Source organism: Camellia sinensis, chromosome 2, assembly GCF_055761805.1.
Source record: "Camellia sinensis isolate YWXY chromosome 2, ASM5576180v1, whole genome shotgun sequence".
Lineage (NCBI taxonomy): Eukaryota > Viridiplantae > Streptophyta > Magnoliopsida > Ericales > Theaceae > Camellia > Camellia sinensis.
The window spans coordinates 94,796,245-94,940,423 of NC_138962.1; positions in this window are offsets into that span (position 1 = coordinate 94,796,245).

Consider the following 144,179-nt stretch of genomic DNA (forward strand, 5'->3'; position numbering starts at 1 on the left):
AACGGGCAGTCTTCTCCGCGCCCTCATAGTGATCCCTCACCACGGCCGGCAACGGAGCCCAGGGCTGCCAGGTGATCTGAAAATGAAATGCAGTTTATTATCTACTATTATTGAAAATATACGGTGCGAAGCAAAGCCAAAATAATAATAAACTCTAAAGTTGAACATACCTCCGCGACGGTGATGGTGTCGAAGTATCGGCGGAAGAAAGTAAGAGACTCCCGTGGTCTCTGCACACATCGCATGTCGAAGCGATGAGAGAAGGGGACGCCGAGCGGGATCTCCTCATCGGGTACTGGGGCAAGCCTAGGAAAGTAGGCATACACCCATAACTGCAAAACAGATATCAGTATGACTATCAGATAAGGCAGAATATAGATTAAAGCAGAAATAGCAGAACTGTGTGTTGTGCAGTATATTGTGCAGAATGTGCCGTGTGTGCAGTGTGCAGTCAGTGTAAAGCAGAGTATGTGTGTGCTGGGTGTGCAGTGTACAGTCAGTGTCAGACAGTGTACAGTATATGTGCAGTGTACAAAATATAGAAAGCGGGAAACAGAAATGTAAAAAGGGAAGAGGACGTACCTCCCAGGCTCGCCAGTAGCCACCGAGAAGCTGTCCGCTAAGGTGGGAAGAAGAGCTCATATAACCGTATAAAGTGGCCAGAGCGGCGCCACCCCAGTCGTAATGGCGGATCTGCCTGACGTCCACCAGCGCACTCAGCAGGCATAAGGGCACGGTGTTCGCCCGATCGGCGAAGAGAGTCGTCCTAAAGAGGAACATAATGAAGCCCCGCGCGTACTGGTCTACCTCCTCCGGGGACAGCTGCATCTCTTCCGGAGACCTCTGCGCTTCCTCTGCCAAGGCCAGCTGGACCCGAAAACGGCTCTCGAACCAGGAATACCTGACGAATCCCGCTCGAGCGAGGGGAGGCTGAGCGCCAAGCAGGTACAGCTGGGCAGCGTCCCACTCATCTATATCCATGTCAAAGGGGATCGGATCACCCCCTACCTCAATGCCAGTAAGCATCGAGAAGTCATAAGGGGTCATCGTCATATCCCCTGCGACGGAGAAGTGGAAGGAGTCGGTGGTATCCCACCACCTCTCCGCAAGAGCAGCGAGCAAGGGCCTGCAAGTAGTCAGTCGAGAGAGCCCCCTGTAGAAAATGCCAAAGCCGGCCTCGTCGACGATGTCGCGAACCGCACCCAGCAGCTCGTGGTACCACTCCCGAGCAACGGTATTCCCATACCCGCGGATGGTATGGGAATCCCCCTGTAAACAAAAAAAAACAACAATTGCAAGGCAATATTCAAAATGCAATTCCAAGAAGCATACAGTAAACTACAATGTATGATGTGTCAGCGTGTTTGGGTAGTTCAGTACAGTATAGCATGCGTGCATGTTTTTAGACTCAAGCCAATACCGGGTACCAGTGTGTATGCAGTGAAATACGGTGTGCGCCGTGTGTTTGGGTGATTCAGGGCCAGTGCAGTGCGTGTGCATATGTCAGTCTCAAACAGATATCAGTTGCACGTATGTTTACAATCAACTACAGTATACAACATATCAGAATTAAGCAATTAAAGAGCATAACCAGCTACGACAGTTTTGCATCCTACATTGCAGAAAGTAAAGCAGAGAAGGAAAGTTACCTCGGAAGCGTCGAAGGACAGATGGGAAGTAGGCTCACGTAGTAGTAGCTCGCGTGGCACGTGCCTCTCGAAGCTCCGGAACTGGTTTAGTCCGTCGGGGAGCATCTTATGAACTGCAGGCCTGTAGGTCTCCAGATCGAACGGTCGGATACGGAGTGGCAAGGGCTCGGCCTCGGGATCCATCTCGAGCTCTAGAGGAGCCCCGCCCTGTGGAAGATCATCCGCCATCTCGAAGAGAGTGTGAAAATGGTCGGAAGGCGAAAAATCAGGCGAGAAGGTGAAAAGTCAACAAAAAGTCAAACCCCGAGAGGGTCGAAAAAGGCCGAAAAAGTCGGAATGCAGAAAAGGCACGGGTATCGAGAAAAACTCGAGGGAAACAAGCCCCGAGTGGCGAAAATCAAGAAAGAAACACCGAAACGAAGTTTCGTTCGGTTGAAAATGTCCGAAACGCGAAGGAGATCACGAATCAAACAACGAAATGGGAGCTAGAACGCAAGAAAAGGAGAGAATTGAGGGAGGAAAATGCTCTAGAGAGAGAGAGGGGATTTTCGACCAAAGAGAAGTGAAGAAAATTGGGTTAGAAACCCTATTTTAAAAGACCCGAAGTGGAATGACAAAACTGCCTCGATACAGGGAGTTTTTGCCGGTCAGCCACACTCTTTGCCGGTCGGCAAAATATTGTGCCGATGGAACTGAATTATGGCTGGTGGACGGCCGGTGATGTATTCTGATGGCCGGTGGGCATCCGGTAACCTCCTACAGTGATTTTGGAGCCTTCTACACCTTTGTTTGAGTTATTTGTGGGGTCCACGGCCTTTAGTGCTCAAAACAGTGCAAAATAGTGCACTTCCGACGCTTAACCGGCCTCTGTTTTGACATTGGGTCGTGTCTTCTATGCGTGGCACTCGAATTCGTGCAAGGTGTATCCTTTCCGTATCCTTTTGGCTTTTACGAAACTCAAAAGTTGCCCCCTTGTGCATTTCAAGTCAATTGCACTGTCTTGTGCACTCGCGTTGTCTAACGCATCACGCTGTTTTGCGCATCTCATTGCATTCCGCATATTTGTTCAAATTCATTACTTGCGTAGACCGCATGTTTTGCTTGCATAGACCGCATAATTGTTCAATTTCATTACCTGCGTAGACCGCATGTTTTGCTTGCATAGACCGCATGATTGTTCAATTTCATTACCTGCGTAGACCGCATGTTTTGCTTGCGTAGACCGCATGATTGTTCAAATTCATTACCTGCGTAGACCGCATGATTGTTCAATTTCATTACTTGCGTAGACCGCATGTTTTGCTTGCGTAGACTGCATGTTTGTTCAAATTTCATTACCTGCGTAGACCGCATGTTTTGCTTGCGTAGACCGCATAATTGTTCAATTTCATTACTTGCATAGACCGCATGTTTTGCTTGCGTAGACCGCATAATTGTTCAATTTTGTTACATGCGTAGACCGCATGTTTTGCTTGCGTAGATCGCATATTTGTAATCAATTCCATGACTTGCATAGACCGCATGCTTACGTTCAATATCATTACTTGCGTGGACCGCATGCTTACGATCGATTTTGTTGCCTGCGTAGACCGCGTGCTCCACTTACATGTCTGTGCTTTCACAGCATTGTTATGCTTCCCACTTTCTTTGCGTTGTCGCGCATTCTTTGCGTTGTCGCGCATTCCCACTTTCTTTGTTTTCTCTGCAGGCACGATATTGTATGTACGGTTTATTTGAGGCTGGTGCAACCAGACGAGCCGCACAGGTATATCTACGACGGTCTAGGAGACCTTAAATCCTTGGAAGGTGCAAAACCTTCGGCGTATTGATGTGTGCAGTTCGGTTGCATTACCATGCATGTCTTAAGCCACAGGTATATCCACGGTCTAGGAGACCCTAAATCCTCTGGAGGTGCAAGCCCTTCGGTGTTTGTCGTGCCCGAACGGCTTTTGATAAGTTGCATTATGCATGCATCTTAAAGCCGCGTGTTGTCGCGCATTCCATGCAACATGCATTTTATACATCATTTGCACTTCAAAAACAAAAAAAAACATGCATTGTCATGCATCATCATAAATAGTTGCATTGTCATGCATCATTGCATATTTGTAGATATTGCATTGTAACTTTATGGCTCGCGCCTTTCCATGTTGAGCTTGGTCTGGCATGTGCCCATACTTCTCGTGTCGAAACATAGTTCAGTAGACCGTTCTATGTTAGACACGGCTTGTACGTGTACATGCCCTTCCTAGGCAAGATTTTGTTTGGCCCGCGTGCCATATCCATTGTATCCATTTCTATTGCATTGTAGATTGCATGCATTCACTGCATCACTTCCGTCTATGGCTTGCGCCTTTTCATGATTGAGCTTGGTCTGGTATGTGCCCATACTTTTCACGTCGAAACATAGTTTAGTAGACCGTTCTATGTTAGACGTGGCTTGTACGTGTACATGCTTTTCCTAGGCCAGATTTGGTTTGGCCCGCGTGCCGTATCTATTGCATTGTAGTTTACATGCATTCACTGCGTCACCCCCGTCTATGGCTTGCGCCTTTCCATGATTGAGCTTGGTTTGGTATGTGCCCATACTTTTCACGTTGAAACATAGTTCAGTGGACCGTTCTATGTTAGACGCGGCTTGTACGTGTATATGCCCTTCCTAGGCAAGATTTGGTTTGGCCCGCAGGCCATATCCGTTGTATCTACTTCCATTCCATTGCATATTTGTAGATATTGCATTGTAACTTTATGGCTCGCGCCTTTCCATGTTGAGCTTGGTTTGGCATGTGCCCATACTTCTCGTGTCGAAACATAGTTCAGTAGACCGTTCTATGTTAGACGCGGCTTGTACGTGTACATGCCCTTCCTAGGCAAGATTTGGTTTGGCTCGCATGCCATATCCATTGTATCCATTTCTATTGCATTGTAGATTGCATGCATTCACTGCATCACTTCCATCTATGGCTTGCGCCTTTCCATGATTGAGCTTGGTCTGGTATGTGCCCATACTTTTCACGTCGAAACATAGTTCAGTAGACCGTTCTATGTTTGATGCGGCTTGTACGTGTACATGCTTTTCCTAGGCCAGATTTGGTTTGGCCCGCGTGCCGTATCTATTGCATTGTAGTTTGCATGCATTCACTGCGTCACCCCCGTCTATGGCTTGCGCCTTTCCATGATTGAGCTTGGTCTGGTATGTGCCCATACTTTTCACGTCGAAACATAGTTCAGTGGACCGTTCTATATTAGACGCGGCTTGTACGTGTACATGCCCTTCCTAGGCAAGATTTGGTTTGGCCCGCAGGCCATATCCGTTGTATCTACTTCCATTCCATTGCATATTTGTAGATATTGCATTGTAACTTTATGGCTCGCGCCTTTCCATGTTGAGCTTGGTCTGGCATGTGTCCATACTTCTCGTGTCGAAACATAGTTCAGTAGACCGTTCTATGTTAGACGCGGCTTGTACGTGTACATGCCCTTCCTAGGCAAGATTTGGTTTGGCCCGCAGGCCATATCCGTTGTATCTACTTCCATTCCATTGCATATTTGTAGATATTGCATTGTAACTTTATGGCTCGCGCCTTTCCATGTTGAACTTGGTCTGGTATGTGCCCATACTTCTCGTGTCGAAGCATAGTTCAGTGGACCGTTCTATGTTAGACGTGGCTTGTATGTGTATACGCCTTGCCTAGGCAAGATTTGGTTTGGCCTGCGTGCCATATCCATCGCCATTTCCCCAGCATTTTCATTATATATTGCGTTGTAGTATAATTTTTGCATCCAGCTTTAGGATCGTTGTCCCTTCCCCAGCGGGTCGTTTCCCCACCTTTGTCATTCCCCCCAATACTTGTTCTTGTGTCCGTCTACATTACTCATAGTTTAGTAGACCGTTCTATGGTAGACGGACTTGTTACCTCCATCAATCTATTTGACATAGGCGTGGTTTCGGACCGCTCATGTTTGGATCATGATTTAATTGCTTTGCATATAGTTTGCATTGTTTCAATTCCATTGCATCTTTATTTGCATTATTTATACATTGTTTTGTATATATTGCATATCATTTTTGCATTGTCATGCATGTTGCTAACAACATCGTACCTGTTGAGTTGTTTTCTTTACAGGCACGATATTGTATGTACGGTTCATTTGAGGCTGGTGCAACCAGACGAGCCGCACAGATATTGTATCCTCCGAGTGAGGCGTATGGAGAATTACATAATTCTCTTACATCCTTTCTGCATTTTAGTGTAGTTTGGTGTATGCTAGCTTAAAACTGTTGCATGTTATGCTTCGTTACAGCTTTCTTTGCATGATTGTGAGTTATGCTCGGCTTCGTGCATTGTCTTGCATTTTGCCCCTGCCTTCGGGCGCATACCTTGTTTGTCTTGCATGTTTGTCTGAGTCTTCGGCCTTGTCAAAAATGGGTCGTCTCTGGGCTTTGACATTCACTCCCGTCATTGTTATGACTTTCGAGTTCTGTCAAAGAGGGGCAACTGTAGACTCCCCATTTTTGACCGTCCTCAAGACTTGGACGTCACCATTGGAACACTTGGTGATTACCCTTGTTTGTGTTCGTTTGGAGTTCCCGGAGGTCTCGGCTACGCGCCTTGCCTCAGGATTTCCGAAATCGACTGTTTAGTGTCTGGTTTTGCACCAAACACTTGTGTTTTGCCTTGAAGGGGCAGGGAATACCTTGTGAGGCATCCCCACACATCACCGGCCATGGCCAGAGGCCACCGGCTGGTGTTTTGTTGCCATCAGCAATATATATTGCCGGTCGGCATTCTTTGTTTCCGGTCGGCACTCAATTTTGTCAAAATGGCATTTTTGAGCAGCCGACTACTGTTCATCTACTTTATGTAGATATTTTGTGCCAACTGTGATAGCTGGCACCCACTCTGTTCCCCTCCATACACGTGTATGGAGGGATTTCCCTCTAAGTAAGCTTATTTGACAAGCTTTACAATAGAGAGCTCTATAAGAGAGAGTCTCCTCTCTTGGCATTAGGGTTAGACAACATTTTAGAGGGTTTTGATATTAGGTTTAGGATTTTGTATCTATCCTATATATCTCTCTCTCTTTCTTGAGCTTAGTGTGTGTGTTTTGCCTTACTTTTGCTCACAAGCACCCACCATTACACCATCCCTTGGAGCTGAGACCTCTTGAGGGTTGTTTTTGAGGTTTTGGAGCTAGTTTCAACCTAAAAGAAGCTGCTGGTCCACCATTGTTGAAGGGGTCTTCAAGGGTAAGAAACTAGTCCCTTTATTCCCCATTCTTGAATACTTGTTTTACCTATCTTAGAACTGTTTTTGTGCTTAGTGTATAATACAAAAAAGTTCTGTTTTTAGACCCTCTAAATAGTTTATTTAGGGTGTTTTGTTGTTTGAGGTTGTTTGACCCCACCTAAGCCTTGTAAGGCTCCATTTTGTGCTATTTTGAGTGAGCTCCGGGACATTGGTGTTTGGGCCTCCTCATCACTGAAATCTTGAGGGATTTCAGAGGTGAGGATGGTGCCTTGAGGTCCCAAGAAGGAGAGGGCCACCCCCTCTCCTTGTTGTCCTCGAAATGGACCATTTTGGCCTCTTGAGGGAGCACCTAGCTAAGCTTCATATTGACCATGCCTTGGCTGTTTTTTGTGCTTATTATATCATAATATGCCTCTGTTTTTAGTTGGTTTTGGTACCCCATGCATGCTTAGCATACCTACCTTGTAATGCCACTTTGATGCCTTAACATGTCTTAGGTTGTAAACCCTTGTTCTAGCATGTTTTAGGCTTAACTTTGTGAAGCTTTTGTGCATATTTTGCCATGTTTAAGGTCTGTCCATAGTTGTTTGGGTCGGCTTTGGCATGCTTAGTATAGCCCCTTTACATTCCGGCTTGTTGGCCTTAAGTATTTGAGGGTATAACATGCATTACTTGCTTTGATTTAATGGTTTGGCATCATTTATAGCACCATTTTAGTCCCCTTTGCATGCTTGTATGCTTGCCTTGGTTGTCTCTTTGATGCCTTATGAGCTTGTGTTATATGCTCCATGTTTTGGCCATTGTACATGTCTTTGAATTTGAGCCACTTAGATGCCATCTAGGGGGCCCCTTTGCATGGTCTAGGTCTGCCTTGGACCTGTTTTAAGCCCTCTAGGCCTTGTGAGGCTTGGTTGGCTTAGCCATAGTTCAAGTCCCTTTGACTTGCTTCAAGTACTTGGGCCATTTATTGCATGCTTAGCCTATCTTGTTTGCTTGGTTTAGCACCATATTCTTGCATAATTTTCAGAGTTTAATGCATGTCATTTATCCATGTTTGCATCCTCTTAAATGTGCTTGAGAATTGCTTTTAAATGCTTGAAGTATTGGACATCCTTTGCATGCATGTGTGTGTGTGTGTGTTTTAGTCCTTCATTTTGGGCACTATGGCCACTGTTTTGGGCCTAATTAGAGCTGTCCAAATCATGTTTAAGTCCATCCCTTGCTTGTTTGCATGCTTACCTTGCATGTTGTTTGCATGCTCGCATGTATATCTTGCATTTCTATGTTGCATCATTAGCTTATATGCCTAGGTCGCATTGCATCTAGCATGCATGTCTTGTTCCTTGATCTAGTGATAGGAATTGGACTTTGGTTTGTTGGTTTGCATTGCATTTGACATCAAAATGTGCACACTTGGTCCCTTGGGCCATCACGCATGGAAATGCGCGATTAATGGTCCGAGAACCAAGGAGCATGTCCCTTTGAGTTACTAACAGGATAAGGGACATGATTGGTGCATATATGGCTTGAATTGCATTGCCATGCTCTGCCTTGCCCTCTGTTGCTGTCAATTGCAGATTCTGCAGGAACTTTCTGCCGACCGGCAGTGCTAGGTGCCGACCGGCAATCTTTCCATGGCCGATGGATACATTATGTGCCGATGACCACCAGACCACTGCCGGTGGCCATTCTATTCAGCCGATGGTGCCTCCCAATGCCCAGAGAAGCAATTCTGAGACATTGACAGTCTTTAGAGGAGCAGAGCATGGAAAACAGAGGCAACCTATGCATGGCAGTGCACTTCCGAGCAAGATCCGAGCACGCGTGTATCGAACTCTCTTCCCGAGGCGGTTTACTGTTTTTCCTAGCTTAGTTAGTTTGTTAACTAATTAGGTAATTTGTAATAATTAATTAGCTAGCTTAGTTAATTCGTTATTTAATCTGTATTATTCTTTTGGTCCCTCCGAGCGAGGACGAATCTGTAATAAGTGTGGGTGAGTATGTGCATGTCTTCCAACCCCCACTTCTTTCTTCCTTTTTACTTACCTGCTTTGATGGTTAGTAATAGGACATGTTTAATTTAGCATACCTCATGCTATGCACGCGTGCATCCATACATTTGTCTTGCATGCACCGGGCTCGGTACATCATGCTAACTGCATTTGTACTTCAATTCCAAATTGAATACGTGCATCAATTGGTTGCATTCCACATGCCATGTTTAGGTTAGCCGAGCCTACTCTAATTGCATCCTGTATGTATTGCATTAGTCAGTTTGACATGAACTAGGACCATGCATGTTGGCTAACTAGTTTATTGTTTTGGCACGGATTACGATGTAAGTATTTTATGCTTTAGCATACCGCATGCGTATGAATGCTATTATGACAGCATGCTTACCATGTGGCTAGATGTTTATGTGATAAACTGTTTGAATGCCTGTGGGTGAATGTTGGGTTGCCTGAGTTGGAATAGCTCGTTGAAATTCGTATTTTAGCCTACTTGTGAGTAGCAAATTCCAAAGTGTTTTTCAAAATAAACGGATATGCAATGATTATTTTCAAATTAGGCAATCTAGTCTATACTTGTTTGCTGTGCGCATAACATAGTAATTCTAGGCTAATAATTGGTTTAAGAATACCTAAAGTTTTCAAAAACGGATATCATGGTTAGTAGAGGCCGATCTACGGATCGGGCGAGAGGGGGTGCTCATAGCTGACCTTCCCCAATCGTACCCAAGTTCCCAAGCCGAGGCAACTTTGGTGATGACGGACACGTGGCCTTTGGCACCGAGTCAGGGTTTCCTAAATTCCCCCATTCTAAAATATTTAGGTGGCGACTCTGTATCTGGCAAAGCAGTCCATGTTTGGCACTTCTTTTCAAAAAATCTGTTTCTCAAAATGATTTGCCGGATTTGGACTCTTTGGTTCAGACTTTGAACCGTGACACAAATCGAGTCCGAACTAGTAGCAGCGAGGGCCCCCCTTGCGGGCGCGCTACACCATCCTCAATGTCGGAAATGGAGTTAAGGCCCTGTGCCTTTTTGAACTGCTTCTTAAGGTTCGCAATTTTCACTACGGTCAGATAGAGGTCATTAGCATCAAGGGGATAAAGTCTCTCATTAGGCTGCACCAGGGGTCTGAAAACTCGGGCTTGAGCTAACCCTTCTCGAGGATCTGGACCCTGCAAATCTTTAGCTGGCGGAAGTCGGTCAAAGTTCGGCTGGTGTCCCAAAGCTGGATGTGAAGCAGACGCCCCAGATGGGTGCTGCGTTTCAATACTGGTCTCAACCTGCATGGCAGTTCCCTGATTTAGCGCTGCTATCACGGCTACAAATTCTTCCGAACCCTGTGCCATCACGGTCTGCTGAGTCTGGACAAAGGTGATGTGACTGGCGACTGACGGATCAGATGAACCGGTGAGCCCTGACTGGCTTTTCTTTGCCTTGCCTCAGCGAAAGAACACTGGTTGCCCTTGAATTGAATTTCTGACCTAACAAAGTCTATCAGCACTAGTCCAATGTACCCGGGGGATATCGAAGCCTTCTGAAGCTATAGTTCCGGGACTACCCTAGCAAAAGAGAAAACATGCAGCATCTCAGCCTGATTTCACCAAAACGGATATGAGCATAACAGGATGATTATGCCCTCTACTAAATTCTGCCCCAAAATTCAGCCTGTAAACTGTTACCCTTTGGTAAACTGAATCCCAAAGTACTGAACTGGTGCCCGCAGGCCTGATGCCCAAACTACTAAACTGGTGCCCGCAGGCCTGATGTCCAAACTTGTAGACTGATACATGCATTCTTATAGAGATGCACTCTAAAAGCACATAGCAGACAAGTGAGAGCCAAAACACCCCTATGTTGGGGTAGGGTTTCCCTGTCCTATTTTGTCAGGAGCTGGGTTTCACTACGCACGCAGTGGTTTCAAACAACCTATATCGGGTAAGCAACCTGTCCTAGTTTGGAATGGTCACCATGGATTTCGAATATGCACTAGGTCGAATGGTCAAAAAGGGTGCCCCGGTAAAACTAGGGTTTGTGTTCCCATACTGGCAGAGCCCATAACCGGTCAGCCTTATGGTCATGCCTTGACAAGACAAGCCTCCGGCAAACCGTTTAGGAATAGCAGATGGCAAACATGGTGTCCTAGGCGCACCAATGCACATGCAATGCAAAGAAACACATAAGTGTAGTCAAAAACAGATATCATGAGTTCAAGTCAAGTTCTCTAAATCCCCAGCAGAGTCGCCAGAAACTGTAGACGTCCCCGAACGCCCCGGGAGAGATGAGTCCCGTTCTGTTCATTTGGGGTTCACTACAGTTCGGACTCTCAAATTGTCACGGTTCTAAATTTGAACCAAAGAGTCCAAATCCGGCAAATCATTTTGAGAAAACAGATTTTGAAAGAAGTGCCAAACATGGACTACTTTGCCAGATACAGAGTCGCCACCTAAATGTTTTATTTTGGGGAAATTTAGGAAATCCTGACTCGTTTGCCTAAGGCCACGTGTCCATCATCACCAAAGTTGCCTCGGCTCGGGAACTTAGGTACGATTGGGGAAGGTCACTTCGTGAGCACCCCCGCTCGCCCGATCAAAGATCGGCCTCTACTAACCATGATATCTATTTTTGAAAACATTATGCGTTCTTATTCCGGTTATTAGCCTAGATTTACTATGTGATGCGCACAGCATACAAGTATAGACTGGATCGTCTGAATTGGAACAAAACATTTCATGTTTATTTTTTAAAGTAGTTTGATGGTGCTACCCGCAAGTAGGCTAAGATGTGGATTTGCCACCCTCGGGTGGGCTTAAAAAAACATGATTTTGCCACTATCTAGTGGGCTTAAAACACACATTTGATGAATTGTTCCAATTCAAATAACTCAACCTTCACCCACAGGCATTCAGACAGTTATATCACATAAGCATATAGCCTCATGGTAAGCATGCTATTCATGGCAGTCACTCACACGCATGCAAGGATGCTAAAGCATAAAACTTACCGAGTACTCCAAGCCAAAACAGAAGCTAATTAGAAATCCATGCATGATCCTAATTATACGGAAATGCCTAATGCAGCACATGCAAAAATGCAACTATAGCAGGCTCGGCTATTCTAAACATGGCATATGAAATGCTACAGCTAACATGTATTCAACTTGGAATTGAAAATACAATGCAGTTAGTATGATGCGCCGAGCCTGGTGCATGCAAAACAGATGAATGAATGCAAACATGCTATCATACTGTATGCTAATTGAAACATGCCCTAATCTAACCATCATAAGCGGGTAAATAAAAGGGAGAAAGACGTGGGGTTGGAAGACATACATCACACACACGCACACTTATTACAACATTGCCCTCGTACAGAGGGTCCGAATAAATAATATACAGTTCCAAATGAATAATGGCAGTCCAAATATGTACAAAACCCTAATTAATTAACAAATTAAATTAGGAAAGCAATAAATTGGCATGCAAGCCAGGGACTGCCTCAAATCTGCTCCGGATGATGAATGATGCATGCTCGGGTTGCCTTGTACGGAGAATCCCTCGCGATGCCCCGGTTTGCCTCTGTTTGTAATTGTTTCTGGAATGCGTGCCAAGCTCCGGAAGGCTGTCGATTTCTTATTTGCTGCAACAGAGAGCAACAAAGGGGCATGGCAAAGTATTTTCACATATGTATGCATGACTACTCTTCAGGGAGTGTAGTCCTCGGTCCTCGTGCCACAAATCATGCATCGATCGATGCATGATGGCCGAGGAGTCGAATTGCACGACTCAATATGAAATGAATGCACATATAAACACAACAAAACCTAAACTCCTTCATGGATAATCCGGAGTGTCGGTGACTGGAAATTGAGACACGTTCCGTCACTCGAAGTACGAAACGTCCCTCGTTTCCCGTGCTCAGGCTAACTCCTATCCCAAGCACAATGCAATATGTATGACATGCATGAATGCAACTAATATACAACCTAGCATGCACAATGCTATGAGATGGCATACACAATGCACGATGTAATAAGGCATACGCAATGCTCTAACATACAACTTAGCATACGCAATGCTATAAAATTAAATGGCATACTCAATGCACAATGGACTTACACCAACATGAGTGGACCTCAGCCACACTCACATTAGTAGCCATGAGATGAAAAATGAGACACTCGAAATGTGTGCACACATGCACGCAAACCGAGGACCGAACCCAAGGCATAGCATGCAACACTAATAAGGCATGGCAAGGCATGAAACATGGTATACAAACATGCAAATTTCAGTGCTGAAATATGATGCAAAATAGTCCCGAAACATGGAAACATGGCACCCGATGCATGGAATGAACCCGAAACACAAAACTAGGCATATCCATTGGCCTATAGCTATACAAAACATGCATTATTTGATCATGAAGTATGAAGACAGAAGCAAGAAATTCCCAAAACATGAATATTTCCAGTTTATAACAAGTCCCCAAAACGAATGCAAATAGGGCTAATCTATCATGCAAGAAAAGGCCTAAAATAGAGATTAAACACAAAGGGACAGCAGCTGGCCCCAAACAAAGAAGAGTCCTTCAACAAAGTTGAAGAGGGGCTCAAAATAATGCACTTTACAGTTTATGACCAAGTCCAAAACAGTGCACAAGTAAGCTTAAAACATTATGCAAAAATAGGCCTAAAAGAAGGTTTAAACACAAAGAGCAAAAAGGGAGCCTCAAACAGCAAAGGACCCTTGATCAAACATGAAGAGGGGGTCAATATATGACTCTTTACAGTTCAGGTCAGAGCCTAAAAATACAAGCAAAAGGAGCTAAAAAAACATGCAAACAAAGGGGCCAAAAAAGGGATAAAGAGGCAAGTGATAGAGGGAAGTCCCAAATAGTAAATAGCCCTTCAAAAAAGTTGAATAGGGGCTCAAAATAAGGCAACTCATAGTTTATAGGAAAGCTCGAAACAGTTTACAAATAGGCCTAAAATACTATGCAAGAAAGAGGCCTAAAAGAGATTTTTAACACAAAGTGTAAAAAAGAAACCTCAAACAGGGAGAAGCCCTTAATCAAACATGAAATAGAGTTTAAAATAAGACTATTTTCAGTTAGGGTCGGAGCCCAAATATGCGAGCACAAGGGGCTAGAATATAGATCAAAATAAAGCAAGAAAAGAGGAAAAGAAGACTTACCCTTGAAGAACCAATCTTTGACAGCCTTTGGAACAAGTTTGGGGACTCTTAAGCTCTAGAAATGGCCTTCAAGCTGCTGGACTGGAGTGAGGAGGAGGGGTGCTATGGGTTGTAGAGTAAAGGGTGCAGGAATGGTCCAAGAACAAAAGGGTTTTGATGTTTGGAATAGAAGGGAAGAGGGATTGAATGCAAGAGGCTTAGAACCAATTTTTGTAACCCTCAAAACACAGCTGGGGGTGCTGGTTATATAGGCAAAGGAGTGGAGGAAAAAGGGGGGGAAATGAAATACAAATTTTCCCCCAAAAATAGGCCTAAAAAAGAGATAAAGAGGCAAGTGGTAGCTGCTGGCCTCAAACTGAAGAGAGCCCTTCAACAAAGTTGAAGAGGAACTCAAAATAAGACATTTTACAGTTTACATCAAACCACGAAACAGTTCACAAATAAGCCTAAAATACCATGCAAAAAAAGGCCTAAAAGAGAGTTAAAGAGGCAAGTGGTAGCTGCTGTCCTCAAACTGAAGAGAGCCCTTCAACAAAGTTGAAGCGGGGCTCAAAAAAAGACATTTTATAGTTTACATCAAGCCATGAAACAGCTCACAAATAAGCCTAAAATACCATGCAAAAATAGGCCTAAAAGAGAGTTAAAGAGGCAAGTGATAGTAGGAAACCTCAAACAGCAAAAAGTCGTTAATCAAACATGAAAAAAAGCTCAAAATATGACTATTTACAGTTTGGGTCGGAGCCCAAAAATTCTTGCAAGCAAGGCTTAGATATAGAGCAAGATAGGAACAAAAAAGAGGGAAAAGAAGCTTACCCTTGAAGACCAATGGACCAGCAGCTCTTGGTCAGAGAAATGGTGCTCCTAAGCTCTGAAAAATAGCTCCAAGTTGTTGGAATGGATGGTGGTCGGGTGTATACCAAAAACCGGGGCAAACAGAGGTGGTTAAGCGGTCCCAAACCGAGGCACACGGCCGTCGGCTCTGAAAAATCAGAAATCGGGCTCCAAACGGGAAAAATGGCCTACGACCATGAAACGTAGCCTACGGCCACTGAGAGATGATCTACGAGACCTCTCCTTCCCTTCGGGAAGAGAAAACAGAGAAAACGGAGCCTGGTTCGCAAACCGAGGCAAGACACGAAAGAGCCCGGAAGTTCGGAGGCAAGGCTCGCAGCCAAGACTCTGAAACTTCTGAACGAGCACAATATGCACCATCACCGAGCGCTCAATCGGTGACGTCTGAGTCTTGAGATCGGTCAAAAATGGGGTGTCTACAGTTGCCCCTCTTTGACAGAACTCGAAAGTCATAAGTGACGGGAGTGAATGTCAAAGCCCAGAGACGACCCATTTTTGACAAGGCCGAAGACTTGGACAAACAAACAAAATACCGATAAATAAATGGTTGTGCCAGCAAGCTGCGTACGTATCCCTTTGCAAGGAATCAAACCAGCGTAGTTCAGGGACAGGATGCAGATGATATGCAGGAAGACTTTGATTATTGGACTTATACGCTACGCGAAGCCGGTTTGATAATTGAACTTATACGCTACGCGAAGCCACCTTTGAAAGTTGGACTTACACGCTACGCGAAGCCGGTTTGAAAATTGGACTTATACGCTACGCGAAGCCAATTTTGAAAGTTGGACTTATACGCTACGCGAAGCCGGTTTGAAAATTGGACTTATACGCTACGCGAAGCCGGTTTTGAAAGTTGGACTTATACGCTACGCGAAGCCGGTTTTGAAAGTTGGACTTATACGCTACGCGAAGCCGGTTTGATAATTGGACTTATACGCTACGCGAAGCCGGTTTGATAATTAATTACTTACATGTTTTTACTTATATGTGTACATTCAACTCTTCTCATACACATTGCTTGCGTAGACCGCATGTTTATAATTAATTACGTTACCTGCGTAGACCGCACGTTTGTAATCAATTTCATTACTTGCGTAGACCGCATGTTTTCCCTACGTAGACCGCATGTTTTACTTGCGTAGATCGCAATGCTTTCCTCGCGTAGACTGCATGTTTTCCCTGCGTAGACTGCATGTTTTCCCTGCGTAGACCGCATGTTTTACTTGCGTAGACCGCAATGCTTTCCTCGCGTAGACCGCATGTTTTCCCTGCGTAGACCGCATGTTTTCCTTGCGTAGACCGCATGTTTTCCTTGCGTAGACCGCATGTTTTCCTTGCGTAGACCGCATGTTTTCCCTGCGTAGACCACATGTTTTACTTGCGTAGACTGCAATGCTTTCCTTGCGTAGACCGCATGTTTTACTTGTGTAGACCGCATGTTTTCCTTGCGTAGACCACATGTTTTCCCTGCGTAGACCGCATGTTCTGCTTGCGTAGACCGCATGTTTTCCTTGTGTGGACCGCATGTTCTGCTTGCGTAGACCGCATGCTTATGACCAATTTCATTACTTGCATAGACCGCATGCTTATGATCAATTTCGTTGCCCACGTAGACCGCGTGCTCCACTTACATGTCTGTACCTTCACAGTGTTGTTATGTTTCCCATTCGCTTTGCGTTGTCACGCATTTCGAGTACATTATTATGCATGTTGCTAACGATATTGCACCTGTTAAGTTTGTTTTCTTTGCAGGCACGACATTGTATGTACGGTTTATTTAAGGCTGGTACAACCCGACGAACCGGACAGGTGTAGTATATTCCGAGTGAGACGTATTGAGAATTGCATAATTCTCTTACATCCTTTTTGCATTGTAGTGTAGTTTGGTGTATGCTAGCTTAAAATTGTCGCATGTACGCTTCATTACAGTTTTCTTTGCATGATCATAAGTTATGTTCGGCTTCTTGCATTGTCAGTTACATTTTGCCCCTGCCTTCGGGTGCATATCTTTATCTGTAGCTTGTATGCTTTGTCTAAGTCTTCAGCCTTGTCAAAAATGGGTCGTCTCTGGGCTTTGACACTCACTCCCGTCATTGTTATGACTTTCGAGTTCTGTCAAAGAGGGGCAACTGTAGACATCCCATTTTTGACCGTCCTAAAGACTTGGACGTCACCATTGGAACACTCGGTGATCCTCTTTGTTTGTGTTTTGTCTTGAGTTTCCGAAAGTCTTGGCTGCGCGCCTTGCCTCAGGATCTCTCGACTCGACTGTTCCGTGTTTGGTTTTGGCACCAAACACTTGTATTTTTGCCTTGAAGGGCAGGGAATGGCATGTTGGCCATCCCCACATTCCACCGGCCTTCCCCTAGTATCACCGGCTGCTTATGGGTGCCACCGGCCATGGTTTCTTAAAATCAATGGCCGGTCGGCACTATATTTGGCCGGCCGACTCTTTATTTTGCCGGCGACCTCTTTTGCTGGCCGGTGTGACTCCTTTGCACCCTTGAGGCATGGTGCATGCCAGCTGGAATGCACCATCACTCATCCCCGTGCAGTTTTTGGCTGGTGTGAACCTTTAACCCCCCTTTCCTTCTAGAAGCTTGAACCCTTTGGCCAAGCTTCTTGGGGAAGCTTGGCCAGTTGTATTAGCTTCTCCAAGAAGCCAAGAGCCCTTTGCACCCTTTGCCTTTTTCATCTAGCTTCTTGGAGAAGCCTAGAACCTTGGCCTTTGCCTATATAAAGCACTCATCCTCTCCCTTTGTTGAGGGTTAGAGCTTTTGAATCAAAAAACCAGAGCTTCTATATCTATATATCTGATATATCATCCTCTCTCTCTATATCTCCCTCTCTCTCATCCTTAGGGTGTGTTTGGAAGCCTAAAAGTGCATTTTGACCTTACTTTTGCACTAAAACACACACCATTACACCTTGCTCCGAGATTGAGAGGCATTGAGGGTTGTTTGTTGAGGTTTTGGACTGATTTTGATCAGTAGAGAGTGGCTGGATCATCTGTTCTTCAAGGTTTCTTCAAGGGTGAGACACTTGCTTTAGTTTCCCCAATCTTGCACTAGTTTTCTACCTGTCTTGCATGCTGATTTAAGCTTTGTGTATAACATGAAAAAGTCTTGTATTTTTGTGCTTAACATCTTTCATTAAGGGTGTTGTGGCATTGGGGGTCGAACTCCTCCCCTTAGGCCTCTTTTGGCCTATTTTGGTGCCCTTTTCTTTAAGTTTTGTTTACTTTGTTGTGTTGGTCTTCTCGCCACTGAAATCCAGTGGATTTTCAGTGGTGATGGAGTGATTTTGAAGTCTTGTGTAGGGGAGGGACACCCCTCTCCCCTTTGTCCTTCTTTTACCTTTGTTTTGGCTTAAAAGGGCAACATGCATACTTGGTTGTTTTTGGTCCCATCTCAGAGGTTTTTGGGTGCCTATTAGTCATGTTATATCTCTGTCTTTGGTCGGATTTGTAGCCCTTAGCATGCATCTTGTACTTGCTTTGTAATTCCCTATCTTGCCTAGAAATGTGCCGTGTGTTTAGCCTAGTATATCTTCATGATTTGGCTTAGCTTATTGAAGCTTTTGGTCATGATTTGTCATGCTTTAGGTCTGTTGGCCACTGTTTTTGTCATGTTTGTCGTGTTTTACATAGCTCCTTTGCATTCTAGAATTTTGGCCTTGAGCAAATGAGTCATTAGCATGCTTTGGTTAGGTTGTTTAAATGATTTGGAGTCACTTCTCATGCTATTTCAGTCCCTATATCATGCTTGTATGACAACATTTATCATCCTTTTTATGCCTTGAGGTGTTGTAGTTTTGTGCCTTGAAATGGGCATTGTGCATGCTTGTATGTTTAAGTCACTTGGGTTGCCATTCATGAGGGTTTTGGGGCGTGTTTTAATGCATTAAAACTCTGTTTTTTTGGTTGTTTCATTCATACCATGTGCGGTTATGATAGTTGTGGTAGAAGGCTTCTTTTATGCCTTAGCCTTATGCTCTTTGGTATGCAAGTTTGCATGAGTATTTGCCCATCATTCCATCACTTTTGGCCACTGTTTTGGGGTGTGGCTGAGGGTCCTCCATCTTAGTGTAAGCCCATGGATCATATATTTACATCTTGTAGTATGCTCATGACATTGCATGTTGTGGTATCCTTATGGTTTGTGCATTGTTGCATGCCCACCTCTTTACATACTTGCCTATCTAGTGTGCATTGTAGTATTGCTTGTAGTGTTGCATGCTAGTGGAATTACCATGTTGTTTGCATAATAGTTTGCATTGCATCACATTTGACATGTTTTGCATCTTAGCTTCTTGTTGCATTTTTGAGCCATGTTTGCACAACATGCATTGCATTGCTTGGTTTGGGGTGTCAAACCTAGTGTGAGGGTGAGAGGTGTTCATACTACAAGTGATGAAACACATCTCAACCCTCGGTCACCGAGGCCCTTGACTTTGACATGGTAGGGTCTTGGTCCTCATTTGTGTGTTGCATGCATTTTACATTGAATGGCAAGCTTGGTCCCTTAGGCCATCATGCGCAATTGATGGCCTAAGGATCAAGGACCATGCTCCCCTGAGTTCAATACATGATAGGGAACATGACCATGCTTACATGTGCTTGAAATTCTATGCCATGCACTACCTGTCCTCTACTGCTGCCAAAAACCAGTTTCTGCAGGAAGTTTTTGCCAACCGGCACTGTAGAATGCTGACCGGCCGTGGATTGGTGGCCGATAGACTTGAAAGCAGCCGATGGGAGTTTCCCATGGCCGGTGGTCATTTCACTTAGCCGGTTGTGTTATTCGGTGCTCATTGAAGATACCCTGAGACTTTGGCAATTTTCAGAGGAGCAGGGCAGCATTAACAGAGGCAGCAGTGGCATGGTACGGGTTTCCAGGCAAAATGGACCGAGCATGCATCATTCGCGCATCCCGAGGCGGAGGCTGCGGCCATCTTCTCTCTGCATTTAATTTATTAATTAGATTAGAAATTCTATAATAATTAATTTAGTATTATTTATTCGGACTGTAATATTTATTTGGACCCTCCGAGTGAGGGTAATTGTGTAATAAGTGTGCGTGAGTGTGTGTATGTCTTCCAACCCCACGTCTTTCTTCCCTTTTATTTACCTGTTTATGATGGTAGACTAGGGCATATTTAAATTAGCATACCTTATGCTATGCATGCGTGCATTCATACATTTGTCTTGCATGCACAGGGCTCGGCGCGTCATTCTAACTGCATTTGTATTTCAATTCCAAATTGAATACGTGTTAGTTGTAGCATTTCACATGTCATCGTAGATTAGCCGAGCCTATCTTAGTTGCATCTTGCATGTGTTGCATTAGCCATCTTAACATGAACTAGGATCATGCATATGATTATTAACTAGTTTTTGTTTTTTGGCTCGGAGTACTCGGTAAGCATTTATGCTTTAGCATATCGCATGCGTGTGAATGCTATCATGACAGCATGCTTACCATGAGGCTAGCTGCTTATGTGATATAACTGCTTGAATGCCTGTGGATGGAGGTCGAATTGCTTAAATTGGGATAACACATTAAAAACTGTGAATTTTTAAGCCCACTAGATAGTGGCAAAACCATCTTTTCCAAAGGCCCACTTGAGGGTGGCAAAACCTGCATTTTAGCCTACTTACGAGTAGCAAACCATTTTCAAAACAAACATGAAATGTTTTGTTCCAATTTAGGCGATTTGGTCTATACTTGTTTGCTGTGTGCATAACATAGTAATTCTAGGCTAATAACTGGAATAAGAACACATAATGCTTTCAAAACAAGATATCACAGTTAGTAGAGGCCGATCTTTGATCGGGCGAGAGGGGGTGCTCATAGCTGACCTTCCCCAATCGTACCCAAGTTCCCGAGCGGAGGCAACTTTGGTGATGACGGACACGTGGCCTTTGGCACCGAGTCAGGGTTTCCTAAATTCCCCAAAATAAAATATTTAGGTGACAACTCTGTATCTGGCAAAGTAGTCCATGTTTGGCACTTCTTTCAAAATCTGTTTTCTCAAAACGATTTGCTAGGTTTGGACTCTTTGGTTCAGATTAAGAACCGTGACACAAATCGAGTCCGAGCTGTAGTGAGGCCCACAGGCATGTCTACAGTTTCTGGTGACTTTACTGGGGAGTTTAGAGAGCTTGACTCGAACTCGTGATATCCTGTTTTGATTACACATATGAGTTTCTTTGCATTGCATGTGCATTGGTGTGCCTAGGACATCGTGTTTGCCATCTGCCATTCCTGAACGGTTTGCCGGAGGCTTGTCTTGTCAGGGCATGACCATAAGGCTGACCGGTTATGGGCTCTGACAGTATGGGAACACAAACCCCGATTTTTACCGGGGCACCCTTTTCGACCATTCGACCTAGTGCATATCGAAATCCATAGCGACCATTCCAAATTAGGACAGGTTGCTTACCCGATGTTAGGTTGTTTGAAAACTGCTGCGTGCATAGTGGAACCCTAGCTCCTGACAAAATAGGACAGGGAAACCCTACCCCAACATAGGGGTGTTTTGGCTCACTTATCTGCTATGTGCTTTAGAGTGTTTTCTCTACAAGAACGTACATACCAGTTTGCAAGATTGAGTATTAGGCCCGAGGGCACCAGTATCAGTGTTGTTGAGGAATCGGTTATCTACGGATATCAAGTTCAGTTTTGGGAACAGTGATTTGAGAACAATGATCAGTATCGAGGAACAGTGTGTTTGGCTTACCAACTGTGTATTATGAATACCCAACTGAGCGTTGTATGTGTTTATTTTACACCGTTATGCTGTCCAATTGTTTGGTTATTTATTGCTTTATTTATCTTTTTGCTAAGTAGTTTAGCACCATTGCTTCCAACCCAGTAGATATTCCCCAAGCACTCTAGATTAGAGGTCGTCGGCTCCACCGATCTGAGGATCTGGTAGACGGACAACCAGTGTACCACTCTCTACCCCCGGTTATTAGACGGAGGACAGCTAGGCAGAGGGCATCAGTTCAACAGTCAGTACAGAGGGCTTTATCTACCCCACCTGTGTGCAGTAGGGATCAAGGCTCTGTTTCACCTACAGAGAGGGAACATATACCGATAATTCAGTCAGAACAGAACAGTATGGCTAGTTTAGAGGAGATGGTGCGCCAACTCCAAGAAAGCATGAAAGTGATGCAGCAGGATGCTGTCCGACAGGCAGAGTTCACCAAACAGCAGGCCACGGTTATGAATGAACAAGCAGAGTTAATCGTGAGGTTGCAGCAGCAAACCGGAGCATCTGCTTCACAGCAAGTCCCTCCCCCACTAAGGGTTCCGATACCCGAAGAAACACCGAATGCCCGGAATGTCCAAGAGGATACAGACCTTCCAGCAGGGCCAGCTCCGCCCTCGATTCCACCACTACTATCCAAGGCACCCACGCCTGTCAATATACCAGACTCTCATTTTGAGTTCAAAGTGGACCCCACAGCCTTAAAATTAAGCAAGTTGGAAAAGATGTTTAAGAAGTCCTAGGGAGTCAAGACCATCCCTGACATCGAAGATGGGTATACCGACGCAGCCGTGACGCTACCTGACAGATTCAAAATGCCGCACATTGATCGATTTGATGGGTCCGGGGACCCCATGGTGCACCTGAGGTTGTTTTCAGACATCCTAAGGTCGATGGGTCTCACTAGACTGCAGAAGCTGTCTCTATTTGGCCGGACCCTGTCGGGGTATAGCGGCCATATGGTATGCCAAATTGGAGGATGACGTCAAGAGAAGTTGGGACGAGATGGCTGAGGCCTTCATCTTGCAGTACTCATACAATACACAAATCGAGATTACGACCCGGGATCTCGAGACAACGAGGCAAGAACCCAAAGAGAGCTTCTCAGAATTCGTAACCAGATGGCGGGCTAAGGCTTCAATGATGACCTTAAGGCCCACGGACAAAGACCAGATTCGGATGATTGTACGCAATCTTTAGCCGAATTTGATACAAAAGATGATTGTACTCCCCTTCCCTACCTTTTCTGATCTACATGAAATGAGGTTGCAGATTGAGGATGCCTTCAAGCAAGGCTTGATTGATAGTGACCGGGAGCAACCCCGCAGAACTTTTAATCGTAACACTAATGCAGGCCCGAGTGGCGCTACAACTACCAGGACCTCCGAAGTGAGTATGGTCACCACCAACCCTCCCCCAAGAACTATGGCGGCCACACCATTCTCCGGTGCGTCCGAAAGCAACCCACAAACAGTCAAATACCCACCCAAAAACACCAGAACCTTCGCTCCGCTTTATATGCCCCTGTCCAAAGCTTTGGGGGTTTTAATCAGAAAAGGGCATCTGAAGCCCCTAGAGCCGCGGCCCTTACCAGAAAGACTCCCCGCTACCCACAACCCAGCCAAATATTGTGCATTTCACCAACAGCACGGTCATGACACCGATCTGTGCTTCCGATTACGTCATGAGATTCAATATCTCATTGATAACGGGGTGATTTTGCCTCCCGAGAAACCCAACGTTACTACAAACCCTCTCCCCACACATAACCAAACTCCACCACCCAAAAGAGTCAACTTCATCCAAACTGGGGTCGTGCCTTACGATCCTAGCATCTATATCACTCCTTCCCACCTGCCTAAGCCGGAAATGTTTCTTCCCGATTGCACCGATTTGTACAAGATGGACATCTCCATAACCCAACCTAAGCCAGCGGTGGTGACTATTGAGAACAGGAGAGAGAAGATTCCAAAGGAGAAGGGGGTTGTTGAGCCAGAGTCTGCAGAATCTGGGAGTGGTGTTGGGAATGCTTATAGTCCAAGTGACTACATCTTGTCAATAGGCCAGGACAGGCCAGGTATGGAACTACCAACAGAGGGGGAGCTGTGTGTGATCCAAGGGGACAGTCTGGGACAAGGAACGGATGATTTAACGGCTGTGGAAGAGGACCTTGCCAAGCTCCAGTTTTACAGTAATCAAGATCCAGGGGACTTAGCCGTCAACTGGTTCGATTATGAGGAATCAACAGAGGCTACGGGATGGTTGGATGATCAACCAGATGTGGTAGAAGAGTTTCAGCCACAACAAGGCCCGGTAGCGGCAAGAATGTCAGTGACAGTCGGAAGAGTTGGAGAACAGAGTGCATGGCCGGAAAGCGCCGGTGTCAAGAATTTCGCTCGGGGTTGGAGCATTTCTAGTATGGGGATTATCGAACAGTCGGCTGCATCGACACAGTCGGAACAGGAAAGATTCTAAGATTCCGAGAGAATCAGGAAGGCAAAAGCCCATGTGGGGACTGAGACTGCTGTGAGCACAGAAATGGAGAATGCCGCGAGCATAGGAATAGAAGGTACTGCATGTTTGAGAACAGTTATGCCAGAACCGGACAGGTGCCTGTCGGCTGCAGATGGAATGTGGTGGGAGGACGATGATCTATGTCTTGCCCACACAGACGAAGATTGGGGGAGTAACCAACCAGATGATACCTGGTATGTCGGCGAAGTCGATCACTTGACTAGGAGTGGACAGTATTTCAAGCCTCCACACCTAGATCAACCAGAGGCGTCTGGAAAAGATAGGGAGGCAGAGAAGCAAAAAGAGAAGCAACTCGAGGATGAGGCCGTATTGAGACAATTGAAGAAGATACAAGCAGACATCTCCATCTGGGGGCTGCTTATGGCTTCTCGAGTACATAGACAGGCTGTCCTTTCAGCCATGGACAAAGCCAAGCTTTCTATAGACACCACGCCTGAATAGCTGGTGGGCCTAGTTTTTTCGGGAGGAGCTACCCCGATGTTGACCTTTTCTGACAAAGAACTGCCACTTGACGGTGCGAACCATAACAAGCCACTCTACTTCTCTGTGGAGTGCATAAATAAATGGATACCCGTGGTGCTTGTCGACATAGGGTCCGCCATCAACGTCTGTCCGGCAAGGACAACCTATGCTATCGGTTTAAAAATCGCGGACTTTGTGCCAACGGCCCAAGTGATTCGGGCGTATGACAACACAAGCCAGGAAGTAATGGGAACAGTTAAGATTCAAACAAAGGTTGGGCCGGGACAGCATGAGATAGATTTCCATGTCTTGGAGGTTCCTGCAACTTTCAACCTACTTTTGGGGCGGCCGTGGCTGCATCAGGTAAATGCGGTCTCCTCCACCCTACATCAAGTGGTGAAATACCCCTATGGGAAGGGAGTAGCAATTGTTTTTGGAAATTCATCGATTCATCCCCCGCCGGAGGTATCTACGCCTGTTCTAGAAATCGAGCACGGTATGGAAGATGTGTTCATATCGGGTTTTACCTTGGTTGAGGCTCGGGTTGTACAGGACATCATGGCAGCTAACGAAGGGGTATATGTCATTGCTCAAGCAGTCTATCTCATGAACAAGCTCCAACACATCCCCAGGATGGGATTGGGAAAGAGCGGCCGGAAGGGCGTCGTAGCATTGGCCGAAGTGCCACACAACCCTCATACCTTTGGATTGGGTTATCTACCCACCAAAGAGGACTGGATAAGGAAAGGGAAGGAAATGGCCGGAAGAGCCAGAGCAAAGAAGGCTAGGAAGCCTTTTGAGTTGATGCATAGGCCCATTCAGGGTACCTTAAACGGATGCTTTGTCTGGGAGAGGGAGGATTTTCCATTTTGCGGCTTCCCAGAGCCGTGGCTGAACGCGGAAAAGAAGCGCGTGCTAGGTTTTGAGATCTTCTTCGACCTGCAAATATCCAGGGATGACGTTGCCGAAGAGCAGACAAACCCGTCAGCTGAGTTTGAGCAGTGTAAGGAAGCGGATTCCGAAGGCGCCGAGATTGAAATGGGGGTAGCACTGGCATGTCTACTTTCAGATCCTCCGATCGTACAGAAATGCTTGGGGGATAACTCCTCGGTATGCATGATCGGGAATGAAATGGCTACGGGCCTACCATCAACTATTTTGGATGCATCCATCGCACCCTCTCTCGTCTGGCAATACGAAGAGGGATTTTTATCAAGCAGCACCGGGTCAGGTAGTAAGCCGGAATTTGGTTCCACCGAGTCTTGTGAGTCGGAATCAGGTTCCAGCTCAACTGAGTCTGAGCCGGTATTCCTGGGGGTGATAACCCGGATGCCATAGTCCTGTCTAGGTCGTCATTTTCTTTCTCTTTTGAGTCTGTTGTAACAGAAGAATCAGACAGCTTGGAAGTATTTAATGAGAATGATGTGGATGTGGTTTCTGAGTACTTTTCTGTGCCTTTGATTTATTGCTTAAATCAAGACTTTCAAAATTTTGATGAAAACGACGAGGACGAAATTCCTCCGGTTTTACAACGTTTAATTGAACAAGAACATGAGAGATTTGTCAAACCTTTAGTTGATGAAATCATTACTGTGAATGTTGGTACTGAGAAGGACCCGCCGCTGGTCCAGATCGGGTCGACGTTGTCTTCAGAGGAATGCGAGCGCTTAGTTGCTTTATTAAAAGATTTCAAAGATGTTTTCGCGTGGTCCTACGAAGACATGCCTGGAATCGATCCTGAGATTGTACAGCACCGGATCCCTCTTGATCCCGAGGCCCGACCTGTCAAACAGAAACTCAGAAGGATCCGCCCTGATTGGGCCATTAAGATCAAGGAAGAGGTCACCAAGCAAATCGATGCAGGCTTCCTGCTGGTATCCGAATACCCGACTTGGTTGGCCAACATTGTTCCAATGCCGAAGAAGGATGGTAGAATTCGGGTATGTGTAAACTTCAGAGATTTGAACAGGGCCTGTCCGAAGGACAACTTTCCCTTGCCATACATTGATGAATTGGTAGATTTCACGGCGGGGCATGCTTTGCTTTCGTTTATGGATGGCTTCTCAGGCTATAATCAGATAGTAATGGCACCCGAAGACCAGGAGAAGACTGCATTCACTACCCCGTGGGGTACATATTGCTACAGAGTGATGCCATTTGGGTTGAAGAATGCTAGAGCTACTTATCAACGGGCAGCGACCACAATATTGCATGATATGATCCATAAAGAGGTTGAGGTGTACGTGGACGACATGATTGTCAAGTCCAAAGAAAGGGAGGGCCACTACACCGCCTTACAAAAGTTCTTTCAAAGGATCAGAGAGTTTCGGCTGCGGTTGAATCCTCAGAAGTGTACATTCGGTGTTACAGCGGGAAAAATGCTAGGGTTTTTGATTACATAAAGGGGCATCGAAGTCGACCCTTCCAAAATCAAGGCCATCTTAGAAATGCCACCACCAACGACTGAAAAGGAGGTGCGAGGCTTTCTAGGTAAAGTGCAATTCATAAGACGGTTTATCTCAAAACTAACCTTGACTTGTGAACCACTTTTTGGTCTCCTGAAGAAAGGAAAGAGATTCCAATGGGACGGCCGATGTCAAGCAACTTTTGAACAGATCAAGGAATATTTACAGAACCCGCCCGTGTTGTCACCACCAGAGCCAGGGAAATCGTTGATATTGTACCTTTCAGTAACTGAGACTACCATGGGCTGCATGTTCGCACAAGAGTCAGAGGACAAAGTGGAAAGGGCCATCTACTATCTGAGCAAGAAGATGCTGGATTACGAGACCCGCTACACTCCACTGGAGAAGGCTTGTTTGGCCTTGGTATGGGCTACCAGGAAGCTGCGGCACTACCTGTTAGCTCACTCTGTAATGTTGGTTTCACGCTTGGATCCCATCAAATATCTTTTCGAGAAACCGGCACTTACGGGTAGGCTAGCTCGTTGGCTACTGTTGCTTTTTGAATTTGATCTGAAGTATGTGACAGGCAAGTCAGTAAAAGGAAGAGCGGTAGCGGAGTTCCTTGCCGACCACCCGGTTGAAGGGGATGAGGCGGTTGAGTACCTATTCCCAGATGAAGCCATTCTGCACATCGAAGATGAAACTTGGACGATGTACTTTGACGGAGCGTCAAACCAGTACGGGTATGGGATAGGAGTGTTGCTGATAGCGCCTGACGATTCCCGTATCCCTTTAGCATTCAAGCTCCGGTTCAAAGTCTCGAACAATGAAGCAGAATATGAGGCATGTATTGCCGGCCTAGAAGCAGCCCTAGAACTAGGGGTAAGACGGTTGGACGTCATTGGGGACTCGAACCTTGTTGTGTCTCAAGCAAAAGGAGACTGGAAAGCCAAAGAGGAAAATATGATAATTTACCACTAGGCCTTGGACTTGTTAATTCCTCGGTTTGAGAAGCTAACTTTCACTCATCTAGTAAGAGAGAACAACAGGTTCGCAGATTCACTAGCAACTCTATCTTCCATGATAGACATCCCGTCCGGAGTCCGGATGCGTCCAGTCATTATTGACCAGAAGTTTGTGCCAGCATATGAGTCAATTTCCGCCATAGATGAGGCTCAGGACGACAACCCCTGGTATTACGACATTTGGAACTTCTTGGAGAAAGAGACTTATCCACCAGAGGCAAATGCCAAGGATAAGAGGGCGATCAGAAGAATGGCCGTTCAGTTCATCATCTGTGGGGGTAAGCTGTATAAGAGAGGTCATCTGGGAATGCACAAAATGTGTGTCGAAGCTGAAGAATCGAAGCGCTTGATGGAGGCCATCCATGGAGGAGAGTGCGGTGCACACATGAGCGGAGTAATGCTAGCACGGAAGATCCTCCGACAGGGTTACTACTGGTCCACCATGGAGGAGGATTGTATCAGCTTTGTTCGGCGATGCCACAAATGTCAGATCCATGCGAATCGCATGAATATTCCGCCGTCGAAGCTGTACAACATGACTTCACCATGGCCATTTTCAGTTTGGGGAATTGATGTGATCGGGGCTGTTACTCCAAAAGGGTCGAATGGGCATGAGTTTATCTTGGTCGCGATAGATTATTTCACGAAGTGGGTCGAGGCCTAATCATACGTGGTGTTAAAGGCGTCGCACATCGCAAAGTTCATCAGAAACAACATCATCTGCCGTTATGGAGTCCCAAACGAGGTCATTTCAGATAACGGTTCCCACTTCAAGAAGGAAGTGATTGACTTGTTGGAGAAATATAACGTGGCTTTTCATAAGTCATCCACATACCAGCCGCAAACCAACGGAGCAGTTGAGGCCGCCAACAAGAATATCAAGCATATACTGCAGAAGATGGTGGAAACCTACCGGGATTGGCCAGATAAGCTGCCATTTGCTCTGTGGGGCTACAGGACTTCAATTAGAACTTCTACCGAAGTGACTCCGTATTCATTGGTTTATGGGATGGAGGCCGTTCTACCAATTGAGGTTGAGGTTCCGTCATTACGAGTATTGGCTGAGTGTCAAATAGCCGAAGCAGATTGGCAGCAAAGCAGGTTTGAGGAACTCATGCTCTTTGATGAGAGAAGACTGAAAGCACTGTACCATGTTCAAGGTTATCAGCGTAGAATTGCCCGGACTTTCGACAAGAAAGTTAAGTCCAGGAATCTAAAGGAAGGAGATCTGGTGCTCAAAGACAACCGAGCTCCCATCCACGACCCAAGGGGCAAGTTCAGACCCAATTGGACTGGTCCCTACATCATCAAAGCTATCTGGTCAGGTGAAGCTGTGGTTCTGATGGACCTAGATGGCCTGGAATTTTCCCAACCAATCAACATGGACAAGTTGAAGAAATATTACCCTTGAGAGGCTTGCTAGGCCGAAAACCCGAAAGGGCGACCTAGGCAAAAGTTAGAGCACAAAAAGTTAGAAAATATAAAAACTGAGCTCGTAAGGTTGAAAACCCGCAAAGGGCGACCTTGGCAAAAGTTAGAGCGTAAAAGGAGAGTGAAAATACCCGAGTGAACCTAAGCCTGAACTACGTAAGGCTTGATTCCCATCTTTGGGATACGTAGGCAACTTCATCCTGAAGTTTAGCCATAAACTTTTCCCCGATCAACTTTGTCCATTCGATCATCTCAGTCATCTTTGTCTATCAGCATCCATTGGAATCTCCAGTGCAATGCTATTCAGACTAGGGGCAACTTTTCGTTGCCATGCAGTGCCGCGGTACTCTTCAAACTAGGGGCAACTTTCCAGTTGCTGGGATCCGGGGCTTGTGCGTCTCAGTGACAGATTTCAGACATGTCCAGTTCTGATCCATGTCGAAAATGGTTTTGAAAAGTTTTAATAAAAGTTGACTTTGTTCAAAATCAATCTTTTTACAACTTAGACCATTTTTGGACCAAAGCGGAAAATTTTCAGTGCCACAACCTTCAATTTCATTGATTTCAAAACAGAGTTCTCCTGCTCTTGCATACAATCGAAGTTGATTTTTATTACATTCATAAAGAAAACTTGAAAGTACTAATAAAGCAATAGATCCGGGGCATAGTCAAGTCAGGTGTTCCTGCGCCCCCTCCCAGAGCTGGTCGAAGCCTCTGATGCCAAGCTGGGCCCTTTCTGTGCCTCTTCATTGAGCCAATCCAAGCACTTGTCAGACAAAGTATAACTGAAAGTGGGAGCGGGGGCCAGGAGTTCTCTCGTCCTCCACGCGGTGGCCTGCCGAGCAAGCTGTGCGCCTCGGGTTGGGAATGCAGCAGGATATACTCTATCCCCTCTGGCGGGCAGGTCTGATCATGGCCAAATTGGCGTCGAATCCGGAATGGGAAGTAGAATACACAGTGAGTGAGACCAATCAATTGAATCCCAGTCTGCCGGGACATATTGTAACTCATTGCCGAAAGGCTCAGCCAAGGGCACTGCCAAGCAATACGGTCTGCGGACAAACGGCACATCCAAGCGAACCACCATCCCTCATCAAGGGCATTGACTAGACGGTGCCGGAAGAAGTAGCCGCGAGCTGAATATGCTGGGCAAGAGTCCATAACCTGCAGTTTGTCCATCAACCATACCTGGGAAGGGATGAAAAATGAGAGAATAAAGAATAGAGAGATGTACGATGAGAGAAAAGTGAGGATAGGGTTTTTGTGAGAAAAATCGAGCTTGAGGGGCCGAGTGATGTGAGCAATACATATGTGAGATTGGGTGGGAAACAGTACCTGTAGTAGTAGTGGACTCCCTGCTAATCTGGTCGTCTCATGACGATAAAAGGCGTCTAAGCCCATCAACGTCTCAACCAGAGTCATGGCAATACAGCTCTTGCCCTCCTTCAAGCCTTGGGCAACCTCGGTCAGCCGGACACTAGACCCTCCGGAGCCTGAGACAAATAGAAAATGAGATAACATGCACAAACATAGGGCGTGTCGCCGGAAGCCTTGCCAATAATGGTCGTTGCGATCACCGGCATCAGAAAACCGATAGATCAAACTCGGAATATCCAACATCCCGTCACAAATCAAAGACCGAGCGTCACGCATACTGAGTCCACACATTTGCCCTAAGGATTGGGCATGACCAAAATTAAGTCGGGACAGGAGCTCCTCGTCGCACTCGGACTCCATTAAGGCTCAGAAATCTTCAAAGGTAGGACATATCTCTTGCCCAGCGAAGCTAAAGACATGCGTCACCGGATTCCAAAACCTCGCCGCGACGTGAAGAAACAGAAGGTGCAACGGGGTACGACCCAGAGTGAATAGTGCATTTATGCCGAAACCCCGGAAATTCAAATTTTTCGAGCCATCCAAGCTAGCAATCCAAGCTGTAAGATTTTGAGCAAGAAACTCTTCCATTAGAGCAAATCAGTGTGGAATTGAGAAAAACTACAGAGCTGAGGTCTTTTGTAGGAGATAAGGTTGGGTGGAGGACAGGTGTCAACATTCTGGTGATTCCTTCATTCATGGACGGCCGGCCAAATATTGTGCCGGCCGGCCATCACTTTTGGCCGACAGAACAAATTTCTGGCCGATGGCCATTTCTTGTGGCCGATGGCCTCTACCCCTGGCCGATGGTCTTCCTCCTTGTTCCCTGAGCTGTTTATGCTAGGGGTTGGGGAACTCCACCACCTCCAATCTCCCCTCGGTGATCGATTCTTGCGGAGTCACACCTGTCTACTTATCGAGTTATTATACATTTGCTTATCGAGTTGTATTTCACTCTCTTTGAGTTTTTGATTTGTTTATCGAGTTGTAATCACACTTGATTGGTTATATCATGCCTTTGTTTTGCTTATCGAGTTGTAAGTCGGTTCACTACCTGATTATTACGATGCAAGTACTCAATGTTCAAAACAAGTTCAATTTCGTTCACATTGTGGTGTGTTACCTTGCGATGCGATGCATAGAAAATTTACAAATGCGACATCTTTTAAACAAAATGGTTGTTTCATCCCCATCACGTGTTTTGCAAAATGTGTATTTTTAATAAAAAATAAAACCTGCCCGAGGCAGTGCAATGTGCTTAAACTACCAGTAGAAAGGAAAGTAAAACATAGAATGGCAGGGTAGCAAAGTGTCGGAATTGATACCAGTAAAACACCCCTTGCGGTCAACGCGCCTTCCGCACCTTTTTTCGGGTCAACTACATGGTTTGGCACCTTCATCACTTGAAACAATGCGGGAAAGCATACTTTTGAAAAGTGAACCTTCGAGTTGACCTCAGGCCACAACTTCTGCGGGCGATGCTCGATACGTACGAAGAACGTCCCGTCCCGTATCCTTTTCATATCTTGTGAATTCCACAAATCGTTTCAATTATGCTGTGTTACAGTACTTTACATTCCAGCATCGTGAATAACATGTTTTTACTTACATGTGTACATTCAACTCTTCTCATACACATTGCTTGCGTAGACCGTATGTTTATAATTAATTACGTTACCTACGTAGACCGCACGTTTGTAATCAATTTCATTACTTGCGTAGACCGCATGTTTTCCCTGCGTAGACCGCATGTTTTATTTGCGTAGACCACAATGCTTTCCTCGCGTAGACCGCATGTTTTCCCTGCGTAGACCGCATGTTTTACTTGCGTAGACCGCAATGCTTTCCTTGCGTAGACCGCATGTTTTCCCTGCATAGACCGCATGTTTTACTTGCGTAGACCGCAATGCTTTCCTTGCGTAGACCGCATGTTTTCCCTGCATAGACCGCATGTTTTACTTGCGTAGACCGCATGTTTTCCTTGCGTAGACCGCATGTTCTGCTTGCGTAGACCACATGTTTTCCTTGTGTAGACCGCATGTTCTGCTTGCGTAGACCTCATGTTCTGCTTGCGTGGACCACATGTTTTCCTTGTGTAGACCGCATATTCTGCTTGCATAGACCGCATGCTTATGACCAATTTCATTACTTGCGTAGACCGCATGCTTATGATCAATTTCGTTGCCCGCGTAGACCGCGTGCTCCACTTACATGTCTGTACCTTCACAGTGTTGTTATGCTTCCCATTCGCTTTGCGTTGTCACGTATTTCGAGTACATTATTATGCATGTTGCTAACGATATTGCACCTGTTAAGTTTGTTTTCTTTGCAGGCACGGTATTGTATGTGCGGTTCATTTAAGGCTGGTACAACCCGACGAACCGGACAGGTGTAGTATATTCTGAGTGAGACGTATTGAGAATTGCATAATTCTCTTACATCCTTTCTGCATTGTAGTGTAGTTTGGTGTATGCTAGCTTAAAATTGTCGCATGTATGCTTCATTACAGTTTTCTTTGCATGATCATAAGTTATGTTTGGCTTCTTGCATTGTCAGTTGCATTTTGCCCCTGCCTTCGGGCGCATATCTTTATCTGTAGCTTGTATGCTTTGTCTAAGTCTTCGGCCTTGTCAAAAATGGGTCGTCTCTGGGCTTTGACACTCACTCCCGTCATTGTTATGACTTTCGAGTTCTATCAAAGAGGGGCAACTGTAGACACCCCATTTTTGACCGTCCTCAAGACTTGGACGTCACCATTGGAACACTCGGTGATCCTCTTTGTTTGTGTTTCGTCTTGAGTTCCCGAAAGTCTTGGCTGCGTGCCTTGCCTCAGGATCTCTTGACTCGACTGTTCCGTGTTTGGTTTTGGCACCAAACACTTGTATTTTTGCCTTGAAGGGTGGGGAATGGCTTGTTGGCCATCCCCACATTCCACTAGCCTTCCCCTAGCATCACCGGCTGCTTATGGGTGCCACCGGCCATGGTTTCTTAAAATCAATGGCCGGTCGGCACTATATTTGGCCGGCCGGCACTTTATTTTGCTGGCGACCTCTTTTGCTGGCCGGTGTGACTCCTTTGCACCCTTGAGGCATGGTGCATGCCAGCTGTGCTAGCTGGAATGCACCATCACTCCTCCCCGTGCAGTTTTTGGCTGGTGTGAACCTTTGACCCCCCTTTCCTTCTAGAAGCTTGAACCCTTTGGCCAAGCTTCTTGGGGAAGCTTGGCCAGCTGTATTAGCTTCTCCAAGAAGCCAAGAGCCCTTTGCACCCTTTGCCCTTTTCATCTAGCTTCTTGGAGAAGCCTAGAACCTTGGCCTTTGCCTATATAAAGCACTCATCCTCTCCCTTTGTTGAGGGTTAGAGCTTTTGAATCAAAAAACCAGAGCTTCTATATCTATATATCTGATATATCATCCTCTCTCTCTATATCTCCCTCTCTCTCATCCTTAGGGTGTGTTTGGAAGCCTAAAAGTGCATTTTGACCTTACTTTTGCACTAAAACACACACCATTACACCTTGCTCCGAGATTGAGAGGCATTGAGGGTTGTTTGTTGAGGTTTTGGACTGATTTTGATCAGTAGAGAGTGACTGGATCATCTGTTCTTCAAGGTTTCTTCAAGGGTGAGACACTTGCTTTAGTTTCCCCAATCTTGCACTAGTTTTCTACCTGTCTTGCATGCCAATTTAAGCTTTGTGTATAACATGAAAAAGTCTTGTATTTTTGTGCTTAACATCTTTCATTAAGGGTGTTGTGGCATTGGGGGTCGAACTCCTCCCCTTAGGCCTCTTTTGGCCTATTTTGGTGCCTTTTTCTTTAAGTTTTGTTTACTTTGTTTTGTTGGTCTTCTCACCACTGAAATCCAATGGATTTTCAGTGGTGATGGAGTGATTTTGAAGTCTTGTGTAGGGGAGGGACACCCCTCTCCCCTTTGTCCTTCTTTTACCTTTGTTTTGGCTTAAAAGGGCAACATGCATACTTGGTTGTTTTTGGTCCCATCTCAGAGGTTTTTGGGTGCCTATTAGTCATGTTATATCTCTGTCTTTGGTCGGATTTGTAGCCCTTAGCATGCATCTTGTACTTGCTTTGTAATTCCCTATCTTGCCTAGAAATGTGCCGTGTGTTTAGCCTAGTATATCTTCATGATTTGGCTTAGCTTATTGAAGCTTTTGGTCATGATTTGTCATGCTTTAGGTCTGTTGGTCACTGTTTTTGTCATGTTTGTCGTGTTTTACATAGCTCCTTTGCATTCTAGAATTTTGGCCTTGAGCAAATGAGTCATTAGCATGCTTTGGTTAGGTTGTTTAAATGATTTGGAGTCACTTCTCATGCTATTTCAGTCCCTATATCATGCTTGTATGACAGCATTTATCATCCTTTTTATGCCTTGAGGTGTTGTAGTTTTGTGCGTTGAAATGGGCATTGTGCATGCTTGTATGTTTAAGTCACTTGGGTTGCCATTCATGAGGGTTTTGGGGCGTGTTTTAAAAGTTGGACTTGTACGCTACGCGAATCCGATTTTGAAAGTTGGACTTATACGCTACGTGAAGCCTATTTTGATAATTGAGGATTCATGCCATGTACTGTAATGTAGTGGCTAAAATGCAATGTAATAGCTAAGAGCTAAAGGTACCTTACAGGGGCGATTGACAATGACTTACCTCATGCTGCTGGGGATCTTTCGCTTCTTCTTGGTTGAACTGCAGGTACTACTTTTCTCCCTGACTATGGTCATAGCTTTCCCTATTCTCCGACAGGGTGACAGACTAGGTTGGTTCAGTATCCAGAATTGAGGCGCGTACACACGCTATCTCAATCTATGGGGCTGCCATACAGATTTCAAGCCGAGGATATACCTCTGGGTATTTAAACCAGACTTTAGTCTCTGAAAATCCCGAACCTTTGTGTTCTAGGCATGAGCCATTCGAACTCTAATTTCCACCGTCTCTGTTGGTCTCCTAGAAACTCACCGCAAACATAGGCAGGTGGCTATACCAGACCACGAGAAGTCGTTCGAGCACGACAAACACCAAAGGAATTACACCTTTAGAGGATTTAAGGTCTCCTAGACCGGAAAGTGCACGAGACGGTGCGAATAAAGATGCAGGATTTAAGGTCTCCTAGACCAGACAGTAAAATAGATACGATGTAATAGATGTGATGCAATAGATGCAAAGGGTGAACACACGCCAACCACGCTGGATTCATGAGTGGAGGAAGAACAAAAAAAAAAAAAAAAAAACAATCAGGAGCGCGTTCCATGCAACCTAAGATAAATTCCAAACACGCTGAAATCGTGTGAGGAAGGGGAGGCTCCAAAAAAAAAACAACCCGCCCAGTGCGTCTACAACGCAACCTGGGATAAATTTCAAACACGCTGAAATCGCGTAAGGAACGGGACACTCAAACAACGTTGAAATCGTGAGAAGAGGTCCGAAAACAACAATCGCCCAGGTGCGCGCACAACGCAACCTGAGATAAAATCAAAACATGCTGAAATCGCGTAAGGAACGGGACACTCAAACCACGTTGAAATCGTGAGAGGAGGTCCAAACAACAACCGCCCAGGTGCGCGCACAATGCGACCTGAGATAAAATCCAAACACGCTGAAATCGCGTAAGGAACGGGACACTCAAACCACGCTGAAATCGTGAGACGAGGTCGAAACAACAACCACCCAGGTGCGCGCACAACGCGACCTGAGATAAAATCCAAACACGCTAAAATCGCGTAAGGAACGGGACACTCAAACCACGCTGAAATTGTGAGAAGAGGTCCGAAAACAACAACCGCCTAGGTGCGCGCACAACGCAACCTGAGATAAAATCCAAACACGCTGAAATCACGTAAGGAACGGGACACTCAAACCACACTGAAATCATGAGAGGAGGTCTAAACAACAACCGCCTAGGTGCGCGCACAACGCGACCTGAGATAAAATCCAAACACGCTGAAATCGCGTAAGGAACGGGACACTCAAACCACGCTAAAATTGTGAGAGGAGGTCCAAACAACAACCGCCCAGGTGAGCGCACAACGCGACCTGAGATAAAATCCAAACACGCTGAAATTGCGTAAGGAACGGGACACTGAAACCACGCTGAAATCGTGAGAAGAGGTCCGAAAACAACAACCACCCAGGTGCTCGCACAACGCAACCTGAGATAAAATCCAAACACACTGAAATCGCGTAAGGAACGGGACACTCAAACCACACTGAAATCGTGAGAGGAGGTCCAAACAACAACCGCCCAGGTGCGCGCACAACGCGACCTGAGATAAAATCCAAACACGCTGAAATCGCGTAAGGAGCGGGACACTCAAACCACGCTGAAATCGTGAGAGGAGGTCCAAACAACAACCGCCCAGGTCCGCGCACAACGCGACCTGAGATAAAATCCAAACACGCTGAAATCACGTAAGGAACGGGACACTCAAACCACGCTGAAATCGTGAGAAGAGGTCCAAAAACAACAACTGCCCAGGTGCGCGCACAACGCAACCTGAGATAAAATCCAAACACGCTGAAATCGCGTAAGGAACGGGACACTCAAACCACGCTGATATCGTGAGAGGAGGTCCAAACAACAACCGCCCAGGTGCGTGCACAACGCAACCTGAGATAAAATCCAAACACGCTGAAATCGTGTGAGGAACGGGACACTCAAACCACGCTGAAATCGTGAGAAGTGGTCCGAAAACAACAACCGCCCAGGTGCGCGCACAACGCAACCTAAGATAAATTCCAAACACGCTGAAGTCATGTGAGGAAAAGAACACTCTAACCACGCTGAAACCATGAGAAGAGGTAAACAACTCGGGAGCGTGTTCCACGCAACCTAAGTTGAGTCCCAGGGGAAAACAATCCTAAACGCTGCTCAGCGTAAAAGGATAAACAAAAAGAGATAACACAAGATGCAAATAAATGCAATAAGTGTGATGATACGATACATGTTGCAAGCAATGCGGAGCGTGATGTTTAAGGAATGCAATAAACAAGCAAAGCGGCACTTTAGAAAGCACCTCATGGAGTGAGTGGCGGTAAACCGATTTACTCTGACGGGGAATGGTACTCAGAGAGAGCACTTCTGATCGCCATTCTGGCTTGAAAAAGTGAAACAGTTAACACAGTATTCTGTTCACTTTGAACACACAGCTCGTATCGGCATACTGCTTATTCTGAACACACAGCTCATAACACAATATTCTACTTATTTTGGAACATATGGCTCACGCATGACATCGCTGATTCTGAACACACGGTCCGTTCTGAACACAACTCATTCTGAACTCACAGCTCATAACACAGTATTTTGTTTATTCGGCACACAGCTCATACAAGACACTGCTCATTCTGAACATACATGATGCAATGACGAAACTTGCAGAAGTTGAAACAATCTCGGATGCCCGACATTTTCCCTCTTTTCTTTTACTTTGTAGCCCGGAACTTTCATAGCTTTAGATGGGTCCTGGTTTTACTGTTTTCACATGACCTGGGTTGAATCCCGCGGCTTTACGAAAGAACCAATCCTGATTTGCACAAATGTGGAGAACGACACGGCACTCTGAGCACAAAACGATTTTTGAAATTGAAATGAGGAAAGGGTTCTCAACCGGGTATTGAGCCTACAACTGACCACAGCCAAAACGACTCAACAATGGAAAACAAAGGTAGAACAACCTAAACACATCTATTGACACTTAAACGAATCAAAACGAGAATCGAGACAAACAAAACACACAAACACAACACTCAACTGTGTTATAAAGACAAGAGACCTCTTGGTGCACAAGGAGCCAGAGGAGCCAGTTTCTCCGGGTATTATTTCCCACCATTTTCTTATTTGTGATTCTCACATCACTCGGCCCTCAGGCTCTGTTTTTTCTGAAAAAGCCCTTTCCTCACTTTTTCTCTCAACGCACATCTCTCTATTCTTCAATCTCTCATTTTTTATCCCTCCCCTGGGTGGTTGATGGATAAATAGAAAGTTGCAGGTTCTTGCCCAACATAATCAGTTCGCGGCTATTTCCTTCGGTGACATCTGTCGATGCGCCAGATGAGGGAATGGAGTATCTTGATCCGTTCCAATCTTGTGCTTCGCACTTGGCTTGATATCTCGCTGCTTGGAGGATGAGAGAGCTTTCAGCCCTTTCGCTGTCGCCTTCAGTTGTGCCTTTTCTGGCAGGTAGAGTGCCTTTCTTGGCAAGTATGGTGCCTTTTCTGGCATGTATGTTGACAATGGGGAAAAGACAGAACACCTGACTCAACTGTGCCCCTAGTTCATCATTTTGACCATTTTTTGTTTTTGGCTTTCAACTAAAACAATTTTAACCAAAATGAGAGTTAGATTAACACGCTTGTTCGATTTTCTGATTCAAAATCATGCAAGTTAGGTTATGAGCACTGAAAATTTTCCTTTCTTGGGTCCAAGAAAAAGGTCCAGTTTTGGAAAAATGGAATAGTTTTCGAGAGAAGATCAGTCAACCTTAGTAAAAATTCTCAAAAACTATTTTTGCAAACGGCCACTGCTCAACGAGCATAGAACCCACTCTCGAGATGCACAACCTCAGATTCGAAAGAAAATTGCCCCGTGCTTGAAGAGAGCTTCCTGGCAACAGAAAGTTGCCCCTTGTTTGAACGGCACCGCAGCGTATTGAATGGCAACGGAAAGTTGCCTCTTGTTTGGATAGCACCGCGACGCATTGTAGTCAGTCTTCAGAGTGATGAACATAACCAAATTCTCGGATATAGAGAAAGCGAAGATGATCAAAACCATTACATGGGCACAGTCAATTTCAAGTGTTTTACGGCTGGACTTCAGAATGAAGTTGCCTACGTATCCCAAACATGGGAATCAAGCCTTACGTAGTTCGGGGTTAAGGTACACTCGGGTACTAACCTCTCCTTTTGTGCTTTAACTTTTGCCAAGGCCGCCCTTCCGGGTTTTCAACCTTGCGAGCTTTACTTTTCTTTTCTTTTTTATTTCTTTTGTATTTTCTTTCTTCTTCAATTCAATTTTTTTCTTCATTTTTTGCATTTTCTTTTTTTGTTCTTTTCTTTGCATCTTTCCTTTTTGTTCTTTTGTTCTTTTCTCTTTTTTGTTCTTTTTCTTCTTTTCTTGCTCTAACTTTTGCCTGGGCCGCCCTTCCGGGTTTTCGGCCCAGCGAGCCTCTCAAGGGTAAAAGTGTAGCTTGGTCCATGTCAAATGGTTCTGAGATCTCGAATCCGTCTGAATCTAAGAGAGTGGCTGCTGTTCGCTGACGATGCAGGAGTCCATCTCGTGGAGGCTGAATTTGCCCCTAGTGTTGTAGATCGGAACTCAGTTTTTCTTCAGCAATACTTTCTTCTCTCTTCCTCTTTGGGATTTGGCATTCTTGCCGATCTTTGTTAGCTTGAGAAACATCCCAATTTTTTTGACTCTTCGAGCACATCTGACAGTTTTGCCCCTAGTTTGAGGGCTTTTGATCTAGCTTCGCAAGCTTCCTTTGAAAACACTTGATCTTCTTGATCTGACTTTTCTTGCCCTTAGTTCGAGGGTTGCTTCGAATCTGGCCACGCAGGCCTCACATTATGGTTGACCTTTGAACTTTCTGAGTCCGAGTTCGAGGTTTGAAAGCAAGGGGTCGAGTCTCGAGGCTGAGAGCAATCCTAGGCTGCACAATCTTAAGAGCGATTCCACACTTGTCTTCCCAGGACCGCGCAAAACATTTTTTGAAATCTTTTAAGAAAGCGACTAGTCGCTTGCGCTGAAGACAATGTAGAACCAATCTGGATCAAGCCAGGATCCTTCCCAGTACTCACACTAACAAGCATGATTTCATTCATTAAGGGCTTAGCATGCCTCTCTTTCTCTCAATTGATCAAATTTTTGTAAAACCCGAGGAATTCCTTCCTCTTCGTTTTCACCGCAGTGTTCAAAATTTTTTTTGAAAAACTTAGGTCAATGCAATAATTTCAAGGCACAAGAGAGCAGGTGGAATGCACTGCCGTTTCATTCAAATCCCGGCACAACTAGCACACGGCAGAAGCAAACACAAGAGTGCGAAAATCACTACTATTTCAATTAGAATCTGTTAGCACAACTGGCTCTAAGGCAGAAACAGACTCAAAAGAAAACGAAAAGACAAACACAAAACAAGCAAGTGATGTCCGAGGTAACACCTCCGAAATCACTCGACTCCAACAAACCAGGACAGACTCGATACACCAAGACAGACCCAAAACAAAAAGACTGACTCTATACAAAGCAACAAGACTGACTCAATACCCAAGTTAAAAAGCACAAAAACTGATGTTTGCATATTGCTCAGAACAGTGTGTGCCATTCCCACGTCTGGACTTAATCGAGTGCCACCCGCAGCTGGTTCATCCCCTGATCACATCACATTATCCCCCAAGTTCACCGATCCAGTGCCGATAGACCTTGCTGAGCTCGGCGGGAGGATGACCCCGTTGTCAAACAGATCCTGTACTTCGTGGCAAAGACGAAAACAATTGTCGGTAGTATGGCCGGTTTGCTGATGGTACGCGCAATACTAGGTAGCATCATGTGTAGCCGGAAGAGGGTTCGGGAGAGGCCGAGGCTCAAGGGGTTTGAGATGGCCTTGTCCAATAAGGATTTGGAGAGCTTTGGACAAAGGCATATAGAGGGCATGGAAGACCCTCCGACCTCGGGGTTGGTACTTCAAGGTTTGTGGATTTTTGCTGGGCGCACCAGCAGAGGGATTAGCAGGTGCTGGCCTAGTTTGCTGATCTCTTCCGAGTGCAGGATTATAGCTGAAAGGAACGTTTCTGATACAACGACCCTTCTCCCGGCTTGCCCCTTGATTCAAACTGCCCCCAACTTGAGTGGCGAAAATGTCGTCCATAGTTTTTGCAACAACTGCAAGCACTTGCTCTTTGTTCAATCCCTCGACTTTCAAAGCCTCAACAGCCAATAGAAGATGTTCATGGGGATCCATGTCCGCCCCTATCTTGTTCCTTCCACTCGCCTCCACTTTGCCAAGGGATTGGCCTTCCTCAAATGCAGCCCGTCCCAAGATCGGGGAGCCTTTTGACATGAAGTTCCCGGTATGTGGTGTGGTCGATGATGGAGCCAATGTCCCGGAGGCCAGATCTGTCACAGTTCTTTGAAGATCTTTAATCATTCCCATCAACTCAGAAGTAGTGGGTTCACGGGTTTGAGATTGTTGAGGTTCAGGTGGGCCCATCATGCATAAGTCCATGCTTTCTGGGATAAACACCTCAGGCTTGGGTAGATGGGCAGGGGTGATGTATATGCTGGGGTCATAGGTGGATGGCAGTATATGGATGAGATTGAGGTAGGCAGGAGATGTTTGGTCATTGGGGTTTGAAGGTGGAGCTATCGTCTGATTGTCGATGAGATTTTGGATCTCATGACGAAGGCGGTAGCAACGGTCGGTGCCATGACCGCGCTGCTGATGGTACATACAGTACTTGGAGGGGTTATGTCTGGCTGGGAGTGGGTCAGGAAGAGTTTGAGGATCGAGGGGTTTGAGATGCCCTCTTTCCATCAAGGCTTTTAATGCGCTAGTCAGGCTCATATAGAGGGGGGTGAAAGTTTTGCCTTGAGCTCGGGCTGGGCCAGTTGTTTGTAGGCTTGGTTTGGCAAAAGGGTCGGCTGTGGCGACTGTATTGATTTCGGTGGGTTTGGGAATAGCGCTACTACCAGCGTTGGTACTCCCTGAAATCACCCTCCTTGTCGGTTCACTTGTTCTGGGAATGATCCCACTGTTGAACGCATTCTCGATCTGGCCCCCCAGTTCGTGCAAACTTTTGAAAGTGGATAGCGGAGCGACTATCAACTTTTGCAACATATCATGCTCGAAGTTTCGCACCATCATCTGCACTTGATCCCTCTCAGAAGGGCGACGATCTGTCATCTGTGCTGCCTTTGCTCTCCACCTTGTAACAAATTCCACAAAAGGTTCTGTTGGGTTCTGGCTGGTTGCTTCAAGTTCTTGGATGGTCATTTCAACTTGGGTATTGTAGGAATACTGATCGACAAAGGCCTCAGCCAATTCTTCCCAATTTTGCTTCACTTTGTCCTCTAACTTAGCGTACCAAGTGGCTGCTACACCCGACAGGGTTCTTCCATACAGAGAGAGTTTTTGTGGCTTAGTCAGACCCATCCGCTTTAGGACATCCAAGAAAATTCAGATATGTACCATTGGATCCCCAGACCCGTCGAAACGGTCAATATATGGCATTTTGAATCTGTCTGGGAGCCGTACGGCAGACTCAGTGTACCCATCCTCAATGTCGGGAATGGAGTTAAGGCCCTGTGCCTTTTTGAACTGGTTCTCAAGGTTCGCAATTTTCACTGCGGTCAGATAGAGGTCATTAGCATCAAGGGGATAAAGTCTCTCATTAGGCTGCACTAGGGTTCTGAAAACTCAGGCTTAAGCTAACCCTTCTCAAGGATCTGAACCCTGCAAATCTTCAGCTGGCGGAAGTGGGTCAAAGTTCGGCTGGGGTCCCAAAGCTGGATGTGAAGCAGACGCCCCAGATGGGCGCTGCGTTTCAATACTGGTCTCAACCTGCATGGCAGTTCCTTGATTTAGCGCTGCTATCACGGCCACAAATTCTTCCGAACCCTGTGCCATCACGGTCTGCTGAGTCTGGACAAAGGTGATGTGACTGGCGACTGACGGATCAGATGAACCGGTGAGCCCTGACTGGCTTTTCTTTGCCTTGCCTCAGCGAAAGAACACTAGTTGCCTTTGAATTGAATTTCTGACCTAATAAAGTCTATCAGCACTAGTCTAATGTACCCGGGGGATATCGAAGCCTTCTAAAGCTATAGTTCCGGGACTACCCTAGCAAAAGAGAAAACATGCAGCATCTCAGCCTGATTTCACCAAAACGGATATGAGCATAACAGGATGACTGTGCCCTCTACTGAATTCTGCCCCAAAATTCGGCCTGTAAACTGTTACCCTTTGGTAAACTGAATCCCAAAGTACTGAACTGGTGCCCGCAGGCCTGATGCCCAAACTACTAAACTGGTGCCCGCAGGCTTGATGTCCAAACTTGTAGACTGATACATGCATTCCTATAGAGACGCACTCTAAAAGCACATAGCAGACAAGTGAGAGCCAAAACACTCCTATGTTGGGGTAGGGTTTCCCTGTCCTATTTTGTCAGGAGCTAGGGTTTCACTACGCACGCAGCGGTTTCAAACTACCTATATCGGGTAAGCAACCTGTCCTAGTTTGGAATGGTCACTATGGATTCCGAATATGCACTAGGTCGAATGGTCAAAAAGGGTGCCCCGGTAAAACCAGTGTTTGTGTTCCCATACCGGCAGAGCCCATAACCGGTCAGCCTTATGGTCATGCCTTGACAAGACAAGCCTCCGGCAAACCGTTTAGGAATAGCAGATGGCAAACACGGTGTCCTAGGCGCACCAATGCACATGCAATGCAAAGAAACACATAAGTGTCGTCAAAAACAGATATCATGAGTTCGAGTCAAGTTCTCTAAATCCCCAGCAGGGTCGCCAGAAACTGTAGATGTCCCCGAACGCCCCGGGAGGGATGAGTCCCGTTCTGTTCATTTGGGGTTCACTACAGTTTGGACTCTCAAATTGTCACGGTTCTAAATCTGAACCAAAGAGTCCAAATCCGGCAAATCGTTTTGAGAAAACGGATTTTGAAAGAAGTGCCAAACATGGACTGCTTTGCCAGATACAGAGTCGCCACCTAAATGTTTTATTTTGGGGAAATTTAGGAAACCCTGACTTGTTTGCCTAAGGCCACGTGTCTGTCATCACCAAAGTTGCCTCGGCTCGGGAACTTGGGTACGATCGGGGAAGGGCACTTCGTGAGCACCCTCGCTCGCCCGATCAAAGATCGGCCTCTACTAACCATGATATCTATTTTTGAAAACATTATGCGTTCTTATTCCGGTTATTAGCCTAGATTTACTATGTGATGCGCACAACATACAAGTATAGACTGGACCGTCTGAATTGGAACAAAACATTTCATGTTTATTTTTTAAAGTGGTTTGATGGTGCTACCCGCAAGTAGGCTAAGACGTAGATTTGCCACTCTCGGGTGGGCTTAGAAAAACATGATTTTGCCACTATCTAGTGGGCTTAAAACACACATTTGATGAATTGTTCCAATTCAAATAACTCAACCTTCACCCACAGGCATTCAGGCAGTTATATCACATAAGCATATAGCCTCATGGTAAGCATGCTATTCATGGCAGTCACTCACACGCATGCAAGGATGCTAAAGCATAAAACTTACTAAGTACTCCAAGCCAAAACAGAAGCTAATTAGAAATCCATGCATGATCCTAATTATACGGAAATGCCTAATGCAACACATGCAAATATGCAACTATAGCAGGCTCGGCTATTCTAAACATGGCATATGAAATGCTACAACTAACATGTATTCAACTTGGAATTGAAAATACAATACAGTTAGTATGATGCGCCGAGCCCGGTGCATACAAAACAGATGAATGAATGCAAATATGCTATCATACTGTATGCTAATTGAAACATGCCCTAATCTAACCATCATAAGCGGGTAAATAAAAGGGAGAAAGACGTGGGGTTGGAAGACATACATCATACACACGCACACTTATTACAACATTGCCCTCGCGTAGAGGGTCCGAATAAATAATATACAGTCCCAAATGAATAATTACAGTCCAAATATGTACAAAACCCTAATTAATTAACAAATTAAATTAGGAAAGCAATAAATTGGCATGCAAGCTAGGGACTGCCTCAAATCTGCTCCGGATGGTGAATGATGCATGCTCGGGTTACCTTGTGTAGAGAATCCCTCGCGATGCCCCGGTTTGCCTCTGTTTGCAATTGTTCTTGGAATGCGTGCCAAGCTCCGGAAGGCTGTCAATTTCTGATTTGCTGCAACAGAGAGCAACAAAGGGGCATGGCAAAGTATTTTCACATATGTATGCATGACTACTCTTCAGGGAGTGTAGTCCTCGGTCCTCGTGCCACCAATCACGCATATCGATGCATGATGGCCGAGTAGTCGAATTACACCACTCAATATGAAATGAATGCACATATAAACACAACAAAACCTAAACTCCATCATGGATAATCCGGAGTGTCAGTGATTGGGAATTGAGACACGTTCCGTCACTCGAAGTACGAAACGTCCCTCGTTTCCCGTGCTCGGGCTAACTCCTATCCCAAGCACAATGCAATATGCATGACATGCATGAATGCAACTAATATACAACCTAGCATGCACAATGCTATGAGATGGCATACACAATGCACGATGTAACAAGGCATACGCAATGCTCTAACATACAACCTAGCATACGCAATGCTATAAAATGAAATGGCATACTCAATGCACAATGGACTTACACCAACATGAGTGGACCTCTGCCACACTCACATTAGTAGCCATGAGATGAAAAATGAGACACTCGAAATGCGTGCACACATGCACGCAAATCGAGGACCGAACCCAAGGCATAGCATGCAACACTAACAAGGCATGGCAAGGCATGAAACATGGTACGCAAACATGCAAATTTCAGTGATGAAATATGATGCAAAACAGCCCCGAAACATGGAAACATGGCACCCGATGCATGGAATGAACCCGAAACACAAAACTAGGCATATGCATTGTCCTATAGCTATACAAAACATGCATTTTTTGATCATAAAGTATGAAGTCAGAAGCAATATAGTCCCAAAACATGCATATTTCCAGTTTATAACAAGTCCCAAAAACGAATGCAAATAGGGCTAATCTATCATGCAAGAAAAGGCCTAAAATAGAGATTAAACACAAAGGGACAGCAGCTGGCCCCAAACAAAGAAGAGCCCTTCAACAAAGTTGAAGAGGGGCTCAAAATAATATACTTTACAGTTTATGACCAAGTCCAAAACAGTGCACAAGTGAGCTTAAAACATTATGCAAAAATAGGCCTAAAAGAAGGTTTAAACACAAAGAGCAAAAAGGGAGCCTCAAACAGTAAAGGACCCTTGATCAAACATGAAGAGGGGGTCAAAATATGACTCTTTACAGTTCGGGTTGGAGCCCAAAAATACAAGCACAAGGGGCTAAAAAAACTTGCAAACAAAGGGGCCAAAAGAGGGATAAAGAGGCAAGTGATAGAGGGAAGTCTCAAACAGTGAAGAGCCCTTCAATAAAGTTGAAGAGGAGCTCAAAATAAGGCAACTCACAATTTATATCAAAGCTCAAAACAGTTTACAAATAGGCCTAAAATACTATGCAAGAAAGAGGCCTAAAAGAGGTTTTTAACACAGTATAAAAAAGAAACCTCAAACAGGAAGAAGCCCTTAATCAAACATGAAATAGATCTTAAAATAAGACTATTTTCAGTTAGGGTCGGAGCCCAAATATGTGAGCACAAGGGGCTAGAATATAGATGAAAATAAAGCAAGAAAAGAGGAAAATAAGACTTACCCTTGAAGAACCAATCTTTGACAGCCTTTAGACCAAGTTTGGGGACTCTTAAGCTCTGGAAATGGCCTTCAAGCTACTGGAATGGAGTGAGGAGGCGGGGTGTCACGACCCGAACCCGCCCCCGTGGGTTAAGGACGTAACCGGCCAGTAATCATGAGATTACCTACGGCCTCAAACTGTTCTAAACGCATTCTAACAGAGTTAATGGGGGCCAAACGGAAGCAAAATTAAAAACTTTGTCCATAGAGCCGTGCTTATATGCACATCAAACAAACCATACTCAGATACGTTAATAACTCACATCAAAAGTACAGTTTCACAAAATTCATTACAGACAGGATCGTCCAAAACGAGTCAACCTATAACAGACTATGTACAGACATGCACTAGGTCCTTGCCAACAAGACAAAACATAGGTACATAGTAAAAGGGCAAGGATGGTCTCATGCGCGAGGCACAAGGCTGACTCTCCCAAAATTCCTGTTGTTCCTAGCAGACTTCACTGGGGCTGGGTTTGGACTTCCCTTGGCTCACCTACAAATACATGAATGAGCGTGAGCGACAGCCCAGTGAATAATATCAAATATAACAGTTACATAACAATATGTAGAACAACATGCTCCAAACGGCCTTGGGCCCAATTCATACTTCTGTTTAACAGCAAAATATATATAACTATACGAAATGCAAGTCAAGTAACTGTAGTTCCAAACATTCTGGCCTTTGGCCCATCCGGGTTTCCATTCTTGGCAAAACGGCCTTCGGCCCATTCATTCATGTCAAACGGCCTTTGGCCCATTCATTCATGTCAAACGGCCTTTGGCCCGTTCATTCATGTCAAACGGCCTTTGGCCCATTCATTCATGTCAAACGGCCTTTGGCCCATTCATTCATGTCAAACGGCCTTTGGCCCATTCATTCATGTCAAACGGCCTTTGGCCCATTCATTCGTGTCAAACGGCCTTTGGCCCATTCATTCATGTCAAACGGCCTTTGGCCCATTCATTCGTGTCAAACGGCCTTTGGCCCATTCATTCATGTCAAACGGCCTTTGGCCCATTCATTCATGTCAAACGGCCTTTGGCCCATTCATTCATGTCAAACTTTTGTCCACAATCCCAATTAACAACTCATAATATTTATAGGGGAATAACAATTGGACATCGACAAGTTTTCAAATATTGATATTACTCACAGTGATCGGCTTGTGGATGCGCCCTGGAGCTTGACCCTACACATTTCATGAATACAAAAGGGTCACTAACAGTTCAATTCGTTCTTTAATTCACATATTCCTCTTTAGGCTTTGTTCTTATCTCATTAACTCATTTACAATGCTTAACACATGCCTAAGAGTGCTTACAAGTGAAAGAGAACGGAAAACGAATCACAGAATGTATGAACAAAATTCCAGAAAACAGGGTCCCCGCTCGAGCGTAAGCTTCTCCGCTCGAGCGGACCCTTAAGGCCTGCAAGGTACTGGTTGCACAAAAGATGCGCTCGAGCTGAAGGTCCGTCTACAAAGATCCACGCTCGAGCGTGAAATGTCCCGCTCGAGTGGGCATCCAACTCTGCAAAAATGCTGGGAGCACGATTTTCCCGCTCGAGCGGCCATTACCCCGCTCGAGCGGACCTCAAAAATCTGGGTTTCCCAGATCGTGTTCTTGAGCTCCAAATCAGTTTTCCATCTACATTTCTTGCATGCAATGGTTCAAATTACACATTTACACATGCTAACATGCTACTAATGCAGATTACAACATTAGGAAGCTCAATTACATGAATTATCTACATGCATGTCCCAAATTGTCTCAAACCCATCATCAACATGCTCAAATTCAACATTCAAGACTTATACTCCCATGATTTGTACATGCATGTGGGAGATGCTCATCATTCTCAACTTAGATGGTACAAATGGTGACTACAATATGAGTTTTACCCAAAACTCCACATGAATCATGTGTTTCAAGCTCAAACATGCAAATTCAAAGTAATTTCTTACATGCATGAGTTCTAAGACTTCAATCTCAACAAAAATCAACTCATTACATGTTCTTGATCACAAACAACCCTTGAACTTACAAATTACAAGTAAGATTTCATGAAATCACTTACCTAAGAGCTTCAACACTCAAGCTCTAGCCAAATCTTGAGCTAGATCTTCAAATTCCCAAGTCTTGAGCCCAAATTACACAAATCTCTCTCTTTTTCTCTCCATGGCCGGCCTCTCTCTCCCTCTCAATTGTCTAACTCAGATTTTGAGTTTTAAGAGAGCTAAAGGGGAGTGCAATGCAAATATACAACAAGCCCCACTAACAAATATTTTAATATAAAATAATGGGGTGCTTAATTTATCAATTTAATCAGTTTAAATTGACCAGAATCAAATTTCAATTAAATTTCACCGTAGGCCCTAAAAATTATGCCAACCACAATGGCGTAGTCAATTTCGGGTTCCGTGGCCGATAAGGCCCTCAATTAAATTTCCAAAACAGACTACTCAAACAGATATTCCTACGATGAACAGATAAAATTTCAAACCACATATTTTCACATAGTGGAACAAAAAATCATATCAAAATACATAATCACATCATGTTAAGGACCAATTAACATACTACGGAACAGGGGTGTCACAGTCTTCCCCCCTTTAGGAAGTTTGGTCCTCCAAACTTAACTTACCTTCGTCGGGAAACAAATGTGGATAGCGTAGACGCATTTCCTCCTCTTTTTCCCATGTAGCATCTGTCCCATAGTGTTCCTTCCATTCCACTTTCACCATTGGAATGGATTTGTTTCTCAATTCTTTCACTTGTCGGTCAACAATTCTTTCCGGCCATTCAGCATATTCCATATTTTCATCGATAGCAATCCGGTGATAATCAATCACATGCAACGGGTCTCGGAGGTAACCCCTCAACATTGACACATGAAACACATTGTGGATTTGTTCAAATCCCGGTGGCAAAGCAACTCTATAAGCAACTGGACCAAGTTTCTCCAAAATTTGAAACGGCCCAATATAACGGGGCGTCAACTTGCCCTTTTTCCCAAACCTGACTTGGCCTTTCATTGGAGAAACACGGATGAACACATGGTCGCCGACCTCATACTCAAGAGGTCTTCTCCGGACATCTGCATAACTCTTCTGTCGGTCTTGAGCTGTTTTGAGCCTTTGCCGAATAATCTTGATCTTTTCAGAGGTGTCTTGTACAATTTCAGGCCCGAGCAAAGCTCTGTCCCCGACCTCTGTCCAACAAATAGGTGATCTACACCTCCTACCATACAAAGCCTCGTATGGTGCCATACCGATGCTGGAGTGGAAGCTATTATTATAGGCAAATTCTGCAAGTGGCAGGCAATCTTCCCAACTCCCCTGAAAATCCAAAGCACACATGCGAAGCATATCTTCCAAAGTCTGTATTGTTCGTTCTGACTGCCCATCTGTCTGTGGGTGGAATGCAGTACTGAACCTTAGTTCTGTTCCCATAGCTTCCTGCAAACTCTTCCACAATCTAGATACAAACTTCGGATCTCTATCCGACACAATGGTTACTGGAACTCCATGTAAGCGGACAATTTCATCAACATAAATAGTAGCCAACCTGTAAGCAGTAAATGTAGTTTTGACAGGCAGAAAATGTGCAGATTTAGTCAGTCTATCAACTACAACCCAAACAGAATCCATACCGCGGGAAGTCCGAGGTAGGCCAACAACGAAATCCATAGTCACATGTTCCCACTTCCACTCAGGAATGGGGAGAGGTTGAAGTAGACCGCCTGGTTTCTGATGTTCAGCCTTAACTTGCTGACACTGAAGGCACTTGGACACATGTTCTGCAATCTCTTTCTTCATTTTAGGCCACCAATAGGTTTGTTTCAAATCCCGATACATTTTATTGTTACCCGGATGCATAGCAAATACGGATCTGTGGGCTTCGTCTAAGACCCTCTTCTTTAGCTCCGGAATAACTGGAACACATATTCGGTTTCGAAATTTCAACATTCCATTCTCGATACTGAACTCTGCTTTTGGGCTGACTTCAAATTCATTAATTAGCTTTCTGAGGAACTCATCCTCTTTCTGTTTTTGCTTGATTTCATCAACAATTGCCGGCTCGGCTGTAATAGCGGCTATCAATCCGCCCTGTTCACACACTACCACTTCAATTTCAGACTTTTCAAAGTCTTGCAAAATCTCCCTTTGTTCAGTAAGCAAGCAAGCCATACTCCCTGTTGATTTTCTGCTCAAGGCATCAGCCACTGTATTAGCTTTTCCGGGGTGATACTGAATTTCTAGGTCGTAATCTTTTATCAGTTCCAGCCATCTTCTCTGACGCATATTCAACTCTTTCTGCGTGAAGAAGTATTTTAGGCTTTTATGATCTGTGTAGACTTCACACTTTGCCCCATACAAATAATGCCGCCAGATTTTCAAAGCAAAAACAACTGCGGCCAATTCTAGGTCATGTGTTGGATAATTCTTCTCATGTGGCCTCAACTGCCGGGAGGCGTAAGCAATAACCTTTCCGTTCTGCATTAACACACAACCCAAACCCTTATAAGATGCGTCACTGAAAATCACAAAATTTTTCGTACCTGAAGGTAGTGTCAAAATTGGTGCAGTGGTCAATCTTGTCTTCAATTCATGAAAGGCTGATTCTCTTTCACTATTCCACTCAAATGGTTGTCCTTTACGTGTCAATTGGGTAAGAGGCACAGCTAATTTCGAAAAGTCCTTTACAAACCTTCTGTAGTACCCAGCTAAGCCCATGAAACTGCGAACTTCTGTCACATTAGTGGGTGTAGGCCAATTCACAATTGCTTCTATTTTCTGCGGGTCCACTGAAATTCCTTCCTTGTTGACCACGTGCCCTAAGAAAATAACCTCATCCAACCAAAACTCACATTTCTTTAACTTAGCAAATAGTTTTCTTTCCCGAAGTATTTGTAAAACAGTCCTCAAATGATGTTCGTGTTCAAGTCTATCTTTAGAGTATATTAAAATATCATCGATGAAGACAACAACAAACTCATCAAGGTAGGTTTTAAAAATTCTATTCATTAAGTCCATAAATGCTGCCGGAGCATTAGTCACTCCAAATGGCATAACAAGAAACTCAAAATGACCATACCTCGTTCTGAATGCGGTTTTCTCAACATCTTCTGCCTTAACCTTCAGCTGATGATACCCGGATCTCAAATCAATCTTAGAAAACACCTGTGATCCCTGCAACTGGTCAAATAAGTCATCAATACGGGGTAAGGGATATTTATTCTTTATCGTTACCTTGTTCAATTCCCGGTAATCAATACATAGGCGTAAGGTACCATCCTTTTTCTTTACAAATAACACTGGTGCGCCCCAAGGCGAAGTACTGGGCCGGATAAACCCTTTATCAAGAAGGTCTTGCAACTGTTCTTTTAATTCTTTCATTTCGGCTGTAGCCATCCTGTAGGGAGTTTTAGAAATAGGTTGGGTGCCTGGCACAGTTTCAATAGTAAACTCTATCTCCCTGTCTACCAATTCCCCTGGTAATTCATTTGGAAACACATCTGGGAATTCTCTAACGATGGGAATATCATTCAATTCAACATTCACGGATTGTTCAGTCAATACATAACACAAATAACCCTGGCATCCCTTCCTGATCAATTTACATGCTTTCATTGCAGATATCAAATATGGTGGAGGTACTACCCCATTTCCCACAAACACAATTTCTTCCTGTTCTGGTGGTTTAAATACAACCCTCTTTGTCACACAATCTATAGTGGCACAGTATTTGGTCAACCAATCCATGCCCAAAATTACATCAAAGTGTCTAAAGTTTAAGGGCAACAAATCTACATACAGGGTAGCATCCTCAATATGCATGTCACAAAACCGATATATATAGTCACATAACACAGATTCCCCCGATGGAGCAGACACACATAACAAATATGGCAACAATTCTAGGGGTCTTTTCAGTCTAGATGCAAATGCATATGTCACAAATGAATGCGTTGATCCAGAATCAATTAACACAAAAGCATCCTGATTACATATCGAGATAGTACCTGAGACAACGGCATTGGCATTCCGTGTATCACCCGGAACGAGTGCAAAGACTCTCCCTTGTCTCACTGTATCCCCAGTAGTAGCAGATCTCAAAGTGTTTCCCGGCTTCGGGATCGATGCAGTGGAGCTAGCAGCTATCTTCCCACTATTCTGATTACAATCTCGGGCTATATGCCCTTGTTTCCCACACTTAAAACAGGCTCCCGATGCACGGTAACAAACTCCACGGTGCCTTTTGCTACAAGTGTTGCACATGGGAGTCGTGTCTCGGGAAGAACTTGAGGTAGTTGAGGAGCCCGTGTTTTGCTTTTTCAGAAATTTCTTCTTCAAAAAGAAGCCTTGTCTTTTGTTGCCTCTCCATTCGGTTGTTGGCTTAGCTTGTCTAGCTATATTAGCCTCTGATATGATGGCCCGGTCAAGCACCCCAATGTAGGTCTCCAATTTCAGGACATTCACCCGCTCTAGGATGTCACTTCGGAGCCCACCTTCAAAATGCCTTGCCTTCTTATAATCAGTGTCAATTACGTGTGGTGCAAACCTGGCCAACTCAGTAAATTTGGCCTCATACTCAGCTACAGTCATACTGTCTTGTTTGAGTTCCATGAACTCTGCCACTTTCCTGTCCCGGACACACTGCGGGAAGTACTTGTCATAGAAGATTTCCAAAAATTTCGCCCAATCAATATCTCTGTGGTTTTCCCTCATCAACATCCACCATCTTCTCGCTTCATCTTCTAGCATAAAGGTGGCTAGAAGCACTTTCTGTGTATCCGAGCACGGAAACACCTCAAACAGTTTTTCAATCCCAAGTACCCAAGCTTCGGCTTTTAAGGGATCTAGTCCACCATGGAACTGTGGTGGTTTCATTTTCTTGAATTCCTTGGTGAGAGCGATTATCCGATCATCATTTTGATTATCTGGCACAGGTGGTGCCGGAGGTGGAGGTGGCAGATGTGGTTGCTGCCACTGTTGTTGCCACTCCTGTTGCTGTCTCAAAGCTTCTGCCATTTCCTGAATCAGTCTTTCCATTCTGTCCAGTCTGGCAGCAGAGGATTCCTCTAACTCATCACCTCTGGTTCTCACCATCTAATTGAACTTGCATTATATTCCATACCAAAGGTACACAAGTACACATACACTAAGGAGCACATATTTCCAAATAATTCGTAATGCAAGTAGTTCACAACTTACACATATAATTATTCATAACAAAACATTTAAGCACATAATCAATGCTTCCAAACTCGTATTTATCACATGAATGCATCCTAGATCTTATCTAGACGCTTATTGCTCTTTTTGGACAAGTGTGTGAGTTATTAACTCGTGCTCTGATACCACTCTGTCACGACCCGAACCCGCCCCCGTGGGTTAAGGACGTAACCGGCCAGTAATCATGAGATTACCTACGGCCTCAAACTGTTCTAAACGCATTCTAACAGAGTTAATGGGGGCCAAACGGAAGCAAAATTAAAAACTTTGTCCATAGAGCCGTGCTTATATGCACATCAAACAAACCATACTCAGATACGTTAATAACTCACATCAAAAGTACAGTTTCACAAAATTCATTACAGACAGGATCGTCCAAAACGTGTCAACCTATAACAGACTATGTACAGACATGCACTAGGTCCTTGCCAACAAGACAAAACATAGGTACATAGTAAAAGGGCAAGGATGGTCTCATGCGCGAGGCACAAGGCTGACTCTCCCAAAATTCCTGTTGTTCCTAGCAGACTTCACTGGGGCTGGGTTTGGACTTCCCTTGGCTCACCTACAAATACATGAATGAGCGTGAGCGACAGCCCAGTGAATAATATCAAATATAACAGTTACATAACAATATGTAGAACAACATGCTCCAAACAGCCTTGGGCCCAATTCATACTTCTGTTTAACAGCAAAATATATATAACTATACGAAATGCAAGTCAAGTAACTGTAGTTCCAAACATTCTGGCCTTTGGCCCATCCGGGTTTCCATTCTTGGCAAAACGGCCTTCGGCCCATTCATTCATGTCAAACGGCCTTTGGCCCATTCATTCATGTCAAACGGCCTTTGGCCCGTTCATTCATGTCAAACGGCCTTTGGCCCATTCATTCATGTCAAACGGCCTTTGGCCCATTCATTCATGTCAAACGGCCTTTGGCCCATTCATTCGTGTCAAACGGCCTTTGGCCCATTCATTCATGTCAAACGGCCTTTGGCCCATTCATTCGTGTCAAACGGCCTTTGGCCCATTCATTCATGTCAAACGGCCTTTGGCCCATTCATTCATGTCAAACGGCCTTTGGCCCATTCATTCATGTCAAACTTTTGTCCACAATCCCAATTAACAACTCATAATATTTATAGGGGAATAACAATTGGACATCGACAAGTTTTCAAATATTGATATTACTCACAGTGATCGGCTTGTGGATGCGCCCTGGAGCTTGACCCTACACATTTCATGAATACAAAAGGGTCACTAACAGTTCAATTCGTTCTTTAATTCACATATTCCTCTTTAGGCTTTGTTCTTATCTCATTAACTCATTTACAATGCTTAACACATGCCTAAGAGTGCTTACAAGTGAAAGAGAACGGAAAACGAATCACAGAATGTATGAACAAAATTCCAGAAAACAGGGTCCCCGCTCGAGCGTAAGCTTCTCCGCTCGAGCGGACCCTTAAGGCCTGCAAGGTACTGGTTGCACAAAAGATGCGCTCGAGCTGAAGGTCCGTCTACAAAGATCCACGCTCGAGCGTGAAATGTCCCGCTCGACCGGGCATCCAACTCTGCAAAAATGCTGGGAGCACGATTTTCCCGCTCGAGCGGCCATTACCCCGCTCGAGCGGACCTCAAAAATCTGGGTTTCCCAGATCGTGTTCTTGAGCTCCAAATCAGTTTTCCATCTACATTTCTTGCATGCAATGGTTCAAATTACACATTTACACATGCTAACATGCTACTAATGCAGATTACAACATTAGGAAGCTCAATTACATGAATTATCTACATGCATGTCCCAAATTGTCTCAAACCCATCATCAACATGCTCAAATTCAACATTCAAGACTTATACTCCCATGATTTGTACATGCATGTGGGAGATGCTCATCATTCTCAACTTAGATGGTACAAATGGTGACTACAATATGAGTTTTACCCAAAACTCCACATGAATCATGTGTTTCAAGCTCAAACATGCAAATTCAAAGTAATTTCTTACATGCATGAGTTCTAAGACTTCAATCTCAACAAAAATCAACTCATTACATGTTCTTGATCACAAACAACCCTTGAACTTACAAATTACAAGTAAGATTTCATGAAATCACTTACCTAAGAGCTTCAACACTCAAGCTCTAGCCAAATCTTGAGCTAGATCTTCAAATTCCCAAGTCTTGAGCCCAAATTACACAAATCTCTCTCTTTTTCTCTCCATGGCCGGCCTCTCTCTCCCTCTCAATTGTCTAACTCAGATTTTGAGTTTTAAGAGAGCTAAAGGGGAGTGCAATGCAAATATACAACAAGCCCCACTAACAAATATTTTAATATAAAATAATGGGGTGCTTAATTTATCAATTTAATCAGTTTAAATTGACCAGAATCAAATTTCAATTAAATTTCACCGTAGGCCCTAAAAATTATGCCAACCACAATGGCGTAGTCAATTTCGGGTTCCGTGGCCGATAAGGCCCTCAATTAAATTTCCAAAACAGACTACTCAAACAGATATTCCTACGATGAACAGATAAAATTTCAAACCACATATTTTCACATAGTGGAACACAAAATCATATCAAAATACATAATCACATCATGTTAAGGACCAATTAACATACTACGGAACAGGGGTGTCACACGGGGTGTTATGGGTTGTAGAGTAAAGGGTATAGGAATGGTCCAAGAACAAAAGGGTTTTGATATTTGGAATAGAAGGGAAGAGGGATTGAATGCAAGAGGCTTAGAACCAATTTTTGTAACCCTTAAAACACAGCAGGGGGTGCTGGTTATATAGGCAAAGGAGTGGAGGAAAAAGGGGAGGAAATGAAATTCAAATTTCCCCCCAAAAATAGGCCTAAAAGAGAGATAAAGAGGCAAGTGGTAGCTGTTAGCCTCAAACCAAAGAGAGTCCTTCAACAAAGTTGAAGAGGGGCTCAAAAAAATATATTTTTCAGTTTACATCAAACCACGAAACAGTTCACAAATAAGCCTAAAATACCATGCAAAAAAAGGCCTAAAAGAGAGTTAAAGAGGCAAGTGGTAGCTGCTGGTCTCAAACTGAAGAGAGTCCTTCAACAAAGTTGAAGAGAGGCTCAAAACAAGAAATTTTACAGTTTACATCAAGCCACTAAACAGCTCACAAATAAGCCTAAAATACCATGCAAAAATAGGCCTAAATGAGAGTTAAAGAGGCAAGTGATAGTAGGAGACCTCAAAAAGCAAAATGTCCTTAATCAAAAATGAAAAAGAGCTCAAAATATGACTATTTACAATTTGGGTCAGAGCCCAAAAATGCTTGCAAGCAAGGCTTAGATATAGAGCAAGATAGGAACAAAAAAGAGGGAAAAGAAGCTTACCCTTGAAGACCAATGGACCAGCAGCTCTTGGTCAGAGAAATGGTGCTCCTAAGCTCTGAAAAATAGCTCCAAGTTGTTAGAATGGATGGTGGTGGGGTGTATTCCAAAAACCGGGGCAAACAGAGGTGGTTAAGCGGTCCCAAACCGAGGCACACGGCCGTCGGCTCCGAAAAACCGAAAACCGAGCTCCAAACGGGAAAAATGGCCTACGACCACGAAACGTAGCCTATGGCCACTGAGAGATGATCTATGAGACCTCTCCCTCCCTTCGGGAAGAGAAAACAGAGAAAACGGAGCCTGGTTTGCAAACCGAGGCAAGACACGAAAGAGCCCGGAAGTCCGGAGGCAAGACTTGCAGCCAAGACTCTGAAACTTCTGAACAAGCACAATATGCACCATCACCGAGCGCTCAATCGGTGACGTCTGAGTCTTAAGGTCGGTCAAAAATGGGGTGTCTACAGCATCACATTATCTTGTGTATTCATTTTACATCGCACTGTCTTATGCACCTTATATCGTACTATCTTGTGCACCCTGTATCGCACTATCTTGTGCACCTACACAACACTGTCTTGGGCACTTGCATCGTACTATCTTGTGCACCCATATCGCACTATCTCATGCACCTTGTATCGCACTATCTTGTGCACTTGCATCGCACTATCTTATGCACCTGCATCACACTGTCTTGTGTATGCACCCTGTATCGCACTATCTTGTGCAATACACAACGCTGTCTTGTGCACCTACATCGCACTATCTTGTGCACCTACATCACACTATCTTATGCATTCAATCTGCATCGCACTGCCTTGTGCGCCCACACCATACTGTTTTGTGCACTCACTTGCACTATCTTGTGCACTTTCATCCACATATTTTCCTCTTCATATCTCTATCATCATCCCATTGCATAGTGTTGCATATCATCATTTGCATAATCACTTTTCAAACTTTTTGACAGCTTGGTATGTGTTAGTCCAATTTCAAATCAATATCAAACCTCGAACAAGATGGCTCCAAGCACCAAGTTCTAAAAACCCGTTTGCCCCTTTAATGTTTGAAGAGCGTTAATCCCCAACATGGGTTTAAGAGATCTTAAATCCTCTAAAGGTGCAATTCCTTTGGTATTTGTCGTGCCTGAACAACTTTAGGCGGTCCGGTATGGCCACCTGACTATGTTTGTAGTGAATTCCTAGGAGACCAACTGAGACGGTGGAAACTAGAGTTCGAATTGCCGAGGTTTAGAACACAAAGGTTTGAAATTTCTGACGCTAAAGTCTAGTTTAAATACCCATAGGTGTGGAGATCATTTCAAAACATCCTCGGCTTGAAATCTGTATGGAAGCCCTATAGGTTGAGGTAGTTTGTAGGTGCCTCAATTTTGGATACTGAACCAACCTAGTTTGCCACCCTATTGGAGAATAGGAAAAGTTGCAAACATGGTCAGGGAGAAAAGTAGTACACGTGGTTTTTACGTGAAGATTATACCTTTATTGAGCGTTTGGGGTCCTTGAGATTGTTTTCTTTGTTTGGAAGTGCAAGATGATGGAGGAAGTCTTAAAAACCAAGAAGAAGAGAAAGATCCCCCAGCAGAACAAGGTAAGACATCGCCAATTACCCCTATAAGGTGCTCTCTAAAGCACCACTTCCTAGCTGCTACATCACATCTATTACCTCTATTGCACTGGATATAGCATTTATCTTATGCATTTACTACACTATCTATTACATCCATTACATCATACCATCTCATTGCCTGCATCCTTTCCATGTTAAGCTCAGTTTAGCATGTGCTTATATTTTTCACGTTAAAACATAGCTCTGCATATGTACGCACTTATTCTACAAGAATTGTGGTCTGAGGGTGTCGGCACCCTTTCTATGTCTGATGTGGTTTGGCTTGTGTCAATGCCTTTTCTAGGTAAGACGTAGTTCGGCCTGCGCCCCCTATCCATTTTATCCATTGCATCCATTGCATTGTACTCTATCTTGTTGCATTCATCCTTTTCGCATAAACCTGTTTAGGATCATTATCATCCGATTATATTGCTATTTCCCAATAGATCATTAGCCATCAGATCATTCCTCACCTATATCATACCACCTAATCACTTGTACTCTTTCTACAAAAGGCATAGTTTTGCATTTGCTCCCACCCCTTTCACGTTAAAACATGGTTATGTTATATGTAAGCACCCATGCTGTGTTGAGGCCAGTATTAAGGGTGTAGACACTTAGCCTATGTTAGGCGTCGTTTGGCTCGTGCCCACTTCTTTTCTATATAAAGCGTAGTTTGATTTGCATTCTTATTCCTTTATGATATTCGTGTGATAAGCACTGCTTGTGGTTTGATTATTTCGTTACATTGTGTATCATTTGCATTCTGTTCCTGAACTATGCTGCTTTGATTCCTTGCAAAGGGATACATAGGCAACTTTCGAGTTCAATCAATTGCATTTGCATTTTGTTTGTCTGCCCAAGTTTTACGACCTTGTTAAATTGGTTGTCCTTGGGCTTTGACATTCACTCACGCCATGAAATGACTTCAAGCTTTGTCGAAAAGGGACAACTATAGACACCCCATTTTGACCGCCCTTAATACTTGGACGTTTCATTCTGAACACTTAATGATGAAATGTTACGCTGTGCACTTTTTTGAATCTTCAACAAAGGAATTCAGTTTTGAGCTTCAAACCCAAACCTTGCACCCTATTTAGACCAAAACTTGTTTTGCTAACTTGACCACTCAAACAGCAGCAAGACCAAAAGTTGACCAGCAGGCCACATTTATAGGGCCGACCGTACATTCTCTTGGCCGACCAACCATGTTCAATGCAGAAGATCTTTCTACAACAACAGGCTGCTCCCATGCATGGGATTTGGACCAACTGTCTTTGTTGGAGATATTTCCGATGTGAGATGCCAAAATTCTATAAATATAGCACCTCCCCTCAGAGTTTAGGGTTAGAAAACTTAGTAAGCAAGCATTTCTAGAGGAATACAAAGCATTCTCTACTCTCTTGAATATAGATACACTATAGATACACCATTGAAGCTTGAATTTGAAGCTTTTGGCTGAAGTTTTGATATTGATTTCAGATACTTGAGAGTGTTTGGATAGAAGTTTGTGAATCAAGAAGGTCTTACTCTTTTCAAGAAGTTGATCTTTGAACTCCTTTCATTACCTATTCTTTTATTCCCTTGTTCTTCATCCTCTATTTTAAATATTGATTTTTAGAGTGTTTTTAGGCTTCAAAATGTGATTTAAACCTTGTTGAAGATGGAAGGGTTAGCCACCCTTCCATAGACTTATCCATTAGTGATGTTCTCTCGGTGTTCTTTATGCTTTTGTTTCTTTTTCTTCAATTTCAACATTGTTTTAGATAGTTTTGTATGAATATGGTCTGTATATATGTGTGTTTAAAGTTTTAAATAGTTAGTTTGATTCTTGTTTCTCTCTCTTTTCTTCAAAGTTGTTGTGAGCTCTTTTCTAGTTCCATCTTTGAAGCATTGAAATGGATATTTTATCATTATTCTATGAGTAAGAAGATGAGCTTGCAACAATTTTTTTTAATAGCTTTCATTAATTTGCTTAGTCTTCTTTTGATTTTGCTTTGAAACCATATGAGAGCTCTTTCATCGGAAGTATTAGAAACTCTCTTCTAGTTCCTTTTGAAGCATGGAAATGGATTTTAATCCATGTTCCATGAGTAGGAAGAAGAGTCTCTTTGCTTTCCTCAATGATGTAATGTCTTGTTTGTAAGCTTTATTTTCAAGAATGGCTTTCTCTAAATCTATTCTCTTTAAATTTTACTCTTATTTTCCATGAGATATAGTAAGTCTCATGCCATCTCTTTGAATGCTTTCCCTTCTTAATTTTCCTTAGCTTTGTATTCATTGATTTCTGCCCCTTCACTTCATTAATCATCATCTAAATACCCTTGGGATGTTTGATAATTTGTGAAACAAACCTACTCTCTCCTTGAAAATCTTCATGACAAGAGGGCACAAGAGGGATGAACATCCTTTGGAAACCCTCTGTTTTTGCTCTGTTCCAATTTTGTTGCAATGGGTCTTTCTCCAGAAGGCCGGCCACCATCTTGTATGGTCAACCACCTTGTTTGTACAACTGTGGTGGTTTTTTTAGAAAAACAAAGCAGATCTTGAGATCCAAAGCATAACTATTTTTCTGTGAACAAGGCAATTTCTGGCAGTAAGCAGAGGGGTTTTTGGAGGATGTTCTTACTTGCACATGTGCGATTTTAGATTAGTCACTTTGAAATTTGTATTTATAATAGTTAATTCATTTGTGTTTGTAAGAATTAGTTAATTAGGACATTTGGTCCCTCTTGTGAAGAGGGCAAATTTCTAACAGTTGATGTATATCTTCTAAATTCTATTTTTTTCTCCCTTTCATTTACATGCTTACCGTGGTTATACAAAACATCATGTTTTTTTGTTTCATATCATTTCCATGCTTTGTATTAATTTTTGCATGCATTAAGGTTCGGCTTATCATACTTGATGACTTTATCATTTCTACTTGATTATGTGCGCTACCTCATGCTTTGAGTTGATTCACATGTCATGTTAATAGCCGAATCTAGTAATTACATTTGTGTGTGTGTGTGTGTGTTACATTACCCATTTTGCATATTAGGATCATGTATTTTTCTAACTATCTTTTTTTCTTTGACTTGCCTCAGTTGAGTACTAGGTGAGCATTTTTGCCTTTAGCATATCATATGTGTTTTTGTGTTACCATGTCGAGCATACTACCATGAGGATACATGCTTACTTGAAATATCTCTATGAATGCCTATGGATAGAGGCTATTTCGCTTAGATTGGAATGACTTCAATTATTGTACATATGAGTTCACTTTTCCTTTGAGTTGCACATATTCAAAAACTCTTTTCAAGAAAACATAAAGTCAAAGCATTCCAAAGTAAGTGACGTTGTCTATACTTGTTTGTTTCACATAGTAATGTTAGTATATTAATAATCAGAACATGAGCATATAATGTCTATAAGATTCACATCATGATTTAGCAGAGGCTGATCTTTGATCGGGTGAATGGGGTGCTCAATTGATGACATTCCCCTCTCATATCTAAGTTCTTGAGCTGAGACAACTTTGGTTATGATGGACAAGTGGTTTTTGGCATGAGTGCGCGCTAAACATTAGGTGGCGACTTTGAAATCTGGCAATGTAGTTCATTTTTGGTATCTTTGATGATTAATGGATTTTCTAAGATTTGTCAGATTTGGACTCTCATTCGTTTTTCTATTTCACATTGCATTTATGAAACCAGATTCAGAACCACAGGAGTTCGAACTATAGGGAATTGCATCTGAGGAGACAAAACCCCCTGAAGGAGCGCGAAAAACCAGCTACAGTTACCAGTGCGCGCTAAACAGTTTGGACCCTCGATTTTTCTTTGATCTAGTCTTACGAATGCAATGTGAAACATAGATGAGAGTTGAAATTTGGAAAATTATATAGAAAATCCATTTTAATGTGAAATCGTTGCCAAAAATAGACTGTATCATCAAATCTCAGAATCGCCATCTAATATTTTGAGAAAATTAGGAAGCCCATGACTCTTGCCAGAGCCACTGTTCGCTGTAACCAAAGATGTCTCGATTCAAAACCTTAGGTATGAGCGGGAAAGGTCATTAATTAAGCACCCTCATTTACCCCAATCACAGATCGGCCTCTACTAAACCATGATATGAGTTTTATTGACTCTATATATTCATGTTCTAATTTATTTAACAAATCCTAAAATTTACTATGTAAAGCAAACAAGTATAGACTATGTCATTTATTTGGGAACAATTTGATTTCATGTATTTTGAAAGAGTTTTAAAGATATACAATTCAAAGAAATTGAGTTTACAAACATGCAAATCAACATCATTCCAAATTAAGTGACATAATCTCCATCTACCGGCATTCATACAATTATATCAAGTAAGTAAGTAGCCTCATGTTAGGATGCTTAAACATAGTAAAAAAAAAAAAAAAAACATACACAAGCGGGATGCTAGAACATAAAAATTTACACATTTACCGACGTTGCACAAACAGTTACAAAACAAAGTTAGAAAATAAACATGATCTTAGATGCAAAATTCTAATGCAATACATACACAAAAAATGCAACTAAAAATTCGATTACTAATACATGAAATGTGAATCATCTCAAGACATGGGGTAGCACATAAAATCATATAAAAATTGATTAAACCCACAAATGCAAATGAGCCGAATCTAAATGCATGAAATATGGATGCAAAGTATGGATATGATGAAAAACAAAATATGATGTATATTTACAAATAAGAAAAGCAAGTAAAAGAATATGATAGAAAGAAGCGAGGCGGAGAATTATTACAACACTGAATAAAAGACGAGTTTGGAATTATTAACAAATCAAATTTAGTACTCCCTCCGTCCCAAAATATTGGTCCCTTTTGGGGAATCTAACTTTTTTTGGTAGTACACTTATTGCATTTGAAAAAAGTTGGTTTTCAAAAATTACCCTTTTGATAGTACATTTTTTGGGAATATCAATGTCATAATTGTACTTTTTAAATTGTTTATTAATTTAAAAGAAGGGCAAAATAGGAAATTTACATTATTTTTGTACTTGATTTATAAAGAGGGACTAATATTTTGGGACAATGAAAAATGGAATAAGGGACTAATATTTTGGGACGGAGGGAGTAATAATAATAAGGACAAATTACACTAATGATCCCTATAGTTTGGGCCTTGTGCCACTTTGGTTCATGAGTTTTCAATTGTGACATATTTAACCTTGAATTTTGAATCTTGTTCCAAATAAGGACAATTGAAGATACCATTACTCAATTTCATGGGTAAAGTCATCAATTTGATAAAATATAAACCAATTTGATAAAATATAAACTAATTTGACAAAACTAAATGTCAAAAAAATATTTTTGAATTTTAAAAAAATTATTTCTACCCATTAAAGATAAAATTATGTAAAATTGATAAACCTTTTAGACATTTATTTATTACCAAATTAATTTTTATTATGTGTTTGGATGATAATCATGTAATGGGTGGCTGTTTTATTTTCATTAAATTAGTTTTATTTCTTCAAAAGTCAAATATAGTGACAATTTTGATATTATTATTAAACCAATCCATTAAATCAAAAAATCCAAAACTAAAAACAATTCTGTGGGGAAGTGGATTGAAAATACTCTTTGGATCCTGTGGGACGCTCGTGATCCTCAGCTAGCCACCTGAAAAGGAATGAACACTCCGGTTGGGGGTGCCGTAATTAGCACTCCGATGGATAAGTCACTGTATACTCTTTTGGTTGCTTGGGTTTTAAGTTATGCATACTAGTTCTCACATACCTCTCTTTGGTTGTTGTTCTTCTATTTATATATGCTCCCAGTCCTCAGGATGGGGCCCACTACTAATCCGTCATGTGATTGCTCACTCGGCCCTTCTTTCGTCGTATTCCAACTTCCAATCGGCCCCTCGTTCAGCTGGCTTTGTGGCCGACTAAGATATTCGGCATCCAGAACGTATAAGATGGGGGCCAGTATAACATGTACCGATTACCTAAATGTTTACTCGGCCTATCTGCATCCACTTTTATTCGGCTCCCACAATTGTCCCCCAAACACCCCACCAGCACTAGTTAGTCGGCGTGTTTGGTTTCGAACTTGAAAAGTCAAAAATTTGGCGGTTAACCTCATTCCAACGTGTGTCAGAACGCACACATTTTTTTGGTCATCATTGCAGATTCCCGCCTCTTCATACGCGTCCTCCATTTAATGTGATTTAAAACTTTGTCTCTTCGAATGTATACCCTGAATACTCAAAGTTTCTGGCTCGACTTCTAGTTCAACTCCTTCACTTCCCGACCTCTGCAATTTCCTCCTGTCTCCCATTATACCTTCTGCTTCCTGTAAGTTTTCTTCTCTATCACTTCCAACGTCATTTCCTTATTTACTTTTAGTTTTGCATAATCGTTAGGCTGGCCGTGATGGCAAAAAATTTGAAAGAGCTCCTTTCTGCGGATCGAATTTCTGGCTTCCGAAGTCATTATTCCATCCCAGACGACGTCCATCTGTCACTTGTGGCAGACAGCACCATTGATATGGAGAGCACTGTTGAGAGTACAATCATCTTTCCTCTCCTATCGATTGTTGAGGGTGAAGTCCGTTTTCCCCTTCACCAATTTTTAAGAGTTGTCCTTCGACATTGGGGTCTAATTCCTTCCCAGCCCAACGTGAATTTTTTCCGCATCATAATGGGGACTACAGAGTTGAACCATCGTCTTAGGATTAACTAAGGCATACCTGCAATTCGGCATTGTTATGCGTTGGCCAAGTCTACTGGCCGGTTGGGACACTATTTTCTCAAGGCCAAAGATACCGAACATCACCTAGTGACTATGCTTGCCAGCTCTAGCAAGCGTGTTGATGACGTGATGGTCGTTGTCTGAGACAACTGGGAACTCGGTGAGGGTGAAGATCACCTAGATCCTGTGCCAAGGCGAAAAGGAGAAACAGGTGGCCGTATAGCTCACTCTAGTTTCTCTGACTACCTTATTGTATTCGGCTTTGCTTCTATCTATTTACCATTTTGTTTTTGCAGGTAGCAATTTGAAGAAAGTGTTGGTTTCATCCGACGACGCTGTACTTGAAGACATTAAAGTCGCTCTACAGTTCATTGGCCGTCCAAACTTACAGAAACAAGGGAGGGTGGCCCATATCCTTTTGCGATACGCGCCGTCGTACTCTGCGTTTTCGGCGACAGAACACATTCCAATTCCGAGTGGTGAAGCTCATCTTACAGCCCTTATCTTCCCCAGCTTCAAAAACATAAAGGAGGTTGGTTTAGAAGCCTCTGAATTGGAACAAGAGGAAGAACAAGCAGCCGATCCGGTCGCCGTGAACCTGAACTAGTCGGAAGCCGAGATAGAAGAAGCACTTAATTCGGCTTTTGAAGAAGTCGAATTGAATTCGTCTGACCCGCTGCCCACCTCAGGCCAAGGGGGCTTTTTCGAAGACATTTTTACAAACTTAGGGGACTTGCCCAGCTCTTATCCTGATAACATGGCCGGCGAGTCGCTCACCTAAATGGCCAAACGGAGGAACGCCGAGAGGATGGCCGTCCGAAGAAGGGCTGAAGCCGAACGAAACCAACCTCCGCCCCCTCCACCTGACGCCAAGGAAGAAACTTCACCCGCTCCTATTGAAGAGGTGGCTCAGAATGAAATGGCCGAAATGAAAACTATTGTCGATCAATAGGACAGTCAAGAGACGAAGTACAGGGGTGAAAAGCGCCTAGCCGATCACGACACCGTTTATTCGGAAGATTCAATGGACAAACGGCCACGCTTGGAAGAATCGGACATGGTTGTGCCATTCATAGTGCAACCAAAGATAAAAATACATGCCAGTTAGCTCCGATTCATCGGCTATAAGGGACCCGGCTGTGGCCTTGAGCCTGGCTTCCTCTATTTCTCTACTAGCTGACAGAGCAGCTTTTAGGGCGGAGGCCGATCTGCTGGCTATCGCGTTAGCTGCTCAATCGATGATACTGGTACGTAGTCCTTTACAACTTTGCAAGGCTAAACAGGAGTTTCTATATTAGCTCACTAGTCCTTTCTTTTGCAGGCAGCGGGGAGAATAGCCGAGATTGGAAAAGGCGAAAGTGAATGAAGAGACGCTCAGACTGGCCAACAAAATGATTGTAAAGCTGGAGGCCGATTTGGAAGAGTCTAGGTGGGCAAAGGCGAACACCGAGTCTGCACTTTTCGAGTCGTTCTAGGCTGGCAAGAATGCGGCTTTGGCGTACTATGTCGAAGAAGTGCCAAAATTTGAAAATAGGGGATTCAAACACGGCTGGCTCAAGGCCTTGGCTGCCGCTAAAGTGACATCGGAAGAGCCGATTTTGTACGAGCAGGTAGATGTTGAGCCGCTGGAGTCTGACCCTGAAGATACCAAAGACAGTTGAATATTTTCCATTTTGCTTTGGGTATTAAGTGTATGTATATTTTGCTTTAAGTATTAGGTTTTTGTTTTTGATTGTTCATTTTTGCGAGAAGCTGATATAGGGTAGTTTTCATTTGTAAAATGAATTCTATTGGTGCTCAATTTACGAATGAAAATTATTTTTGCTATTTGCGTGCAGCTTATGAATGGAAATTATTTTTGCCTTTTGTGCTCAATGAATGTGCTTGTTAGCAGCCAACTAAGATGTAAAATCATGAAATGAATGAAACAAGCTGCCGAATTAAAAATAACTGTATAGTGCTGCAGCTTAGCCGAATATATTAGTGAATATGCCCTTGCCATAGTAGGTTAATGAACCAGTCGGACTAATGAACCAAGACAGACTGAAAACGGCAGTTTAGGAATTTGCTGGGGCACAATGGAAATTTGGCTGAGCTCTGATAGTTATGCTGAATGGATTAATTAATCTGCCCTTGCCCCAGTAAGTTAATGAACCAAGGCAGACTGAAAACGGCAGTTCAGGAATTTGCTAGGGCACAATGGAAATTCGGCTTAGCTCTGATAGTTATGCTGAATGGATTGATTAATCTACCCTTGCCCTACTAAGTTAATGAACCAAGACAGACTGAAAACGACAGTTCAGTAATTTGCTGGGTCACAAGGGAAATTCGGCTAAGCTCTAATAGTTAGGCCGAATGGATTGATTAATATGCCCTTGCCCCAGCAAGTTAACGAACCAAGATAGACTGAAAACAACAGTTCAGTAATTTGTTGGGGCACATTGGAAATTCGGCTGAGCTCTGATAGTTATGCTGAATGGATTGATTAATTTGCCCTTGCCCCTGTAAGTTAATAAACCAAGACAGACTGAAAATGGCAGTTCCGGAATTTGCTGGGGCACAATGGAAATTCGGCTGAGCTCTGATAGTTATGCCGAATGAATTGATTAATCTGCTTTTGCCCCAGTAAGTTAATGAACCAAGACAGACTGAAAACGATAGTTTAGTAATTTGCTGGGGCACAAGGGAAATTCAGCTGAGCTCTGATAGTTAAGTTGAATGGATTGATTAATTTGACCTTGCCCCAGTAAGTTAATGAACCAAGACAGACTAAAAACGGCCGTTCAATCATTCGCTGGGGCACAATGGAAATTTGGCTGAGCTCTGATAGTTATGCCGAATGGATTGATTAATCTGCCCTTGCCCCAGTAAGTTAATGAACCAAGACAGACTGAAAATGGCAGTTCAGTAATTCGCTGGGGCACAATGGAAATTCGGCCTAGCTCTGATAGTTACGCCGAATGGATTGATTAATCTGCCCTTGCCCCAGTAAGTTAATGAACCAAGACAGACTGAAAATGGCAGTTCAGTAATTCGCTGGGGCACAATGAAAATTCGGCCTAGCTCTGATAGTTACGCCGAATGGATTGATTAATCTGCCCTTGCCCCAATAAGTTAATGAACCAAGACAGTCTGAAAACGGCAGTTCAGGAATTTGCTGGGGCACAATGGAAATTTGGCTAAGCTCTGATAGTTATGTCGAATAGATTGATGAATCTGCCCTTGCACCAACCAACACTTGAACTGGGACGCCGAAAATAGTTAGTTCATGGCGTGAGGCTTTTAAAGTTTAGCATTAATAATATCGCCTCGAAGGTGCTGCCCTCATAAGGAATAAATGGGGCGAGTGCTTCGTGGACGTAGGTCCTATTAATATGTTCAGACTCAACAACTCAGTCCAATCCGTTGAGGAAGGTTAGACAAGTGCGAATGTCAAATAGACTGTTCTTCAACAGCAGAGGAGAGGGGAGGACATTAGCTTAGCTGGAAGGAGAAATAAATTGAAGTGGCGAACCTAAGCGCACGGGAAGTAGGACTTCGAGGGAGCAGGAGAGACGCCAGTCCCCTCGTCATCGAAGTAGGTCGCCTAGGAGGGAAAAGCAGCAACGGGGTAGATCCCTTCAACCCCGCTCTGAAAGAGAACCCGATGCGATACCGCACCCATTGAGTTTTACGCTATCTGTGGGGAATATACCAATGACAGAAGCGGATTTAATCGTTCGTGACCCAAATGTGGCAGTCGAGTTCGCTCAACAGATTTTTTCACCTGAAGTCCAGAAATCGATGGTAAGCCGACAGGATTTCGAAGTGTTTCAGGAAGGCATTCATGGGGCGGTGAAGGGGCTGTACACCACCTATGAAATCGGCATGCGTCTTCGTGCCGCACGGCAGGATATAGAGTAGAGAGACGAACGTATTCGAAGCTTAGAATCTCGCGCGGAGAAGGCTGAGCGCGAACTAAGAAAGGTCAAAACTGCTGAGTCACAATCGGCCGACCATCCTAACCCGGTCGTGAAGGAAATGGTGACTCAGCGGCTAATAAGTCATGCGATTGCGGATCGAGATACGCCTAGCATGTTTGCAATTGAGACTGCTAAGTCCAGGGCCTATGAAAAAGGCTTTCATGACAGCTGGAAGGTCGGGATAGACAAGACCAAGGAAAAACTTGCCGAAGAGGTCTGCCAATGTGAAAAACGTGGATTTAAGCACGGCTGGATCAAGGCACTTCAAGCTGCGGACGCTCTTCGGGCAGCAGGCGTTGATTCGGCGTCGTCGCTATATCAAGGTCATCATTTTCCCTTTTCGGCCTTCGAAGTCGAGAAGAGTGATGGTGAGGGAGATGTCGAATAAAAGTAGACATTGTAATGCTCAAACGCAAATTGAGTGTAAATTATGTATTTATTGGTTAATCTAATAAAACACTCTATTTTGAATGTTTGCATATTTTAACTTATGTTTATACACTTTGTGCCAGTCAATCAATTTAATGAAACATTTCATCTTGAATGCTTGCATGTTTCAACTTATATTTATACACTTTGTGCCAGTCAATGAATTTAATGAAACATTTCATTTTGAATGCTTGCACGTTTCAATTTTCACCGTATATCATAAGATCCAGAAGGGTGCTCCGAATCCGGAGTCTTTATTCGGCCCAAACGTGACCTGCACGGTTGAGGCTCCGAATTTGGAGGCTTTTTTCACTTGGCCAATTGTGAGATCCACGAAGGGCACTCCGAATCCGGAGGCTTTATTCGGCCCAAACGTGACCTGCACGGATGGGGCTCCGAATTCATAGACTTTTTTATCTTAGCCAATCGTGAGATCCACGAAGGGCGTTCTGAATTCGGAGGCTTTATTTGGCCCAAACATGACCTGCACGGATGGGGCTCTGAATTCGGAGATTTTTTATCTTGGCCAATCGTGAGATCCACGAAGGGCGCTCTGAATCCGTAGGCTTTATTCAGCCGAAACGTGACCTGCACGGATAGGGCTCCGAATTCGGAGAATTTTTTTTTTATCTTGGCCAATCGTGAGATCCATGAAGGGCGCTCCGAATCCGGAGGCTTTATTCGGCCCAAATGTGACCTACACGGATGGGGCTCCGAATTTGGAGACTTTTTTATCTTGGCCAATCGTGAGATCCACGGAGGGCGTTCCGAATCCGGAGGCTTTATTCGGCCCAAACGTGACATGCACGGATAGGGCTCCGAATTCGAATACTTTTTTTTATCTTGGCCAATCGTGAGATCTACAAAGGGCGCTCCGAATCCGGAGGCTTTATTCGGCAGAATTTTGAACTCAGTTTCACAATGAGAAAACAGGAAACTTTGCATTGCAAAAGCGAAATGTGTACATAGTGAATCATTCAAAACAAATATCATGCCCCACAGGTCGGGTTCAATGATGAAATTTACGTAAATGCGAGGAATTCCAAGGGCGTGGCAGACTCCTCCCAGACATGTCTTTGAGCCGATATGCCCCTGTTCCCGTGATTGAGTCGATTTGATAGGGGCTGTCCCAGTTAGGACCCAATTTTCCATTAGTCGAATTCCTGGCAGCTGGAAGCACTTTCTTCAGGACCAATTTGCCTGGTACATAACGGCGTAGCTGAACACGCTGATTATACGACTTAACGATCTGCTTCTGGTACCGTGCCATGGACGCAAGGACACGGTCTCTTCGTTCTTCAATCAAAGTTAAATCCAAGGCCAACATCATGTTGTTTCGGCCCATATCAAAAACTTTTGATTTCAAGGTTGGGAGGCCGATCTCCAAGGGGATGATTGCTTGATTTTCGAAGCACAAAGCGAACGGCATTTCCCTAGTAGACCGTCTCGGTATAGTGCGATGTGCCCACAATACACTCGGCAATTCTTTGACCCATCTGCCTTTAGCTTTCTCCAGCTTCTTCTTGATGCCGTCCAAAATGGCTTTGTTGGAGGCTTCAGCTTGGCCATTACTTTGTGGATAAGCCGGGGTAGAGAAATAGGGCCGAATACCATACTTGTTGCACAGTTCTCGGTAGATACCGTAATCAAACTGGGTGCCGTTATCTGAAATAAGTGCTCTTGGAATGCCGAATCGTGTTATGATATTTCTCCATACAAAACGCTTCACATCAGTATCTCGAATGTGCGTCAGTGCCTCTGCTTTTACCCATTTTGTGAAATAATTTGTTGTGATAATAAAAAATCGCTTGTTTCTCGAGGCGCGAGGCAGTGGTCCGACGATGTCGAGTCCCTATTGGGTGAACGGCCAAGGACTGGTTATAGAGCTTAACTCTTCAGCAGGCAGATGGGTTAAGGGAGAAAACTTTTGGCACTGTTCACATTTTTTCACATAACATTCGGCATCAGCTCTCATTGTCGGCCAATAATACTCCTGTGTCACAGCTCGATGGGCTAAAGAGCGCTCGCCAGAATGGGCATCACAGCTACCTTCATGTATTTCAGTCAGGAGTCCCTCGACTTTACCCGGATGAACGCATTCTAGATACGGGCCAGAAAGGGATTTTTTGTAAAGTTTTCCTTGTGGATCTAAATAGTATCGCAGGGCTTTGTTTCACAGCTTGTGTGCTTCTTTCTTATCCGACGGGAGCTGTTCGGAAGATAGAAATGCAGCAATGGAGTCCATCCAACTCGGCTTTGACTCTATGACATTGATCTGGACTTCCTCTGAAGGGCCAATGCTCGGCTTAGGGATGAAACCCACTTCAATTGTCCGTTTAATCTCTGAGTTAATTGCGGAGGCTAGGCAAGCCAGGGCGTCTGCATGTGTGTTCTGATCACGGGTTATTTGGTTCAATTCATGATGGTCAAATTTTGCTAGCAAAGAATTTGCTGTTTTCATGTAAGCAGGCATACGGTCATTTTTGGCTGCATACTCCCCCTTTAGCTGATTGATCACCAGCTTTGAATCACAAAATATAAGTAGACGCTGAGCATCTAGGAGATGTGCATTCCGCAAGCCGGTTAGCAGGGCCTCGTATTCGGCCTCATTATTCGATGCTTCGAAGCCGAGTTTGACAGCCTGCTCGATTATCGCCCTGTCGGGAGCCATGATCACTACTCCGGCCCCGCTGCCGCATTGATTGGACGATCCATCACAGTACAACTGCCAAATGTCCCCAACATAAATTCTCTAGTTCGGCTTAGGTTAAATTTCATCAGACTTGAAGTCGGCAAGACCCCCAGTGAATTCGGTGACAAAGTCGGCAAACACTTGCCCCTTGATTGAGGTTCTAGGTAGAAACTGAATATCGTACTGGCCGAGTTCAAGAGCCCACTTTGAAACGCGCCTTGATGCTTCCGCACTACGAAGTACTAACCGGAGGGGGTGGTCTGTTAGTACCCCGATGGTATGCCCCTGAAAGTAATGCATCAGCTTTCTTACTGCCATGACGAGGGCTAGGATGAGCTTTTCCAACGGAAGGTAACGTGTTTCGGCGTCAACCATTTCCTTGCTCACATAATACACTGGCTGTTGCTCCCTAAGCTCTTCCTTTAACAGTACGGCGCTTACGGCCCGGTCGAAAAATGCCAGATATAAAATGAACGAGTCACATGCTGAAGGTGTTGTCAAGAGTGAAACTGATCGAAGGTAGGTCTTCAGACCGTTGAAAGCGGCTTCGCACTCGGAGGTCCATTCAAAAGTCTTACCTTACCGTAGAGTATGAAAGAATTATCGGCAGCGATCTGTGGAACGACTGATGAATCTGTTGAGTGCAGCGGCCATCCCCATCAACTTTTGAACCTCAATCGAAGGGAGCCGAGTTTTAAGATTGCTGTGATTTGCCTCGGGTTGGCTTCGACTCCTCAGTGGTTGACAATATAGCCAAGGAATTTTTCGGATGCGATCCCAAATGCACACTTGGAAGCGTTCAGTTTCATTTTGTACTTGTGTAAAATGCTGAATGTCTCTTCCAGATCGGCCAGATGAGTTTGCTCTTCTTTAGACTTGACCACCATATCGTCAATGTACACTTCCATAGTACGACCGAGTTGCTCCTTGAACATGGCAGTGACTAGTCTTTGGTAAGTTGCCCCTGCATTCTGCAGCCTAAAAGGCATAACCTTATAGCAATAGGTTCCTCCTGGGGTGAGGAATGCAATTTTGTCTTGGTCCTCTGGATGCATGGCGATTTGATGGTAGCCTCTGTAGGCATCGAGGAAGCTCATACATTGGTGACGTGCCGTGGCGTCTACGAGTAGGTCAATTCTGGAGAGAGGAAAACAATCCTTGTTTATTTAAATCCGTGAAGTCCACACAGACATGCCAAGTCCCATTTTTCTTCTTTACCACCATAGTATTGGATAGCCATGTAGGATAGGTCACTTCCCAGATTGCCTCGGCATCAAGCAACCGGTCAACTTCTTCAGCAACGACATCAGTGTGTTTTGCGCCTGACCGCCAGCTTCTCTGAATGATCGGCTTACATTTGGGGTCAACATTTAAACGGTGCTCAGAAATAGATGGATCTACCCCCGGTATATCATACGGCGACCATGCTTATACATCAAGGTTGCCGAGCAAGAAGGTAATTAGCTGCTGCCTGTCAGTTTTAATCAAGGAGGCGCCGACCATGAAGAACCTGTCAAGATCCTCATCAATTTCAACTCAGTCCAGGGCTTCCGTGGCCTTTTCACTTGGGAACCGCCCAACATCATCGAGACTCTTGCGATCCGGCACCTCAATAGAGTTTAGCTCCAGCTCTCTTGGTGTCTTTGTGGCGAGAAGATAACATGCTTGTGCCGATTTCTGGGAACCACGGATTTGTTCAACGTCGCGTTCAGTCGGGAAGCGGAGTAGTTGATGATAGGTGCTTGGCACGGCATGCATGGCATGCAACCAAGTTCGTCCCATGATAAGATTGTACAACAAAGGCAACTTGACAACCAAGAATTCCACATCTACTGTTCAGGAGCCCGCTCGAACTGGTAGTGTGATTTTGCCTAATGGGTATTCTGGATTAGCGTTGAAGCCGAACAGCGGATAAGGAGCTGGAGACAGGTCCGACTCAGTGAACCCGAGTTTGATGAAGGTCTTGTAATACATAACCTCCGAAGTACTCCCCTAGTCTATGACAACGAGTTCAACAGTGAATTGGTTTATGCGTAGTTCGATGACCAATGGATCAATGTAGGGGAGTGTTACGCTGATCAAATCAGAATCGTCGAAGGTAATACTCGGAGCTTCATGGGGCCGTTTTGCTGGTGTGATTTGCTTTTGGGGGCCAGGATGGGACTAAATTGAATGTACGGCGGGGGCTGTCGGCAGGCTGTATATCATATGGATTACGCCGAGCGGAGGTGAATCCTGCCATAGAGCGACTTTTTTGGTTGAGTTGTTCTTTCGGACGTGTTGTTGGAGTCGACCGTCTTGTACTAACTCCTCAAGGTGGTTTTTCAAAGCATAGCGACTGTCGGTATCATGACCGTGATCTTTGTGATATTTGCACCGCCTATCCCGTCTCCTTGTGTCGGGAGGTCCTACCATCTTAGGCGGCCACTTGAAGAACGGCATATGTTAAATTTTAGTCATAACCATGGTGATCGGCTCCGACAACTCTGTATATTTCTTGTCCGCGCGCCTTGTACGCTTGCTATCCACTTGAAGTTGTTCATTAGATCGGTGGGAGCATTGGTCATTTGATCGGCGCGAATTTCTCTTGTCTCGTTTAGCCCGACCCCGTGGTTCAATGCTCCGTGATGGTACAGAACTTATCGGCTGAATGATTTCAGATAGGGCCGTCTTGACGGCCTGGTGCCCGGCTTTGACCCGCAGTGCGTCATCTTCAACATTGTAATATTCCTCGACTTTCTTCATCAACGACCAGACTGTTTTGAGGGGCCTTCTAGTCAAGGAACTGCGGTGGGCACTATCAGGATGCAATCCCATTTTAAAGGCGGTGATGGCCATGGAGTTGTTGCAGGCGCCATCCACAAGATTAAAGCATTCCCAATAGCGCGGCGAATACACTCGTAAGGTTTCCTTTGGCTGGATTTGCATTGCCCAGAGAGAATCGGCCTGCTTCGGCTAGACCTCATTGGTGATGAACCTTGCCCTGAAGAATTTTTGGAGTGGATGGAAGCTCTTAATCGATGCCGACTCCAATTTATAATACCATCTGACGACCAACGGTCCCAAACTGCTCAGAAATATTCGGCACACGACGGTCTCATCGTCCGCATGCAACGTCATAGCTTGCTTGTAATGGCGGATGTGATCAGTGGGGTCTGATTTCCTGTCATACAGGGTGAACGATGGGGCTTTAAACTTTTCGGGTAGTACTGCCTTTGCGATCCGTCGCACAAAGGAATTATACTGGTCCTCTTCGCCTGAACCATTTCGCCTTCGCTTATGGCGTGCACGCGGACTCTCTTCAGAGGAACTGGTGGTTTCGACTCGTCCCTTCTTTTTGGGTTCTGGGGATAATGAGTCAGAATCACTGTCACTTTCTTGTCTTCGAACTCGAGGTCATCGACCATCTTCTCTCAGAGGTCGTCCGGGATCTTGGCGTGCAGCTTGCTTGGATTTTGCTACTTCCAAGGCCAAATCCTGACAGAGGTGCTTGTTCTCAGCGATCATGTTTTCCAGCCTCTGTTTGTTTTGCGTCGCCTATTCCATGATCGCTTGCATTGTCTCGTGTGCTAAAGTCATGGGTGAGGTCTGGGCAAGTGAGTCGAAGTTCAAGGCAGGTCTTGTGGCGATAGTCTCCGATCCCAGCATGTTTGTTGGAGTGAGGTCATCTCTCTGTGTGGTTTTGTCAGTGACTATCAAAAGATCTTCCGTTACGCCCGCTATGGATTAGTTGAGTATTCCCACAGATGGCGCCAATTGTGGAGAAGTGGATTGGAAATACTCTTTGGATCTTGTGGGACGCTCGTGATCCTCAGCTCGCCACTTGAAAAGGAATGAACACTCCGGTCGGGGGTGCCGAAATTAGCACTCGGACGAATAAGTCAATGTATACTCTCTTGGTTGTTTGGGTTTTAAGTTAAGCATACTAGTTCTCACATACCTCTCTTTGGTTGTTGTTCTTCTATTTATATACGCTCCCAGTCCCTAGGATGGGCCCCACTACTAATCCGTCGGGTGATTGCTCACTCGGCCCTTCTTTCATCGTATTCCAACTTCCAATCGGCCCCTCATTCAGCTGGTTTTGTGGCCGACTAAGATATTCAGCATCCAGAACATACAAGACAGGGGCGAGTATAACATGTACCGATTACCTAAATGTGTACTCGGCCTATCTACATCCACTTTTATCCGGCTCCCACAAATTCATATATTAAATATATCGATTACACATTAAAAGCCTAACAACCATCCATTATATGATCATCATCCAAACACATAGTAAAAATTAATTTGGTAAAAAAAAAAATGTCTAAACGATTTATCAATTTTACATAATTTTATCTTTGGTGGGTAGAAAATATTTTTAAATATTTTTTTTTTGATGTTTATTTTTGTCAAATTAGTTTATGTTTTGTCGAATTGACGACATTGCCATTAAAATTGAGCAATGATATTTTCGATTGTCCTTATTTGAAACAAGATTTAAAATTCAGGATTAAATGTGTCACAATTGAAAAGTCAGGGACCAAAGTAACACCAGCCCCAAACTATAGGAACTGTTAGTGTAATTAGCCCTAATAATAATAATAATATAATATAACATAGACAAATATAATAATAATAATAATAATAATAATAATACATATATTTGAGAGAAGTGTGTGTGGCGGTTTCATCCACCATCATATGAAAAAAACATATACTATTATATTATTTACATTATTATTAAAATAAAAAAAAATACATATTTAAATAGTAAAATAAATGCAAGAAAATAAAGAAATTACATTAGATAAATCAACTAATCATTTCTACCATGTTGTATTATATATTTAAAGACAAAAGAGATAAAAATAAATAAACAAATGAAAAAAATGCGAAAACTCATGTTTGGAGGAAAAGATGAATTTTCTGATTACCAAACTTCCTTCCTAACACTCTCACGGTTATGTAGTACGCTTTGAGCTCTCAGCAAGAAATTGTAAGTTTAAGCTTTAATGGAATTTTTGAGTGGTATATATCAGTGGATAGAAATATTTAAGATTTTTTGAAATAAAAATTATTTTTTTTTCAAAATTTTCAATTCTCAAGACTTTGTAAAATTGTTTTTCAAAATTTTATCCCCCCCTTTTTTTTTGGGCCTCTTCTCTCCCTCTCTTTTTCAAACAATAAAATGAGGTGATATTTATAAATTTCCAAAACACCCAAAACACATGGCTAGCCATGTGGCATTTCCAAAAATGCATGGCTTGCCATGTGGTATCTCCAAACCATGCAGCTTGCCATGTGGTATGAGAGCCAAATTTTCAAAACTGCTAAATTTTTAAGATAAGAAAAAATTCAAAAAAAAATATTTTTGAATAGGTCTAAAATAATTTGGCCAAAACGGGTGAAGGTTGGGATTAAAGTTTAAACTTGAATTTTCTGCTGAGAAATTCATAAAATAGTACATTCTAATTTTCATCATCGGGTGTTCGGAAGAAAGCGCCCAAGTCTTAAGGCCGGTCAAAATGGGGTATCTAGAGTTGCCTCTCTTTGACACAGCTCAAAGTCATTTAATGACCTGAGTGAATGTCAAAACCTGAAGACGACCCTTTTGAAAAAGCTGTTAAACTCGGGCAAACAAACGAAATACAAATGCAATTGGTTGAATCCGAAGGTTGCCTACGTATCATTTTGTAAGGAATCAAACCAGCGTAGTTCAGGGGTATGATTCACATGATATGCTAAAAATACAATTGAAAGTAGGACTTACACGCTTCGCGAAATCATTTTTTTTTTAACATTCATGATTATGCAATGCAATGGAATGATGATAAAGATATGGAGGTGGCAACATTAGAGGCAAGCTTTGTGCAAATTATATGAAGCATAAAAGGGGGTGCATTACATACAAATCTGCCATAATACAAATGATAAAGGGGGTGCATCACATACAAATGTTACAAAACACAAATGACAGAGATAATACATCGCATACAAATGTGCCAAAGCACAAATGATAGAGGGGGGTGTATCGCATACAAGTGTGCATACCGCACAAATGATAAAGGAGATACATCGCATACAAATGTGCCACAACACAAATGAAAGAGAGGAGTGCATCGCATACAAATGTGCATACTGCACAAATAATAGAAAGGGTGTATCGCATACAAATGTGCCACAACACAAATGATAGAGGGAGGTGCATTGCATACAAATGTGTATACCACACAAATAATAAAGGGGGGTGCATTGCGTACAAATGTGCATACCACACAAATGATAAAGGGAGGAAATGTACAGTTGAGATCCAAACGCGTCTCACGCGAGAGGAGGAATAATGATCTCAAAATCCAAACCCATCACATGTGAGAGGAGAAATAGTGAACTCGAAATCCAAACGCGTTTCAAGCGAAAGGAAGAATAGTGAACTTGAAATCCAAACGTGTCTCATGCGGGAAGAGAAAAAGTGAACTCGAAATCCAAATATGTCTCACGGAAGAGGAGGAATAATGAACTTGAAATTCAAACGCATCTCACGCAGGAGGAGGAAAAGTTAACTTGAAATCCAAACACGTCTCATGCGAGAGAAGAAATAGCAAACTCGAAATCCAAACGTGTCTAACGCGAGAGGACGAAAATAGGGTTTTAATCAACAAGCAAGACCCAAACCGTACCTCAATAAGAAACAGGGGATTGATTTCAACTGGGAAAAAAAGTAAAGGGTCTTAACCAACAAGTGAGACCTAGACCATACCTCAATACGAAATAGGGGACTAGTTTCAACTGGGTAAAGGAGAAAAGAGTCTTAATCAACAAGCGAGACCTAGATTGTACCTCAATACGAAATAGGGGATGTGTTTCAACCGGGTAAAAGAGAAATGTTATAACCAAATGATAGGACAATTGTAGCCAAGTGATGTGAATGAATTGTAGCAAAGTGATGCAACAGTGTGACAATTGCTACCATGCATGACAGATGTAATAGTTAGTGCAAGTGTGATAGTGAATATAAAAACATGAAAAGTGTGATGTGAGACATAAAATATGCAATGTGATATGATGGATGCACAATAGACAAATACACAAATTGTTTGTTTGTTTGTTTGTTATTGTTTTATTTATTTTTTGCTTCTTTTTTTTTTCAAATTTTTTTTTTTGTGAAAAATTTCTTCTTTTATTTTATTTTATTTTTTTTGTATTTTGTATTTTGTATTTTGCATTTTGATTTTTTTTTTTGTATTTATATACATATCACATACATACAAACGATATACAAAATATGTATTACATACATATACATATACATATACATATACATACAAAACACACATACACACACACACACATATATACATGTATACAAACTACACATACATATACATATACGTATATATACATATATATACACATAGACAAACTATCTATATATATACATATCTCTCTTCCCTTTCCTATTTTTGTCTTCCTCTTCTTTTACCATCTTCTTTGAGTATCGTATTTGGCGCGTGATTTCAACAATCACGGCACCTGATCGGCACAACCAAACTAACCTTGATTCTTTAACGATTGCCTCGACCTTCTCCCTTATTTGGCTTCTTCTTCTCCTTCATTCTTTTTTTAATTTGAGGCATGTAAGAGAGATAGAGCAGAAAGCATCTCTCTTTGCTATTACTCTACAACTTCCTTCCTTGGCATTATTCTCCTTTGACATGGCCTCTTCTCGCTGTACTCTTGCCCTTTTCCCAGACCTTAATGACATGCCTATGCTGATAGAGATTGATGACACTGGCTTTTCTGAGCTTCTGCAGGGCGCCCTTGCCCTTGTTTTTCGTCTTCCTGCAATGCCGGTAGAACAAATGCTGGCAGCACAAATATGACATTGATGCCAGCTCTCATACTCTAAACTCATGTATGGAGACTGCAGTTACGGTATCCAATATGACTCGTTGACTACAAAGCAGAGCAAATGACTTACAGTGCTTGGCCGTACAACCCTCCTTATACCAACGTATGTATCAAGACGCGTGGCAGGAGATTAGTTAGTTGAGGAAGCAGAACAAGGAGATGAAATGTCGGACAACAAACATAGAAAGATTTGGGGTGCCTTGGTGTTCCTTATTCGATGGTCAATGGGGAATGATTTCCTTCCGAGGCCTTGCAAATCCTGAGGCAGGGCATTCAAAGCATTCTCCGGAATTAATCCCAATGCAAGGTGATCGGCGGTAGAGTTGAGTAATGAAGCTATCTGCAACTGCCTTTGATACTTGTTGTTGGGTTGCTGCTGGAATCTAAGAAATTCCCTCCCATTTTTTTTCTATATTTTTTTCACTATGTATTTCTCCTTTTTTTCATTTTTTTTTAGAGTTGGGCACCTATAGTTTCAACTCTCTTTTGTACAACTCTGATTGGGATTTGACCTTTGAAGTTAATAAAAAGAGTTTTTTTTTGCAAATGGCATGGATGACACATTTTGCATGAAGAACATTTTGTTTTGAAATTGAAATTGAAATTAACAATGGTTGCATTTGAATGAGTTCTAAACTGGATATTAAGCCTACAACTGATTAGAACACAAAATACAACTCAATGAAACAAAAACAAAGCAAGAAGAACCTAAACACACCTATTGACACTTGCCGGAATGGAAAGGACACAAAACATCATAGCGGGCATGCTTATAAACACTGCAGGCGTGACCAAGTAAAACAATCGTAGGCGCGTTCAGCATATCGCGGGCGCGACATCGTAAAACAAAATTCAAAACAAAAACCACAGTCGGTCAACTCCCAGATGATTGGCCGACTAAAGGGCTCTGAAATGACACATGTTAATGTGACCTTGGTAACGAAGACTTTCGATAGTGTGGGGAAAGACAGAAGACCTGACTCGACTATGCCCTTAGTTTATTGCTTTGACTTTTTCTTTTAATCCTTTGTAAAAACATTTTGATCAAGACGAGAGTTAGATTAGCATGCTTATTCCACTCTCTGTTTTGAAATCTTGTAAGCCAAGTTATGAGTACTAAATTGTTTTTCCTTTTTGGTCCAAAGGATGTCTGGTTTTGTAAAAATGAAATAATTTTCGAGAAGATCAGTCAACTTTATTAAAAATCATCAAAACTTATTTTCGCAAATGGTCATTACTCGACTAACATGAAATCAACCCTTGATATATACAACATCAAAATCAGATAACCCGAGCATGATACACCACATTGCCACTGGATCTATCTTGCAACTGAACCTTCAATGAAAAAGGAATAGGACAATTGAATTGAATGAAGATAACCCAATTGAACTTGGATAGGATAGCCGAGTCGAATACATATACACCAATCAAACATGGACGAAATGAGTGAACTGAAAATGGTTGGGGTGAAACTTCAGGATGAAGTTGCGTACGTATCCCAAAGATAGGAATCATGCCTTATGTAGTTTACGGGGATAAGGCTCACTCGGGTATTTTCACTATTCTTTTGTGCTCTAACTTTTGCTAAAGCCGTCCTTCTGGGTTTTCGACGTTGCGAGTTTTTTTTCATTTTAAGTTTTTCTTCATTTTTTCCTTCATTTTTCATTTTATTATTATTTTTTTTGTTTTTCTGCTCTGATTTTTGCTTGGGTCGCCCTTCTGGGTTTTCAACCCAGCGAGCCTCTCAAGGGTAGCACTTTTTCAGTTTGTCCATGTTGATTGGTTGCAAGAATTCCAAGCCATCTAAATCCATGAGAACAACCTCTCTTCTTGACCAAATAGTCGTGATGATGATGTAGGGACCCGTCCAATTGGGTGAGAATTTGCCCCTAGGGTCATGGATAGGATTTTGATTGTCCTTCAACACTAACTCTCTTTCTCTCAAATTTCAAGATTTGACTTTGTTTCCAATCTCCATTGGCTTGAGAAATGACCAAGTTGGAATCTCCAATCACATCCAACCTCATTGCCCCTAGTTCTAGGACAACTTCCAATTTGGCTATGCAACTCTCATACTCTAGTTGATTGGTGGACACTCAGAATCAAAGATTGAAAGCTAAGGTGGTCGGGCCTCAGGTTGAGAGGGATTCTATGTTGTACAATCTTAGGATCAATTCCAGGCATGTCTTCATATGACCATGCAAAAACATTTTTTGAAATCTTTTAATAAAATAACTAATCACTTGTGCTCTTCTGCAGACAATGTTGAACCCATTTGGGCCAAACAAGGATCCTTCTTAGTACCTACATTAACTAAGACAATCTCATCTATCAATGGCTTAACATGCCTCTTTTCCTCCTAGTCGATCAAATTTTGCAAAGCCCGAGGAAATTTCTTCCTATCCATTTTCATCAAAGTTTTGAAAAAAAAAAAAGTTTCAAAAATTTTGATCAAGGCAATGAACTGAAGGCACAGAGAAGTAGGTAGAATCTACAACACTTTCATTCAAAAGAAACTCCGACTCAGTGATGACAACATACTCAAAACAAAACGACAAATAAGACCTAGATAGGATAGAGATGTCTAGGTTAGCACTCCCAAAATCAACAGACTCTGACTAGCTAGATTGACTCGAGTCTGACTCGGACTCCACGGACTCGATGGAATCAGACTTGAACTCAATATCCGATTCAGAACTTGAAATGAAACCTTTCTCGAATTGCCAGTTTAAGTGCGGACCATCTACTGCGTTCAAAATAAAGCTTATGCAATTAACAGGTGGTCATTCCCCGATCACAAAAAAGGTCTCATATCCCGCAAGTTCTATGGATTCATGCTAGTATACTTTGTGGGATATTAGATTTTTCTGAATCTGTGGTGCTACGAGGACTTAACAAAAAGAAAACCAAAAACAATACCCCCAATCAGAATTCCAGTAGTATTTCGGCTCAATTCACATAACTGATCACTGTATACCCCACTAAAAAATTGAACTCAACCTCACAAATTGATACGCCTGAACCACTGATCTGAATTTGAGAACCTCTTTACAGTTTTCCATACATAGCATATAACAGGAAAGAGAACAAACATCCCTATGGGAGTTACCCTATCATTTCTAAGGTTGCCCTATCCTAGCTTTGAAATGATCTAGAGCTTCACTATTCAAACAAATGGTTTCATACATCTTAGAAATGGGAGAGCATCCTGTCCTAAGTTGAGAAGGTACTATAACTTACTATATGTACAAGGTTAGCTTTATTCTAGGGTTTGAAGTCAAGGTGACGTCACTAAAGAGTCCTTTGGTTAATAACCAGTTAAGATTCCAGGATGTTGGAAGATTCAATATAGCCTCTCTTCTAAGTTCAATAACCTTAGATATCAGAGCTATCTTTTCAACAGATCTTATAACACAAGGTCTCAAAAGTAACGCAGAGATAGGTATAATGCCACAAAAAGCTTGTCTGTGCTCCCACCAGGATTTGGGCAACACAGGGACTTTGAGTGCACCAATGTATGCAATGAAATAAGCATATAATTGAAAATAAAATTCATGTCATGGAGTTCGAGTCAAGGTTTTTTAAAATCCCTAGTAGAGTCGCCTGAAACTGTCACATCGCTTGGGGGTTACGCATACGCTAAATAGTTTGGACCCTCGATTTCTTTGATCTAGTCTCACGAATGCAATCTGAAATATAGATGAGAGTTCAAATTTGGGAACTTCTATATAAAATCCATTTTAGTGCAAAATCGTTGCCAGAAATGGACTGCATCACCAGATCTTAGAGTCGCCAATTAAAATTTTGAGAAAATTAGGACACCCGTGACTCTTGCCAAGGCTACTGTTCGTCGTAACTAGAGATGTCTCAGTTTGAAACCTTAAGTATAAGAGGAGAAGGTCATTAATTGAGCACCCTTGCTCACCCAATCAAAGATCAACCTCTATTAAACCATGATACGAGTTTTATTGACTATATATGTTCATGTTATAATTTATTTAATAAATCCTAAAATTTACTATATGAAGCAAACAAGTATAGACTATTTCATTTATTTTGGAACAATTTAATTTCATGTATTTTGAAAGAGTTTTGCAGATGTACAACTCAAAGAAATTGAGTTTACAAACATGAAAATCAACATCATTCCAAATTAAGCGACACAACCTTCATCCACCGGCATTCATACGATTATATCAAGTATGCAAGTAGCCTCATGATAGGATGCTTAAACATAGCTAAAAAAACAAACACAAGAGGGATGCTAAACCATAAAAATTTACACATTTACTAATGTCCCGCGAACAATAACAAAACAAAATTAGAAAATATGCATGATCTCAAATGCAAAATTTTAATGCAATACATACACAAAAAATGCAACTAAAAATTCGGCTACTAATACATGACATGCGAATCATTTCAAGATATGGGGTAGCACATTAAAACATATAGAAATTGATTAAACCCACAGATGCAAATGAGCCAGATCTAAATGCATGAAATATGGATGCAAAGTATGGATATAATGGAAAACAAAATATGATGCATATTTACAAATAAGAAAAGCAAGTAAAAGAATGGAATAGAAAGAAGCTGTTAGAAAAATAGTACCAAACTAAATGGAAAATATAATTTAAAATTATGCAAACACTTTTTGGGCAAAACCAAAAACTGAAATAAATCAACATAATAACGTAATTAAACTTACAGTACATAAAAAGATAAACCTGATCGAGTCGAGTGTGTGACACTCTTTCCTTAAGACAGATTTGTCCTCTCACCGGTGCTTAGGATTCAATGGACGTCTATCTCCCAGGATACAACGATCAATGTCTTACACTAGCAGCACTACTATTGCAAGCCTAGCGAACTTTGCTGTGCATGAACTCTCTTTATAGGAAAATTATACTCAGGAAAAATGAAGAATAAATGCAAAGTGAAGAAGAATGGCAATTCACCATTTCAAAATGAAGTGAGGGACATGGAATATAAAGACTTCTAAGTGACTCTTCAAAAAGGTTGTGATCCTTCAAAAGGACACACCCTTTCATTTCAAGAGACACAACTATTGAAGTAAATTAAATTCAAATTTTCCAACAATCCCCCACATGAATGAAATTTACGGAAAGGACATGCAACAACATGCAGACAAAGAGAGAGTACATTATGGAAATATCCTGCATCGGGATAGGTAGCTTTCGGCTTTGAACCTTCCCTAGTGAAAGCCTATCGGACTTACTAGCTAATCAGTGGACGCGATGCCTTGAACTGTTCAGCCGTTTGTGTAAGACAAGACAATAGAATTCACACAGAATATCTTCAAACACAGCTTAGTTCTCACGGTTGTGCCCGTTTTGGCCTTGGGCAAGTCCTGGTGTTTCTTGAGTGCTTTAGAGAATTTAGCCTTATCAATTCTCATAGAAGCGGCCCCTTCACACTCATATAGGTGATTCTTATTTCGAGTCTCTTAAATACTCCTCTTGAAAGATACCCCTCTAGGATTTCCAAGATATAAGTAATCATTAAAAGCATAGCTTACCCTAAGTTCCCTGCATACAGCACATGTTGCAGATATCACTCTCATCATAGGAATGGATAGGAGTTAGACCCCTTTAGTGATTTCTGGCGAGCCACACATAACTTAGTTGTCCCTTTGAACTTAGTTCTTGGGATCTCCAGTCATCTAAGTAGGGTTACCATTATGATGACTCTGATGTAATAGGCTTTAATCACATTCCCCTCGATAAACTTTTCCTCATTTGTTCTCTGGTCAAACATTTTGTTTAGCGGCCGCTATTTTTCCGTTTGACCTTCTCAGTTAGATATCATTGAGTAGTTAGTGAATCCATTATATTATCTTTAGACAATATTCACAACTAAAAGCAAATGTCATACGGTGTTAAGTCTTTGATTACATCAAGACTTATCGTTACTCTATGTTACTTCCGTTTAAATAATAAACATAGAGTTGTTCCTTAAGAGTTAATGAAACTATTGTTGCTTCTACTCCAACTTGGTCTTATATAAAGAATTGAGATTCTTTTTGGACCTATTATCGGAACCGTTACTTTGGTAAAATCCTCCAAGTACCCCCACATTTTAAGCATTCTAAGGAAACTTAATTCCTCTTGTTGATATATAAGTATACAAAATATTAATACACCCCCATAATTCTGAGATAAATCAAATATATCATTAATTGGCGTGCTTGAACTAAATAACAAGATGTAAACTATTTTGTGAATATAGTCATAATACTAATTTGTTAAAAACAATTAGACTTCATAACTTGCTTTTGCAGTACAAAGAAGAAATGACTAAAACCGGTTGTGGCCACAACATTTTGTCAAATAACATTTCTTTAGCCATGATTAATTTCTTTTTGTTTACTGCAACCCTTAATTCCAATCTCAACATGGAATATAAATATCACTGTATAAATACATTTACATCTTGTTTGTCTTATCCAGTATTGGTGACTACGTTGACAATTACCAAAGTGTCTTTCACCCATGAAATATTTTAATTTATAATATTTCATTACGGAGTTATCAGTCACCACACCAATTTTAGTCTTTATTCCAAAGAATAATTAGAATTTCTCTTATGTCAAAACACATAAGTTCACATTTTTATCAATACTGAAATCCATTTATAATACACCGCATACCAAATTGATATTAATGACAACATAAATTGATTGTCAACTCTACAACATATGTAGACATGGAATCTCTCTTCCCCCCACATTTGTGATAATACATAAATTAGCACAAACAACATGATTCATTCCTAGACAAATGTCACTGCCACAACTAATAATTCATTTTTGATGAATATTTGAGACAAAGAAAATTAAATTATCTTTTCTCTTTCAAAAGATAAACGCCCACATTAATATTATGGTTCATAGTTAAACAAATTCTACTATACAAGTAAAATAATGATTGATGACAATTTATGTCACAAACTCAAAGTTACTTTAAAAATAACTTTCAATTTGATTTTTAATCAAACTAATAATCAACATAAAAGATTCTTCAATCTACTTCCACTTAAATGGAATGACACCATTATTTCAATCATCATGTTTAAACTTTTCTGGTGTTAACGATTGTTAATACTACTATCACAATCAAACAAAAAGGATTATTTACACAGGAAATATACTTTTCGAAATAATACCCCACAAGAGATCCATGGGTATGTCATCATCACAATCACAAATTAATTAAAAATTTCACAAATTTTCAAATAAAGTTTAATTTCTTAGACAAAGCACTGGAAATAAATCAGTCAAAAACTAACACATCACATTTTTCTTTTCTCATAAAAGATTTCATGGCAACATATGACACCATAAGGCTCATTGCAAATTAATTAGAATTACTACAAATTAATATGCACATGTAAATGACATCAAATTACATTCAAAAAACCCAAGTATATAACATATACTATATATTTTCTCAAGTTTCAAAACTTCACAAACCAAAAATCATACCGGATTTTAGTAATTAAAATCATAACTTGATTTTAAAAACACATTTTTAAGAAATTTCCATAAAATATTTGTCAAATATTTGTGCATTTCCTGAAGAGGAACTTGAGATACTAACTTATAAACAAATATATCTTTGTGGACCTATTAACAGACATCCACAAATCAACCTTTTTTAATAATCTCATCACTTGATAATGCACATCACTGGAGTGAGTAAAACAATCATGAGTAAAAAATTATTACGGATCATAATCTGACGAAAACTCTTGACTTAAGATTCAGAAATGATGATGTCAATGTTGTTCTTAGGCTCTTCCTTTTTATAGTTCCCACTTCTTGAGCGAGGCATGTTAATAAACAAAAATCAAGAAGATCTGTAAATAAGATTTGCTTTAGAGAGCACTCGGATGCCAAAAAGTCACAACTCCACAAGTACCACTTCAAGTTTGAAAGACACGTTTTCACAATTTTCAAACTCTGAAAAACCTTGACTTTAAAAGAACATAGAGCATAACCCCCACTATGTTTCTTAAACTTCAACTTTAAGATTTTAAGATTAATCAACTCAACAGATCCTCATCAATTTGTAATTTCTGAATATCATAATCTGTTTTTGCCTTCTTTTTTTTTTAAAAAAAAAAAAAAAAAAAAAAACATATATGGATAGATACAACAAATTACATATATATATATATATACACATGAACAGAAACATTTTGACAAGATTAGATGATAAAGAGAACATACACGATTATACAACAGAGGATAAACCTCTTGCAAAAGCAAAATGTCACGCCCCACTTTTTATTACTCGAAATATTACCAATTTCATTTACTTAATTCCATTTCAGAGATAACATGCGGAAATAAACTCGTATATTCAACTTGTAGAAGTGAATAACATTGCTCTCATTCGTATGCAAGTAAATACAACATGAGTACACTAAATAAATTGCCCTTGGGCTTACATCATTAAAGTCAAGAAGAAGGGTATAACCCTTTTTACATAAATGGCATTCCGCCAACACAAAAGAGGCCCCGTGGCCAACAAATAAGAAGATCCAAAACCTTGTAGAACATCCTGGCTATCACCTGAAAAAGATTCAACAACGTGGGATGAACATATAGTCCAGTAGGGATCTCAACATGATCTCCAACAATAACAACTTACAGATAGCTATGATCATGAATGTTCATTCTCATACTAGAATAGTAATGTGGCAGTTTATACAAAATATACATAAGTATGAACTTTTTTCGAAAACAGCCATTTCATTAGACGCAATAAGCGGTTCATCTTTATTTCCTTTTCATTACCCATTTCCACAAACTTTCGTGACAATAACAGTTCTAGAAAACAATTTCACCAAGCCCATTACTCTTCCCCCATTTTCCGTACTTACAACAAAATGACCTTTTTTGAAAACATGTTCACAAATACCCCATTTTCCTTCACACTTTCCAAAATCTTAAAATAGCATTTTGGTTTGTTCCCAATACATTTATATCAATACATGCATGCCTTAAATAAAAGGGAAATAACAAATCATCAACATGTATATAATCCACAAATGAGGCAGCTCGGCCTTTCAAAACTGTAACCATCGCAACCCATAACATACTTAGATACACTGACGATAACAATTACAACTCTGCTCTACCGGCTATATGCACAGTAAGCTAAGGATACGCCAAGCGATAAGCGAGATAATAACTCATTTTAAACATTTCATACCTCATAATAGATACACATTTTAGTACTGTATCAATCTCAGATAAAAACACTTCCATACTTCACAAATGATACACATTTTAGTGTTGTATCAATATCAACCAAAAACACTTCTATACTTCACAAATGATACACATTTTAGTGCTGTATCAATATCAAACAGTTTCCGGTTTAGAGGTCCATCCCCTATCTTCCCCTAAACCGTGGAGTACATCCCCTATCTCCTCCCACACAACACAATGTATATAAACAATTATCATATACAAATTCCTCAATACAACAAAGCATCAATAACAAGTGTAATACATACACATAAACTATTCAATAATGTTTAACCAACACAAGTGTAACGCATACATCACAATTCAACACACCAATGTCATCCTCCACCGATGACCAAGGACAAAACCTCTAGATGCATGTATTCAGTACACCTAATAAAAGAGACTCAACTCTCAAGCAATCCTTAAACCCAACAACGACACTAGTATGATAGGTAAAGATAAAACCCCCAAATGTGTGTATTCAACACTCATGATACAATAGTTCAATTCTCAAATTTATTTTCTGAGACTCACATAGAGTTAACATTTCATTTACCATTTTCAAGATCAACTTTCATAATTTTTCAAGTCAACATGTTCCATCACTTATTCCAAAAACACTTTTTCCTTTTTACAAAACCAATTACATTCTCTTCATTTTACAAAATCATTTCCATGGATAATAAGCCATAACCCAACTTGATTCATTACGTTCATTTCAAAATAACTCCAATACCATAATTAATCCTTTAACTGATAACACCTTCTACACAACTCATATTAACAATAGAAATTTACCAACATTGTTCAACCATAAACCCTTTTTATTTTACCAAATCAAAATATAATTTAGGGCTTTCGCTTCTTTCAATAATATCATGCTAATTTTATTCTCTAATTAGTCCAAACCACAGTCAATGATAACAAAACCATTCTCAAACAACCAACCCTAGGTTCCCCTCATGATTTTAAAACAAATCCAACACGGATATGATTTTCATGCAATACAAAATTACCACATGTCTATCTATAGACGGAGTATTGAAAAAGAACAAAGAAATCCCTACCTCAAATGGAGAAGATGAAGGCCAAAAACCAAAGTGCTCCAAATCACCAAACTTTCAGATTAAAATGAAGATCAAGGGATGCTCCACACTCAATACAAAGGAACTAGGGTAGAAGATCACTAGAACTAGATGTATTTATAGAGAGAAGATGTAGTCTAAAGAGAGAAACTCTCAAGTTATTCATTCAATGAACTTCATTAAATTGATTAATGTATCTCATATATTCATGATACATAATGCATCTTCTATATTAATGAATTCATTAGATAGATTAATGTATCTCACATATTCATAATAGAAACATAATGCATCTCTAAGATTCATTCATAATAAATCCATCACATTCAATGTATTAGCATTAGTCTTCTATACATTGTATAAATAGGTATCAATGATTAGTCACCATCTAATTGATGTACATGTATCTTACTAATGAGATGAATCTAGTATAATCATGCAAAATCTTTGAAAAGTTGACATATATTACAATTAAACAATGAAGGTAAAATCGGGATCGCTATACAAAATCTATAACATTCATATACAGAGGACTCGGAATTTGAATTCCATTGACACAGAACACAAGTTGGGACTGTTACGCATAACAAATTCAATGCCGAATTGGGTAATAAATGGGCAGTGAAGAAATTCAATTTCTTTCACGAAAACACAATTCGATGAAAGGGCCATGAGTGTAACAACATGTATTGGTTCTGTTGTTCATAAAGACTGTTACACAAATTCCAAAAATTATATTTGCCCAAAAATTATATACATCGAATCTGTCTTAAGATTGTTAGAAAAATAGTACCAAACTAAATAGAAAATATAATTTAAAATTATGCAAACGCTTTTTGGGCAAAACCAAAAACTGAAATAAATCAACATAATAACGTAATTAAACTTACAGTACATAAAAAGATAAACCTGATCGAGTCGAGTGTGTGACACTCTTTCCTTAAGACAGATTCGTCCTCTCACCGGTGCTTAGGATTCAATGGACGTCTATCTCCCAGGATACAACGATCAATGTCTTACACTAGCAGCACTACTATTGCAAGCCTAGCGAACTTTGCTGTGCATGAACTCTCTTTATAGGAAAATTATACTCAGGAAAAATGAAGAATAAATGCAAAGTGAAGAAGAATGGCAATTCACCATTTCAAAATGAAGTGAGGGACATGGAATATAAAGACTTCTAAGTGACTCTTCAAAAAGGTTGTGATCCTTCAAAAGGACACACCCTTTCATTTCAAGAGACACAACTATTGAAGTAAATTAAATTCAAATTTTCCAACAGAAGCGGGCGCGGAAAATTATTACAATACCGAATATCTACAACACCGAATAAAAGACGTGGGGTTTGGAAATTATTAACAAATCAAATATAGAAATAATAATAATATAATATAACATAGCCAATAATAATAATAACAATAATAATAATAATAATAATAATAATAATAATAATACATATATTTGGGCAAATTGTGTATGTGGCGGTTTCATCAACCACCGCACCAAAAAAAACATATATTATTATATTATTTACATTATTATTAAAATAAAAAAAATTACATATTTAAAACAATAAAATAAATGCAAAAAAATAAAGTAATTACAACAGATCAGCTAACTAGTTTTACCATGTTGTATTATATATTTAAAGACAAGAGATAAAAAAAAATAAAAAAATAAAAAAAAATGAGAAAAGTGCGAAAACTAACATTTGGAGGAAAAGATGAATTTTCCGATTACCAAACTTTCTTCTTAACACTCTCACGGCTATGGAGTACACTTCGAGCTCTCAGCAAGAAATTGCAAGTTTAAGTTTTAATGGAATTTTCGGATGGTATACAATAGTGGATAGAAATGTTTAAGATTTTTTGAAATAAATTTTTTTTTTCTCAAAATTTTCATTTCTCAAGACTTTGTGAAACAAAATTTTTAAAAAATTTTCTCTCATTTTTTTTCCCTCTTTTTTTTTTTTTTTTTTTTCTTTTTTTCTTTTCAAACAACAAAGTGAGGTGGTATTTATAGACTTTCAAAACATCCAAAATACGTGGCTAACCATGTGGTATTTCCAAAACACATGGCTTGCCACGTGGTATTTCCAAACCATGTGGCTTGCCATGTGATATGATAGCCGATTTTTCAAAACTGCTAAATTTTTCAAATAAAAAAAAATTAGAAAAATATTTTTGAATAGATCTAAAATAATTTGGTCAAAACGGGTGAAGATTGGGATTAAAGCTTAAACCTGACTTTTTTGCTGAGAAATTCGTAAAATAGTACATTCCAATTTTTATCATCGGGTGTTCAGAAGAAAGCGCCCAAGTCTTAAGGCCGGTCAGAATGGGTTGTCTACACCATTGCAAATGCAAATATAAAATTAAACAAATGAGTTAAGACTATGTTTGAAATCACCAAACCAAACCAAATCTAGGATCTTCTCCCTCACCAAACTATCTGTTAAATTTTTTTTTCAAATTAGCTAAGGTTTGTGCACTATTTCTAACACTGTTTGGGTACAGTGTGTAGTGTCAATGGAGTAAAGAAACAGACCCTGCAAACCATCTTCATGCCATAGCTTGACAAGAGACCTCCATTAACATATATCGCTGCTAGAGGAAGAAGAGACAAGAGAGAGAGAAGAGGAGAAGAGGCCTCACCAACAATGGTTGTGCTACCAGATTTGTGCGCTAGAGAAGGTCGTCTTCGATCTGATCGTCAAAGACCTTGCTGGAGTAGAAGAGATTGGAACTGAGTGTTAAGAGAGAGAGAGAGAGGGTGGCCTATATCGATTTGGACTTGGCCACCGACGGCGTTGGTGGCGTCGAGAAAAAGGTCTAGTTAGGTGTGGCAGGTGGGAGGTGGATGACAGTGATCGAAGGTGAGAGAGAGAGAGAGAGAGAGAGAGAGAGAGAGAGAGAGAGAGAGAATGAGAGAGGAAAACAGAGAGCAAAGAGGGGCGATGAGCAGAGGAAAAATAGAAAGAGGAGTTGTGAGGAGGCTAGGGTTTGGTTTAAGTATAAAGTATATATACATGGGGTATTTTGGTCATTTTATCTGAGCTTGTCTTATGGATAAAGTATTGGGTGATTCTACTTACACCACTACTTTACCTCCTTACATCCTCTATATGAGTATTTTTTTTTCCAATTTTATCCATGTGTGAAATTACCTTTAAGGACAAAACACTAAAACTAAATATATTTTGTTATCTCCTTACACCCCCTCAGTCTTCAATCCCTACTCCTCTTTTTCCTTTTTTAATTTTTCTTTTCTCTTACATATCTCTTTTTAAAAAGTGAGAATCATAGTATTTTGATTAGTAAAGAAAGCAATGGATGAAAAAATGGTGGTGAAGAACCATCAAAAAAGTAAAATGGTGAGTTTTTTTTTTTATTTGGTAGGTTTTTGTTTCGTTTTTCTAGACTGGTGTTCGACTTTTGTTCAGTGGTTCGAAATCGAACAAAATAAAATAGTCTGGTATCACATTGTCGAACAAAAAATATAAGTCTGGTAACCAATTACCGAATAAAAGATATATTTCCGATAACCCCAAACCAATTTTTTTTTAATTTGTTCACCTTCTCATTACCATGTATTTTCAGTTTCATTTTTCTTTTTATAGTTTTTATTTTTTTGCCTGGAAGGATTATACTTATACTTATTACAACAACGCAAGTACTGCAATATTAGTGGACTCTTATTATGAATTCATTACAGACGAGGTTTGTTAAGTTTTTTTTTTTTTTTTTATGAATACAATTTTTTCTTTTTTTTTTTAATTTGTATTGAGTTTTATTAATAAATTGACATATAAATGTATTTATTATCTATAGTTTTTTAGTAGTCATGAAGTATTAATTAAATGGGCTTTTGACATTGGGAAGAAGATTGGATTTGTCAATGTTATAAAAACATCAGATGCGGGAGGTAATGACAGAAAACCAAGACTTACATTTGCTTGTAAAAGAAGTGGTTATTATAGAAATAGCAGGAAGATTAAGGAGGAACGATTGAGGTTGACATGTTCTAAAAAGTGTGGATACCTATTTCTATTAAGAGGGGAAAATTACCTACAAATTACCAAGACTAATTGTGATAACATGTTTGATTGATAGAAGCAAACGATGATAGATGTTACGGATACTTTATGAATATTCGTACACTTGATGTTTTCATGAATAATTTTATGGATACTTTTTATGTATAATTTTATATATGCGTGTTTAATTTATGAATTTTTTTATGGATGCTTCAAGAAAAAAGTAAATCTTTCAATGTACAACGACAGGGGCTTAAACAACTCTATTGTAGTTTGGCAACATGACACTAGAGTAATCTCATTTGTATAACAATATATCATTGAACATGCACTTCACAAATGACTCAAATTAATTTCTTGTATCATCTAATTGGACGACAAATAATGCTAGGGAAAAATATTGTCTACTAACATGGCATTGGCATAATTCAAATTAATTAGCGTTGTATTATCAAACAGGTCCACCACAAATTAAAAATCATTGTTTGGAAGAAGAGGTCTGTAAACATATAGCAACAAAATACTAGAGAGATCTATTTTTTTCAGTAACATAACACCGAAATAATGTAAATTATTTGGCACCGTGTTATCGAAATTAGTGGTGTAAAGAGATGAAATGGTTAATTTAAGGTTGGTTTTGGTAATATATTGGGGGTGTAATGAGAATTACATTTTTTTAGTGGTGTAATAAGATAGAGGGTGTAAAGAGGTTAAATAGTGGTGCAAGTAGAATCACCCCAAACAAAGTATTTGAGCGTTTTGGACAAACAAAATTCAAAATTGGATTTATGGACCGAATACCCTTTATTTAATTCATTTATAGGGAAACAATTTAATTATAGGGAAATAAGCAAATCAGTTTTCCATATTAATTATAAGGAAACAAAATCAATCAAACAAAATAATTTAAACAGATTTGAGTTGAATTTTGTTTAATTTATTTTAAGGAATGAAAGATTTTATGTAGAGATTTTAGAAGATGGACAAATAAATTGGAAAGTCAACAAACTATATGTTTCTATATTTGAGTTTAGGAAATAATCATCTTTTAGGCAATGATCTTAGGAGATGGACTTGGAAATTTTTTTATTTTTTAATTTAAAAATTATGTGAGACATATGAATGGTTTATTATTTTTTAAGATTAGAAAAATAAGAAATTGAGGTTAATTATGTGGAGGCCTTAGAAAATTTCTCACTAAAAACCCTCTTTTATTTATATAATGTATAATAGATAGATTAGTGACTTGCGTGATACACAAAATTTATACATTTGAATAGTTATAAACGACAAAAAAAAAAAATGTTATTTGATTATAGTATATAATAGATAATTAATAAATTATTAAAATTAATTTGAAGCTTATTATTTAAAGTACATGGAAAAAGTGATTTAAAGTAAAATAATTTTAGTTATCTTCTGGAGAATGTTTTGAATTATCTAACATATATCTCGTGCTATGCATGATCTTTGAACATTCAAAATAATATTTTTTTTTGTTAAAAATACGAGAAAAAAAAGTCAAAATCAAATATTTTCAAATTTTCACATTCAAGTTACACTTAATCAATGTTTTTGTATTATCAATTTTAGATAACAAATATATTTGTTGTACTATTGTTGGTAGAAATTAAAGAAAAAATTAGATAAACTACAGAAACTATATTTACGGTAAATCTTAAAGACGTTCTATACCTATGTAATATAGTTTGCCTGGTGTTAAAGTTCGTTGGGTGATATGGCACATCATAGTTGCCAATTTACCATAATAATGTATTCCCTTCTTCTTTTATTTATTTATTTATTTATTTCTGTATGCGAAATGCAAACAAAATTAATTCAAGTAAAAAGCAAATAAAAGAATGAAATGGACAATCTGCAGATGTAGCAGTAACTCCTTTTCAAGTCACCACTGGGGAGAAAGAAATGTATATGGTTTTGGTTGTGGCTGTGATGTGGATTTGACATAGTATAGGTGGTTGGAGGCAGATTCGATTTGATTGATTGATTTATTTATTTTTTTGAGGTGAGAAATACGGAGATGTGGTCTATACATCTAGTTTGACTTTTAGAAGGGAGGTGAAGAATTTGGATGGATAAAATTAATTAAAATAAGTAAATGGAAAATGTTTGAGTATTATAATTTTTGTAATTATAATGGTTTAAAATTATTAAAATGACATCGTTTTGACAGTTTTGAGTCATTGTGACTATAAAAATTGTGACCACAAAAATTGTGACCCTCTAATATTGTTGTAAGTAAATTATACTTTGTTGTTTTTATATTTAGACATTCTTTTACTTTTACTCTTAAAGTTGTTTTTTATTTTTTTTCACTTTCACCTTTTGTATTTAATTTTTTTTTCTTTATTTTTAAAATTAATTTTTGTTAAAAACTAGACATAAAATGACACATTTGACAGTCACATAGTATAAAAATATTTTATTATATGTAACTTAGACTTCTGACACTGACATAAACTTAATTTATATAGTAATATTTTTTTATGTTATGTGACAGTTATTGTGACATTTTTTGTCTAATTTTTAATAGAAATTAACTGTACGAGTAAACTAAGAAAAAACATGAAGGGTCACAATGAAGGAAAAAAAGAAAAAGAAAGAAACTTTAAAGACTAAAATGAGAAAGTGACTAAACATGGATTGGAGAGATTTTGACCCTAGTGTCTTCTTCCACCCATTTCATTTACTCCTTGATTTCTCTTTATTTATTGAGATTTTGACCTTAGTGTCTTCTTTAATTTTGGAGAGCTCGTCAATGGCTACGTTGTGTTCGGTGGAGATCAAATTTTAATCCCATTGATTTCGAAACTTTTCATCTTCTCCTCTTAAAGTCTTAAGGTAGTGAGTTCTTTGAGTTATTGTGAGACCAGGAAAATCCTCTCACATGGATTGGAGAGATCCAACAAAGAGATGAGCTTTGTCCCTGTAATTTGCAAAGATGAATGTAGTCAGCGCCACCCAACCGGGGTTACTGGCATGGAGACACTCCGATGGTGAAATTAGCCACTGAAATCAGAGAAGAAAAATGAAGAGAATGAAGTGTTTGTGTGATATATGGCAAAGAGAGATGAAGCATACCATTTGTGTTTTGGGTCCTCTCCTTTTATAGGGGATAGATGATCTTTGTTTAGGATATTTTATCCCTAGAGCTAGGATATTTTTCTGGCTCCCACAATAGTCCCAAAACTTTCACTTTTTTTGACACAAGAAATGGAAGTTTTTTTTGTTCTGAGTTTGATGGCTCTAGACCACATTGCCGAGCGATGTTGCTTGAATAAATATGAAATCCCCTATAAAAAGCATTGTGGATACATATATACATGAACAAAACAAATGATCAAATGCACGTATGAATGTATATATGTGTGAATGTATGATTGCTTCGAAACTTTCATTATTTACGATAAAAGAAATGAGAGTTTTTGTTGCCTTGCTGAACTACACTGTTCAAATAGATGATAGGTTACTACCACGGAAATTTCTGTAACAATGGGCCACGGTATTGTAACCCCCGGGCAAAGGTGTAGGTCGCAGTATGATAGCCCTCGGGTGAGGGTGTATGCCGCGGTATTATTACCCCCGGGCGAGGGTGTAGTGTATTGTCGAGTGTGAAAATTGCTTCAAAAGATGGCCTTCTGTGCTGAGCTAGAGATATTTCTCTGTGCCAAGTACGGAGAGCTCCAAAATATGGAGGCTTTTGTTGGTGTTAGGTGGCAATCAATTGCAAACCTGCAAGGCTAATAAGCCGTGTCAATGATTGCCTGTACCAACTAATACAAATATATCAAGCACAAAAAAGTGGAAAGCTTTAAAGCCATAACAATGACGGCGTGCAAAAATATGCGAAGAACTGCCGAGCGTGTATAAGAGTTGTGTTGTGATTTCGGCAATGAGTATTAAGACGATTAAATTGCATCGAATTTAGAGTGGACGGTGGCCAATAGTGCCAAGAAGTACGCCGATAAAAAAGTAGCCCCGGTGCTTTCGTATGGAAGTGGTTATTCGGAAAGCATTTGGAATAGACTTGAGTCAAAATTGCCGAATGATGCGAGTGGTTATATTGGCAGGAAGATGCCAAAATTGTTGAATGCGGCATGGAGAGCTGCGAGAGTGGCACTGCATAAAGAATCAACAAATTATTGGTATGAAATGTACAAAATCAGACCATGCAAATGTGTTTAGAAGGCTCAAAATAGCTGGAACAACTATTGGATCATTGGAATGGGACTCCTAATGGCGTAGTTTTACCCAAAATGGATCTGAGGGCTCAGATCAACAGGGTGTAATGCAACCATGAAGCACAAGATAATTTCTGCATAGCTTGCTGGGTCATCTTCTCCAGCAAAACAATTCATCACTTTCTGGGCAAACTTTGATCGGCCTGTATGGCTTCGTTTTAGCTCCGATTTCGACGTGGTTTGCTGTGTTGGACTCATCTCGATGAGTACTCCACATTGGTATTATCAAAACTTGATTTTGACAGTGTTGAAAATTGCAATTTTTTGAAAATATGGGTTGTTACGCAACTATTGGCAAGCGTTGGTTACTTTTTTGCTCCTCTGGTTAGTGGCTTTGGACTCCTTGAGTTGACGCGAATCCTCTGGTATAGTTAGATGTGGATTTTGGTAAGCCGAGGTGCTAGTTTTATGTCGAGATCGTCGTGCCAAACAAGTTGTCCATGCTAGATAAAATGCAAAGTTGATATTAATTTGCTCTTGATAATATGTCGAATGATCTGTGAATTGCAGCGGTAATATATCAAATAAGTTGTGAATTGATAATATGCGGATTTGTAGTTTCTAATATGTCGAGTAAGTTGCCGAATAAGCCGAATAAGTTGTCGAAGCTGAGTTGATAACATGCAGAGTTAATGCAAATAAAAATTGCCAAATAAAACAATAAGTCGTCGAAACTCTGTTGATAATATGCAGAGTGAATGAAAATAAAAATTGTCGAATAAGCTAATAAGTTGCCAAAACTCCTTGTTGATAATATGCCGAATAAGCCAATAAGTTGTCGACTTGTTCGTTGGGCTTGTAGATGTAAGTTTGTTCGTTGGTGGTTGCCGAGTAGGCATAGTTATGATAGTCGAATTTTGAGGTATATTTCGGACAAATAGTCTGAGCCGAAATTGAAGCCAAAGATGACGTTGAAGTCGGAGATGGCGAAATCAAGCTCGGAATTGTTTTGACCATGCACTGTTTGTTATTACAGATATAGTCTGAGCGTCGTCCTTATCTAAGCTGTTTGCTAATCTCTTGAAGCTAATTCATCCTTGTTGTCTTCGATTGTTCTTGCTGCGTGAGTTTCTTGGGTAACAAACTAGGAAGAATGATAGGTTTGGATCAGAGTTGTTGTTGATGGGGTTGGAACTCGGCAATTGATTGTTTGCCGATCAATCTGTACCTGCAACAAAGGATCTGAAAGGCCAAGGAAATTGTGTACAAAGCTTGTTTATGGCCATAGATCTTCTGATGTACCCATTTGACCAATCCTTGAATTGGTCCTACATGACTGAAGTTGCCGAATTGAAGTTGGGGTGAGTTAGTCATTCGACTTATTGAACCATAACACAATTCTTTAATTCTTGTTAATTGTTAGCACATGCACATGTATATATATTCCAAGAATCAACATTTGTGAGACAATAATTTAATAAATAAAGTCCCAGAGTGGGTTTGGCCAGGAACCTTTTTTGTAAGGCCGAAAAGATGTTCTCACAAAGAAGTGTGAAACCCATTTTTAGAGAGAGAAAATTTAGACTCTATTGTAGATTCACTACCTTTGTCTCATGCTTTCAGCTTTCTTAGACAAAATTAATATTTATTTCACAAAATCTGTGAGCATAAAAATAGAGACCTATACATACATATATGGTGTTTGCTCTTCTCTTCATTGAATTCTCAGATGTGTCCCACAGACGGCGCCAATTGTGAGACTAGGAAAATCCTCTCACATGGATTGGACAGATCCAATGAAGAGATTAGCTTTGCCCCTATATATCCGCAAAGATGAATGTAGTCGGCGCCATCCAACTGGGATTACCGGCCGGAGACACTCTGATGGTGAAATTAGCCACTGAAATCAGAGAAGAAAAATAAAGAGAATGAAGTGTTTGTGTCATCTATGGCAGAGAGAGATGAAGCATACCATTTGTGTTTGGGGTCCTCTCCTTTTATAGGGGATAAATGATCTTTGTTTAGGATATTTTACCCCTAGAGCTAGGATATTTTTCTGGCTCGCATAGTTATATATATGATTTAGCATGTCTAGTTCTTCTCTTTTAAAATTTTGGTAGTGTGGTGTGGATTTTTATTATGTGGGTTTGTAAATCTTCATGAAAATGATTTTTTTTTGGTGAGAATGTTCAAATTAGAGATATTTTATGAACTTATGAAATCCTTGAAAACAACTTGTGAGAAGAAATGATGAAGAAATGAAAGAAAACCTTTTTGGGACAAACCCTAGTTTTGAAAAAATTTGGGAAATAATGGATTTTATAAAATACCTATGAAATTAGTGATAAATTTCTGCAGAAATTGATAGAAACTTCGTTATATTGATTGTGAAATTGGGACAACCATGGGATGAATAATTATTGTTGTTGGAAAATGTTATTGGCTTTGAAATGGTATACAATTAAAATATGAATGGAATAATGATTGTGAACCTATAAAAAGTATAAATGTCACATGGATCATATTGTTGTGTTTCTTTGAGAATCATTGAATGGAAGTGGCCTTGAACAAATATGGAGATGTTGTACAAATGAGATACTTATATGTAATCACCGTTCATTTCACGCAATTGCATCATTTTAAATATTGTTCTGTTGTAGCTACACCTTGGAAATAAAATTATAGTTTTGAGAAAATAACGGTTCTTATGGTAACATTTGGGGTAAATATTTTGTTATGTCCGGATAGAGTGTGTAGTTTATGTTGTTTAAGTTGGCTTGAGTGTTCAGAGTGAAAGACCAAAAACTCGCGCAAGGAAAAGGTACCACGTGTCTTTCGGTTAGGAGCCGGTAAAGTGGGGATTTGGTAGTGCTTGTTATGCTTACTTGCTGACACCAACTTTGGAATTACCTAAGTCATATTTACCACCCCTTATTATCATTTGAATCTTATGAGGAAAAATGAACTTTTGGAAGAAACATAATATGTGTTTTAGATGAAATGGGAGATTTTGACTTTTGAACATGTCATAGCAATGCATTTATGAATTTGAGACTACTTAAACATATATACTTTGTTAAAATATCTCTACTAGATTTTGTGCTCACCTCTAGTCGATTTGTGTAGGTAAGGATGTGGTGATCCCGCCCAGTTGAAGGCGTGGAGTATATTGAGGGCTAGAGGGTCACCCTTTTGTATGAAATTTTGGCAAGCCAAGGGCTATCGTGTTGGGTTTGATAACCTTTTTGTGTGTAACTAGGCTTAATCCTTGGAAGTTGTAGCCTTTAGATATATGTTTTGTTGTTATTTTCTCTTATAGTAATTTTTGCACATGCTATAGATTCACCCTTTTAGGAGCTTGAATATGTATTGTATGTGAACACTTTTGTATACCTCTTTTATTAAATGAAATACAAATTTGGGGTAATGATTAACTGAAGTAGGATTGTTCATTTGAGAGATTTATCATGTCTTTTTTTTTTTTTGAGGGGAAGGGGTGTGATAGTCAACATAATCATAATCTCCATCATCTTCTTCCATCATGGTGTCTACATCGGCTAGTTCTTGCTTCATCATATAATCTCCAAAAAAATTACATCATCTTTTTGATGGAAACTTGCAAGAGTCTACCTCTTCTAGATAATCATATATAGGTTCATAGGGTATTCTTGATACAAGTAATTCTTTACCCCAATGGGCAGTTATTGCAAAGGTGGTTCTTCTATAATGAACTAATTTAAATCCCACCTTTGATAATTCAATAGTTATTTGAGATTTAAGAAAAAATCCTCGTGTACTTACTTTAGTTGGATCTGTTATTGGAGGATGTCCCCAAATCTTTGAATCAATCACATTTGTAAAAGATTGGTCTTGATGTATCTTGTATGATTTTAGGTAATGGGCTGCAGTAATTCGCTTATCTACTATTTCAAACTGAGCGATCTCAATACTTATGAGCTTTATCGTTTCATTATTCTTCCCAAAGTTATACATTTTTTAGAACATAAATTGCTAAAATTCAATAAAATGAGAAAATAACAAACTGTTTGGATTTGGGAGGAATTCGAATAAGTTTACAATTCCTAACTTCTACATTAGAATTAATAGATCATTTGGACTAGTTATTAGGTCTGGATTGAAGTAACTCAAAATATTCGGCTAGCGAAGAAGAAAATTTTGTTCCAAACCCAATAGACAGTTTTTTCAGTAACCTAATCCTTGTACCACTCCAGAAATTACCTTTTGTACGTGCACTCCTTTATTTTTCTTTGTACATTAAAAGGGAGCATATAATTCATTTTCTTAAGTTCTAAATTTAATAAGGTTACTGTAACTAAGTGAGTAATCTTCATGAGCTCGCTTGCAGAACCGCTCTTCTCAGCATTTTGTAGGTATTTGATTACAATAGCGCTGTCCTGTTTTACCAAGCTCAGCGTTTCCTGGGCTTTGGCTAGGACAGTTGCCTTATCTGGTTGTGTTAATTTCGACAAATTCCTCTGTGCTACCAACTGCGAGTTCACGAGTTAGACTGTCTGCCAAACTATTTTTATTACCGTTAATATGTTTTATTTCAAAAGTAAATTGTTTAATCTACATTTGCCATCACAAGAGTCTTTCATACACTTGCATATTAGACAAGTTCTTATTTATGAAACCTAACAGGCCTTTACAATCAGTTCTTATTAGGAAAAGTTTTGGTTCCAAGAATATTAAACACTTTTCAAATCCTTTAATTATAGCTAATAATTCCTTTTTCATTGAAGGGTAACTGCATTCGGCTTGATTAAAACTTCCACTACAATATTTGCATAGCTGATTATTTTCTTTTATTTTAATATAGTGCTCCAATGGCTATTGCTGGCATCTATTTCTAATATTAAGTCATCATTCTCATTTGGTAGAGTTAAAGTAGGTAAATTTTTACATTGTTCTTTTAAGAATTTTACTCGTAGAGTGTCGACTGTGTTCCAAGTCCAACTTTGATCATTTTTTAATTTCTTTTGTAATGGTTTTCTTATTTTTGCTAAATTTTTTATAATGTTAGATGCGTAAGTTAAACATTTTGGAAATCTTTCTAATTGTTTTCTGTCAGTTATATTAGTTGGAAATTTATCAATTTTTTCTAAGCCATGACTCTGTATTGTTATTGATCCTATTTTTATATCTAATCCTAGAAATTCTATTTCTTTTTTAGCATAGAGACATTTATTTTCTCTTAATACTATTCCGTGCTTCTCACATTTATCTATGTAATGCCCCCAAAATTTATGCAATAAAAATATAACTCATAAGCGGAAGAATAATAAAAATAAGATACATTCATCCATCAGAGTTCAGAGTTCATTTACAAAGGTTAACACATGCGATATACATTCACCAATGTTCATCCTGAATCTATAGCATGTGTTTCAATATTGAGAGAAATGAAACTAAACATATAGTCATATGCCCTATAGGCTTACATCTTTCCAAGTCATTGCTTGGTTATACAAAAAAGAGCCTAGCTCAATACAATTAAAGGCCTTGGCTATACAAAAGAATAAAAAAAAAATAATGAAACTCTTGCTTCCTAAAAGTCCCTCCAAGCTATTGCCTTGGTGGAGGCATGTCACTAGCATCTAAAAATGGTTTTCTCAAATAAGGTGAGCCAAAGCCCAGTAGAAATAATCTAACAAAATATATGAGGCTTAACAAAGATATAAATACAATGTGTAAATCCAATACCTGTGACAAAACAATCACATTTTTAATAATCATAAAGTACCATGTTCATATCTTATTCCATTTTCCTTCAATTCATTTCAATCCATGAGCCAATTTCATTATCTTTTAACAACCCAACTGAAGCTACAACTCAGTGGTTGCCTAATCAACACAATTACCACACAAACACTTCAATCTTCCATTTTATGAAAATTTTGTCTGCGGGATCGGCACCCATGTATACACAAGGTTTTGGGACTTTCACCCTGGACACTCGGGCAACTTAATTTCAACGGAGTCCATCTCCTACATCCTCCCAAATAATGGAGTACATCACCTTTCTCCTCCCAAACATCATAATGTAGACACCCCATTTTTGACGGCCCTTAAGATTTGGGCGCCACTGATTGATCACTCGATGATGAAAGTTATGCTGTGCAAATGTTCGATTTCTTCAGTAAGAAGAGATTCTAACTCCCACCTTACACCCTATTTTTGGTCCAAAACTTTTTGGACCAAAACTATTTGAGACCTTAAAAGCCTCTCTTTCAAAATATTTTTGAAAATGTTTCTATGATGTTCCGAGGCTCGCATTTCATTTAAAATATTGCACTTTTCGATAAATCGAGTAAGGACAAAGTGGAGATAAATGAAATGGAGGTGAAATCTTTGAAAAAATCTTATTCATGGGTTTGGAGTTGAAGAAAATTGGAGGAGATGGAAGAAAACTAGTTGGGGAAATGGCTGAGCTTGAAACCGTCGAGAGAGAACTAGGCAGCCTTCACTAAATCAGGCCTATTCTTTTGTACACTTGGACTTTATTTGTGAGGCCACCACTATTGGAAATTGGACTTTTGGGGCTTCAATTTAGACTCAAGAATCTCCTAAAGCCGAGTCCGGATGAGGGAGATATGGCCGTTTGAAGTTAGGCATCAATCTGATTAAGATAGAAATGAGCAACCTTCACTAAAATAGGCATATCTCTTTGCACACTTAGAATTTAGATGTGAAGCCACCTCTATTGGAAATTAGACTTCTGGGGTTTCAATTTAGACTGAAGAATGACCTAAAACCAAGTCCGGATGAAGAAGATATGCCCATTTGAAATCGGGCCTGGAAGTAGATTTTTTTTTGTGGCCAGCAGGCCACCATTTCTGGCCTGCCGACCACGAGTGTAAAACCCAAATATTTTTGCCAGCTATTTTCACAAAGCTCTAGCTGTCCTTTTTTTGATATTTTTGACTGAGGCTTATTTGTTTCTATATATAGATGACCTTCCCTCATTGTTTAAAAGGTTAGAAACATTTAGGAGTGAGGAAATAATTTTGGAAAATTCTTTTCTCTACAATTCTCTCTCCACCTTTCTACTTGCATAGCCTTTGCCTAAACACTCTAAACCAAACCTAGAGAGCTTCTTGCTGAGGTGATTTGAGCTTGAATTTGAGCTACTGAAACACTTGAGAGTGTGAAATTAGTGGTTTATAACTCAAAGAAGCATTCCTCTTCAAGAGGTATACCTTCTGTTACTTTTGTACCATCTCTACACCACTCGTTTTCCATCTTTTCTTGCTGTTTTTAAGCTCTTTAAAACCTTTATTTTTGAGTTGAAACTTGTGGTTTAAGGCCATTAAAGGTAGAGGGGTTGATAGCCTTTCTTTACACTTTGCTTCTAATGCCTTTGCCCTTGTGTTTCCCACTTTGTTGTCAACTCTTTTTGAGCTTTTTAATACAGAATTTCAGAGTTATTTCAGTGGCGAAAATCATGTTTTGAAGTCCAAAAATGAAGGGGGTAGCCCCCCCTCCTTATGCTTTGTTTACTGGCTTAACATGCTCCATGTTTTAGCTTATTTTTCTAGCTGTTGTTAGCTCAATTCCAGTATGTTTTAGGACACCATCTTATTTGAGTTGATAGCATTTATTTATGGCTTTCCATACTTGTGATCACTCTTAATCCTCTCTGCAACCTCCCTCATTTCTTGGCTTTTGTTTTGCTTTGAAAGTGGTTTCAAACTACTTGTTTGTTTAAGCATGAGATTGAGATGTCATACTTAATGGTTTAATCCCTTTAGGGGTTCATCACTAACGGTATGATGCCTCTTTCATGTCCAAAGCAACTCTTGGTTTGAGCCCTCTTTCCATTAGAGGACTTAAATTCACTTTTGGACTCAATTGGTTAAAGAATGGTTGGTAATTAAAATGAAGTAATAAAAATTGAACTAAAAATGGAACAAGATAATAATTTTGTTTAGGGTTCAATCAGACGTTAATTGAACCATTGAGTCTTGAGTCGTTTCATACTCCTTAGTGTTGAAAACGGTTCAAGATTCAATGTCAACTACTTCCCTTGATCTTTCATGATAGGAAGGAGATTTTGAGAGTCTTATTTTATTGCATTCATTGAACTTGCACACTTGATTCATAAGCCATCATGCAATGAAATTGCATCCATTGGTGGTTTGTGAATCAGACTTACTACCCCTTTGAGCTGTTCAAATGATAAGGAGGGGTAAGTTGTGCAAATAAACCCTTGAGAATACACTATCTCTGATATATTTACTCTTTGTTACAGTAGGGAAGTTCTGTCAGCAGTGGTTGGCAGGCCCTATTGGTGGCTGGTAGGCCACCATCAGTGGCCGCAAGCCATCATCAGTGGACAGCCGGCCCTCTGCCGGGCACTAGTGCAAATTCAGCAGTGTACTCCCTTAGCAGAATAGAGCTAGTCTGGAGGTGAAAATGAGTGTAAGTGTTCTATTGTGCAACAGAGGCATTCAGCAGCAGAAACAATGGCTTTTCGGGTGGAAGCCGAGCATATGAATGAGCATTCCTCGAGTATCGAGCATGTTTAAGTTTAAATATTTGGCTTAGATATTTGATGTAATTAGTTAGTTGTAGCTAGTTAATTTTGTAAAGTGTTAGTTTGTTAACTAGTTGTTTGATTTCGTCTTGTAATTATTTTAGTTAACTAGAATAGTTAATTATTTCAGTTTGTAATAATTAGTTAAGTAGTTTAGCTAATTTAATTTGCTTTGTAATAATTAGCTTAGTTTAGCTAGTTAGCTAGTTAGTTTATTGGGACTCTCCTTTGCGAGAGTGCAATGTAATAATGTGTATGTCTTTCAACCCCACATATTTCTCCCTTTTATTTACTAGCTTATGATGGTTAGTTTAGGGACATCATGTTTTATTTTGCATACTTCATGTTTGCATCCATTTGTATTGCATGCACCAAGGCTTGGTTCATCATTCTAAATTTGCATTGTTAGTTTAATATTCTTTCAATACGTGCTTAGACTGCATGCTATCAAATTGATTCATATGCCATATTAGTAGCCTAGCCTAGTAATTGCATGTTGTATGCGTTGCATTAGTCATATTACATAGTTAGGATCATGCATTTTTCTAACTCCTTTATCTTTTTGGCTTGGAGTACTAGGTGAGCCTTTACTCGCTTTAGCATATTGCATATGTGTGATTGTTGCCATGTTTAGCATGCTTACCATGAGGCTAATTGCTTAAATGATAAATTGTTTGAATGCTTGTGGATGAAGGCTAGTTGCTTGAATTGGAATAATTTGAGTAATGTTTATATACGATTACTTTTTCAAGTGGTACATATTTCGAAATAATTTTCAAAACAAACATGAATTAAGTGTTCCAATCCTTGCAAATTAGTCTATACTTGTGTGTGTGCGCATCACATAGTAATGCTAGCCTAATAAGTCAGAACAAGAGCATATAATGTAAATGAGATTCATATCATGATTAGTAGAGGCCGATCTTTGATTGGGCGAGCGGGGGTGCTCAATTCATGGCATTGCCCTCTAGTACCTAAGTTCCCAAGCCGAGATAATCTTGGTGATGATAGACACATGGCCTTTGGCACGAGTCATGGATTTCCTAAATTTTCCAAAATATTTAGGTGGCGACTATGTATTTGGCAAAGCAGTCCATTTTTGACAATTTGATTCAAAATCGATTTTCCAAAAGATTTGTCGGATTGAGACCCTTTGGTGTTTATCTATTTCACATTGCACTTGTGAGATCAGATTCAGAACCGCGGGAGTCCAATACTATAGGGCTTATTCATCGTCCGAAAGGGGGCGCGGAAAAGTCGAGCTACACATACATACACAATGCATTTAAACATAGTCGTATTCAATGACAACCAACAATAGATTAGTTTCAATTTACCTAATCCTCATGCAATTTCTACAAGAATCATAGCTATCCTCCACGGATAGCTTAACACAGATATTTTCTAAACAGATATATAATCATCTCAATAGATAAATTAATCACGTTTCCATAGGTGAGAGATGACACGTGTCCAACTCCACCCTTTATATCAATAATCCTCCAATTTCACATTACCAATGTCAATTTTTGTTAATTATACAAAATAACAATTTGACCCATTTGGGGCAGAACTTTCCCCTTTTTCGAATATCAACCCAAGTACCAAAATCAACAATTTTCACACAATACTACCTTTTTTTCAAACTCCATAACCGTTTATTTTCTATTCATCAAAAACCGCTCTTTTCATTTCACACCTAAACCCTAGGTTTGTTCAAACTACTCCCAAATCCCACCATTGTTACACAATGACAAATATCTAAGCTAAAGACCATATGAAAGTGTAGAAAATCCCTACCTCAAGAAGAGAAGATGAGCAAAGCAAGGTTGAAACTCCAAAGACACCAAAATCCACTTTTGTTCGGATGAAAAGTGAGCCCACGACGTGCCCTACCTTTTTCTCAAAGGCTTTAGGGTGAAGAGCCCAACAGATCTAGGTGAAATAGAAGAGAGACGATGAGTTTTAGAGAGAGAAACTCAAGATCTAAGGTTTTGGAGAGTTTTAGAGAGAGAGAGAGAGGAGTGAAAAAGTGATGAAAAAAATCATCCTTGTGATCTGTTATATACACAGTCCGCTCGAGCGTGAAAAGTGACGCTCGAGCGTCAGACACAATGTTCCACTCGAGCGTAGGAAGTGATACTCGAGCATTGAATACGAACTTTTAGAAGTTTTACAAACGAATGACATTGCTCGAGTGCAAGATTGGACTCTCGAGCGTGCACTCGCTCGAGCGTTGGAAACGTTACTCGAGCGTAGAATACACTCTTCTAGTATTTGCAGGTCTGCAAAAATATTAAGAGTTTGCGAAGCTCGCTCGAGCGCAAGAATGGTTGCTCGAGCAGAGGAGCAAAATTTACAAAGCTCGCTCGAGCGAAGGAGAAAAAATCTGAGAAACAAAGGTTTGGAAAAACAAGCAACCAACCTGTTCCAAACACACAACTACAATCGAAATGACCAATTCAAGGAACAACAAAGGGAATAAAAGATGAACAACAACATTGAACCATGAAACCCGAGTCTGGAACATAATAAAATGTCTGGTCAAAACCAGAGTCGCTATAACCTCCCCCCTCCTTAGGGAATTTCATCCCTGAAATTATAATTCAAGGTTCAAAACTATGTTTTAAGCCCTTACCACAATGATTACAATTCAATTCCAACACCATGACCCATCTACTGGTCATTTAATCCCATCACAAGTTTCTTTCTCAACTCCATGGTGTTTCCACAATACCTTAACCATGGGAATCGTCTTGCCTTGCAAAACTTGGTCACGGGTATCCAAGACTCTCACCGGTCTCTCCTCATACGAGGCATCCTCATCTACCTCTAATTCGGTATAATCCAACACGTGCAATGAATCTGACTCATATTTCTGAAGCATGCTAATATAAAACACATCATGAATCCCGAAAAGCTATGGCGGTAATGCCAAATGGTAAGCTACCTCCCCGATCTGCTCAAGAATCTCAAAAGGCCTAATAAACTGAGGGGACAACTTCCCACTTTTTCTAAATCTCATCAAACCCCATCTAGGTGATATCTTTAAAAAGACATGATCTCCCACCTCTAAAGACAAGGGTCACCTCCTATGGTCGGCGTAACTTTTCTAGCGACTCTGAGCCGTAACCAACCTCTTACGAATAAGTGTCACTTTTTTCGTCATTTCTTGAACCAAATTTGGCCCAACAAGGGTGCATCACCCACCTCAGCCCAGCACACCGGAGATCTACATGGTCGGCCATACAAGGCCTCAAATGGTGCCATATCAATGCTTGATTGGAAACTATTATTATAGGCAAACTCCACTAAGGGCAAATGTCTCTCCCATGACCCCTTGAAGTCAAGGACACAACCTCAAAGCATATTCTCAAGGATCTGAATGGTACGCTTGGATTGCCTGTCAGTCTGAGGGTGATACGCTATACTAAAAGCCAGTCTAGTGCCCAAGGTACTCTGCAAACTTTGCCACAACCGAGCTGTAAAATGCGGATCTATATCCGAAACAATCGTCACAGGGACCCCATGCAATCTCACTATGTCCCTAATGTAGAGGTCGGCAAGGTGATCTACCGAATCACTTACGCGTATAGGAATAAAATGCGCCAACTTAGTCAACCGGTCAACTACCACCCAAATGGCATCACTACCCTGTTGAGTCCTTTGAAGGCCTACAACAAAATTTATCGTGACATGCTCCCACTTTCACTCGGCTATAGGCAAGGATTGCAACAAACCCGTTGGCCTTTGATGCTTAGCCTTCACTTGCTAAAAGGTAAGGCATTTCGATACAAACACAGCTATATCCTTCTTCATACCCCTCTACCAAAACTGACGACCAAGGTTGTCATACATCTTTGTGCCTCTCAGATGCACCGCAAGGCGTGAATGGTGAAACTCTCGGAATACTTCCTCTCGGCAAGACTCCAGTATGAACAAATAGTCACGGTATCTGACACTCTAGTTGGGATACACAGTCAAGCCTCTTTCTACCTTCCATTTGGAAATCTTCTCCTGGAGGGATTCTGTGTCAAGGTCACCCCTCTGTGCTTCTATCACTCAGTTCACAAGTGTGGGTTGTGTAACTACTAAAAATAAGGCTGCATACTCAACAGAATCACCTAGATGCAAGTCAAACTCACCAAGAATACCCAACATCTCCCATTCTCGGATGGCGATACAAGCAACACTGCTAATTGATTTCCTACTCAAAGCATCGGCCACAACGTTAATGCAACTTGAAATCATAATCCTTTATGAACTCCATCCACCTTCTTTGCCTTAAGTTCAAGACCTTCTGTGTAAACAGATATTTCAGACTCTTGTGATTAGAAAACACCTCAAATCTCTCATCATATAGATAGTGCCTCCAAATCTTCAAGGCAAAAATTACCGCTGCTAACTGTAGGTCATGGGTAGGATAATTCGTCTCATGTGTCTTCAATTATCGTGAGCCATAGGCTACTACCTTTCCATCTTGCATCACTACACAACCCAAACCTTCTCGTGAGGTATCACAATATACTGAATAGCCCAAACCCCTCTCCGGAATAATCAAGATTGGAGCCGTGGTAAGTCTAACCTTAAGCTCTTGAAATAACTTCTCACAAGTCTTGCTCGACATAAATTTGATTCCTTTCCTCATAAACCTAGTCAAAGGTGAGGCCAACCTAGAGAAATCCTCACAAATCGATGGTAATACTCGGCCAACCCCATGAAACTACGAATTTCAAAAGTGTTCATAGGTTGTGCCCAATCTTGCACTACTTCTATCTCGGATGAATCTACAGTCAGCCCTTCCCCTAATACCACATGGCCTAAGAATTTAACTTCTCTCAGCCATAACTCACACTTCCCAAACTTAGCATACAATCTATGGGCCCTAAGCATCTCAAGCACCACTTACAAGTGTTCCTCGTGCTCTTCCTCAGAGGGTGAGTAAATCAAGATATCGTCCACAAAGATGACCACAAAACGGTCTAAGAACTCATGGAAGATCTGGTTCATTAAATCCATAAACATAGCTGGAGCATTGGTTAGCCCAAAAGGCATCACTAGAAACTTGTAATGGCCATACCGCGTACAGAATGCTGTCTTCGGGATATCCTCCTCCTTTACACTCAACTGATGATAACCCGATCTCAGGTATATCTTAGAGAAGCAACAAGACCCCTTCAACTGATCAAACAAATCATCTATATGAGGCATTGGGTACTTGTTCTTAACAGTTACCTGGTTCAACTTCCGGTAATCTATACAAAGTCACAACGCTCCATCTTTCTTCTTAGCAAAGAGAGTCGCCGCTCTCCAAGGTGAAGTACTAGGGCAGATGAAACCTTTATCTAACAATTCATGGAGTTGAATCTTCAACTCACTCAATTCAGCAGGTGCAAACCTATACGGTGCCATAGAAACCGGTGCCATGCTAGGCACTAAATCAATAAAGAACTCAATCTCTCGGTGAGGTGGTAAACTAGTATGGTCCTCGGGAAAGACATCGGGGAATTCACAAACCACCCTTGGCAACTCAGCCCAGACTTCATCACACTCACTACTCAAGAAGCTAGCAAGGAGGCAACTAAGTTTACTTCACCCACGCGGATCATATACCGGCGATAAGACTCTATCCACTCAGTCCCCCAAGAAATAGAAACAATCACCACTTAGGGTACATACAGTAACCCTCTGATGGTAGCAATCTATAATAGCTAGGAATGACGATAGCCAATCCATACCCAAAATAACATCAAAAATAGACATATCAAGCAATACGAACGCAAATGGAAGTCGATAACTGGCAACCTCTATGTCACAAACCGACACCCCTGCTTCAAAATAACCTCACCATCAATAAGTGACCCTACACAGATAGGAGATGCTAACTGAGCCAACATTAACCCCCAAACCGATACAAATGCAAACGAGATAAAAAAAATGGGATGCACTTGTATCAATCAACACATTAGCAACTGAATTGTAAAACAAGAAGGTACCTCTCATTACAGAAGGAGCAGGTACAAGATCTGGCGTTGTAACAGGATACACACGCCCCATAGGTCTCTGCTCAATCTGCTCACCCCTCGGAGCATAAGCCTGATGCACTGATTGAGCCGAAGAGGCTCCCTGATTGGCTTTCGAGGCCTGTGTTGACTGTGCAGGCTAGTGGCTCTGTGCCTACCTTGAACCAGATGCACCAGATGTGCCACCTAATTGTGGGAAAAATCTCTTCATGTGCCCCACCTGCCCACACTGATAAAAAGTGGACGGCTGCCTCCTCCTCTGACTCTGGCCCTAAGAATGAGCCGAAGATGATGTTGCTCGCTACCCTCCTCCTTTCTGCGGGCAAGTTGGAGACTTGTGGCCCAACTAACCACACTTAAAACAAGTAAAATCTCCCTGGCCACCCCTCCTAGAACCCAAACTCGGCATTGGAAAGGTAGACCTCGACTGTGCTCCCTAGGATGATTGGGGGTTAGAACCCCTCCGCCTCTTGTTGTCCCACCGTTTATCCTGACTCCTCCTGTAGCCCCTCATCCTTTCTTCCTCTGCTTGCATAATGGTCTCAAGATGGGCCATCGCCTCCACAAGGCACCTATAATCCCTAATCATAGACCTGACCACTCGAAACATGAGCCTGGTCCTTAACCACTTCTCAAACTCCAGACAATGACGTTTCTCAATCGCCACAAGCTCAACAGCAAACCTAAAGAAGCTAGTAAATGTGGCCTCAAATTCAGCCACTAGTGTGTTTAGCTGTACCAGCTTGGAAAACTGGTCTCTGAATTTCTCCTTAACTGTGGGAGGTAGAAACTTGTCCTGAAAGGCATTGACGAATGCCTCCCAAGTCACCCCAATGCGTCCACGCGCATACTTCCATCACTGACCCATATCCCCCTTCAGTTGGAAAGACACCAAGGTCACCCTCAATTGGTCATCCTCAATGCCAAACATCTTGAACGTCTTCACTATTTGTTCTAGTCACTCATCTGCCTTCAGTGGCTCCTTACTATCACCCAAAAACTCGTCTAGATTCGACCAGAAAAACTTTCTTTTTAAGAAAGATGGCCTTGCCTTAGCTACTTGGGCTTGGACTTGATTCTCAGCACTGAGAATGTCCATGTATTCCTGCAATGCTCTGGCCATCTCGCGGTCTAAGGCGTCCATGGCCTGTTGACCCACTGGTTCGACTGCATTGGCCTGACCAACTCCCTCCTTTTATGCCGGAATATCATCCGATATGGGCACCTCGTGCCTTCTAGGCCTGCCATGCCTACCACCACCACGTCTTGACATCCTAAAGAAGGTAACAAAAGAGGTTAGCACATTTACAAATATGCCGAAGCTAACTCCCTCGCGTCCTAAGGTGTTGGACAACAGTAATTCACTCCATATAAGCACATAATTACATAAACACATACGAATTTCATTTCCGGATAGTGACCATCCCGCGGCGTTGCTAGAGTTCCAATTAGAAACGGCAGTGATCAGGTGCCTTTCCAGTAGGACTCCTAGAAACTCGTAGACTAGATCAACATCCTAGAAATAAAATCCCATACTCGTATAATCACCTAAGTATGTTATCACATAAGCATACAATACATACTAATATCTCAACTAAGCGAGACAAACCCAACGTGGTAATAACCACTTCCCACGTACCCAAAGTATTCAAACCCGATATGCTCTGATACCAAGTTGTAATGGCCCCAAAATTTATGCAATAAATACAACTCATAAGCAAAAGAATAATAGAAATAAGATACATTCATCCATCAGAGTTCGGAGTTTGTTTACAAAGGTTAACATATGTGATATGCATTCACCAATGTTCATCATGAATCTATAGCATGTGTTACAATGTTGATAGAAATGAAACTAAACATATAGTCAGATGCCCTATAGGCTTACATCTTTCCAAGTCATTGCTTGGTTACACAAAAGTAAGCTTAGCTCAATACAATTAAAGCCCTTGGCTATATAAAAGAATAAAAACAAAATAACAAAGCTCTTACTTCCCAAAAGTCCCTCCAAACTATTGCCTTGGCAGAGGCATGTCACTAGCACCTGAAAATGGTTTTCCAAAATAGGGTGAGCCAAAGCCCAGTAGGAATAATCTAACACAATATATGAGGCTTAACAAAGATTTAAGTACAATGTGCATATACAATGCCTGTGACAAAACATTCACATTTTTAATAATCATAAAGTACCATGTTCATCTCTTATTCTATTTTCCTTCAATTCATTTCAATCCATGAGCCAATTTTATTATCTTTCAACAACCCAATTGAGACTACAACTTAGTGGTTATCTAATAACACAATTACCACACAAACACTTCAATCTGCCATTTTATGAAAATTTCATTTACGGGATTGGCACCCATGTATACACAAGGTTTCGGGACTTTCACCTTGGACACTCCGACCAACTTAATTTCAATGGAGTCCATTCCCTATCTCCTCCCAAACAATAGAGTGCGTCTCATTTCTCCTCCCAAACATCATACATATACAATGTATTTAAACATAGTCATATCTAATGATAACCAATAATAGATTAGTTTCAATTTACCTAATCCTCATGCAATTTCTACAACAATCATAGCTATCCTTCACCGATAGCCTAACACAGATATTTTCTAAACAGATATATAATCCTCTCAATAGATAAATTAATTACGTTTCCATAGGTGAGAGACAACACGTGTCCAACTCCACCATTTATATCAATAATTCTCCAATTTCACATTACCAATGTCAATTTCTGTTAATTATACAAAATAACAATCTGACCCATTTAGGGCAAAACTTTCCCTTTTTCCGAATATCAATCCAAGTATCAAAATCAACAATTTTCACACAATACTACCTTATTTTCAAATCCATAACCATTTATTTTCCATTCATCAAAAACCCCTCTTTTCATTTCACACCCAAACCCTAGGTTTGTTCAAACTACTCCCAAATCCCACCATTGTTACACAACGACAAATATTTAAGCTAAAGACCATATGAAAGTGTATAAAATCCCTACCTTAAGAAGAGAAGACGAGCAAAGCAAGGTTGAAACTCCAAAGACACTGAAACCCACTTTTGTTCGGATATAAAGAGAGCCCACGACGTGCTCTACCTTTTTCTCAAAGGCACTAGGATGAAGAACCCAATGGATCTAGGTGAAATAAAAGAGAGAAGATGAGTTTTAGAGAGAGAAACTCAAGATCTCTGGAGAGCTTTAGAGAGAGAGAGAGAGAGGAGTGAAAAAGTGATGAAAAAAATCATCCTTGCGATCTGTTATACACACAGTACGCTCGAGTGTGAAAATTAACGCTTGAGCATCAGACACAATGTTCTGCTTGAGTTTCAAATACACACTTTCAAAAGTTTTGCGGACATATGACATCGTTTGAGCGCAAGATTGGACGCTCGAGCATAGGAAATGCCGCTTGAGTTTGGTTTTTGAGTTGGTTGGAGCATGTTTGGAACGAGTAGGTAGCTCAGTTTTCAAACTTGTATTGCCCAGATTTTGGCTCTTCCGCTTGAGCGGCACTTCTTTTGCTCGAGCAGGTTTTGCAAACTCTTAGTACTTTTGTAGGTCTGCAAAATTACTGGGAGAATGTATTCTACGCTCGAGTGGGTGGGCACTCAAGTGGCCTTTCTTGCGCTCGAGCGTTGTTTTATTGTCTTCAAAACTACTGGATGTGTGTATTTTGTGCTCGAGCGTCACTTCTTGCGCTCGAGCGGAACAACTTATTATGTTTAACACTCGAGCATCAACTACTGCGCTCGAGTAGACTGTACGTATATTAGTTCGTGACAGCCTCATTTTACATCACTTTTCCATCCCTCTCTCACTAAAACTCTCCAAAACCCTAGATCTTCAGTTTCTCACTCTAAAACTCATCTTTTCTCTATTATTTCACCTAAACCCAATGGGTTCTTCACCCTAGTGCCTTTGAGAAAAAGGTAGAGCATCTCTAAAGCTCCGTTTGAATCCGAGTAGAAGTTGGTTTCGGTGCCTTTGAAGTTCCTCCATTGTTGCTTTGGTCTTCTAAGCTTGAGGTAGGGATTTTCTACAATTTCATATGATTTTTAACTTAGTTATGAGTTATTGTGTAACAATGGTGATATTTGGGTGTACTATGAACAAACCTAGGATTTGGGTTTGAAATCAAAAGAGGAGTTTCTAAGTGAATGAGTTATAAATGGTTATGGTGATGAATATGAGATTATATTGTGACAAAATAGTTGATCTTGATATTTGGGATTGATATTTGGGAAAAAGGGGATTTTTCCCTAAAATGCTTCAGATATTTATTTTGTATAAATAAATGAAATTGATATTATAAATATGAAATTGGATGGATGTTGATATAAATGGTGGAGTTGGACATGAATTACCTCACACCTTTGGGAGTTTGAATAAATTATCTGTCTTGAGATTGAATATCTGTTTAGAAATATCTGTATTGGGCTATCGGTAGAGGATAACTATGACTGTTGTAGAAATTGTATGAGGAGTAGGTGAATTGAAACTAATCTCTTGTTGGTTGTCATTGAATATAACCACGTTTAAAATACATTGTATATATATGATTGTTTGAGAGGAGATAGGGGATGGACTCCATTGAAATTAAGTTGGCCTGTGTGTTTAGGGTGAAAGTCCCGAAACTGCGCGTATACATGGGTGCCAATCTCAAGGACGAAATTTTCGTAAAATAGAAAATTGAAGTGTTTATGTGATAATTCTGTTAATTTGGGAACCATTGAGTTGTAGTCTTAGATGGGTTGTCTGAAAGATAATGAAATTGGCTCATGAAGTGAGATGAAATGAATTAACTTGAATTGACACGAAGGAAAAAGGATTGAGATGTGAATTTTGGTACTTTATGATTATATAAAATATGGATGTTTTATCATTGGCATTGTAAATACACATTATACTTATATCTTTGTTAAGATCCATATACTGTGTTAGATTGTTCCTACTGGGGTTTGGCTCACCCTATTTGGGAAAAACCATTTTCAGGTGTTGATGATATGCCTTCGCCAAGGCAATAGCTTGGAGGGACTTTGGAGCAAGAGCTTCCTTTTGTTGCATTTTCTTTTGTATAGCCCAAGACTTTATTTGTAATGAGTTAGTCTCGCTTTGGTTGTAACCAAGTAATGACTTGGAAACATGTAAGCTCTTAAGACATTTAAATATCTATTTAACTTTTATTCCTCTTTACTACTTAAAGCACATATTGTAGATTCATGATGCGCATGTGTCATTTTTGTATATGAATTCAGATTAATGAAAGTTTATTATTTTGATTATGTTGTCTTGCGTTAATTGTGTTGGGTTGGATTATTGTAATTATTTTTGGGGCGTTACAATAGTTGTGTTTCTCGTTATTATTCTCAATTATCTTTACGTGTTTCATGCATAGTGATGATTACTTTGTGGAGGATGTCACTTGTCTTATATGGCTATGTGAGGAGTATTTTGTATGTATCGTCTTCATGTTCGTTTAGGATATTTCTATTTAGAAATTGTAGAATGAAATTGGTGTAAGTTCAGTAATCGAAGAAAACGTAATTGCGTTCTATGGATTTGTTTCGAAAACTGGTTGTCGTCGGGTGAGTTTAAAATTGAAATGGTCACAAGAAGAAGGAAAGACGAATGGTTGTGTTGTTGAACAAATTGAACATTTTTGAGGAAATTATTTATGTAATATATCTTCATGTATTAACAGACACTTATGTATGTGCTATGACTTAAAGCATTTATGATCATAGCTATCTGTATGTTGTTATTGTTTAGGATCATGTTGGGATCCCTACTAGACTTTATGTTCATCCCACATTGCTAATCCTTTTTCAGGTGTATGTCGAAAGGTGGTTCAAGATCGAGAATTTTCGTTATTTGTTGGCCAAGATGCCTTTTATTTGTTGGCTGAATGTCATTGTTGAAAAAGGGGGTTGAACCCTTTCTCTTATATGTAATGATGTAAGCCTATGGGCAATTCATTTAATTTTAGCTCATGTTGCATTCATTATGTATTCGAATAAGAGAACTATTACTTAATTGTCTTGATTAATGTATTGAAGTTCCATACGTTATCTTTCAAATTGTATAAAAATAAAGGATTTGGTAATGGTATCAGAGTAATTAAAAATTGGAGTGTGACAAGTTAGTATTAGAGTGAGCCGGGTTTGAATACTTTAGGCTCGTAGGGAGTGGTTTTTACCACATTGAGTTTGCAATGCTTGGTGAGGACGTTGTATATAGTTAAGATAAGTGTTAGGATTTATGTGTTGTATTTGTGTGAGCATGGGATTAAGTTTCTTAGATAGCGCTTGTAACCTGTGAACTTGCTTTGAGGTCTTTATCGGAAACACGCCTGATGAACGTGGTTTCTGATGAGAATTCCTTGAGAGTTTCGGGACGAGTAGTTATCATTGTGCGCTTAATTCAATTATGTGACTATGTGTTTAATTGTTTATATGTAGTAGAACTGTGTGTTTGGGAGTTAGCTTGTCTTGTAGCCTAGAAGTGGTGAGTGTATGTGCCTCGGGAAAGGGTTATGGTGTTGTGCACTAAGTTGGTCTTGTTTTGATTTTATAGGCTGTCTACATGAGAGAATAGAGGACGAGTTGGGAATAGGAGTGTCGGTAAGGGCACACCGGTTCTTTTAGCACCTGTCGTTACAGCATCGGCTGTCAATGAGGAAGTTGCACGCGAGATTGTGAGAGCAGTGCAGGATGCTCTTGCTCGCAATGAGAGTGACAACGGGCGTGCCTTCAAGCTTAAGAAAGAGTTTCTTCGTTCCAATCCACCAGAGTTTGTGAGAGAGGCTAAACGGTTAGAGGCAGAGGATTGGTTGGAGCAGATTACCAAGACTCTTAGGCCATGTTTGTTTGGGCGGACTGGATTAGCATTCCCAAGACTCATAGTCCTAGGACTACGAATCCGTTGGATTATGTATCCTATCTTAACTAATAGTCAAGTTTAAAATAATTAATCCGTACTTCAATTGTTTAACCAAACATCGGATTAATAATTTTATTGGACTATTAGTCCAATCCCAAGCTCATGTCCACCCAAACAAACATGACCTTAATATGCTCAGAGTCAAGGACAAGGAGTTGTGGATGGTATGATGTAATGGATGCGATGGATAATGTAGTAGATGAATTGGGTAACATACTCCAACCACGCTGGATCGTGAGAGGAAGAAGAACAAATCCCAAGCATGTTGAAATCGTGTGAGGAAGGGAACACTCAAACCATGCTGAAATCGTGAGAAGAGGTCCTGCTGGGTCGCATCTCACACGTCCTGAGATACATTCCAAACACGCTGAAATCGTATGAGGAAAGGAACACTCAAACCATGTTGAAATCGTGAGAAAAGGTCCTATCGTGTGAGAAAAGGAACACTCAAACCATGATGAAATCCTGAGAAGAGGTCACGAGAAAGCACCCAGGGTTGCATTCCACGCGTCCTAATATAAATTCCAAACACCCTAAAATCATGTGAAGAAGGGAACACTGAAACCGTGCTGAAATCATGAGAAAAGGTCCGTAGATGATGCAATGGATGCAAAGAGTATGATGAGATTCTCCAATAGATACACAAAGGTGATGTGATTATGCAGTAGATGCACAGGAAATGCAGTAAACAAACAAAACGGCACTTTAGAAAGTACCTCATAGGGTGAGTGGTGATGAACCGCTCTACTGTGATGGGAATTTCCTTCTTGTGTTCTTCGAACTCTTATCTTCAACTCACAGTTCAAAGGCCCTCAAATGCTGACAAGGGGTAACCTCTACATGTAGAAGCCACATATGCTGCTTTTTCTTCATGATTATATTTACAACTTTTCCTATTCTCTAACGGGGTGACAGACTGGGTTGGTTCAGTATCCAGAATTGAGGCGCGTATAAGCTACCTCAACTTATGGGGCTACCATATAGATTTCAAGCCGAGAATACACCCCTGGGTATTTAAACCAGACTTTTGTCTCAGAAATTCCAAACCTTTGCATTCTAGGCCTCACCCATTTGAACTCTAGTTTTCACCGTCGCTGTTGGTCTCTTAGGAACTCATTGCAAACACAGCCAAGATGCCTCTAGCAGGGAAAGGGTGCTCATGGAGAGCACTTTGATCGCCATTCTGACTTGAAGCAGGTTTTGAGCTTGAGGTCGAGGTACACTCACACTTCGAAGAAATGACAAGGCCTGAAAAGGTACCTGCGGAATACAATCCCAAAAATTGCTTAGATGCTCCAATTTTTTCCCTTTTCTTTTGCTTTGCAGTCTGGAACCTATGTAGCTTTAGATAGGTCTTAGTTTGGTTGCTTCCTTTTTTGATCGAGGTTGGACCCTGCAGTTCATGAAAGAAAGAATCATATTTTACACATCATGTTGAGAATAGCACGGCACTTTGAGCAGAAACGATTTATTTTTTTGAAATTTAGAATTGAGAATGAGTTCTTATCTGGGTATTGAGCATACGACTAACCACAATACACTATGACTCAACAAAGGAAAAACAAAGTAAAAACAAACTAAACACGTCTATTTACACTCAAAATGATTCAAAACAAGAACCACAAACACAACACTTGGATGTTTACCACTGGTAAGAGACCTCTCAGTTCACGGGGAGCCCACTGCTTCTCCAGGTGTTGTTTCCCACCCTTTCTCATTTGTGATTCTCATATCACTTTGGCACTCAATCTCTATTTTCTCTGAAAAGCCCCTTTCTTACTTTTTCTCTCAATGCACATCTCTCTATTCTTTAATCTCTCTTATTTTTATCCCTTCCTAGATGTGGTTAATGGATAAGATGGAAGTTATGGACTTTATGAGGGGAGTCGAATATCCAGCTCCATTTCCAGTCCGTGCTTAGCACTTGGTTTAATACCTCACTACTTGGAGGATGAGAAAGCCTTCGACCCTTGCTACTAGCTTCAATTGTGCTCTTTTTGGCGAGTATGTTGATAATGGGGAAAAGACAAAAACCTGACTCAACTATGCCCCTAGTTCATTATTTTGACCATTTTTTTTAATTTTTGGCTTCTGCTAAAACAATTTTGACCAATATGAGAGTTAGATTTACATGCTTGTTCAACTTTTTGCTTTGAAATCATGCAAGTCAGGCCATATGCACTAAAATTTTTCCTTTTTTAGGTCCAAGAAATAGTCCAATTGTGGAAAAAATGGAATAATTTCTGAGAAAATTAGTCAACTTCATTAAAAATCCTCAAAGACTATGTTTGCAAATGGCCACTGCTCAACCAACGTGGAATTAACTCTTGAGATGCACAACCTCAGATCTGAGCTTAGTTTGTCTTGCAACTGAATCTTCTAACGGAATAGGACAGCCAATTTTGCATGAAGATTAGCGCGAAGATGAGTTAATTTGCACATGGACAGGATATCCGAGTTTGAATAAGGATAAGCCAACCAACACGGATGAAGCAAGCAGGTTGAAGATGGTTGGGGCCGAACTTCAGGATAAAGTTGCCTACGTATCCCAAAGATGGAAATCAGGCCTTATGTAGTTCCGAGGGTTAAGGTGCACTCGTGTATTAACACTTACGTTTTGCGTTCTAACTTTTGCTAAGACCGCCCTTTCGGGTTTTCAGCCTTGCGAGCTCTATTTTTATTTTATTTTATTTTATTTTTCCATTTTTCTTTCTTCTTCTTTCTCTTTTCTTTTTTTTTTGTTTCCATTTTTTTTCATTTTTGTTTTTTTTCTTTTTTTTTTCTTGCTCCAATTTTTGCCTGGGTCGCCCTTTCAGGTTTTCAGCCCAGCGAGCCTCTCAAGGATAGAAAAGTTTAACTTGTCTATGTTGATTGGCCGTAAGATCTCCAAGCCATCAAGATCCACGAGAATGGCTGTTGTCCCTGACTAAATAGTCTTGATGATGTAAGAGCCCATCCAATTGGGGTCTGAATTTGCCCCTTGTGTTGTGGATAGGAACTGGATTGTCATTCAGCAAAAATTTTCTTCAATCCATTTATGGGATTTGGCTTTCTTGCCGATCTCCATTAGCTTGAGAAATGACTCATCTTTTGAATCTTTGAGCACATCTGACGTTTTTGCCCCTAGTTCAAGGGCTGCTTCTAATCCAACTATGCAAGCTTCCTTTGATGACATACGACCTTATTTCAAGCCTCATATTTTAGTTGATCGTTGAACATTCTGAATCAAGGTTTGAAAGCAAAGGGGTCGACTCTCGAGGCCAAGAGTGATCCAGGCATGTCTTCATGGGACCATGCAAAAAAAGTTCTTGAAATCTTTGAATATAGTGACTAGTCGCTCGTGCTGTTCTGAAGACAATGTAGAACCAATCTAGATCAAGCTAGGATCCTTCTTAGTATCTATATTAACAAACATAATCTCATACATTAAGGGCTTAACAGGCCTCTCTTCCTCTCAATTCCTTCCTCTTTGTTTCCATCACAGTGTTAGAAAAGTTTTGAAAAACTTTGGTCAATGCAATGATTTAAAGACACAGAGAAGTAAGTGAAAATTACTGCCGTTTCACTCAGATCTTCTTGCTCAACTGGCTCAATGATAGAAATAGATGCAAAAGAAAGAGCGTAAAAGACAAACACAAAACAAGAAAGTGATGTTTGAGTTAGCATCCCTAAAATCACTAAACTTCAACACAACAAGACTGACTCAACACGACTCAACACCTAGTTTAGAAAGTAAAATAAATAACATCTTCAATATTGCTAAAACCAATGCGTGCCATCCACCATGCTCAGAGTAAAACGAGCACCATTAGCAAGTGGTTTGTCCCCGATCACATAGTCACATTATCCCACAGGTTCATCGATCCAGTGCTGATAGACTTTGTAGGACCTGGTGGAGTGATGACCTTCTTGTCAATAAGATCTTGAATTTCATGGCGAAGACAAAAACAACTGTCAGTGTCATGGCCGGTTTGTTGATGGAAGGCATAGTACTTGGCAGCATTATACTTGGCTGGAAGGGGATTAGGGAGAGGCCGAGGGTCAAGGGATTTAAGATGGTCTTATCCAATGAGGATTTGGAAGCTTTGAATAAGGTCATGAAAATGGGATTGAAGGTGTGGTTACTAGTCCTGACAGGATTGACAGAGGGGTTGGCAGGTGTTGCTTAGGTTTGGAGATCTTTGGCGGGTGTAGGATTAGAGTTGTAAGGGGTGTTTCTGGTATGGCATCCCTTTCCCTGGCTTGCCTCTCGATTCAAAATGCTCTCATCCTGAGCGACAAAAGTGTCATCCACAGTCTTTGCGACAACTACAAGCATTTGTTGTTTGTTCAGCCCTTTGACCTTCAAAGCCTCAATAGCCCACTGAAGCTGTTCATAAGGATCAATACTTGCCCTGGCCTTGTTCTTGCGACTTGTTTCAGCTTTGCCAAGGGAATGGGTGACTATATTGAGGCAAGGCCCATTTGTTGTTGACATGTGATCATCCAGACTTGAGATGGCCTTAGGTTGGCCCTTTCAATTGCAGCTCGCCTTGAGATTGGGGAGCCTTTTGGCGTGAAATTTCTAGCATGTGATGTAGTTGATGATGTAGCCAAAATTCCAAAGGCTAAATCTGCCACAGTTCTCTACAAATCTTCAATCATGCTCATCAGTTCAGAAATAGTGGGTTCATGGGTTTAAGATAATTGGGGTTCAAGTGCATCCATCATACACAAGTCTGTGCATTCAGGAATGAATGTCTTAGGCTTGGGTAAACGGGTCGGGTGATGTATATGCTAGGGTTGTAGTTGGATGTTAGTGTATGGATTAGGTTGAGGTGTGAAGGTAATGGGTCAGTCGTGGCCTGAGGTCTTTTTGGTGGAGCTATGATCTCTCACAACTTTGGGATATTGAAAGTCTAGATCTTAATTTCCTTTCCTTTCTTTTGCCTTTAAATTCTTTATTATTGATGTAGGATCTTTTTTCACTGTAGACAGTGAAAATATCTATAAAAGTTAAATTTTTCTGAAATAACTGATCATATTTCAATATGTAAATTTGTTTGATTCAATATTTTTCAGTTACCATAGACTTTAGTCTGTTGTTTTGGTTGTTGTTTGTTTACCACTTTTTCTTGTGGAGTTATTGGTTGTTGTACCACTTCCATTCCAACTATACACAGTGAAAATCAAACAAGCCCCAAAAATCAATGTGGTCAAAGAAGTTACAAAATCTAGAGAAAATTACACACATATGGAAGCAAATAGACAAAGAAAATCAAATAAGCAGCAGAAATCAAACTAGCCAAACTAATGAGGTTAGAAAAATTTAAATTCTAGAGAAAATTACCATCGACAGAGAAAATTTTAGTAAATAGAAACTTCTCTCAGTTATGTTGACACAAGAACATAACTTTTTGTGGTTCAAGATTTTCACTGACCTTGGGGTTGAACTTGTGTTAGTGTTCGGTAAGGTTGTGTTACTAGTTGAACGAATAGTTCTTGAATTTGTTTATGCAATCTAGCATTTTCAATTTCAAGTTCTAAAATTGAATGCCTCAGCTATTGAATTGTTTTTTTTTATCATCTTCTTTTTGAACCTTCAACATCCTTAGTTTCAGTTGGTATGTGCTGGCTCTTTTCTTGAAGTTTTGAATTATTTGATGTCAATGTTCTTATTGCAATGTCATTTTCTTCAAGTAATTGATTTCAATTTTTCTCTTTTTCTATTTTGGATATAGAAAGTGCCTTTAGTCTTTCTTGTAGCATAGCAATTTGAGCATTTTTGATTCTTTAGATTCTTGAGGCTGTTGCATTGTTGAGCCACAAATACTATCATGATGTCGGTTCATCTTCTCATTATTTTATTCTTCATCCATTTCCTCATTGTTTTCTTTTTCCTCTTTAGATTCAGTGCCTTCATCTTCTTCTTCGTTGTCTTCTTGTTCTTTATTCTTCTTTGTGTTCTACTTCTTTATTTTCTTCTTTGGCTTCCTCTTCTGTACTCCTTCCTTGATCTTCTTCTTCATTGCTTGCTTCTTGTTCTTCTTTGTTGCCGTCTCTTTCTTCATTCCCTCATTCTTCTTCAAATGAATCTTCTAATATCTACTTGAATCTGGCCAATGCCTTTTTTGCTTCTTTCTTTTTATTTTTACCAAGACAAAACTCTTTTGATGGGCTTTTAACTTTTTCCTCATTATCTATTTGCAACAAGAGGGTCTTTTATTAAAGAAATATTAAAATTTCACTGAGAGAAAAATTCAAACAAGATCAACCAAATGCCAGATAAAATTCATCTAAATCAAACTAATGGAAAAGAAATTTCAGAGAAAATTTTATGGGCTAGAGAAAAATTACACACAAGGAGACATAATTTTATGGGTCAAAGAAAATTATGAAACAAGTAAAATAATTTGATGGTTAGGAAAAATTCAGATATCAGAGAAAATTAATCAAGCCATATAAGTTAATGTTATTATAGCAATTTCGGTTTTGACCCGTCACTTGTTGTATTCTGGACTCGGGTTTGTATGGTCTTGAATGGTGATTCATATCTTATTTCCCTTGTCTCCCCTCTATTTTGGTTATTGGATTATAGTTGTGCGTTTGGAACAGGTTGGTTGCTTGTCTTTCCAAACCTTTGCTGCCCAGATTTTTGCTCCTCCGCTCAAGCGATCATTCTTGCGCTCGAGCGGGGTTTGTAATCTTTGCCACTCTGCTTGAGCGAGCTTTGCAAACTCTCAGTACTTTCCAGGTCTGCAAAACTACTGGGAGAGTGTTTTCTACGCTCGAGCGGCGTTTCCTACGCTCAAGCGAGTGGGCACTCGAGAAGCTTTTCCTGGGTTCGAGTGTTGGTTTGTTGTTTACAAAACTTCTGGATTTGTGTTTTCTACGCTTGAGCGGCGAATTCTTGCGCTCGAGCGATGAGTGTTCGTTGTGTCTTGGTGCTTGAACGGAACAACTTATTGTGTCTGACGCTCGAGCATCAAATCTCCCACTCGAGCGGACTGTGCGTATATTAGATCGCGAAAATGACATTTTATATCACTTTTTCATTTTTCTCTCTCTCTAAAACTTTCTAAAAACCTACATCTTGACCCTCTCTCTCTCTCTCTCTCTCTACATTTTGACCTAGATCCTTTGGGCTCTCTACCCTAGTGCCGTTGAGAAAAATGTAGAGCATCTCTAGATCTTCGTTTGGACCTGAACAAAGTTGGATTTGAGCATCCTTGGAGTTTCACCTTTGCTTTGCTTGGTCACCTAACTTGAGGTAGGGATTTTCTATACTTTAATATTGGTTTTAACTTAGTTATTTGTCATTGTGTAAAAATGGTGGAATTTGGGAGTAATGTGAATAAACCTAGGGTTTGGATGTAAAATGGAAAGAGGGGTTTTGGTCAATGAGAGGTAAATGATTGTGGGGTCTGAAAAATGATATTGTATGGTGTCAAAATTATTGATTTTGGAACTAGGTTGAACATGGGAAGACAGGGAGTTTTCCCTAAAATGATTATGATATTTATTTTGTATAAATAAATGAAATTGGTGTTATAAACATGAAATTGGACGAGTGTTGAAATATATGGTGGAATTGAATAGACTATACGTCTCATCTTTGGAAAATTTTAAATAAATTATATATATATATATCTTGAGATTGTATATCTGTTTAAAAATAACTGTATTAAGTTATCGGTAGAGGATAGCTATGATTATTGTAGAAATTGCATGAGGATTAGGTGAATTAAAACTAATCCATGGTTGATTATTATTGAATATGATCATGTTGTAAGTGCATTGTATATGTATGATTGTTTGGAAAGAGAAATGAGATGTACTCTATGAATGATTATGTGTTTAAATACATTGCATATGTATGATTGTTTGGGAGGAGAAAAGGGATGTACTCCATTGTTTGGGAAGAGAAAGGGGATGGACTCCATTATAATTAAGTTGGTCGGAGTGTCCCGGGTGAAATCCCGATATTTATACATGGGTACCGATCCCGCAGACAAAATTTTCGTAAAATGGCAGATTGAAGTGTTTGTGTGTTAATGATGTGATTGTAGAACCATTGAGTTGTAGTCTCATTTGGATTATTGAGAAATAATGAAATTGGCTCATATATTGAAATGAATTGAATGAAAATGGATTAAGATTTGGATTTGGTACCTTATGACTATATAAAATGTGAATGTTTTGTCGCAGGCATTATTTATGCATATTGTACTTATACCTTTGTTAAATCTTATATATTGTGGTAAATTATTCCTACTGGGCTGTGGCTCACCCCATTTGGAAACAACATTTTCAGGTAATAATGGCATATCTCTACCAAGGCAATAGCATTGGAGGCACTTTTGGAAAGCAAGAGCTTCTTTGTCTTGTTTCACTTTTTGTATAGCCTAGGACTTAAATTGTATGAGCTAGTCTCACTTTTGTTGTAACCAAGCCAAGACTTGGAAAGGTGTAAGCCTATAGGGCATTTACTTATGCTAAACTCTTTTGTATTATTAACATTATGAAATGAAAGGACTTTACATTCTGATTCATGCAGTTATTTATATATATTTGGGTTGAACTTATGGTTATATTTTTGGGGGCGTTATAGTTACTATATTTGTGGTCAAAGAAATTTGGATTCCAGAGAAATTCATTACAAGGGCAGACATAAACTAGTGTTAATCAAACTAGCAACATAAATTAAAATTTCAAAAAAAATTGATCTCAATCAATCAAGGCACATAAGTTATTCCAAATAAGTTGTTGCATTGTAGAGAAAATTGTAAATAAATTCTGATTAACACTGGTTTATAAGTTATTCCATATAAATTGATGACAATGAGGGAAACAAGCCAGTGGTCAGAGAAATTTTGGAATTTCACTGAGACTTGAGTGGCTATAGAAATCTAACCTGTTGAGGTGCAAGAGATTGGATTGGTATCTTCTGCAATTGTTTGGTCAAGCTTTATAGGTTCCATTTGGCACATCTTGGGAATTCGATTGTGTTACTGTCTTCCAGTCAATGATAGTTGCATGTTTGCACAGCCAATATTGTGATGGAAATTGAAGTATTTAAATCTTACTAAACACACAAATTTGTAATTATCATAATTGTAAATGTAAATGGAAATTCTACTTACCAGCAATGCAATGACACATCCCATAAATTTCTCTGGAGTTTTGTTCAATGTTGTTATAGAATCGATCAATGTTGTAGTTATTGCTTCTGGCGAATCATACTTCTTCATTGATTTAAGCAGTTCCACGTACTTGATAAAACCCACCATCCCACTTGTTGTACAAAAATAGGGTGAAACACAAGTACAAGGTAACAATGATCGCTACATCTTTGAAGTCTTTTGGTTGCTTCATTTTCATTGCTTTGACCAATGCCTTCTTTAGAACAGGTCCAGTGAGCCTCATTTCCTTTGGGAATCTTCGCTTTAGGAATGACATGTTTGGGTTCTTTGAGTATCTTAATGACATGGCACCTTTACCACCTTCCAAACCAAAAATCAAGGTCATGTCATTGGTTGTAATGGTCAAGTCTTCTTACCAATTGTGAATGCTTTTGTTTTTTCACTGTATCATTGGATGATTGCAACTACATCATCATCTGATTTCTTGCACTTGCTTGGATCCATCCTTCCCGTTGTTAGAGCTTGGATCAAATACCAGAATGGGGACTTTTGAAGCCCTATAACTTGGTTTGAATTAAATTTAAGTGTTTGAAAAAAGGAGACAACAGATGCGAGGTTTGATCGGTATTGAATGTTGTAATTAGCTTTATTCCTTTGGAGTTTAACAGGCTTTTTTTCCTCTCTTTGAGCTTGAGTCTTTTGAAGTTGGCATATTTATCTTGATGTTTGTTGTTTCTTCGACTTAGACTTCTATTTTTTGGCGAGGAGTTTGTGGTGTTTTGCTGCTTTTTGATCTAAGGTCATAACTGGCAGACTCAGAGAGTTTTTGTTTCTTTCTTGGTGTTTCTGGTGTTTTGCTACTTTTGCATTTCGCTATTTCTAAACAATGAAAACATAAAGATGTCAACATTAAATCTCAAAGAAAATTAAACATGCTAGAGAAAATTACACATAAGGGAGAAAACTAAGGCGGCCAGAGAAAATTATAAATGTTAGAGAAAATTAGGCACAGAAAATTAGATGTCATAGTACTAATTGTTTTTCTGTGGAAGACATCTAGCCACAGAAAATTTCCAAAAAAAGAAAATTATATGTCGGAGAAAATTAAGCCATGGCAGAGAAATTATCAATAATTTCTAAAATTACATATAGAAGTAAAATATAGCTAGAAAAAATTCAAAAAAGAAACAAAAATCTAACAAGCCATGGAAAATTAAAATGCCAGAGAAAATTACACATGCCAGAGAAAATTAAACATGGCAGATAAAATTAAGTCATTGCAAAGGAGAAACAACCAGCTTATGTTTTTAACATCTTGTTGTGTTTTGGGTAACACGGATATTTGTTGGAATGGACTGCACAATGGGCCCATAGGATTTATTAAGTGGGTTTTAACAAAATAAATCAAGCATGGTAGAGAAAATTAAACATGCCATTGAAAATTAGACACAGACAAGAAAGAAAAGTAATGTGGCTAGAGAAAATTATAAATACTAGAGAAAATTAGACACACGAAAGTACTCAGTGTTTTTCTGTGGAATATATCAGGCTAGAGAAAATAAACAAAGCAACATAAACATGCCACAAAAAATTACACAATAGAGAAATTTGGAGGAAAACAAGAATTGAACAAAATAAAAATGCCAGAGAAATTTTAAAAAAAGAAACATAAATCTTGCAAGCCACGGAATGTTACAATGCCAGAGAAAATTAGAGAGAAAATCAAAGAGACATTTAGCCAGAGGAAATCAAGCAAGGCACATAGACTAAACGAAGTCCAATTTGTTCAAAGAAATTTGATGGTTGTTTAAATGTGGTCAGGTAAAATTCAGACTCGAGACAAAATCAAACAAACAAAGGAATCCAGTGTGTTTAGAGAAAATTGTAATGCTAGAGAAAATTCATCTAAAGGGGGTATCTTAATATTATTACGAAATCAAAACCCTAGTTAATGGAACGGTATTATAAAATGCAATGAACTGTAGATACAGAGAAAAACTAGTTCTGGAATAAAAACACTTACTAGAGTGAGGTGATGAGGATGAAACCCTAATTACAAACGAAGATGAAGATGAATAGACTCGATGATGAATAGTAAAATGAGTTAGAGAAATTTGTGAAGAAGAAATTTCAAAGTTTTTCGAGGAAGATGAGAGCCTAGCTTCGCTGAATATGATGAAACCCTAATGTCGATCGTGAAGATGAAGAAACCACAGTTCGCTCGTGTGTAGCTTGTGGAGGTCAGTCGGGGATATCATGCACGGAATACCAGTCTGTTGATTGCTGATGACTGTAGAGCGTATTTTCGTCTAAAAATTGAATAAAAAGCGCGTAATTTTTGTATGAGGGACCTGAGGCATCATATTATTTTTTAGTGTCATCTATCCTCTAAATTGCTATTATTAGGGACCTTAAAAAATTCCTTTTTAGAACCACCCAACAAAAAGGATTTCTTACCAAACTATTTTACAAAGGGTGAACCTCTCATCAATAAAAAAATATTCACTAGATCTAATGCCTTATGCATTCCTTAGATTGGACTTTACATTAATTTTTCTTTATATAAATGATATTAACCAATAAAATTTCTTAAAATGATAGCCTAATAAATTAGTCACTAAAATCAAAATTATATAGCCCAAAAATTATATGAAAATAAGGTAGATAAGTAATAAAAATGACTGATATAAATTTGTTATTTTTTCTTAGGGTCTTGCTGGAGACCCCCAGTTGGCCAAGACCCTCAGCACCCCCGCCTCCACGTGGGGGGCTGCCAATGGAGAAAAAAAAAAAAAAAAAAAAGTTTTCTGGCCAATCAGGAGAGACCCCCAGCACCCCCACTGAGGGTCTCATGCATTTTCCTTTTTCTTACTAATTTTTTTCATAACCCTTATGCATTAATTTTTTTTTTATTTTTAAAAAAGGAAATTCTTGTATAATTATTTTGCCACACTTGCCTTGCCCTCTTGAGTTTTTCTCAATTTGTCACTAAGGTAGGGTTTGATAAAACAAAAAATTAAAAATTAAATGGTGAATTTTTTAGGCTGAAAAGTTGTTTGATAAATATTGAAATACTGAACTAAAACATATTATTTTATATATATAATATTAAATTTGAAAATTATTAAATTTTAATTGTGTTTTGTAATTTTATATTGTGATAATAAGTTGGTGGTTGTGGTGGTGGTGGTTGTGGTAGTAATAGTGGTAGTGATAGTGATAGTGGTAGTGGTAGTGGTAGTGGTGGAGGAAACAATTGTACCTATATCACTAATAACAATGGTGGTGAATATAAAAAGATAGTGGTTGTGGTGATGGTGGAGGACTGCGTAATGTAGTGGAGAAAAAAAAAATACAAGATTTTATAAATTTTATAAATTTATCTTAATTATATTAGGTTACTTTAAGATTTTAGTTTATATTACACTTGATTTAATTTTTATCAATAATTTGTTGATCATATATTTTATTTTTTTGTATTTTATATTTTTACACTAGTTCTGATCTTTTTAATCTAATTAAAGAGAAGCTAGTATATATATATGAAAATTGATAAAGTCAATATATATATATTTTTTTCCAAATTCAAAAAATATAAGTATAATTTACCCTTTCTTATTAGAGTGTTGAGAGTTGTCATTAGGCTAAAAAGTTATTGCCTATCCATTATTTAATCTTAGTGAAACATACGTGCACACAATGACAAATATTCAAGTAAAAGTTTTTTATTAAAATATATTATTTTTGCTTTATCACCGAATGAGAGACGATGGAAAAAATTCTGATCAAAGTTTATTATAATAATAATGAGTCCTATATGTATGTGCGAATTTACTTTCTTTGATGTACATAGATGGTGAGAAGATTATAAAAGTCTTCTAGTGAAATGTTATTTTTTCTAACTTAAATTAACATATCACCTTTATGATGACATAATTTCAGAAGTAAAATTAGGATGTGGATTCCTCGTCCATAATTTAGATTGGAAGATTTTGTTCGGACTTGTGGGGTTCATTATGGGATCTTATTTTGATAATTCGGTCAATTCATTTTGTCGAATATTTTGTATACATCATGCAAAAAAAAAAAAAAAAAAAAAAAAAAATTTCAATTATCATAATCTATTCAATTTATCGAAAATGTTACCAAAAAAATGAAAGCAAATTTAAAAATAGACCATTCATTTTTATTTTTTTTGTGACATTAAATTTTTAAAACAAGATCCGTGGTAGCCCTACGAACTTGGACAACGCTCTCCAAATATCGTTCTAAAATTATTTTCAACTAGAGAAGTACTTTGAGTGTTAATATGTATGGTATATATTTAGGCCATAATTTAGGTATATGTATTAGGAATTGATTACCTGTAAATTTACCTTGCATATTTGTAGCATTTGTATCCTTTAAAATTTTTGGGAAGTCTATTTGAATCCTTTGTTTTATTTTGGAAATCTTTGGAGTTGTCCTCAAGGGTCGACATCGGTCTGGGAAGCGTCGACCCTTGTCTTTTGCTGAATCTGGAATTAGCTGCTGAAATTTAGGTTCGACACTAGGGGTTCCAAGGGTCGACCCTTGTCTGTTGCACACATTTTTTGTCTCAGCTTTTCTTCTTGAAGGTCAACATCACTGTTTTAAGGGTCGACCCCTGTGAGTAATTTACAGATTTTTCGGTCAGTTTGGGCCCTACTTTTTAGGGATTTTGACTTGTTCTTTTCATTTGACTTTGGGGCTATTATTCTATTAGTGCCTAGACACTGTAAATAGGTTCCAAAACACTTTCCTCTCATTACTTTTCCTTCTCCTTTCCCCTCAAACGATAACTTCTCTCTTCTCTCTTTAAACTTAACTTTTTCACACTTAGATTTTCAAATCTACTCACCTAGAGTCATCTTTTCACCTTGGTCCTTTGGGAAAGGTTATAGATCTTGTCAACGGCTTTCTATTGATCTGAGAAGTTCGTGGTTTCGTTGACGTTGGGTTTTTCGGGTTTCCTCTTCTACACTTGACGTAGAGATTTCTTGCTCCTCTTCAATACTTCGTCTATAGATAGTTATGTGGTAGATTTTTACTGCATAAAAGCCATGTATATTGGAGTTCTTTTTGAAAAATCATATGAGAGATATTTAGGGTTTGTTACTTGGGGGTTAGAAATCATTATATAAATTGTTGTTGGGGTTCTTTGGGGAATAGTTTAGCATGTTGATGTTGAGGGGGAGAAAAACATCTAATTTAATATTATAGACTTAATGGATTAAAGATGAGAGAAAGTTGTGTAATATTTTGTACTTGATGATATGGATTGCATGATTGTGTTAATTGATAAAAGGGTGGATTAACCATGGTATTGGAATTATTCTTGATTAATCATGTTAAATTGAGTTGAGCTATGGCTTTAACATTTACGGATTTGGTTTTTCTAAAGCAAAGGGAATGGATTTTGGCTTTGTAAAACAAGGAGAATGGATTTAGTTTTGTAAATTAAAGAGGATGGATTTTGGATAAAGATTTGAACATGTTAACTTGGAAAACAAAAGAGTTCATTTTCATAAGAGAAAGAGACCATGGCATATTGTAAATCTAGAATTGATGCTTGGGGATGGATTTTAAAGCTTTTAAATATCGTTATTATCATTATTGTTGGGACTTAAGGTCAAGCAAACATCGGATTATTGTATTATGTATGTTTAAATATTTATGCTTAGAGATTTATCCTTGGTCACCGATGGATGATGATATTTTGATATTGAATAGATTATGTGTATGTAGTACACTCGGGTTATTTATATTTGTTGAATTATGTGATGGCTGCGAATGTGCTTGCGCTTCGAATGAAGGATACCATTACCTTCTAGCTAGCGCCTGGAGAATTGGCCGCACTTAAAATGAGAGGTACCAGTACCTTCTAACTACTACCTGGAGAACTTGGTAGAGGTACCATTACCTTTCAGCCGGTGTCTGTAAATTGGCAAAGGTACCATTAGCTTCCAGCGTGTGTTTAATAAATTGGCATTTTGTTATGGAAAGGTATATCCTTGGCTTACCGTGCTTAAGGCAGGTAAAGCAGAATGTATTTATCATTATTGTCTCATGTAACTATGTATATTATTGATTATAATAGTTATGGTTCAGGAAGGCCAAGCTATCTCATTTTTTGAGTAGATAGTTGTTAGTTGCTTTTTGTTTTCTTTTTGTATTAGATGCATGTATTTATAGATATAAATATGTATAAACCGGGCATAGGTACTGTATTGAGATTGTGAATAATGTGAAAGACATCGAATATTTGTGAACATGTTTCAAAAAGGAAAACCACGTGTAAGTCTGGAAAGTGGGAGGAAACGTAATGGGCTTTGTGAAATTGTTTACAGGAATTTGTTATTGTCATATGAATTTTGGTAAAAGGTAACAAGAAGAAAGAAAAGTGAATTGCTTATGTTGTTGAATGAAATGAGTGATTTTGAGAAAAGTTCTTATATTTATATTTCTGTATAAACCATCACATTATGTATATGATACAATTTAAAGTATTCATGATCATAGCTATCTATATGTTGTTATTGTTTAGGATCATATTGGGATCCCTACTAGACTTTATGTTCATCCCACATTGCTAATCCTTTTTCAGGTGAACGTAAAGAAGTGTTGCAAGATCGAGGATCTTCTTTATGTGTTGGCCACAGGGCCTTTTATTTGTGGGCGGAATGCCATTGATGTAAAATGGTTAAGCCCTTTCTTTTAATTTAAAAGATGTAAGCCTATGGGCAATTTATTTATTTTTAACTCATGTCGCATTTACTTCATATTCGAATGAGAGAACCTTTAATAATAGTACTCGCTATTCTATTGAATTTCCACGCATGATCTCTGAAATTGTGTTATAATAAAGGATTTGGTAATGGTATCCGTTGGCATAAAAAGTAGGGTGTGACAATATTTGATTGTAATACTCTCCTATATATAGGAGTCCTTGTACCTTGATTCATATATACAACTGATATATATTTCTCTTAACCATTCTAACATGGTATCAGAGCTATATGTTCTAAATTATAGCCCTTTTTCTTTTCTCTTTCTACTTAGTGCCTGTACACAGTGGTACTGCACCATTCATCCAATCACTCAAAAACTTTATTTTCTTTGTTCCAGCACTATTTCGTTATTATTATTTACTTTTTTTACCAAAATTTGTCACCCTTAGCATCAAACTGATCGGAATCTTCTCACAATTCCAATGGCATCGATCTCGTCACTAGAAATCCCTTTACGCATCGTCACGTACCGTTTCTATGATCGGCACGTCAATTGCTTCTGCCATCACTTTCACACGCTGCCGACCGGCAATCCATCGGTGGCCGATGGATTCATTTTTAGGCGATCGCCACCAAATCACAGCCGATGATTATTCCCTCCAGCCGGTGGCATCCCCCAATGTCCAAAGAAGCAATTCTGAGACTTTGGCAGTCTTCAGAGGGGCAGAGCAGGGAAAACAGAGGCAGCCCACGCATGGCAGTGGACTTCCGAGCAAGACCCGAGCACGCGTGCATTGAGCTCTCTTCCCGAGGCCCTTTTTCTTGCTTTCTTAAATTAATTAATTCGTTTAATTAATTTAGTTGTTCTGTAATAATTAATTAGCTAGGTTAGTTAATTCATTATTTGAGTTGTATTATTCTTTTGGTCCCTCCGAGCGAGGGCGAATTTGTAATAAGTGTGGGTGAGTGTGTGCATGTCTTCTAACCCCCACTTCTTTCTCCCTTTTACTTACCTGCTTTGATGGTTAGTAATAGGACATGTTTAATTTAGCATACCTTACGCTATGCATGCATGCATCATTCATCAGTATTGCATGCACCGGGCTCGGCGCATGATGCTAACTACATTAGTATTTCAAATCTAACTTGAATACACGCTACTTGTACATTTTCACATGTCATTCATAGAATAGCCGAGCCTATCGATCGGCAAAAAGCTCCTGCAGAATCTGTTGGACAGCAGCAGAGGACAGAGCTTTGCATGGCAATGTAATTCAAGCAATGTATGCACCAACCATGTCCCTTATCATGTTTATGACTCAAATGGACATGGTCCTTGGTTCTCGGACCACTAATCGCGCATTTCGATGCGTGATGGCCTAAGAAACCAAGTGTGCACTTTTGATTTCAAATGTCATGCAATGCATATAAACAAATCAAAGGCCCAATTCCCTTCACTAGGTCAAGGGACAAGGCACGCATGCTAGTGCAATGCAACCTAGACATATGGGCTAGTATGCAACATGGCATAAAAGGGAGCATACAAACATGCAATGCACATTAGGTACACAACCTAAGCAACAAGGCCAACAAGCATACCACAACTATGCGAACTACTAGAGCATGCGAGATGTGATCTAATCATGCAAGTGTACAAGACATGCAACACGCTAGCAACTCGACCAAGGGAATGCATGACTAATGCGAGTGATTCCAAGCATACAGCACATGCAACCAAAGCATGCAAACATGGGGGGAATGTAACAACATTTGAATGGCATGCAAGGGACGGACTTAAACATGACTTAGGCAGCCCTAACTAGGCCCAAAACAGCGGCCAAAGTGCCCAAAAATGAAGGACTAATGGCATGTAAACATGCATGTATACAAGGACCAACACTTAGGCATAAAGAGACAATTCTCAAGCACACTTAAGAGGATGCAAACATGGACATATGGCATGCACACGAGCTTTGATAATCAGGTTAATGATGGTGCTAAACCAAGCAAACAAGACAAACAAAGCATGCAATTGGTCCAAATACTTGAGGCAAGGCAAGGAGACTTAAACCATGGCCAAGCCAACCAAGCCCCACAAGGCCAAGAAGACTTAAAATATGTTCAAGGCAGACCTAAACAATTCTAAGGGAACACCTAGATGGCATCCAAGTATCCTAAAAATGGAAGCATGCAAAAGAGACCAAACATAGAGCATTCAACACAAGCTTTTAAAGCATCAAAGAAGCATCAAGAGGCAAGCATGCAAGCATGTTATGAGGACTGAAATAGCATGGCAAGTGGTCCCGAACCACTGAAAATGATGCAAGTAATGCATACCACACAATCACACACTTGAGGCCAACAAGCCAAAATGCAAAGGGACTATGCAATACATGCTAAACTCGATCCAAGCAATTAAGGACAGACCTTAATCATGGCAAAATAAACATGAAAGCTTCACAAAGCCAAGCCTAAAACATGCTAGAACAATGGTTTACAACCTAAGGCATGTTAAGGCAACAAAATGGCATTACAAGGCATGTATGCTAAGCAAGCATGGTGTACCAAAACCAACTTAAAACAATGCTATTTCATGGCAAAATAAGCATAAATAACAGCTAAGGCATGGTCAACAAGAGCCTAAGCTAGGTGCTCCATCAAGAGGCAAAAATGGTCCTTTTCAAGGACAACAAGGAGAGGTGGTGGCCCTCTCTTGGGACCTCAAGGCACCATCCTCACCTCTGAAATCCCTCAAGATTTCAGTGGTGAGGAGGCCCAAACACCAAGGTCTCGGAGCTCACCCAAAATGGCACAAAATGGAGCCTTACAAGGCTTAAGAGGGGTCAAACAACCCCAAAGCTCGAAGCAACCTTAAACAACTATTTAGAGGGCCTAAAAATAGAACTTTTTTATGTTATATACTAAGCTCAAAAACAGATGCAAGATAGGCTAAAAAGCTATGAAAAAATGGGGTAAAAAGGGACAAAAGTTTTACCCTTGTAGACCCTCTTCACAAATGGTGGACCAGCAGTCTCCTTAGGTCCAAACTAGCTTCAAAACTTTGAAAACAATCCCTTAGAACCTCAATAGCCAAGGGAAGGTGTAATGGTGGGTGCTTGTGAGCAAAAGTAAGACAAAACACACACACTAAGCTCAAGAGAGAGAGAGAGAGAGAGAGAGATATAGGATGGATATATAAATCCTAACCTAAAACCAGAGCTCTCTAACTATGTTTTCTAACCCTAATGCCAAGAGAGGAGCCCTCTTCTTATAGGCAACTCCCTCTTGTAAGGCTTCCATAACAAGCCATCCAAGAGGGAAATCCCTCCATACACGTGTATGGAGGGGAGCAGAGTGGGTGCCAGCTATCACAGCTGGCACAAAATATCTACTAAAAGTAGATGAACAGTGATCGGCCATTCAAAATTGCCATTTTGGCAAAATAAATGGCCGACCGGCAACAAATAGTGCCGACTGGCAATATACATTGCCGGTGGCATAAAATCACTGGCTGGTGGCCTCAAGCCATGGCCGGTGATGTGTGGGGGTGCCTCACAAGGCATTCCCTGCCCGTCCAAGGCAAAACACAAGTGTTTGGTTCAAAACCAGACACAACATGATCGAGTCGAGAGATCCTAAGGCAAGGCGCGCAACCGAGACCTCCGGGAACTCAAGACGAACACAAACAAGGGTAATCACCATGTGTTCCAATGGTGACGTCCAAGTCTTGAGGACGGTCAAAAATGGGGTGTCTACACACGCGTTCCTATGCACGCATAGCTACGCCAAATTCTCAGTTGCTTTCTCTACTAACTTCGTCGTGCTTACGTCAACCCTACACATACGGTTTTGCGTTGCTACATGCATATGACATCAGTATCACGTCTCATGTTCACGCCCCCGTGACAGCATCCTCATACCTCTGGGCCAAACTCACTGACGTCAGCCCTACGCTATGTAACGTCAACCCTAAACAGTTCAACCTCTAATTTTGGTCCACTCTGTCCAATTCTGACCTATTTTTTGGGGTGGTTTAGTCTGGTTCCCACCTAATTTGGACCTTCTGAATCCACTAGTGCACTATTTTGCTGGTTCTGCCTCTATAGAATTGTTACTATCTGTTTACTTCACCAAACCATCATTCTGGATCGTCATGATGCTTCCCATCCAATCTCTGTTATTCTTGATGGCTTCAATTATGTGTTATGGGCCCAAGCCATGTCTATTTTTCTTTGTTGTTGTTAACCAAATAATTTTGTTATTGTTGTTATTGTTCTTGAATAACATATATATACAAATAGGGAGCATTTTGAACAGAAAAAATTATTAGGACCTCTCTTTCTATCTGTGAATGTATAAGAATTTGAACAATAGAGGAAAAAATTGAATAGATAATTCTTTTGAACAGATAAACAATTGAATAGAGAAATTTTTTTAAAACATATAATATATATATATATATATTTGGATTATTACTTGATTTTCTTTACTTTGCTTTTTTTCTTTTTTCTTTTTCTTTTTTTTTGGTTTCTTGTGCTATATTTGTATAATCTTTTGTTTCATCTATCTGCATATCTCTTTTACCTAAGAAAACATTTTTTTTCTGCTCATTCCTATAAATAGAATGAGAAATAAAGATATGAGAAGTGAGAGAGAATTGTTATTGTTGTTGTAGTTGATGATGATGATGATTCCAACAAATAGTGGCTTGCACATCTCTTAGGGGGTGTTTGGCATGTGCTAAAATAGTACATTATCATATTTGGGTCACAATCATTTTATTTGAGTCACATCACCTATCTTCCATATCATTTCAAACCCAACTCATATTTCACATTTTTTTTTTGTAAAAAGTCAAAAATTATATTTAGTTAGATCATTCCAAACACTGCCTTAGGTAAAAAAAAAAAAAAAATTGTATAACAGATCATTCTCTTTTAACAAATAAAATTCAACAGATAGCAAAATTTCAATAGATTAGGTGGTTAATTTCAATAGATAGCAAAACTTTGAACAAATAAAGGGTGAAATTTTGAACAGATAAGTGAAAAAAATTTAATAGATAGACAAAAAAATTGAACAAATAGATATAAATTTAAACAAATAGTCCAAAAAAAAATCAACAGATAAATTAAGGGATAAAATTGAAAACAAAATGTCCTTCAAAATCAGGAAAAGGACTTCTCACCAAACTATTTTGCAAATGATAGACCTCTCGCTAATAAAAAAAAATATCCACTGGATCTAATACCTTATACACTCCTTAGATTGGATTCATCACAAATTTTCTCTTAAATAAGTTGTATTTTTTTTATTTTCAATGAATATTCATTTCAAAATTATGGCAATTTTAACTTTTTTAAGTTCATCTTGTGTAAATGAATTTAAAAAGTAAAAAATAAAAATAAAAAAGGTTCTCTGAAAACAAAACAAAAAAAATCTAACAAAAAAAAGCTAAAAAGCTAGCTAGTTTTTTTTTTCACTTTTTTTTTTCTTTTTATTTTTTAAAATTTGTAACCTTTTCGGTTCATCTAGTCAAGTAGAACTCGAAAATATAAAATAATTGAAATATTTTTTTAAAAATTCACTAAAAATTAAGATTAAAAAAATTAAAAAAAAAAAAAAAAAAAAACTAACCCTAAATACTCACATGCTACAAGCCCATTATATTACATTTTGTGATTAAGAAATTTTTATAATTAATGCAAGTATACCTCTTAAAATATCTCCATTGAATAGCTAAAAGATTGTGCTAAAGTGTGTGTTAAAATGCACATATGGTAAAGTGAGTCCCATTTAGCTATTCATTAACTAAAACTACTTGATTCCACCAACCCATTAAACAATTCATTAACTAGTGTCAATATTAGAAAAACTTGTCAAAAGTTAGTATTGACAACAAGTAAAACTTATCAAAACTTGTTGGGAAATTAATTAAACTCACTGATCTATTCAACCATACAACCCCACCATCCATTGAATTTGAAAATTAAACTCATTCTGAATTCGATCACATAATCTCACTCTCGGTTGATCTGTATGAGTAGTTGCATCTTGTGGAATGTGTAACCATGCTTTATAGAGTGCTTCATCTTCTGACTTTGTCCAGTTGAGATTTCTTTCTTTTCTTTTTTGTTGCAATTCACCATTTCCTTTTATCTTATTTTCTGTTATGTCAAGATGTAATTCACTAGTTTGAGAAGGTTAATGAGATTGGAATTGAGGTTGTTCTAGAATAATTTGAGCCAATGGGGTGAGAGAATTTTGTGAATTGAATTGTAATGATGGTTGAGAGTTTATGAATTGATTGTTCAAAAATGAAGGCAGATGGTCCTTCTTTTTTTTTGTTTTTTTTTTTTTTTGGAAGGGGGGGGGGGAGGGGGAAGGGGGGGTTTGGGGAGGGGGATTGTGTGTGTAAGATATGATAAATTTAGTTGCCTTATTTTTTTTTAAAAAAAGGGAGCTGTTTAAGTGTGCAACCCCCTTAAGGTTGCACACCGTATGCAACCCAATTGTTAGCCGTTAGATTACAATAATTGATCAAGACCATTGAATTGTTTAATCGTGAAAAAGTTGAAACCGGGGCAACCGGATAATTCTTGTATTTGCATGATTGCATCCCACTCACTCTCTGTATTTCGTCTCTATCTCTCTCTGTTCTCCTCTCTGTGTAAGGTTGAGTCAGTGTAACCCTTGATTTCCATTAATAGCGAGAAGCCCGTGCTGGGTTGATTTCATTGACGAAGCTAT